Below are 144,179 nucleotides of genomic sequence, written 5' to 3'. Positions count from 1 at the left end.
TTTGAAAACGATCTAAAAATTAAAAATGTTTGCAATCATCTAAATAATCTCAAAAATATGTTAAAAAAATAAGATTTTAAAAGTTTTGAATCTAGCATTCTGATTTAGAATTGCAAATTCTAATTCTGATTTAGAAAGAGAACTAGTTATGATCTGATTTAAGAAACGAAACTGTTAACCCAATTTAATCAAGAATTCCTAATCTTGATTCGATTCACAGTCCAAACTGGACCGTGACCAGGTCTATTACAATCAATTTCAGAAAACTGATTAAGTTCACCTTCAATTCTTAAAAAATATATATATATATATATTCCAAGCAAAGTTTTATCTATTACAAACTACCACATACAAAATTAGCTAAATTTCTTGTTCATATTGTAAGATTTTCCACTGAAGATCTTCCTTGAAATATCCTTTCTCTTGCCTTGCTTGCCTGCAATATATATATATAGTTACATATCAAGAAAAAAAAATCAATAATCAATTTTTTTTAACTTCTTTGCTATAGTTTCCATGGAAAAAAGCTCAAGAAATGGAGGGATTCCCCACCTGTTTTTCCCAATCCGTATAAATGATGACTAAAGAAAGCAGTACTGCTTGCAAAAGTGCCCCAATACTTATGCCAATCCAAAGGCCTCTTCCTTTGAGCTGGAACAAAAATCCAAGTATGGCTGCTGCTGGAACTCCACACAGATATAGTGCTGCTAGATTGATGTAAGCTCCTATATGCTGCCAACCACAGCCCCTTGCAACACCTGATAAATCAATACAACCCTTTATTTTCAGAAATTTATCGTTTGTAACTTAAAGCATTAATTTGCTTAATTATTTGATATTTGACAGGAAAACCTGAAAAGACGCCTTGTAATCCATCTATGATAACAGACAAACAAACCAGAGGAGCCATGGATGATACAGAGTCCACCACTTCTTTCTCGCTGCTAAAAGTGTAGCCAAATATATGCCGGCTTGCAAAGAGAGTTCCGCTCACCAGAATCAACTCTGCAGCCGTAATAAACATCATACACCAGACAGCTTTGCGTGCCACTTGTGGTTTCCCAGCTCCTAATTCATTTGAGACTCTAGTGCTGCACAGATAATTGCATGTGGAGTCCTGAGTTCAGTATCCAGTCCATTCCTCCCTCCCAAAGAAAAAGAGAAAAAACAAAAAGCTGTACGTGTAAAGGAGCAAACCTCACTCCAGCACTTAGCCCATATGGAAATGAATAGAGGGTTGCAATCGTGGTAAGACTGTTTGCAAGATTTGAAAATATTAAGTTTGATCAAACATATATGTAAGGAAAAACTTACATAAACCCAGTTTATCAGAGTTAAGATAGAAATGCGAGACTGGATATAAACAAAAATTTCCCGATTGCTGTTGCAGTAAGATGATATCACACGGACAGTTAATAGTAAGGGATAGATTACCATATAGACAGGACTGAAGTCTCAAGCTGTGGATTTGGTAAGAGGCCTGACAGCAAGATTACAAATTCATATGACCACCATTGCAGGCTACGGTTATCAACAAGAAACACAAACGTTAAGGGTTGTCTGAGGACAGAATTAATAGTATTAATCACTCTTTAAGCTAAATAGTGGGTTCAAAAAAATAAAAGAAGGGTGATAATTTACCAAATCATTACAGCAGAAGGGAGGGCGAAGCGGAAGAACTCCCCAACTCCCTGGAACAGCTCCATAGAAATTGGAACACGAGTTTTTGCACACGCAGAAGAAAATTTCATGTATGATGCAAGAAAAATCACATTCAACCAATGCGAAATACTGATAGCCAATGCCCCTCCAAGGTTTTTAAGTCCAGATTTGAATACTAGGATCCAACATAAGGGTACGTGCAAACAAAGTGTAATACAACAGCTTATGAGCATGGGAATGGTTAAGCTCTGTGTTTGATAGTATCGAGTAAGCGGCTGAAAAATTGCATAAGCAAAGAGAGCCGGAACAAGTAAGCTTGTAAATTTGCCGGCTTCATGAGCAATTAATGGATCTTGGCCAAGTAGTATGAGCAGCTTTTCCATGTTGAACCACAGCAAAGACACAGCAAGAGCGACTAAGATTAGAGAGAAGATAGCACTGTAAGTTTGGGTTCCAAGTTTCCGATATTGCTCTGCCCCATATGCTTGCCCACACAGAGTTTCTAGAGCACTTGCCATTCCAACCTGTAATAAAAGATTTAATTGCTAATAATTACTAATTCGAATCATTTCATTCAATATCTCTGCTATTCAAATCAGATTTTCTGTTCAAGATTTTGTTTAACTTCTATTTTTTTTATTGGGAGAAAGATTTGGGCAGAACCCATTACTCCAGGTAAAATTATCTACCAAAAGGCAGCATTCGCTTGAATCAGGATACTAATTTCTGGGTTTTTCACTTCTTGCGAATCTTCTAGCTTTAATGACCATGCATTCAAGTGAAGTTAGAACTTACACGCAGGACAAAGAAAAGATCGTCAAGAAACATGAGCCATAAGGAAAACTTAGATATGGGAAGACACAAATGGATATTTTAATTACCATGAGACTGAAGCCAGTAACAGAAGAGAGAGAGATGGCTATGGCGCTGCTAGAGAGAGCAAGTTCACCGAGGTGACCCACCATCATCATTGATATAACGTTAATCAAGTAAAGGGATAAAGTCACAGCCACCATGGGACCTGCTATATAACATAGTTTTTTGCATTCTTGAGTGAACACATCCCAAGTTAGAGCTGAACTTTGCGTTTCATCTTCTCTCTGTTTTGGTAGTAAAGTCTCCTCCAAGCTTTTCTCTGAGTCTTCCATGGATTCCTAGCTGCCTGTCACAGGGAGTCGAATAAGAGCAACAGGACAATGAAATTAATGGAGGGAAGATAAAGAAAGGGTAGGTACCAACCATTGGATTTTTCACTAGCGGCTAAGGTTTTTTTGGGAAGTATCACATCATGGATCCATCCAGCTAAGCTTTCTTTTAAATTTAGAATTAACAGTCCATCGTTTGAAAAAAAAAATTAAAGGAGAACAACCCAATATGCTAGTCCAGATGAGAACTTCCATTTTTATCTATTAGTATTTGATTTAATTTATGTCAGAGAAATGCGTACTTAAAATTATTTGACATAGACATAGAAATATGTTATTAATTTAACTAATTAAAATATAAAATTAACAATAGACTAAGTTGAACATAAGAGCAGACGTCAATTTTAGCATTATTTCATTTTCAAAATAAAAAGCTATTTAATACCCATGCCACTATTGTCATTATTGTTCTCCCTCCCTGGCTAATTGTTTTTTTTTTTAATATTTTCCAGATTATTCCAACCCAATAAATTATAATTAATTTTATTCGTATCGAGTTAACTCATTAAAAAGTAACGTATTCTCAATGGGTATCTTCTTCATTCACGATGATCAAACACTCAACTTCATTTAAGATATATTAATTTATTTTTTTAATTTTAATTTTATCTCTTTTAAGCATAATAATTATTTTTATAATTTTTTATAACTTATTTTATCACTTTCTTTTCTTTTTCTTAATTAAATAAGATAAAGAACAATTTAATTAAATTAAAAATATTTTTATTATAATTTAAATAATTTCATTATTTTATTAATTACTGTATAAAAATATTAAATAAAAAACAAAAATAAATGGAGGGAATATTACGTTTTGATCTCACTGCTGTTGTTAATAGATTATGTATCAAATACATAAGAAATAAAACTATCAAAATCTTGAATCCCACATTAAAATTATATTAAAAAAAAATCCTTTTAAAAGATTTAAAAGTAAGTAATTATATAATATTTAATGTAGGCATTTTCAATTAGTGCTTGAGATTTGTTTTTATGCTAATGGCAGCACATGAATAAGGAACGATGTTGTTTACAATTAATTGCGAGTGGTGAGCTTTTGATTGAAATATTCTCTCCCACTTAAACTCAATGACAAATGACAACAACCACTTCATTCCCTTGTGCTGGATGATGTGGACAAATCATCCAATTGTATACATAGCTTTTTTTTGTGTTTTTCGTTAAGACTCAAACACAGGTGACTCCAAATTTTTAAAATAAAGATTTAATTGAGTTTAGTTTAGTTGTATTAAAACTTAAATATATAATTTTTTTTTCTAATAGACAAAAAGTGTTTAATTTAATTTATATATATGAGTTAAATCTATTTATGAATCAAAAATATTAATAAATTAGTGGTTGAATTAATTTATAAATTTAAAAAATATTTAAAATGAATTAAAAGTTATAAATAATAATTTATTTATTTATTTTAAATTTATATTTTAATTAAATAAAATTTTATATTATCTTAATAATTTTTTTTAAAATATTAATACTACATTTATTTTCATTACAACTGCTACAGCATTTAATTATATATTTTTATTATTTTAATAAATTAAATTATTTTTAAATATTTTTTAATTAAATACTTAAATTATTTAAAAATTAATTTTAAATAATTTTTTTAAATAATTATTTATTTATTTTCAAATTAATTTATAAATTAAAAAAATATATTATAAGTCAAAAGTTCATAATGCTTTTCCCTGCAAAATCAATTCGGGATGCAACTCAACTCATTATTAAATTATTATTATTAAATCATATTTTAAAGTTAAATTATTATCGATCAATAACTAAATAAATTATAAATGAATCAAACCGAATGAAAGTTGATTTTGAAAAACTCATATATATTTATTTTATTAAAAATTTTTTGAGCTCAAATTAAATATCAATAAGTTTAAACTTAATTTGTTTAAAAAATGAATCGAGTCATACTAAATTTTTATTAAATTAAGTTTCAAATAATTCTTGCAAATAACTCGACTCATTTGCAACTTAGTGAATTTTTAGTTTAAGGTTATAAAGTTTAAACTAAGTAATTTTTATATAAAAATTAATTTAATTAAAAAATTAAATTTAAATTATAAATAACTATATTTTAATTTATAAATACATTATATTATAGTTTTAAATAATATATTAATTTTAAAATATTTATAAATAAAATAAATATTATATTACGTTGAAATACAATAATTAATAAAAATATATTTATAAATAAGCATGCTTGAACCTTAATGAATTTAAGTTCAACTCATTTATCAAACAAGCCAAAAGATAAGATTTTCAAGGTGAATTGAATTAAGTTGAGTCTAAAATAACTTAATTCATCACCCTTATATATAAATATGAGAAAATGTAATATGATTTTTTATTTAAATTCAATTAATATTTAAATTTAAGATATCATAGTTTTAAAATAATTTTAATATCATCAAATTAAAATTAATTGATAAAATATAATAATTTTTTTTTTTACAAAAACTTAAAATTTTAATATTATTTTACATTGCTTTACGTGAAATTTTTCCACCTTATAATATATATCGATAAATGCAAGACTGTCAATTATTATTGTTCAAATTTAATTAATTCAATATTCAAAACCTATATCTTTTATTTTTCAATGTGTATATATATATAATGCATTTTGGTTCTTAATCAAGAAACTATATAAGGTCTCCCATGTTGATTTGTTAGTCTGAGTCACTTTTTAGTTAATATATAAAACTTCAAATTTAAGAGGATACCAATCCTTGCAGAACAAGGGAAAGTTATGGTAGATTTGAAGATCTTCCGTGCTTAATTTAACAGGACAAGGAATCTACTGTTAACTAGGAATGATAACAGGTAGAGTATCTGCGAAAATTACTTTATTCGAACTCGAATCTAATTAATATTCTCAAAATTTGAATCTGCCCTGAATCAAATTAAAATTTATTCTTAATTACCTGAATTCGTTCTAAACCCGATTATTATTATCCGATAAATATCTGAACCTATTTAATTTTATATATTTTTTACCCAACATAAAAAATCTATATCCGACTCTAATCCATCGCGGGTATTAAATTTTAAATCCGAATCCATTTTAAACCCGATTATATATTATCTAAACCTATCTTATTAAAATTCGATCAAATCAGATAATCACAAAAACTTGACTTGTTATCAACCCTACTGTGAACCTTAGATCTCAATCAATTTGAATGAAGGCAACAGGTTTAAATTGCAAGAAAAATAAATAAAACTCGATTTACTAATTTCAAGGTTACTATTGGTGTTATTGTTTCCTTGTAGTAAATCAAGTCGAGTTTTAAAGAGTTCAAGGTTGCTTCATAAAAATTTATTCAAATTCGAGTCAAACTCGAGTTCAATTCGTGTCAAACTCAAGCCGAATATTTATAAGTTTAAATTTAGCTTGTTCACAAAACGTAATTTTAATTAGCTCTCATATAAAAAATAACATAATTTTCATAAAAAAATTAATTTTAAATTATAAATAAATATATATTTAATAAATATATTTTATATATTAATTATATCATAATTTTAAACCATATATATTTTTAGAACATTTCGAAATAAAATAATAAAAATTTACAATATAATGAAATACAATAATTAATATAAATTTTTTATAAATAAGCATGTCTACGAGTGTATTCAACGAGCGTATTTACGAGCTATCCCACGAAACTATAAATGCGCCAGCTCACAAGTTTTATCGGATCAAATACTAATAAACTCGAATTAGGCTCATCTATTGAGTCTAAAATTTGAACTTGAACTCAATTCATTTTCTAAATGAGTTAAACCGAGCTGAATTTTTATCGAATTGAGCTTCAAAAAACTCGTATAAACTAATTTTTTTGTACATTACCATACTCGTTATGTATACTCGTAATTTAATTTATTTTATATATAATATTTTGTTAATTTTTTATATATAATATAATATTATTATAGTATTATAAATAATATATTTAATTATTTAAATTAAAATATTAATTGTAATGTTAATTTAATTAATTATATAAATAAATATTAATTAATTGTATACTCAACTAAACTAAACTAAACTAAATTTTTATCCCAAAATTTAGAATTGACTATATGGATTCTCTTTCTCCACTCTAAATGATTTTAGGTTAAGTCATCGGAAATATGCTTCTAAATTATATTATACTACAATATATTATACAATCCCAACTACAATATTAGTCCATCAATTGTATTTGGGTAATTATTCAGCATGCATTCCTTGTATTTGTTACCGTATTAGTCCATATCTTTTAATTCACATTATTCCATTGTCAACCAAAGATCTTCCTCCAAATAACCTTTCCCTTGCCATGCTTGCCTGCATTCCAGAGAACAATCTATATATCAATGACCAAAATTTCTTGCAGCATCCCAAAGCAGCTGTTAAAGGCTATGGATTGGATAACATACCTGTCTTTCCCAATCTAAGCAGCTCGTAACAGCAGCAAGAAGAATTGTTTGTGTAAAGGCACCAACTAGTATTCCAATCCAAAGGCCCATACCTCCTAACTTCACCCAGAAACCCAATATTGCAGCCACTGGAATCCCACAAAGATAGAAGGCCGCCAGGTTGATAAAAGCCCCCACATGCTGCCATCCACAACCCCTTGCAACTCCTGAAACAAGCTCAAGGAATGTTATACACAAATTGATGCATAATTTTTTTTTTTTAACTCATATCCTCACGGATTTGGAGATAACTCCATTACTGTTGAGCTGAAACTCATTGGTTAGATTGATGCAGAACTTGCATTTCTACAAAAAAGAATACTTATTGACAGAGAAAAGGAGTTCTTACCTGAAAGCACCCCTTGTAAGCTATCCATTATGGCTGACAAACAAACCAGAGGAGCCATGGTCGTGACATAATCCACTACTTCCTTTTCATTGCTGAAAACATAGCCGAAAACATGGCGGGTGGCAAAGAGGGTCGCACTTACTATAGTAGTCTCCACTATTGCAAGAAACAACACAGCATAAACAGCAAAATGTGCTAGTTGTGAGTTTCCTGCTCCTAGTTCATTTGAGACTCTAGTGCTATGTATAAAACAAGATATTATCAAATGCGATAAAAAGATCATCAGTTATATTATACAATGAAGCTAAATGGCATCTATGTGCATGTATTAGTACAAAGCCAGACCTTACTGCAGCACCAAATCCATATGGAATTGCATAGAGTGTAGAAATAGTTGTGAGACTGTAGAAGAAAAAGAGAGAATATATCAGAAAAAATGGAATTCTATTCCAAGAATTGCTTGCTAATTAATAATTGCTAATCACATTTTCAAAGTGAACCATACTAGCCTGAATGAAAACATACCACACAGATAGGACTGAAGTTTCAAGCTCTGGATTTGGTAAGAGTCCTGAGAGCAACACAAGCAGCTCAAATGACCACCATTCAAGGCTACAATCATCAACGCGATTAATGCATCAAACATTATAAATGCCTGCTATAATAATAATAATAATAATAATAATAATAATAACTTTTTCTATGATAAGTATACGCAGAGAAAAGAGAGATTAATTACCAGATCATCACGGCAGAAGGGATAGCAAAGCGAAAGAATTCTCCGATCCCGTGGAATAACTCCATAGAAATTTGGGCACGAGTTTTGGCACAGGCGGAAGAGTACTTCATGTATAGTCCAAGAAAAATTACATTCAGCCAATCTGAAATACAAATCGCAAAAGCTGCTCCAACGTTTTCTAGTCCTGACTTGAATACTAAAACCCAACAGAGAGGTATGTGGAAAAAAAGTGCCCCACAAGAGCTTAGGAGCATTGGGAAGATCAAATTCTGTGTCTGAAAGTATCGAACAAGAGGCTGAAGAGTTGCATAGGCAAAGAGTGCAGGAACTAGCCACATTGTAAATTTACCAGCTTCATGTGAAATTGTAGGGTCTTGGCCAATGAAAACAAGTATCTTTCCCATGTTAATCCATATCACAGAAAGAGGGATGCAAACTAGGATTAAGCAGAATATAGCAGTCTGAGTTTGAATTCCTAGCTTTTGATATTGTTTAGCTCCATAAGCTTGTCCACATAAAGTTTCTAATGCACTTGCCATCCCCAGCTGTGTGATAAATACAAAAATCACAAGGTTCTGTTACTGGCAAACTACAACTCATATTATTTCTAACATAAAATCGAATCTGCATTAAAATTTTGCTTGTGGTGCTTGATGTTTTCTCTATTTGTTCCAAACAAATAATTCTTACCTTATTGACTCTTAATAGTGACAAGATTTTTTTTTACCATTACTGTTAATTTCATGTTTCTATGTGATAGTATTTTTTATAGTTCATAAAACCAGCTATTAGATTCAGTGGTCGAGCACTTTTAACGTATTACAAGATATACCAATAATAAAAAAAAAAAGTTCATAAAACCAGCCATTGGATTCAATGTACAAATTCCAAAGTCCTTATCACCCGAATGATATATAGCATATATACTAGTTTATTTATCCCATTTGTATATATGATAGTTTTCTCATTATAAAAGACAAAGGGCAAATATATTTCAAAGAAATTTAATGGTAGAGGACAATATCAAATCTGACAAGTTACAGTAGTGTCGCATCCAGCTCACTGATCTACTTGCTTCCCAAGGTTTTGAATGATGAATTTATTTAATGGTATTATAACATATGGAATTGGCTTTTGTAGAAAAAACTGAAAAAAGACGGAGGAAAACAAAAGCCTTTTTTTTTTTTGACAATGACTCACTAAAACCATGAATTGAGAGGTAGAATCCAATTTTGTTTCTCCTGCGTTAACTACCTTACACTCTCTAAATCCCCATGCACACTAAATTTTCACTTGTCAAAACCAATTATAACCCTTTTGAGGGGAAAAAAAAACAACTATTATATTCTCTAATGTTTGGTGGTGACAGCTTAAATCAGGAAGTCAATATCTAACATGGGCATGAATTTGCAAAGAAAATCACTATACATCTAAGTGATGTCTTTCTTTTGCCATTAAAAAGTATATATAGATTGAAAAAAAAATCATGAAAAGAAAATGATGCCAACAAAGTTGTACAATATGCTATCATTAAATTTTTAATGTTTAGTATGACTTTGGGGAAAGTCCACAGTCCATGGTTTTCAGTTTTCTATTTTCTCACGATAAGCTATAATTAAGCTTGTTCAGGATATCCTTATCAGCATATCCTAAGTTTATATCTATTGTTGCTCTCAGAAAAGAACGTTTATCCATAAAAAAATTGGTCAAGTTAAAAACTCAATATTATAAGTAAGATCTAAAGATAAGGATTATGCATGTTCAGCTTGAGTTCTTCTACTGAACACATAAATGGAGAAACCAACTAGGCTACACCACCAGTAAATCTACTTTCTTTTCTCGCCAAACAAAATATGGGTTTTCTATTTAAAGTTGAGACTATTAAAAGAATTGTAAACAGACAATAACATATTCGGCATACAAACCAACACCGCAGAAGTAGACAAAGTATACCTATAAACAAGAATTAATTTAGACAGAAAACAGGTTGGATTCTTATTCTTAACGATGCACATTAATTCAAGAAAGAGAAAGAAAAAAAAAATAAAGAAGGGTTAAAAAAAATCAGCAATTCAGCATTGAAAATGGCAGATAGAAGAACCCAAAAACAAAATGATGAGAAAAGGTGGAAAGGGCATGGAGGGGAGGGGAAAGAAGAAAAGGACTTACGATGAGACTAAAACCAGTGACACTAGAGAGAGAAATGGCTATGGCGGTGCTAGAGAGAGCAAGTTCACCAAGGTGACCAACCATAGTCATGGAAATAACTTGCAAGAGGTACTGAGAGAGAACCACAGCGACCATGGGTCCTGCTATGAAACCCATTTTTTTCACTTCTTGACAGAACAATTGCCATGTTAGAGTAGCTGAAGAATCGCCATCTCTTTCGTCGTATATCTCTTTGATAAAGAGACTCTCTTCCATGCCCTTATTCTCTGCTGTGTCTCCCATGGAAATAATTATATGGGTTGTTCCTATTAGCCTGCTCTGTTTTCAGGCACTCTCGATTGCTGGCTGTCTCAGTATTTTGAGATTGGAATTTGAGTAGAAGAGATGAAAATGAAAATTTCTTGCCTAGAAAACACAAAGCATGCAGGGTTATATATTTAATAGGTGATCCATTAACTGTTTTGAGTTTATAATAAATTAAGTAATTATAAATTTTACATCGAAAAAATTATAAATATAAGTGATTAATTAAATATTAATTTAATTAATTATTTTAATATATAAAATAATTTAATTATTTATATAAATTTAAATTAAAATAAATTAATTATAATTCCATTGACACTGATCTTTAATTTAACAAGTAAAAGTTGGCGTTGATCGACTAAGAAAAATCCTTAAAAAGGAGGATACAGTGACTGGGTGACAGACATGATAGAAGCTTTTTCCAATCCATAGTGAAAGAAAAAAAACTCTTGACGCAGGGATTGTGGGAAAATTTTTCTCAAACCAGAGTAAATTCTGACAAAGCGTCAAATTTTTTAGCAAAACTGACATTTAAAATGGCGGGTTGCAAGCCGACACTGACAGTGGGGGTATAATGAAAACACCACGGCTTGGATACGTTTAGCAAATGGAGTTGAAAAATAAATTTAGAATGAGAAGATAATGGAATACTATCTTTCACACAAAAGTAGTGTCTGAAAAAAAAAATATTTATAATATGAAAAATGAATTATGTGAAAAATAATGGATATACGCCCAATATATTTAATAATATCTACTTTAAAAGTTTAATTAATTTCTAAACTTTCAAGTCAATAAAGTTGGTTCTATCTCCCTTAAAAAAAAAATTATTATTATTATTATTATTATTATTATACAAGTACCAACTTTTAATAGAATTTTGAATTATCCATAATAAAGAATTTTTAATACAGTAGATTTTATTTTATGCAAATTATTTTATTATTTTTTATTTACTAAAATTTTTTTAAGAATTTAAGAAATAAATAGAATCTTTCAATCAGTGATACAAAGAAATATTTTAGATCTATGTTGAATTGCTAAATACCCATATTAATGAAATGTATTTCATTCTAATGGTAATAAATTCAATTAGATTTCAATTAATCTTGAAAAATTCATTGTATTGATATTTATCAAATTTAGTACCAATAAATCACTTTTTATCTGTATGGCAATTTTTTTTAAAAATAATCATTGAACATTTCCGTACTAATTATATGTATCTATAATTTAATAAATTTTTATTAATTTTTTATGTGATATAACACTATTATATTATTATTATTATTATTATTATTATTATTATTATTATTATTATTATTCATGACATGTATATTGCGTATGCATCTTATTATTTTTAAATTTAAATTAATTAAAATTAAATTATATCAATGAATTTAAAAATTTATAAACTTACGAGTAAATATGATAAGATGTGAATTTATTATAAAAAAAATTATTATTATAATGTAATTTTGTAACAAATGTAACTATTTATTATTTTATTGATTCATATATTTTTGTGTTAAATTTCTTTAATAATGAAATTATCTTTCACACAAAAGTAGTGTCTGAAAAAAAAATCTTATTTATAATATGAAAAATGAATTATGTGAAAAATAATGGATATACGCCCAATATATTTAATAATATCTATTTTAAAATGTTTAATTAATTTCTAAACTTTAAAGTCAATAATGTTCCAAGAGATGTCTTATGAAATATGTTAAAACAAAAGAGAGTATCTATTAGTTACATACAAGTGTTGAAAGATATGTATGAAGGAGTAACTATTATTGTGCGTACAGTGAGAGGGGACACAAGAGATTTTCCGATCTCAATTGGATTACACCAAGGATCAGCCATAAGCCCTTACCTTTTTACATTAGTCTTAGATAAATTGACGAAACATATACAAGAAAGTATTCCTTGGTGCATGATATTTGCGGATGATATTGTTCTGATAGATGAGACACGAGAAGGAGTCAGTAGAAAGCTAGAACTTTGGAGAAGTACTCTAGAGTCAAAGGGTTTTAAGTTAAGTAGAACGAAGACAGAATACATGCATTGCAAGTTCAGTGAAGGCCAAAAGGATGATAGGGAAGGAGTTAGTTTGAATGGAGTTGTACTGTCCCAAAGTAATCACTTTAAATATCTAGGCTCAGTCCTTCAAGTAGATGGGGGATGTGAGGAGGATGTTTGTCATAGGATTAAAGCCGGATGGTTGAAGTAGAGACGTGCCACGGGAGTTTTATGTGATCATAAGATTCCCAATAAGTTGAAAGGAAAATTTTACCGTACAGCCATACGACCGGCTATGTTATATGGTAGTGAGTGTTGGGCACCGAAAGAGTTGTATGCGTCCAAGATAAGAGTTGCAGAGATGAGAATGTTAAGGTAGATGAGTGGTCATACTAGACTAGATAAAGTCCGTAATGAGAGTATTAGATAAAAGGTAGGAGTGGTGCCAATTGAAGATAAGTTGAGAGAAGAAAGATTGAGGTGGTTTGGTCATATGAAGCGTAGACATATGGAGGCTCCAGTTAGACAAGTAGAGCACATTAGGTTAGAGGATAAAAAAAAAAGGGGGATAGACTTAAATTGACTTTGAGGAGAGTAGTACAACATGACCTAGAAGCTTTACATATTTCTGAGGATTTAACCCAAAATCATTTAGAGTGGAGAAAGCGAATCCATATAGCCAACCCCAAATTTTTGGGATAAAGGTTTAGTTAAGTTGTATCTCTCTTTAAAAAATATATTATTATTATTATACAAGTACCAACTTTTAATAGAATTTTCAATTATCCATAATAAAGAATTTTTATTACATTAGATTTTATTTTATGTAAATTATTTTATTATTTTTTATTTATTAAAATTTTTTTAAGAATTTAAGAAATAAATAGAATCTTTCAATCAGTGATACAATGAAATATTTTATATCTATGTTGAATTGCTAAATACCTATATTAATGAAATGTATTTCATTCTAATGGTAATAAATTCAATTAGATTTCAATTAATCTTGAAAAATTCATTATATTGATATTTATCAAATTTAGTATCAATAAATCACTTTTTATCTGTATGGCAATTTTTTTTAAATAATCATTGAACATTTCCGTACTAATTATATGTTCCTATAATTTAATAAATTTTTATTAATTTTTTATATGATATAATATTATTATAATATATTAATTATTATTATTATTATATTTTTTTTCATGACATGTATATTGCGCATGCATTTTATTATTTTTAAATTTAAATTAATTAAAATTAAAGTATATCAATGAATTTAAAAATTTATAAACTTACGAGTAAATATGATGAGACGTGAATTTATTATAAAAAAAATTATTATTATAATGTAATTTTGTAACAAATGTAACTATTTATTATTTTATTGATTCATATATTTTTGTGTTAAATTTCTTTAATAATGAAATTATCTTTCACACAAAAGTAGTTTCTGAAAAAAAAATCTTATTTATAATATGAAAAATGAATTATGTGAAAAATAATGGATATACGCCCAATATATTTAATAATATCTACTTTAAAATGTTTAATTAATTTCTAAACTTTAAAGTCAATAGTGTTCCAAGAGATGTCTTATGGAATGTGTTAAAACAAAAGAGAATATCTATTAGTTACATACAAGTGTTGAAAACGTATGAAGGAGTAACTACTATTGTGCGTACAGTGGGAGGGGACACGAGAGATTTTCCAATCTCAATTGGATTACACCAAGGATCAGTCATAAGCCCTTACCTTTTGACATTAGTCTTAGATTAATTGACGAAACAGATACAAGAGAGTATTCCTTGGTGCATAATATTTGCGAATGATATTGTTCTGATAGATGAGACACGAGAAGGAGTCAATAGAAAACTAGAGCTTTGGAGAAGTACTCTAGAGTCAAAGGGTTTTAAGTTAAGTAGAACGAAGACAGAATACATGCATTACAAGTTCAGTGAAGGCCAAACGGATGATAGGAAAGGAGTTAGTTTGAATGGAGTTGTACTGTCCCAAAGCAATCACTTTAAATATCTAGGCTCAGTCCTTGAAGTAAATGGGGGATGTGAGGAGGATGTTAGTCATAGGATTAAAGCCGGATGGTTGAAGTGGAGACGTGCCACGGGAGTTTTATATGATCGTAAGATTCCCAAAAAGTTGAAAGGAAAATTTTACCGTACAGCCATACGACCGGCTATGTTATATGGTAGTGAGTGTTGGGCACTGAAAGAGTCGTATGTGTCTAAGATAAGAGTTACAGAGATGAGAATGTTAAGGTGGATGAATGGCCATACTAGACTAGATAAAGTCCGTAATGAGAGTGTTAGAGAAAAGGTAGGAGTGGTACCAATTGAAAATAAGTTGAGAGAAGGAAGATTGAGGTGGTTTGGTCATGTGAAGTATAGACATACAGAGGCTCCAGTTAGACAAGTAAAGCACATTAGGTTAGATGATAGAAAGAAAAAAGGGGTAGACCTAAATTAACTTAGAGGAGAGTAGTACAACATAACATAGAAGCATTACATATTTCTGAGGATTTAACCCAAAATCTTTTAGAGTGGAGAAAGCGAATCCATATAGCCGACCCCAAATTTTTGGGATAAAAGTTTAGTTGAGTTGTATCTCTCTTAAAAAAAAATATTATTATTATTATTATACAAGTACCAACTTTTAATAGAATTTTCAATTATCCATAATAAAGAATTTTTAATACATTAGATTTTATTTTATGTAAATTATTTTATTATTTTTTATTTATTAAAATTTTTTTAAGAATTTAAGAAATAAATAGAATCTTTCAATCAGTGATACAATGAAATATTTTATATATATGTTGCATTGTTAAATACCTATATTAATGAAATGTATTTCATTCTAATGGTAATAAATTCAATTAGATTTTAATTAATCTTGAAAAATTCATTATATTGATATTTATCAAATTTAGTATCAATAAATCACTTTTTATCTGTATGGCAATTTTTTTTTAAATAATCATTGAACATTTCCGTACTAATTATATGTGTCTATAATTTAATAAATTTTTATTAATTTTTTATATGATATAATATTATTATAATATATTAATTATTATTATTATATTTTTTTTATGACATGTATATTGCGCATGCATTTTATTATTTTTAAATTTAAATTAATTAAAATTAAAGTATATCAATGAATTTAAAAAATTATAAACTTACGAGTAAATATGATAAGAGGTGAATTTATTATAAAAAAATTATTATTATAATGTAATTTTGTAACAAATGTAACTATTTATTATTTTATTGATTCATATATTTTTGTTTTAAATTTCTTTAATAATGAAATTATCTTTCACACAAAAGTAGTGTCTGAAAAAAAAAAATCTTATTTATAATACGGAAAATGAATTATGTGAAAAATAATGGATATACGCCCAATATATTTAATAATATCTACTTTAAAATGTTTAATTAATTTTTAAACTTTCAAGTCAATAAAGTTGGTTCTATCTCTCTTAAAAAAATATATTATTATTATTATTATACATGTACCAACTTTTAATAGAATTTTGAATTATCCATAATAAAGAATTTTTAATACATTAGATTTTATTTTATGTAAATTATTTTATTATTTTTTATTTATTAAATTTTTTTTAAGAATTTAAGAAATAAATAGAATCTTTCAATCAGTGATACAATGAAATATTTTAGATCTATGTTGAATTGCTAAATACCTATATTAATGAAATGTATTTCATTCTAATGGTAATAATGTAACACCCTCCCAGTAACAACTCCGTACATTCTATTGTTCCGGTGATCAGTGTCTGTCCGAACAGTCAGAACGTCTGGTAAAATATTTAAATTAAAGTAAGGAACCATAATTAACTCAAATATTAATAAGAAAAATTTAGAAAAAATTTTAGAAATAAAATACAACCAAGTTAAATGAGCCGGCGCCCTAGTGATGGGTAACCCAGTGGGAAGTTGCGGTTCTCGCAACTAAGAGCCCTAGACCCGAGGGAAAATTCATAAAATAATTTTTGAGACTCCAGAGAAGGGTTATTGAGCTATGGCATTAGAATGCCAAGAAAATGCTTAGAAAATTTTTTCAATCAGTATAGACAATTTTGGTCTGTTAAGCCAAACGGAGGGCATTTTGGCCATTTATCCTTCAGAGATGATTTTTTACCGACTTGTCCAGTTAAGTAAATAATTATTATGATCTAAAATATGAATAAATATTGTTAAAAATTGAATTGAAAATGAGTAGCAAAGAAAAGAAAAGAAAATGAATTAAAATTATAATTTTGACCTCATGCTTATGTCACTAAGCACTCTCATCCAATCACATTGTGACACATGTCCATAAACCACTTAAAATGAGTTAAATGGGCAGAAGATTGAAATGAAAAAACTGCACTCTTCTTCCTCATTTCCCGTCCACCATAGCCAAGAAGCTCTCTCTCCATTTTCTCTTTTAAAGCTTGATTTTCCTAAGCTTCCTCCCCACAAAACCCTAAACTCACTTCACTAAAAATCATTCCCACATCTTGGAGAAGCTAGTTGTAGCAAAAAGAAGAGAAAGGATTGAAGTTTTGTTACCTAAAAATTCTGCTCAAAGAGGTTAGTGTCCAATCTCCTATCTCTTTTACTTGATTCATGTTCATTGGCATGAGATAAGTGGAAAAGTGTAAGAAAAATTAAATAAAACTTATGTATATTCATCCCTACAATTTGGGCAGCCTAGGGATGGTTAGGGTTTGATGAATTTACTTGAAGTAAAGTGTTTATGAGCTGCCCATAGCATGAGATGAGTGATTGAACATGTAAGAGTAAGTGAAATGCAAGTGTGATGCATGAATGAACCTTGAAAATGTGGACAATTGAACAACATTAGAGTTTGCTCATGTGATGGTTCATTAACCTTATAATGGTCAATTAGTGACTATTTGAATGTGTATGATGAGTAAATGAAGTGAGTTGAGGCTTGGCATTTGAGTGTGGGTGAACTGCCTTGGCTGACCTGCAGGACTGAGCATGAGTCCAACAGGTTTGGGCAGTTATAAATGGAGTTGTAGAGGTTCAATTAGTGCAAGGCCAATTGGACATGAAACTAGACACATAATGACACAACTTTGATATAGAAACCCTGCCCAGAAAACCAAACCAAGTTGACCTAAAAATTGCCCTAATCCAGGTGACTTGCATTCTGCCTGGGCAAAATGATCAAATGAACAGTGTTTATTTATTTGGTCATAACTCAATGTAGAAAGGTCTAATTGACCTGAAATTTTACCAGCAGAAAGCTGAGACATTGACCTACAACTTTCATGAAGAACACAAATCTAAATTCTGACCATAACCTAGTCAAATTTCCAATCAAACTTAGGTTACCAAATCTGGCAGAACCAGTTTTGCCCAGAATTTTGGATTCTGTCCAATCAGGCTAGTTATGGTGTTTAGGCCATAACTTGAGTTGCAAAACTCCAAATGGAGTGATTTAAAAAAAAATGTAACTAGACACAATAAGGAACAACTTTCATGTTGACAACTTTGCCAAATTCCTACTGTGAAAATGACCAATGGAACAGTAAACACAAGACTTGAAATATGAAAATTTTGAACAACTAGCACTAAGCTTAGAAATGGTATTAGCAACCAATACCAACAACTTTAGAATGTAAAATGTGGTATGTTGGGAGTATTAGAACTAATGTACTTATTGTCTATGCAAAAGTCAACATTTTAGTTAACTAATGAAATGAATAGTAACACCTAAACTTAAATTTCAAGAATTGTACAATTTAAAAGTATAACATGCCCTAGTACACCTAGTAAGGTTGGTTTGGATAGGTTGGCATGCCAATAGAGTTCAGTTAGCAGTACTGCACATAGCAATATGCCATTCTGTGATTTTATGGCTTTTAGCCATTTTGACATTGTGATGATACTTGGCCTTGTGCCTAATATTTATTACAGTTCATTAGCTGTTCTATTGCACACAGGGAGATACATATGTGACCGATGGTGTGACGGCCCAAGGTACTTGATACCCAGTGCCAGTTTACCTGTTTATCTAGTCCAGTCATCCAGTATAGGTTACTTGGGCAACTAAAAATGGAAGTGGATAAATTTAATGAAATTATGAATATAACAAGTACAAAACAAATAAGATTACCAATAATTATAGAAAAATTGTTTGTATAAGATATCAGAACATGTACTGCATATTTATTTTCTGTTATTTCTTTTTATTTTATTATTGACACCACTAAGCATTATTGCTTAGCGCGTTGCTTTTGCCACATGTAGGTTCTGGAGAGACCGACCGAGAGCCCAGTAGACCACAGACTGGGTGAGACCTTCTGCAGCTCTGCATAGTATCCGTGTCACCTCACCGACATCAGTGCATTGGTAGGACACTAGGTTTTATTTTAGGTATTTTATAATTAACTTTTATTTTCTCATGTGTAATTAAGACTTATGTAATGTATTTTGGTATTAATGTAAATAGTAAAAATTGTGCTTCTGAATGAAAAAGTAAATATTTATTGATGACTTTTACATAAATATCATATGAAATGAATGATTGAGAAATGGAAATGTTGTTGAAAAATATTGAGATTTTGTTGATGAAATGGAGTTTGGGATTGATTGATTGAAAATTTTAGAAGTGTTTTCACAGGTTCCGAAGAACTGTTTTCTCCATTTTTAGCAGGTACTCTGTCGGATTTTCTATAAAATTTGCGGAACCTCAAATAAATTGATGTTTTCCATAAATGACTTAAATAAATTATACTTCACTAATTGTACTTCATAGCTATGATAAAACTAAATAAAGAAGAACAAAAAAGATTAAAATGAAATAGGGTGTTTCGGTACACTGTGTGACATATCTTACTCGACTATACTGTAGACGGATAAGGGGTGTCACAAATAAATTCAATTAGATTTCAATTAATCTTGAAAAATTCATTATATTGATATTTATCAAATTTAGTATCAATAAATCACTTTTTATCTGTATGGCAATTTTTCTTTAAATAATCATTGAACGTTTCCGTATTAATTATATGTACCTAAAATTTAATAAATTTTTATTAATTTTTTATATGATATAACACTTTTATAATATATATTTTTTTTCATGACATGTATATTGTGCGTGCATTTTATTATTTTTAAATTTAAATTAATTAAAATTAAAGTATATCAATGAATTTAAAAAATTATAAACTTACGAGTAAATATGATAAGAGGTGAATTTATTATAAAAAAATTATTATTATAATGTAATTTTGTAATAAATGTAACTATTTATTATTTTATATTTATTATTTTATTGATTCATATATTTTTGTGTTAAATTTTTTTAATAATAAAATTATCTTTCACACAAAAGTAGTGTGTAAAAAAAAATCTTATTTATAATATGAAAAATGAATTATGTGAAAAATAATGGATATACGCCCAATATATTTAATAATATCTACTTTAAAATGTTTAATTAATTTCTAAACTTTCAAGTCAATAAAGTTGGTTCTATCTCTCTTAAAAAAATATATTATTATTATTATTATTATTATTATGCAAGTACCAACTTTTAATAGAATTTTGAATTATCCATAATAAAGAATTTTTAATACATTAGATTTTATTTTATATAAATTATTTTATTATTTTTTATTTATTAATTTTTTTTAATAATTTAAGAAATAAATAGCATCTTTCAATCAGTGATACAATGAAATATTTTAGATCTATGTTGAATTGCTAAACACCTATATTAATGAAATTTATTTCATTCTAATGGTAATAAATTCAATTAGATTTCAATTAATCTTAAAAAATTCATTTTATTGATATTTATCAAATTTAGTATCAATAAATCACTTTTTACCTATATGGCAATTTTTTTTTTAAATAATCATTGAACATTTCCGTACTAATTATATATACCTATAATTTAATTGTAACACCCCGAAATTTTAATTTTTATGAGTATTTTGGTATTTTAATTTTATTTAAATTTTAGGAATTTTTTTGAGATTTTTCGGATTTTAAAAATCGGATTCGATTTTCCGAAAATATAAACTTTGATGATTTTTAAAAATTAATTTAAAGACCACGTGGCAAAACTAAAAATATATTTGGAGTCTACGTATTTTTCTGAGTTTTCTGGAATTTTTTCGGAATTTTTGGACCTCGTTTTCGGTCCCGAGGCAGAGTAAAAATTCAAAATTTTGTATTCTGAATCGAACCGGCCGAATCGAACCGGACCGATCGAATCGGACCGGCCTTTTCCTTTTTCTTCTTCCCTTCCCCACGCGCGTCGTCCCTCTCCCTTTTCTCTCTCGTTTCTCTCTCCACCCCACGGCCAATCGCCGACCAGCCAAGAGACGGCGCCACTTGACCACTGCCGCCACGCTCGAACGCGGAAAACGCGCGCGAACGCCTCTGCTGCGCGCCGCTTCGACTTCCCCGGTCAAATCCGGCCGATCCGGCCACCAATTGGACCGGATCTTGTGTCCAAAATCATCTACTCGGCGAGAGCTTTCCATAGACACCAAGAACGTCGAAATCCATTGAGCGGATTGTCCAATTTTTGCTCGGGAAGATTTTAGCCCATTTCGATTTTTGGGCTAGATTTCTCGAAAACCGTGAATCCCACGAGAAAACCGAGGCCACCAGCACGCTCCATTCGTCGAGAGCTTTGCAACGACATAAATTTTGAATTTTTCCGACACCGTTTTTCGGTGGGTCCCACGAAACTTTGCAGTGTTTTTCCGAGCATTTAATGAGCTTAGAAAATTCTGAAAAATTTATGTACTAACCCCCGTGTTATGGGCTTCGTGTAGGTATCCTCGATTCGCGGAAATTCGACAGTTGACCCGGGTCTGCAAATTTTGGGCGAACAGCACGGAAAAGTTCTCGAATTGGACCGAGGTTTTGGCTAGCCCCATTGTCGACGTCCGAAAAGGCCCTCAAGTCGGAATCGGCAAAGGTAAACCCGAACCTTATTTTTTCGTAATTTTCTAGTGCTTAAATAGGATTAAAAATCCATAAAATATTCGTGGTAGCTTAGAAAATTACGATTCTTTTTGCAATAGCTTAGTAATATTGCTAAGGACCGCGGGGCAAAGTTTTATAATTTTTAGAGCTTGTTTGGGCAGTTTTTGCAAAAATGATCAATAATAAGGACTAAATTGAAATTTTGCGTATTGTGATGGGTGATTGATTTGATGGGCCCAGGAGGGGCTGTGTGATATGATTGAACTGTTGATATATGGATTGTGAATATAGAAGTGCGTTTTTAGCCCTTTTGCAGGTTGGGTAGGTCCTAGGTATAGGGGAGACTCTGCCGGATTTTCGGCACGACTTAGGACGTATTTGGTCTTTTTCTTTATTTGTATTGAGTCAAATTTATTAAATGATTGTAATAAAATTGTCAGGTGAGCCGGGACAGCCTTCTTCCTCCGCCCAGCCGCCACAGTGATTGTCGTCAAGTCTGTGAGTAAAATATTAATTTTAATTGTAATTTCGATATTATTATATGTTCAGCATGCCCATGCATCACTTATATGCATATATTTATGTAGTTAAACTCTAGGCACGATTTATGATGCATTGATAAATGTTAAAGTGCCATGATGTTGTTGTGGTAATTTGGAGCAGTGTGCGTGCGTTGGCGTGCGTGTGATGTGGTGTGGACTATGGATAGGACGGGTAGTCACGGCTTGAGTTCTTCGCTGGGACCCGATCCTTCGAGGGGTAGTCACGGCTTGAGTTCTTCGCTGGGACCCTCGATTTGGTTTATTAAGCGAAAGTCCGGCTTGAGTTCTTCAGGCACCGTGTTGGATTTAAGAGAGTTTGATAGGGGATCAGCTCCCATATGTTATGATTGATGCTACAGGGTGCGTGAGTGCTCCAAATTACCTTTTTGATGTTATGATGTGAAAATGATGTGGATGTTGCATTTCACTCTACAGGGTGCATTAGATTTAGATAGTTATAGAGATTATGGTTAAAATTGATATTTTACTCTCTGAGTCGAACGCTCACTCCTGTTCAATATTTTTCCAGGCCACAGGAGGATATTTTTGAGGTTAACCTGCTCCCTTTCCTCGCAGGTTGTTTATCAATGTTTGTGTAATTTTATTAACTCCTAGAATTTCCGCATGTGTTAGAAGTATTTATTTAATTATGGTCTGTAATATTATTATCATGTTGGACCTGTAAACGTATAATGATATGCATGTTTGATGGATTGGATGAGGGAGCTGAGCTCCCATTTATTATTATGTTGATGAGTATGTGGAGGGTGAGCTGAGCTCCCCAATTGACTATATATTGTGTTTACAGGTCGGGTGAGTCAAAAACTCCCCGTTGGTAAGTCCATTTTATGGCTGGACTCTGTCCATTTGTTTTCTTGAAATTGGGCCCAAATGGGCCTTAGGGTTGGGTTAATGAACAGTTAGGCTTACTACGGGCCTCGGGAGCTTTAAGCTGGCCCAGGTCCTAGTGCCGGTCCGGCCCATAGGTTGGGTCGTGACATTAATAAATTTTTATTAATTTTTTATATGATATAATATTATTATAATATATTAATTATTATTATTATATTTTTTTTCATGACATGTATGTTGCATATGCATCTTATCATTTTTAAATTTAAATTAATTAAAATTAAAGTATATCAATGAATTTAAAAAATTATAAAATTACAATTAAATATGATAAGCGGTGAATTTATTATAAAAGTAATTTAATTTTGTAACAAATTTAACTATTTATTATTTTATTGATTCATATATTTTTGTGTTAAATTTCTTTAATAATGAAATTCATATTGATTCTGTTAAAATTAATTAGCTTTTATCATTTTATAATTTTTATAAAACATATATAATTAACATAAAAAATTTAAACTTTTTTTTAATACTATTTAAGGATTTATACATATAATAATAAAATAAATTCAATTTGATATAGTTTTATATAATGTTGATTTTTTTAATTTTAATTATTCTTGATTAGTTTTATTTGATGTAATTAACTATGCACACCTATATCTATAAATATCATTATTATTAATTTTTATTTGATATATAATATTTTATGTAATTTTATATATTTTTTTATAATACGGAGGAAAATTTTAAAAATATGATTAATAAATATATTAATATTAATAAATTATTTATAAATAATAAATTAGTAACTATTTTTTTATATAAAAAAAATGATACTAATAGAAAAAAGCACTGATATTAATATATTGTTATTTTTAATTAGAAAGATTATAATAAAAATATATAAATAATTATTCAATTTATAATAAAATATTTTATTAAACAAATTTATAATGCCCAAAATGTAACCATTCTTCTGTATTTTTTTTTCCTTATTATAAGCACAGTTTATAATCTCTAAAAATATTTTAAATAAATAAGTTAACTTAAAATTATAATTTAACCAGCTTATAAGTTAAACCAAACATCATTTTAAAAATATATTAAGAGTTAGAAAAATAAAAATTCATTAATTTAGAAATATAAGAATTAAAAATAAAAATTTAGTAAAATAAATATATTTGACCCAAAGTTAGACTACTCTTTTCTTTGCATATTGGGCAATTTTATTTTATTTTTTTTAAACCTTTACTAAATTAAATTCAGATCAATTGAATTATGCATCTTTCTCTTGAGTCTACTACTTGGGATATTATTTATTGCCAAGGCAAAATTATTTATTTTGCAATCTATTTAAGTTTAGTTGAAAAATATAGAGTGTAATTATAACAAAATAAAATTTGAAAATTATAATTGTGTATCTAAAATCTTAATATGAAATTTGACTGGTACCATGACAATACCATCAAAGATTATGGTATTTGATTTTTTTTTTTTTTAAATTGTATATTGAATCATAAGATTTTTTTTTTTTACTATACTTATTCCAAAGTTCCTGAACTTAGAGCATATTTTCATGCATAAACCCACAATTCCAAGCCTTGTATAGTTAGAAATATATCTATAACTAAAATAAAATATAAATTTATTTTATATAAAATATTTTTTAATAAACTTATAAAAAATTAAATTAAAAAAAATTCAAGAACATTAATAAAAGAATTCATATGTTTGATTGGCAAAAATTAATATTTATTTCTCATTCTTTTATATAAATTCAAATATAATTATATTAAAATATTTTTACATAAATAATTGTAAGATACAAATAGTCTATTAGAATTTATTAAAAAGGTGATTTATATAAAATAAAATACCTTCCTATTTTTGAAAATAATATAAATCATAAAAAGTATTTTTAGCAAAGTCAATGTTTCTATTAAAATTTATTAAAAAGGTGATTATTTTTGAAAATAATATAAATCATAAAAAATATTTTTAGCAAAGTCAATATCGCTTTTGGCGCGTATGTGTACGTGTGTGTGTGTGTATATATATATATATATATATTAAGAAGGTGATCTATAAAAAATAAAATATCTTTTTATTTTTGAAAATAATATAAATCATAAAAAATATTTTTAGCAAAGCCAATATCTCTTTTGGCCCCATATATATATATATATATATATATCATTACTTATGATCTATTAAATTATATATAAATATATAAGTAAGTATATTAAAAATTTATGAAATAAATATATATAAAATTAACTTTAATTTTAGTTCTTTTAGTCGATAAGATTTGGTACTGTTGATATAATATGATTACAAATTTAATTATTGATAAGAACCATAATTTTATCAAAATAATAAAATAAATTTAATCTGACACATTTCAACTCTCATAATATCAAATTTTTAATTCGATTCTGATTGATTTTATTTTTTGATTTAACTTAAAATAATAAATACTGTAGCACACCTCTACCCTCATTCAATGCCAAAAAGAATGAAGATGTAAAAAACTCTAATAATTGTAATAATATATTATATTTTAAAAAATTTTGGGCAAAATATGTAATCATTTATACATTAAATATTTTGATAAATTATTTTAATTTAGGTGCACGAATTAGACTTTTGTATAATGCATGGGAATATTAAAAAAATAAAATTATAAAAAGAATAAAAGTTATAAAAAATATTATTCTTACGTTATTTTACAATTCTATTAGAATCTTATTTTTTATTATTTAATTTATGCTAATTAATATCTTTCATAAATAATATAAATTTATAAAGTATTTTAATAGGTTTACAATATTTAGCTGGTAAGAAAATTCTAAGACTTGTAAAAAATCTTGAATATGCATTAAAAACATTTTTTAAAATTCTATTTTAATATTTAATTTATATTAATTAATATTTGTTATAAATAATATAAAATTATGAAAACATTTTAATTTATTCACAATTGTAATAATATAATATATTTTAAAACTTTTCTTATTAAAAATATAATGTAAAACTTGAAAATTGTAATTGTTTATGTATTAAATATTTTTATAAATTTAATTTTAATTTAGGCGTAGGAGTTGGACTTAGATATTAAAAAAAAATTATAAAAAAATAAAAATTGTAAAGAAAATACTATTCCTACTTTTTTTACAATTTCATTAGAATTTTATTATTTAATATGTAATTTATATGAATTCATGTCTTTTATGAATAATATAAATTTATAAAGGTATTTTAATAGATTTATAATATCTATTTGGCATTCTAAGATTGTCTTGAATATATATAACATAATTTTATTAGGATTCTATTTTTTAATATTTAATTTATTTTAATTAATATTTATTATAAATAAAATATTATAAAATTATTTTAAGTTCGTTCAAAAGTTTATCCTCTCATTTGCATATTTATATATATTAATGTCTAACAAAGTTGATCATAGCTAATTAACACCAACTAATTTAATATTAGGCTCCAAAATTATGATGTTAATGACATCAAAATAGGCTCCAAAATTATGATGTTAAAATTTGGAAACCAATTGAAATCTAATAAAAAAGATGGATAATCTTCAGTATGGATAGTGGTTTGCGAACATGCTAGGGGTAGATGATGAATGAGACATGGCATTACTATGATCTGCTTGATGGTTCCCTTGCATCTACTTCATAGACCCACGAACCAAGTCATAAAACCAGACAATCTGCAAAATAACACATCATTTCCACTCATACCTTATGCTTGGAATATCGCCATCCCTAGCTGCCATGATTTGCAGGTGGCCCGTCTTTGTCGTTCAATGTGATTTTTCAGGTTAAATTGAACATCTTTGTCAACCTCTTCGCCCTTGTTTCTGTCAGAATTACTGGAAATCACAGTAAAATGGAATCCTAACTACTCTCAAAAAGATATATATGGGCTTTGGCACTCCATTGGACCCGAAACAGAACAAAGACACAATTCATAATGAATGGCAGTAGAGTTTACGGTTACAGAGTCAGGAATTTAGTTTAAGATGGTCTAATTAAAATATATTATTTGTTAAATAAATAAAAATTGACAATAAAATTTTTCACAAAAGTTAATATATTGTTACAATTAATCTATAATAATAAAATTAAACACCTTAAGTTTTTTTAATAAAATTGACTTGTTAAAAATTAAATAGAACAGTTGTTAATTAAAAAATATAATAAATGTTTTATATTATGAATTACTACGGAATGGCCTAAAATTGAAAAGTTTATCTAATTTATCTCAAATCTATTTTTTTCAAAACAATAATGAAAATTAAATTTAATTAAAAAAATATAAAAAGTTATTTAACCATTTTAATTTTAGATATGTTTTATCACACTCACACGTCTAATGGATATATATAGCCAGAACTGCATATGTTCCTACAGAAAGGCACCAATGTTTATTAGATAATCTTTGAACTTTAATACAAAATAAAAGGTTGGGAGTAACAGCTCTCAATGCACTTTGTATTGAGTTTGAGGAGACTAATGAATACGTGACTGACCTTCTTAGCAGAATTAAATATCATGAGGATCATATCATAGTAACTCAATCATTTATTGAGTTTTTACAAAACTAAATTTTATACAAAACTCATACATCCAGAATTAGTCCATCAGATCCATGCATTTCTAACCAAAATCATTACCTTGAATTACAAAAACAGAAATTTGAAGGCCTAGGATCCCCATTGGATTCTAGTGTAAAATTACAAAAGTAAAGGACTGAAGGACTAGGATCCCTGCTGGGTTTTAGTGTAAAATTATCATTGGCCTCACTAGTCAATGTGAAAAATTATCACCATAGTAAGGTCCTTTTTACTTCACTTGGTGCTAATAGGTCCTTAGATCATTTTCAAACCCATTGTCTTCTGAAGAAATTCAGGCAACAAGTTCTCAACGGTCTTCCTCAAGAGATCCACGAGAAAATCCTACAAAACATCATCCAGTCCAGAACCAAGGAATAATTGGATGTTTTTAAAAAAATGTCTCAATTTTATAAAAAACAATCAGCAGAATCACAATGGCTGGTCATGGGAATGGGAGTACTATTCAAAACCTCACTTTCATTGCACTCAAGGATATCCTAACCGAATTCCTCTCTTCTATCCAGATTGTGAGCACAGCTTAGATTTCAGCATCCTTCGCTTCAAAACAGCGCAGATATCTGGAACCTGATATCTAGACGCAAGAGAACTGTTAAAATGGGGAATGTTAGCTGGAGTTTGAGTTACAAAATCTGATTGTGAAATGACAAGATTTTTGGGAAATCGAGTCCTCCAAGAAGTCAGAAGACTATTATTTCACCTAAAACCAGTCAACATACAAATCATTTCAACACCTCCAGAAGTATTAGCAAATGGAGAGATACAACAAGCAATCCATTACTTCTACCTAGATACAAAACTTCCTCATCTTTATCATCTTCCATATTGACCATGCAATCACGAAGATCATTTTATCCAAATCAACAAATGGAGAGTAAAGACGGTTGTCGATAACTGGCAAAAATAATGATATCCAGAGTATATACTAGTCCATATTGATACATATTCTTGGATATTTGTTCACTATGAATATTTGCCAAGTCTAAAAACCCTTTATATTGAAACACAGTATGAAAATTACATGATTTAATATGAAAGCTATTATGACGAAATGAGTGAAGATGAGGAGACATGGCGTAACATACAAAACATGATGGAAGGGTGAAGGGGTGGTCCCAGCTCCACTTCAATAAAAAAAAAATTAAAAAGAAATTTATGGCATCAAAATTATCCATTTTACTCTTTATTTTCTTGTTTGAATTTTTCATTTTATTTTTGTTTTTACTTTGCTCTTGTAATTATTTTTGCACTTTTCTTTTTTCAAAACCAGACAGGACACTGTTCACCTGTCACTGTTCATATGTGAAAACAACAGGAAGAACTGTTGTTGTATATATAAATTCATAACGGACTGGCTCTGCTGCCTATATATATATATATATATATATATATATATTTTCATTTCTGAAGATTTCATTTTCTTGTACATTTTGTTTATTTCTTTAATTGTTTATATATTGTTTAAGATTTAGATTGTAGTTTCTTCCTTGTTAGCTCATCCCCCTTTTGATCCCGATGCGTCCTTGTGGGCTTATCCCCGTTTCAATCCGGTGCATCCTTGGTATCAGAGCTTGGGGGGAAAGGTTCTATTTAAGATTCGGATTCACATTTAAACATTTTTGAGAGGTTGGTAAGATGATCTTAAGGTGATAAGACAACTTCTTTAGAGGTGTAAACAGGCCTGGGTTGTAAGTCCCGTCTTTGTCAGCCGAGTGAAGGCGTGTGTTTAGGGCAGTGATTCCTTTGGTGATTACCTCACTTAACTCAAAAGATCAACCTAGAAAAATTCTTTAAGTATGAATCCTATTTTCTGTAGGACTGTTTCTTCTTCAAACTCTTCTACCTCGTCCTCTGAGTTGAGAAAGATAGTTAAAAGTGAAGAAATTATAATTGAAGATTTTGAAAAATGTACAGATAATTGGGAATTCTAAAAGTACAAAAAGATCAAATCTATCAGACTACAAAACTTAATTTTTTCAAAACTGATTTCACAATTAAAACTGAAGAGAGAGATCTTCAGATTACAAAACCTTTTGAGACGATTTCTCTTCTGTCTCAAAAATCCTTACAAAAATACTGTGAAAAATAATACAAATACATCCACATAGGTTTAGTTCAAGTTGGAATTAAACCACTTACAAAAGAAGGGTTAAACACCTCAATCCTAGCAGTTCTTAAAAATACTAGGTTCATAAACTTTCAGGACTCATTACTCAGTTCAGTAGAGTCTAGCTTGTGTAGTGGACCAATCTCTTTTGATTGCTATCCAAATTTTATTGTTTCATTGAATGACAGTAATATTACAAAATCCCTTGTCTTACAAATCAAAACCCACAATTACAAAATGCTTGATGGATCTATTCCTCTCGCACTAATTTACAAAATCCATTAAAAAGCTATGATTTCTGCTTTTGCTACAAAACATAAGTTTAAGAGTAAAAAAGGAGAAACTTTGCTTTTACAAACTGATCTTGCAAAATCCAACACTGTAATCCCCAGATCTATCCAATGGAAGGACATAACCCTGCTAGAAGAATGGGTCTTAGAAGGTGCAGTAGAACCAGAATCTTCAAAAATAGTTGAGCCAAATGTTCAACTAAGGCAAATAACCTAGTATGATAATGAAAAAGTCAGCCTTAGCTTTAATAGAAGCCTTAGGTTTTCATATTGTTCTTGAACATCCAGTACTGTCATTAGTTTGCCTATTACAAAACCAATTGGAATACAAAATATTTAGCCTAGGTATTCTACCTCAGACTTACCTAGCTCTTCTAGGTTTTCTACTTCAGAAATACCTAGATCCACTTTACAAAATGTAGATTACTCTATAAATGTTCCACATCCAGTTTATACAAATTTACAAAATGAGTCTATTCAGGTTGAAACCCAAACAGAGTCAGAACCTACTTCACCTACCTTTTCAGCCATTACAGAAAATGTAAACCATGAACTTAATGTGCTTGAAAAAGAATTTGAAGTAGAAAAACAATATTTGCATGATGATTTTTACTCTCCTAAAAATCATAAAAAGCAAATGTGGTTTTTCAAAAATTTCAATGATCAAAGGAAAGAAATTCAAAAGGAATATTATGACTTTATATACCAACATAAAGTTCATATTCTTTTCTTTGACTGGTTTGAAATGTATGCTAAAAAACATAACATTTCATATTCGTTTTCCAAAACACCAAAAACTTTCAAAAAATCAGATCTATTTTCAAAACCTTCTCAGATTTCAAAACCTAAACAACAGGAGTTAGAAGACAACCAATCAGAGTTCATTGCGGCTCTAAAAACTCTTCTGAAGAAAATAGAGAAAAAACTATCTGTTAACCCTGTCACTGTTAGAAACAAAGTTCCTGAATGAGAAATTTCAGATGGTAGAAAAATACAGTCTAAACATCCTCCTCTTAGGAAAGTAAAAATTTCCCACTTAGAACAAACAGTAGAAGCAGCCCCTTACAAAATTCCAAATGAAAATGATTCTGCAAATATAAAAAATATTATTCTACAGAATAATTTTACAAATGCCCATTTGCATACCATAGGTAAGTAATTACAAAAAATAGAATAAACCCAACAGGTTACAGTTTCCCAAGTTGAAGCTAAGCCAGATACAAAACTGAAAAACCCAATCTTCAAACCATTCCAAGTTTCTAAAAATAGTCAAAAGGATTTATAAAACAGCAGCAATTCTGATTTATCCAAACTTTGAGAGACACAAAGCTAGGTTAAAAGTTTCGACTTCTACTCCAGTAGCACCTAAAACACCTCAAACTTCCCAAAAGAGTGTCAATATAATTGAGGGAGATTCATATTTAGATGTCCAAAGCCAAGAAAACCAGCTTATACAAGCTGAAGAAATTTAGTCTTCGAAATCTTTACTAATCAATAGACTTTATTGGCCGCAGGTAGCAACACCCGTTCCAATAATAGCTCCAGACTTAAGCATAGAAAATATATCTGAAATTTTGACCAAGTCTAAATTCAATGCCTCTACTATCTATGAATGGAACATAGATGGAATGTCTGAATATAATATCTTGAATTTACTCCAGCAAATGACCATAGCAGCAAATGCTTACAAAATCCAAACTGGAATCCTAGACAGAGCTATTGTTGAACTCCTCATTTTAGGATTCTCAAGACAGCTCAAAGGATGGTGAGATTATCATCTCACAAACTTACAAAAATCTGAGATTATAGAATCCATACAAACTCAAGAAGATGGCGTGCTAATTCTTGATGAGTTAGGCCAACCAATCCCAGATGCAGTAGCCACCTTAATTGTAATAATTTCCTTACATTTCGTAGGTGACCCATCTCATCTTAAGGATAAGAATGCTGAACTCCTTTCAAACCTTAGATGCAAAAAACTGAGTGATTTTCAGTATTACAAAAACACCTTTTTTACTAGGATAATGCTTAGAGAAGATTCTAATAAGCCCATTTGGAAAGAAAAATTCATTGTTGGACTTCTGACCCTTTTAGGGGAAAAAGTTAGGAATAAAATCAAGGAAGCATTTGGAAATCAAATCCCGTATGATAAATTAACCTATGGTGAACTAGTTAGTCTCACCAAAGGAAGGACTAAAAATTTGTTAGGATTTGAAACTACAAAAACATTTGAAATGAGAAATGAGAAAAACTCATCAAGAGTTAAGATCTTTCTGCAAACAATTTGAAATAGGAATCAAGAATCCTATTCCAGATTGTGGAGGAAGTTGTAGCAGAAAACCTTACAAAAAATCATCCAAAAAATACAAAAACTCTTCAAAACCAGAAAAAGATTCCTATTACAAAAAAACCTTTAAAAACGACTAGTAATACTAGTCCTTAATCCAAAACAAAATTCAAAGATTTAACTTGCTACAAATGCGAAAAGAAAGGCCACACTACAAATTTTTGCAAGTTAAACAAAAAACTTTATGAGTTACAATTAGAAGAAGTTATCAATAAAATAACTGCTCTTTTAGTTGAAACCGAAAGTCAGTCCAATTATTTTGAACCGACAGAAAATGAAGAAGGATTACAAATTGATAAATTGATCACAAGTTCATCATCCAGTTCGAGTTCTGATACAGAAACTGAACTGTTTACAAAACCCAAATTGAAAATCAATGTTCTTTCTAAAGACCAAAAGTTACTCTTAGAAATCCTTACACAGATTGAAGATTCTCAACTACAAAAGGAATTTTTAGGAAAACTTTTAAAATCCTTTGAAGAACAACCAGTACAAAACCCTTCTATTCTACCCTCTGTTGCAAAAAACACATATGATTTTACGGCCATATTAGGGAGAAAGAAGACTTCAAAACAATCCTCTGTATCAGTCCAAAGCCTCCAGGAAGAAATAAAAGCCATTAAGGTTGAGCTTAATCAGCTTAAAGAAAAACAGGCCCAAGACTTAGAAAAAATTCAAATTCTGCTTTCAAAACAAACCAATGAAGAACTCAAAGAGAAAGAAGAAGAAGATAATTTGGAAATCCAAAATCTTAAAAAACCTACAAAAGATTTTCTCTTCATTCTCAATAAAATTTCTTCCAGAAAATATTTAATTAGGATTTCGATAGTTTTTTCAAAAGATTTCAATATCGATACAATTGCCTTGTTTGATACAGGTGCATATTTAAATTGTATCAAATAAGGTATTGTTCCAAAGAAATTCCAAGGAAAAACTACTGAAAAACTTTCAGCTGCAAACAATTCCAAAATCAAAATTAATTACAAAATAGAGGCTTCAATAACCAATTCAAATCTTCTTCTAAATACTTTATTTGTTTTAATAAAAGATATCAGTCATAGTGTTATTTTAGGGACGCCATTCATCAATTTGATTACTCTCTACAGAGTCAACTATGATGGTATTTCTTTTAGAATGAAGAACCAAGATCTTGTTTTCCCTTTTGTTGAAAAACCCAAAACAAAAAATTTGAATATCATCAAGGCATATTCTATTTTTGATAATCAAATAAATGTTTTGGAACAAGAAACAAGGTAGTATTTACAAAAAGAAATTTCTTTACAAAACAAGCTCATTTTTAAAAATCAATTTTTTGATTACTGCTTATTATAAACTAACTCTTGTGAGTTTTTGCAAATGGCAGAATCATCAAACAACGGTGATTTAGTCCATTTTGGACCAATAGTCCTCTCCAAAACTCCTGCTCAAAAGTTCACCAAGGATGCACCGGGATCGAAAGGGGGATGAGCTAACAGGGAATAAACTACAATCTAAATCTTAAACAATATATAAATAATTAAAGAAATAAACAAAATGTACAAGAAAAGGAAATCTTAAAAAATGAAAAATAAAGATGAAAATTAAATATGAAATATATATATATATATATATAGGTGGCAGAGCCAGTCCGTTATGAATATATACACATATATATGAAATTTAAATATGAAATGAAATATATATATATATATATATACTCAATAGGCGACAGGGCCAGTCTGTTATGAATACACACACACACACACACACACACACACATATATATATATGCCGATTAGGCGGTTAAACCGGGCATATGCATGCAAAATAAATAAAGATTTGTAATTTTATAAAGAGATTTAAAGAACTTACTTCAAAATTTTATAAAATTTGTAAGTTTTGTACAAGGTTTTGGAGATGTAATTCCAGGTAGAATGTACAAAGGTTGCTCAGCACATGAGCTTCCTAAGATCTACTACAAGGAGATTACAGGGTTTGTAGGTTTTGTAGGTAAGGCAGAGGTAGGGCAGGGATGGACGGCATTCTTCCTTCCTTCGATGCCTCGGGTGAAACTCCTTCAGGACCTTCTTCGGATTCTCTCGGCTTGAGAAGCTTGAAAGGAAGAAGCTTGAAAGGGAGAAGCTTGAAGGAAAGTCCTAAATGGAAGCTTGATTTGCCTTGAATGGGTGCCTCCTTATATAGAAGTGATCAGGAGCAGGTTTGTAATTTTGTGAATTTTTAAACATTGTCTGCCACTTGACTTTTTCATGTGTGAACAGTACTTGAACAGTTCTTCCTGTTAGGTGAACAGTACTTAAACAGTTCTTCCTATCGGGTTCTTGTTGTTTTCACATGTGAACAGTAAAAGTGAACAGTGATAAGTGAATAGTATCCTGTCTAGTTTTTTAAAAAAAAAAGTGCAAAAATAATTACAATGCAGAGTAAAAACAAAAATAAACAAGAAAATAAAGAATAAAAATGGATAATTTTGCCGTCATAAATTTCTTTTGTCGGTCTTTTCTTTCTTTCTTTATTTCTTTTTTTTTTTTTTACAAGAGATTTGGTGCCTGTGAGAAGGTACCACAACCTTCTTCATTATCATCTCCCAAATCCATTATGGGTTCTGAATCAGAATCGGCTGTAGAGGAATTTTCTCTGTTTTGCAATAACTGTTGCATTATTGCAAAATATTCTTCATCATTTTTAGCCCCCACCAATCTAGCCACATCATGTGATCGTTGGGCAAAAAACAACTGGTTTTGTACTGGATTTTTTGGCAAGAGGTTTTTTCCCTTAAACCAATCTTTTATTCCTTGATTTGTAATTACTTCGGGGACATTGAATGAGTCTCATCATTTGACCTTGAATCTTCTAGTAATAGAGTTCAATCCATATTGGGGTCAAAATTCAAAAAACCATATGAGAACCCAAGGAAAAAAGAATTTTGAAGAAAAAAAGAGAAGATGCGGAAACCTTTTCTCTTTGGATGAGGGTTTGTAATAGGTTTTGAAAATGTTTAAACTCTCTGAGATTTCTGGTGTAAGAATTTTAGGTAGTGATCAAAATACTTTCACCATTGAGCAAACCATGAAGGGGTTTTGGAAGGATCAAATGTTTTTTGAAAATAGAACAGCCATGAATGACTATTCTTATGATTTTGTATGAGAAAGGTATTGTACCATGCCTCTTAGTAATCCCAGTAATTGAAATGTTGGCAATGGTCAATCCTCTTTTGAAATGATAATGGGAAAATTTTTGGTTTTGTAAGTTCTTACCCCCAATCAGAAGGATTAAGGACGTTTTGGATGTGGCAAGTTGAATAAGCCGGATCAGCATGGTTTTCTTTTAAGTAAAAATGTTTGAATTTTGCTGAGCCAGTGAATTCAATGATTGCATAGTAGTAGGATTGGGTCTTGGTAAGATCCCATAATTTGTAATGCCATTCTTTTAGAAAAGCTTTTGAAATTGCTATAGAGGTATCTTGGTGTAAAAATTCATCCTTTATAATCAAAACATTTTGAAAATGTGTTTTTGTAATCCATTGTGAAGACTTCTTTTTTAATTTTGTTTAGGACAAAATTATTTGAGAAGAATTTGGTTGGGAAAGACTATTTTGGAATTCGATTTGTAAAATCTCATTTGGTTGAGAAATATTTTGAGAAAGGGTTTTTGGGAGGAAGATTCTCCTTTCCAAAGGGTTTTGGAAATAGGTTTTGTAGATTTACCTTTCTGGGTAATGTTTTATAAGGTCTGAAGAACTTCAGGAGATTTGGATAGTGATTCTATCCATTTCTGAATCTGGCTGTCAGTCTCTGGAGCCTAAGACTCAATATATTTTGTATGATCTTCTTCTTCTTCTGCTTCGGCTATGTTTGCCCAAGTTTGTATAGGCTTTGCAGAAGAGATGGCTAGTTTTATAAGGTTTGGTTTTGTAGAGGCTGAAACTTCAGCCTTGGTATTTTTCTTTCTAGGCATTGGCCTATTTTGAAGAAACTCTCTGGTTAGAAAGTCTGTAATAAAATTTGTATCTCCTTTTATAAATTCAATTTCAAAATAAAAAATACTTAAAATTGCTTACCATCATGCAAAAATCTATTTGGATGCAAGATTTTGAACATATTTTTGCAAAACTTCTTTGACTGATTTGCAATCAATTCTAAGCAAAAAATTTTTATTTAATAAATCACTTTGAAATTTTTGTATATACATGATAATTGCAAGAATCTCTTTTTTGATGGTAGAGTATTTCTTTTGATAATCATTCCAATGTGCAAAATGGAATTGAACTATTTGTTCTTTTCCGTTTTGAATCTGTTTTAAGATTCCACCATAACCTAACTCTGAGGCGTCTGTTTCGACTACCTTAGGGGCTAATGGATCCGCTAAATGCAAACAAGGAATAGTTTGGACCTATTGTTTAATGTGACAGATCACTTCAGTGTGATGATTTGTCCATGGAACAGGGTTTTTCTTTAACCTATCATGCAAGGGTTTTGCTAGATGGTTAATATTTGGACAAAATTCTAAGACATAATTCAAGCTACCTAAGAATCTTTGTAGCTGGGTTTTATCCAAGATTTTATCAGGAAATTTGTTTGAAAATTCTAAACTTCTCTCTATTGGAGTAATGGTTCCTTGGGATATGTAATGGCCTAGAAACCTAACCCTAGTTTGGAAGAGAGAAATCTTTGATTTTGAAATGGCAAGACCATTTCGTCTTGTAATAGAGAAGAATGTTCTTAAGTATTTGAAGTGTTGTTCAATTGACTCTGAGAACACAAGAACATCTTCTATATAGACTATGCAAAATTTTGAATATGGATTAAAGATTTTATTCATAATTCTGTGGAATTCTGATGGGGTATTTTTCAAGCCAAAAGATATGACTTTTCACTCATACTGTCTAAAAGGAATTGTGAATGTGGTTTTCTATCTATCTTTTGGATCAATTTATATTTGCCAAAATCCTGATTTCATATCAAATTTGGAAAATACAAATGCAGAATGAAGTTTTTGTAAAAGATCTTTTTTTTTTTTGAATTGGATACCTGATTCATTTCAAAGCTTTATTCAGATGTTTGTAATTAATTACTAATCTAGGAGTGCCTCTTTATATTTCTTAATTTTTATTTACATAAAAAGCTGCACAACCCCTAGGAGATCTAGATTCTGTAATTAAACCTTTTTTCTTTAAATCCAAAATTTTTGATCGACAATGTTGTTCTAGTTCAGTAGTCATCTGGATTAGTCTGGCTTTTGTAGGTATCTATTTTTCATCAAAATTATTTTCATATGGTAAATCTACCATATGTTGTTTTAGATTCCAAAAGGCATTTGGTAAATCAGAACAAATTTCTTTTTCAATTTGGGTTTTGAAATCAGAAATTTTATTTTTCACCAAATCATTTGGTAATTATTTTTCAATTCTTATTAAAGAAACATCTTGTTGTAAATACAACAAGTGTTGCTTTTTTCTCTCTATCGAAACATTAATCTTATTATTATAAATAGAACAAGCTTTTATAATATTGAGATTTATTGTTTTTGGTTTTATAACGAAAGAGAAAACAAGAGCTTGTTTTGTAGTTTTGAAGGAGATATTATCATCGTTAACCTTGTAGGGAGTTATCAAGTTAATAAAAGGATTCCCTAAGATTACACTATGATGAATATCTTGGCCAATTACGAATGAGATTTTGAAAAGAAAATCACCAATAGCTATGGAGGCTTCTGTCTTATAGCTAACAACCATTTTCGAATTATTTGTTACTGAAAGTTTTTCAGTGGTTTTTTGATAAAATTTCTTTGGAACAATTCATTCTTTAATGCAGTTCAAATATGCTCATGTATCGAATAAGATAATTGTATTAATTTTGAAATCTTTTGAAAATACAAAATAAAATATTTTCTGGAAGTAATTTGGTTGAGGATGAAAAGAAAATCTTCTAGAGGTTTTTGAATTTCCAAACTATTTTCTTTATTTTTCTCAGATTCTTCCTAGGGTTTTGAAAGCAAAAGCTGGATTGCTTTTGAGTCCTGTGTCTGTTTTTCTTTAAGCTATTTAAGCTCATTCTTAGTGATTTTTATTTCTTTTTAGAGGCTTTGGACTAGAGTTTTGAATTGTTTTGGAGGTTTCTTTCTACCTGTTATGGTTGTAAGGCCATTCGTGGGTTTTTCCACAGAAGGTAGAATAGAAGGGTTTTGTAATTCTTTTTGAACTTTAGAATTTTCTTCATGCTTTAAAACATCTAAGACTAATTCTTGATTTTTTAAAGGCATGTTGACATTTTTTATATTTTCTTCAGATTCAATTTCAGAGTCTGAATTGAATGAATTAGTGACTAATCTATCATTTTGTAAAGGCATATTTTCTTTAGACTTCTGGTTAGAGTTTGAAGAGGAATTTGAAGAATTAGTACTCAAAGTTTGAATAACTAGTTCTTCTTTTTGTAAGGGTTCATTCTTGTTAGTGAATTCAGAAATTTTGAACTCACTTTCTGTTTGTAATTCTGGGATTGTTTTTGGAAGAGGTTCTTTTTGTAATTTAAAGGTTTCTTGAGGGTTCTGTTCCTTTAGTACCTGTTGTTTTGAATTCTTGTCGTGAGGAGTTTCAAGCTCTTTATTTGGAACTAGAGTAGAAGTTGAGGCTTCTAACCTAGCTTGCAAATCCTTTAGGGCTTGTATAAACTTAGCTCGGTTGTCTTGAGACTCTTTTTGATTTGATTTTGTAATTTGAGAGGGTTTTGAAACTGGATTTGATTTTTTGAAAGTTTTTAGAATTTTGGAAAACAGATATGAAATGTCATATTGTTTAGCATACATTTTAAACCAATCAAAGAAAAGAATATGAACTTTATGTTGGTATATAAAGTCATAATATCCCTTTTAAATTTCTTTCCTTTGATCATTGAAATTTTTAAAAAACCACATTTGCTTTTTATGATTTTTAGGAGAATAAAAATTATCATGCAAATATTATTTGTTTACTTTAAATTCTTTTTCAAGCACATTAAGTTCATGGTTTACATTTTCTATGATGGCTGAAAAGGTAGGTGAAGAGGGTTCTGACTCTGTTTGGGTTTCAACCTGAACAGACTCATTTTGTAAATTTGTATAAACTGGATGTGGGACATTTGTAGAGTAATCTACGTTTTGTAAAGTGGATCTAGGTATTTCTGAAGTAGAAAACCTAGAAGAGCTAGGTAAGTCTGAGGTAGAATACCTAGGCTGAATATTTTGTATTCCAATTGGTTTTGTAATAGGCAAACTAATGACAGAAGGTATACAAGACACTCTTCCTATGTCTACAGTACTGGATGTTGAAGAATCATCTGAAAACCTAAGGCTTCTGTTAAAGCTAAGGCTGACTCTTCCATCGTCATACTGGGTTATTTGCCTTAGTTGAACGTTTGGCTCAACTATTTTTGAAGATTCTGGTTTTACTGCACCTTCTAAGACCCATTCTTCTGACAGGGTTATATCCTTCCATTGGATAGATCTAGGGATTACAGTGTTGGATTTTGTAAGATCAGTTTGTAAAAGCAAAGTTTCTCCTCTTTTGCTCTAAAACTTATGTTTTGTAGCAAAAGCAGAAACTATAGCTTTGTAATGGATTTTGTAAATCAGTGCGAGAGGAATAGATCCATCAAGCATTTTGTAATTGTAGGTTTGGATTTGTAAGACAAGGGATTTTGTAATATTACTGTCGTTTAACGAAACAGTAAAATTTGGATAGCAATCAAAAGATATTGGTCCACTACACAAGCTAGACTCTATTGAACTGAGTAATGAGTCCTGAAAGTTTATGAACCTGGTATCTCTAATAACTGCTAGGAATGAGGTGTTCAACTCTTCTTTTATAAGCGATTTAATTTCAACTTGAACTAAACCTATGTGGATGTATTTGTAATGTTTTTCACGATGTTTTTGTAAGGATTTTTGAGACAGAAGAGAAATTGTCTCAAAAGGTTTTGTAATCTGAAGATCTCTTTCTTCAGTTTTGATTGTGAAATTAGTTTTGAAAAAATTAAGTTTTGTAGTCTGATAGATTTGATCCTTTTGTACTTTTGGAATTTCCCAATTATCTATACATTTTTCAAAATCTTCAATTATAATTTCTTCACTATTAACTATCTTTCTCGACTCAGAGGACGAGGTAGAAGAGTTTGAAGAAAAAACAGTCCTACAGAAAATAGGATTCATATTTGAAGAATTTTTCTAGGTTGATCTTTTGAGTTAAGTGAGGTAATCACCAAAAGAATCACTACCCTAAACACACGCCTTCAATCGACTAACAAAGACGGGACTTACAACCCAGGCCTGCTTACACCTCTACCTTAAGATTATCTTACCAACCTCTCAAAAATATTTAAATGTGAATCCAAATTTTAAATAGAACCTTTCCCCCCCCAGGCTCTGATACCAAGGATGCACATATATATATATATATATATAATTTAAAAAGTGAGAAACTACCTTATTTGATTTTGAAAATACAATGATTAAGTTGTTGGTTTCATCAAAATAATAAATTTAATTATTTCAATTGAAACAGATGTGCAACTAAGAATCTATCATTTGAGGGGAAGGAATAAATATTAATAAGAAACAAATAAAATTTTTATAAATTATAGGGACTAAAATAAAAATATAAAATATTAAGATATCAAAATTAAACTATGAATGGAATTTACACAAAGATAAAAAATATTGGAGGGACAAACAATAATTTTGTAAAAAAACACTAAAATTGTAATTTTAAAAATTATAGAGGGTAAACAGTAATTTAAAAAAAATACATTAAATATATGGGTAATTTTTTAATTTTAGAAATTGTGGGGGGCATAAATAATTCAAGTAGTTATGCCCTTGAATTAAAACCCGCTTTAACGATATGGTATGAAGTATTTTGTTGATGGATTATAAATTTAGAAACTAATTTGTTTGATTTTGATAATATATGGATTAAATTGTATACCTCATAAAATATTAAGTACTAAAGTGTAAATTATCTTACAAAATATTTATTTTTAAAAAATTGTCACTATACCCCTAAAAATTTTTAAAATTTCAGGGAGCCCAATGCCCCCCCTTGGCCCTAACCTCCCTCTGTCTCTGAGAGTTTAATTTGACTTACTGGGATATCTTGATTGATTCTGTAGAATATAAAGCCCTGAGCATTGGGACTTGAAGGAGTGAAAGCGTGAAAAAAGGGCATTAGAACCTTGAATTTTAAAAATTATTTCTAAGGTTACATGCATCATACCAAGTGTCTTATGATCCTAATCAATTTCCAATGTCCAATTGCATACCAAAACATATTTTAGCATGCATTAAAATTTCATTTGTCATTAAAGATTGTGAATTAACATTTAATTCAATTAAACCCTAACTAAAAGAGAGATTTTTAGGTACTAACCTCTTGATGCACAATTGATGCAAATCCAGGATGTTCTTAGGACCCCAAATGTTGTCCCTCTAGTTTTTCCACTATAAGCACACACCAAAGTTGCAATGACAGCCCCTAGATTGGCTTCTCAAGCCTGGTCAACCAATTTTGAGATGGAGTTTATGCTTTATGAAGGTTGTATGAATGTTTTGAGAGTTAGAAACACTTTCTAATAATTTTAATTCAAGAGGAAATCAAAGTTTTTCCCTTGAATCAATTGAGAAATTGAAGAGGAGAGGAAGAGAGCATGTTGTTGTCCAACATAAGAGAAAAGAGAGAGGTGGCTAATTTTTCTTTATAACTTTTCTTTATATACTTAGGTCAAACCCTAACTCCCTTGCCACATGTCATCACAAGATCCCATCTTGTTATTATTCGATTTAATCCTATGAAGCCAAGTGTCAAGCTCTATTTAAATCATGATATGTGGTCTTCTATCATAGGAAGACAAGTGGTAAGATCATATGGTCCCATGTGTCACCATCTCATGTGCCACATATCACCATGTAAAAAAGACCAATTTGCCCTTACTTTTTAATTTGAGTTCTCAACCTAAAAGTATAATTAATCTCTATTAATTAATTTCTCATAATTAAATTCATATTTAATTAAATTAAATACAAATTTAATTTATACTATACATCCAATAACCTAGATTTGGTTTCAAGTCATGTTAAGGACTTTGCAATCTTATTGCAAACCAAACCTTTTTAATTAATTAATTAAACTCTTTAATTAATCAACTAAATTATATTTTAAATGGTGATTAGCTTGTGTAGATGTGTGACTTACTAGACTCATTACTTATTGGCAATGAAAAATGATATTAACTCTTAATATCATTAGAACTCTTTCTTACCGTAAATAATTTCTCTAAATCATTTCTGGCATCTCATAAATCATGGTTGACACCTAGCATAGTATGCCATGGCCACCCAATCAGTAATAAGGAATACCTTAAATGAACCTTTAATCATATGTTACCATACACTAGAATCTCTCCATTATAAAATCCCAATTCGAGCTGGAGTCATGGTTAATGTCAAACCCCATTTGCTATGAACATTATGTTCTCTTTTAATTTCAGTTATTGATTAATTAAATTTTCTTGACAGAATTTCTTTTCTGATTAAATCTGTCTATCCTGGTCAGGAACTTGAAACATCAGGAACAATTAAATAAACATAGGATTTTATCTCTATTTACTTAGGGTAACAGATTCTATCTTGATCAACACCTATCTCCATATATAACTAGTAGGAGTCAACACATGCCCATATATCCATACACAGTATAAGTATGAAAGCAGTGTCAAACTCAAACCACCTATATACAAGATAACTGTGTTATCTTGGGTCTAAAGATCATATGCACTGATATGATATATGACAATGTATTGACAAGAATAAACTCCATGTGCTTGTCATAAGCGTCACTGGTTTGGCCTACTTATCATGTATAAGTGTTTATCATGTTTGTTATGTGGCATGAGACTAACCACTCCATCTTATTTATATCTCATATAAATACCTTGGGAATAAACATAATTACAATTTTTCTGGATAAGTCATGTCCTTTGTGAAGTATCATCGATTGTGAACCAATTTATTATACTTTGTGCTAAAAATACTTTCATTCATATTCTTAACAATTTAAGAATAGAATTTATAACAAAAGATCAATGGACTTTTTCAATTACATATAAATATATTATGTAAACGGAAAAGTGAAATTACCTTTTATTAATAAGATATGTACAAGATATATACAAAATGATATGCTCTAGGGGCATACTACTAACAAGACTAACTTTAGGTAAGCATCTTTAATAACCTGAAATTTAATCTGACCTTAATTATAATTCCCACACATAAAGTTTAATATTAGCATTTTCTAATGTATTTCAAAGTCTATAAAATAATTATTAATTTCCTTTTTTTTTCAGCATAATAACTAAATATTTTTTCTCAAAATATTTTTATTAAAAAATATTTTTCACAGACAAATTATTTTTCACAAAATAAATTAAGCTTAAAATTAATAGAAAAACCGTTTGCGCGTTGTAGTTTGAATTTTTTTTTTTTTTAATAAAGGGGAGCCAAAGCCCAAGAAAGAACTACAAGGAACAACTCCTACCATAAGACATATCACGTTTATCATGAAAAATCCAATTCAAAAGATTGGGAGGAGGCTACTGCAACTCATGAACACTAGAGGAAAATCTGAAGCAAAACTGACTAGTCAATCCGCATTAAAATTTGCCTCCCCCAAAATATGATTAATTTGAATGCTTCAATCCTAATTCAGAAGAGACTTGATAGAATAAACCAAAGACAAGGCGTTACTGGGAGGATGATCACCCCTATCACAAATGGCACAACTTAAAGGTTATTGCATTCAACCTTCCATCCTCCTTGCCACCTTTAGACCTTCCAGAAGAGCTCAAAACTTTGCCATAAGCATTGAATATCTGCCCAATTAGCCATAAATCCAGCCCCATTTTTTTAATTTTTATAAAAGCAAATAAAAATCCACATATCATCTAAACTATGAATAACAATTTGTAAATTACATATTAAAATTTTTAACATAATTAATATAGTTAATTTGAAAAAACAACTATTAATTATAAAATTAATTATTTATTAAAATTTCATAGACTAAATAGATAAGTTATAAAAATATAGAGACTAATACGTAGGTTTTGTTAAATCTTAGGGATTTAAAATAAAATATATTAAAAATTGAATAAAAGAATACTTGAATAATTTTTAAGAAATAAAAGTTTAACTTTAGTCTTTAAACAACAAGGTTTTTATTTTTCATCGTCGAATATATTTTTTAAAATATTAATTTTTGTACGTATTCGTGGTTAATTTTTATATAATTTTTATTTTATTTTTTATATATAATATTATAATCTAAATTTTTATATTGATATTTTTTTATGATGAATTATCTATTAACAAAATAATTTACTATATAAAAATAATCAATTTAATAACATAAAAAAATTAATATTGTGAAAGTATAAAAAATAAAAAAAAAATTACATTTTTTTCTACAGCTTTATTTATGAAAAATAGGAGATTAAAAAAAATTAAGTTTTTTTTATAGTTTTATTTATGAAAAAATAAATTTATAAATCTTATTTAAATACTATTATATTTTTTTATAGGATAAATTTTAAAATTAAATTAAATATAAAAAATAGTATAATGGTAAATAATATAATAAAAATTAAGGATTTTTTCGGCAATACTTATAGATAATAGACAATATACTTTCGTTTTATATTGATTGCAATTTTTTTTATTGACATTCAAAATTAATAAAATAAGTATAATATTTTAAATTAACTAAGTATTCCTAAAACTAAATGGTCTCTTATAATAATTCTAAAATTAATAAGTAACCATATTAATAAATATATAGGGATTCATTTATTTCATAAATTTATTTTTATTACTTTTACGTCTCTTTTACATAATATAATTATATATTGTTATATTCAAAATTTTAAATTTCCTCTTGAGCAATAATTGAATTAAAATTAAAATTTTAATTCTTTTCTTAAAATATATTAATTTTAATAATTAATTAAATTTAATCTTTATTAATTTAAATAATAAGAAAATATAATTATAAATAATATAAATCATGAAGGGTATTGTTGGCAATGCAAATGTTCCCTTCATACATTTATATATATTATAAATATAAATTATAAATCATTGATTAATTTTATTTTTTTATTTTTTAATTATTCTTTATTTTATTTTAGTTAATTACTTCTTATAAAATTTTATATTTAATTGAAATTAAATATAGGTAGGACTAAGAATTTTAAATTTATATAAATTTTAAAATTAAAAATTTTAAATTTATATAAATATTAAAATTAATTTAATAATAAAAATATAATTATAATTAATTTAAAAAATAAAGAGCATTTTGGATAAAACCAATGTTCCTCCTCCCACATTTACATATAGTAAGTAAAATATAGATATAGATCATATTTTTCAAAATACAAAGGCTAAATTATTAATTTTATTAAAATAAATAAATTAAATAATAATTTTATTGCTATTAAAATTAATAAATTAAAAAAGAATTTGATAAAGAAATTAAAGAGTTCAAAATACATGAATTAAATAATAAATTTTATTAAAATATATAAATTAAATAATAAGTTAGACTCAATCATTATCGCATGTCACAACTTTCAATTTTTTTAAAAAATATACAATACAATGTAGATAACCTATATAAAATAAGCAAATCAATAAAAACTGAACGTATTAAAAAAAAACACATGTGTAGATCACTCCATAAAAATATAATTATTAATACTTTTTTTTAATTTAATAATTAAAATTATACATATATCAATCTTGTATTAATTTATTAATATTTCATATGGTCATTGGGCGAGGAAGGACCCAATCTAACTGATCTAGCAATCTCTCTTATCAAATGTCAATCTTTGAGTTATCAACATTAATGGACTTCTTTTTGTACATTGAATTTTTGATCTTTTTATCATGGGGATTTGATCTGAATGCATCCTAGTGAGCATTAAGATGACTAGATGAGCATGCATGCTCTGAAATGTTTTGCTGAAAAATGCCAAAAAATTAGAAGAAATGCATTACTAATTTATATCTATTTTGATTCTGGATTATATTCAAATTCACAAGTATCTTTATATTTTAAATATAAAAAGTGAAAAGATTTCAACAAACTATTATAAAATAATTTATCATTATAATAAAAAGAAAGATAATTACCTTTCGTTGTGTTGTCCATCAACGGTTATTCATTTTTCATATTTTATTATAGGCTCTGAGAACTTCCCATTATTATTATTATTATTATTATTATTATTATTATTATATCTGCAAAGGAAGATTTGCAATACAAATCTCATTTTGCACAATCAGTTTTATTAGTAAAAATCCCAAAGTAATGACGAAATTCAACCGTAAGAAAGAAAGAACTGGTAGTCAAACTTTATCAAGCAACAAAATTAAGCTTTCCTGCACCGGTAAGAAGATACAGTAATGGCCTGGAACAACAGGTTGAAACTGCAGCAACATTCATATTTTGTCTGGTTTGGATTCTCAAAGCTAAAATTGGCAGCACTCTAGCCCTGCTGAGTCAAATTGCTCTTTGCAAGAACATTTTTCTCTATGCGCATGGGATCATTACCTACCCACTTGTCCCTAGCGTATCTGCCTGGGCCATCATATTACCATATAATAATTTTAATATAGTATGCAAAAGCTAATGCTAATCAACGATGATATATTATCAACAGTTACAAAATTACAGTTTTAGATGGTTATAATTATCTTTTTAGCTATTGATTTTATTATAAAAAAAATTCCTCTTTTCATTCGCCTATGATTTCTCGCATTCTTTCCTCAATCTGACTGACTAATTCAAATGAAAAGTGAAGAAAACATCAAAAGAATGAAAAAATATATATATATATATAATTTGTTCTCTAATTTTTTTATATATTATATTTTAATTTTTAAATTTTAAAAAATTAATTATTTAGTCTTTAAATTTTACACTATATTTTATTTTAATCTCTAAACTTTTAAAAAATTAATTATTTACTCTTTAAATTTTATATTATCTCACACTTTAATTTTTATAATTTTAATATATAAAATAATTTAATTATTTTTTTAATAAATAAAATTATTATAAACATTAATATTACAAAAATTAACTTCCTTTATATTAAAATTAAATAAACTAAATAAATAATTTCTTAAAACTTAAGAATTACAATGTATTATAATATAAAATTTAGAAATTAATAATTAATTTTTTAAAATTTAAAGATTAAAAATTAGAGATCAAATTGTAAATTCCCATAAAAAGCCAGAAAATTCCAAGGTAGTTTTATGTGACAAGGGTAGCTTGATCTGAGGTGTCGAACCATCGTTTCCGAATTAAGCGGAACGATCATCGACTTAACAAGGTTAAATTGGTCTTTCCAAGCCTCACCCAACATAAAAACGACACCGTTACAGGTACCGCACCTCCAATTGTTTCTCGGATTTATCCAGGTGTCACCGTTCGAAGCACCAACTTCTCCCCCCGCAGTCCAAACCAATCAAAACGTCGTCATTTCATCGTCTCCGCCAAGAAAAGGAAAAACAAATATTCCAATTTTAGTCATGGTAAGAAAAGGCAAATCCGAGGAGACACCCAGCTGATGAGCTGTGTACAAAGCATAAGAGTGTGACATCAGTCTCAAACCCTAACAATAACATTAGTTTCACTCTCTCTCTTTGAAGCCCTAACCAATGGCTTCACGCAGACTTTTATCCTCTCTTCTCCGATCATCCACTCGCCGATCCGTTTCCAAATCTCCCCTCTCAAACTCCAATCCCAAGCTTTCTTCCTCCTCTCCATGTTTCACGCGCCGCGCGTCTCCTTATGGTTTCCTACTCACACGCGCAGCTGAGTACGCGACTTCCGCTGCCGCCGCTGCCCCTCCTCCCTCGAAACCCGAGGGGGGCAAGGGTGGTGGGAAGATCACCGATGAGTTCACCGGAAAGGGTGCGATCGGGCAGGTTTGTCAGGTGATTGGTGCCGTTGTGGATGTGAGATTCGATGAGGGACTGCCTCCGATTCTGACGGCTCTGGAGGTGAGGGACCATTCGATCCGGCTAGTGCTGGAGGTAGCTCAGCACTTGGGTGAGAATATGGTTAGGACCATTGCTATGGATGGAACTGAAGGTTTGGTGAGAGGGCAGCGTGTCCTCAATACTGGGTCTCCTATCACAGTAAGCACCTCTCAGTTGTTTAGTTTCTCTGTGTTTTATATTCAGTTGGACTTTTATCTGTGTTGATCTGATTATATTTGATTAGAAATTTCTGATGTTTTTAATGTTGTTTTGTCTTTTGAATTTGGTGATTTTTCTTGTGTTTTTAGATCTGACTATTCAGTTGCGGAGAAATTTATTGGAAATTTATAGCTTTTACAAATAGATAACTGCTGTCAGGAGCTTGGTGGTTCTGTTGATTTTTTTTGGAGTTTTGTAATAAAATACCTTTTTACCAGAATCACAATAAAAAGGATAACTTTCTATGTTATAATGTTTGTCATTGGAAATCAAACATAAAATTTTATGTCTACATCATCAATAATGGATTTGTTTGTGCTTCATTTTAAATGAATCGGAAATTACTTGGGATTATAATGTTTTGATTGTGTTGCTCTTGATCAATATTTTAATTGGGAGACGGGGTGTTTAACTGGTATTTACGCTGATTGATTCCGAAAATACATTTTGTAGACTACGCATGTTTCTAAACTATGCTGTTTGTGTTTCAGATGATTTGCTGAGCATGTTGTTTCCTTTATGGGGATTGACTTTGTTTTCCTAATGGGGTTAATGGTTGCGCTTTGAGTAGCATTATACATTCAGTTATGGCTTTTCTCATTTAAAATCTCATAAAATGTCTTTTTGGTTTTCATCATAATGTGTCTGTTTCTTGTGCTTTTTTCTTGTCAGAGCCATATCTTTGAAGCTGATTTCTTTATTTGAATATGCTTAATAGGTGCCTGTGGGTAGGGCCACCCTTGGTCGTATCATGAATGTTATTGGAGAGCCTATCGATGAGAAGGGTGATATCAGTAAGGGTTCCATAAACCTTCTATAATTTGTTCAACTTGGCGGATGGTATTTTGATGTAAAATTTTTAACTGTTGTATTTTGATGTTTCATCAGAGACCAGCCACTTCTTGCCCATTCACAGAGAAGCTCCAGCTTTTGTTGACCAAGCCACTGAGCAACAGATCCTTGTAACTGGGATCAAGGTATTTTCCTTTTTTTTTTAACTGAAATTGCATTTGATGTCCTGTTGCTTCCTTTTTGTTTTCCACTCTTGAAATAAGGAAAAATGATCTACATATTTTATTTTGTTATGAGTATATCATTGTCAAATTTGATATGTGGATAAAAATTGACTATAATTTTTTTACCCTGTACCACCTTCAGGTTGTTGATCTTCTTGCACCATACCAAAGGGGAGGGAAGATTGGGCTGTTTGGTGGTGCTGGTGTAGGAAAAACTGTGCTTATTATGGAACTTATCAACAATGTTGCAAAAGCTCATGGTTGGCTATGCTCTGATATTTTCTTTAATCATTGTCTAATTCGCTTTTTGTTCTGCTTTGGTTGAATTTTACTTGGTTTTTGTGATCAGGTGGTTTTTCAGTGTTTGCTGGTGTTGGAGAGCGCACCCGTGAGGGTAATGACCTATACAGGGAAATGATTGAGAGTGGTGTCATTAAGCTAGGGGATAAGCAGGTCAATACAATTCACAATTTACATTTTTGTTGAAATTAATATTTCTACATCAAATTGTCATACTTTTTTTATTGTCTTTTGTTATATTAGGCTGACAGCAAATGCGCACTTGTATATGGTCAAATGAACGAGCCCCCTGGTGCTCGTGCCCGTGTTGGTCTAACTGGGCTAACTGTGGCAGAACACTTTCGTGATGCTGAAGGGCAAGATGTGCTTCTATTCATTGATAATATTTTCCGCTTCACCCAGGTTATTTGTGTGTTAATGGATTTTTGCATTACCCTTTGTCTTGCATTGTAATTGCTAATGTTGGAAACTTTTTGGTTCTCCTTTTTTCCTGAAGGCCAACTCAGAGGTGTCTGCTTTGCTTGGTCGTATCCCATCTGCTGTCGGTTACCAACCAACTTTGGCTACTGATCTTGGAGGTCTTCAAGAGCGAATTACAACCACCAAGAAAGGTTCTATCACTTCTGTCCAAGCTATATATGTGCCTGCTGATGACTTGACTGATCCAGCACCTGCTACTACCTTTGCTCACTTGGATGCCACAACTGTGTTGTCACGGCAGGTATGGTTATGTTGAAACATAGAGTAGAAGGCATGGGATCTATGTTGCTTTTACCTTCTTTTAATTACATTAATGTCCTTTTTTTGAGCAGATTTCTGAGCTAGGTATCTATCCTGCTGTGGATCCCCTTGATTCTACATCTCGTATGCTCTCTCCTCATATTTTGGGTGAGGAACACTACAATACTGCTCGTGGAGTGCAAAAGGTCCTTCAGAACTACAAGAATCTGCAAGATATCATTGCCATTTTGGGAATGGATGAGCTTAGTGAAGATGACAAGTTGACAGTTGCCCGTGCTCGTAAAATCCAGAGGTTCTTGAGCCAGCCTTTCCATGTGGCAGAAGTCTTCACGGGTGCCCCTGGCAAATACGTTGAGTTGAAAGAGAGCATAACCAGCTTCCAGGTACCTCTCTATCCTTCCCAGTCCCTCTCTCCTTTCAAACACAAACTAGCTCAAGCCTTTCTGCCCATGCACATTGATTTGTTATCATGCTTTTGCCTTGTCTTTTATAAAAATTTTCTTTCTTTAGAACCTTTGTTTTCGAGAACTTATGTTGGGGCTTCAATTATACCCTTTTATTAAATCAAGGAATTCTTGAAATCACTGATGGGATGAACATGTGCATGAACTTCTGTATATGCATAGATTTTTTAAATGACTTCTATTTGTTTGTTTGTGTGGGGATAATCATGCTTTTAGTGTAGGTTGTGTGAATTTATACAAGGGTAGTCTTAATGATCATTGAATATTATGAACCGAACTATGAAAGTGGAGATTATTAGATATATCTGGAGCATGCTCCTTTACTCACAAGGGACCAACATGTTTGTAAGTGCAAGGAGCACTATAATCTTGTATACAATCTCCCAAAAATGTACATAAAACATGTATTCCTGCAATGTTTATGTATAATTGAAGGGTGTGTATTTGATGTCGTTTTGCTGGAACTGTTTTTGGTTGGTGCTATCAAATTTCAGTTAAAATCAACAAGGTGAAAGTTGAAATTGGATAGCCATTGAGGTTGAACTTCTTAATTAGTATTTTTAATAAATGTTAATTTTATTACTAATGACTATTTATTCCTAGTGTTGGGGTTTGGAAACGTGGGCATGGTTTGCACGTATGTAGATGTAACACAGTATTTGGTATCTTGTTTTAAGGTGTTAAGGTGGTCATGATTTTGATTCGTTAACGACGATGAAATTGCTTTTGGCAGGGGGTATTGGATGGAAAATACGATGACCTTCCAGAACAGTCATTTTACATGGTTGGAGGCATTGATGAGGTGATTGCGAAGGCCGATAAGATTGCAAAGGAGTCGGCTTCCTAATAAAAGAAAATGTCCCTGCCGCAGTCTCTTTTGTTCTCTCGTCCTGAAAATTGCAACAATGAAAAATAATCTAGGTGATGCTGGTGATGCCGGCAGCAGGATATTGATTTTTTGAGATAAAAAATGTCGGATTATGCATTTCTGTTTTAATGTTTATTGCAGAGTGTGAAAGAGGAATAGAACTGGGAATTGTCCTGCCAAGCCTGGATATTTAATAAGGGGAAAAAGGAAGGCGGACATGTATATTTTTCCTTTTTTATCTTGAGAACATGAATCGTGACCATTATCACTTTCACCTGAACAATGCTCTATTTCTCACACTGTACGGGTATGTTTGGTATTGCATTTAAACCTATTAGTAAGAAATATATTATTTTAAAATACGTTATTTAGAGAATGTTCAAAAAACTGATTTAAAGTAAAATTCAATATGTTTTATTCAAGAAATTTTAAAATAATTGAAGTTGGATATTTTTAGTAGTGTTAAAATGATTTTTTCAGTCTTTCAATTATAATTTCGGATGGAGCTGTCTAAGAGAGTACAAAATTAGTAATATTTCATATGGTTGCCAATTCCACGCAATGAAATATTTTTTTTTCAAGGAAAGTTGTAGAATATTTTGTGCGTTATTACTAATTTCACAAAGAATAATGGTTTTTATAAAAAGAAAATTATTAATTATTTTTAAAACACATAGGTAAACTTTTCGTCAATTATTGATTACAATGGAGACACGAGAAATTATTTCATGATTTCAAAGTTCAGTTTTGGATATTTCTTTTAAACTTTTTTTTTTTCTTAACAGTGCAAAGGTGTGTATTTATTAAGATTCGGTAATGTATTTATTTTTTATTGATAATAAAAATAAATAAATAAATAAATAAATATTTTTAATAAATCTAAACAAATATATAATTATAAAATTATTTTTAAATATTAAAAAAAATGTAATTTGAGCACTAAATAATCTCCACAGACAATATAGTTGTGTTAAGACTAAATTATCCTCCAGATTAACAGGGGCGCTCATGTCTATGACACGTGGACACCACCCCTCCCCCGTATCAGCGCCGCCAGCGCCTAAAACCTAACAAGCAGCTCCGGCTTCTCAAATACTCGCGAAACAATGTCCGTCTCCTCTTCATCTCCCCCATGTCCACTCTATCCTCCCCCTTCTCCCCATGTCTATCCTACGCCGCCTAGCCTTACGCCTCAACCTCAACAACAGACGGAGCTTTACCTCAGTCGCTGCCGCCGCTGTTCGACAAGACGCAACTCTCTGGTCCCAAGCCCCTCTCTCCCAGATCGAACCTGCTGCTGAGTCCCTCTTTCACGTTACTATCGACGTCTCTCACTCTCCCGACCTTGCCATCTCCCACACTCGACCTGGCCAGTACCTCCAGCTTCGCATCCCCGACGTTGAGAAGCCTTCTTTCCTTGCCATCGCCTCACCGCCTTCTTATGCCGCCGCGAAAGGCGCTTTTGAATTCTTAGTGAAGAGCGTCGCTGGCTCTACTGCTGAGCTGTTGTGCGGTCTTAGGAAAGGAGATGTGGTGGAATTGAGCCAAGTCATGGGCAGAGGTTTTGAAATAGATCGCATCGTGCCGCCGGAGAAGTATTCTACGGTTCTGATTTTTGCCACTGGATCTGGAATCAGGTACGAACTTCTTATTTGTTGTGTTCTGTTCATGTAAATACTGTAAAAATGGAAGGTAGTAATTTCGAAAGCCAAAATTTTAACAAGAGATGGCTTCAAATGAGCCAATTCACTAAAATTTTGATGAAAATTTGAATTCGAGATTTTGAATCGAGTGTTTATTTAGGGACACAATTGGATAAATGTTTCGATCATAAGCGTGCCAAGTTTATGGAACTTCCTCCTCTGGCTTAATTTTTTTTTTTTTTTAAATGATACTGAAGAGGAAAATGTAGGAATCATTCAGTAGAATTTTAGAGCATTCAAATGAAGTCAAGAGCTTAAGCAATTAGGTGGCAAGTGGCAACAGGCAAGGTGTAAAAAGTTGGTTCTAGCTATCCTTTAATAGGCATTACTTTGGTTTACATCTTGTAAAATTTGTAGGGAAAACGGGTGGGCTTGTAAAATGCAACTGGGGATTATGGAAATTATGATATCCATCTTGTAGGATTTAGTTTTGTAATGGAAGACTCATGGAGGTAAACGGGTGCGGTTATGAAAAGCAGTAACCTTTTGTCAGAGCCTTAGAGGGTAGGCTTTAATGCTTTGTCACTTCTTGCAGCATAATATTGATTAGCAAACTAATGATTAATGTGGGGTTCTCATTAGGACCTTCAATGATATTCTCATTAATATCTCCCTAGGTCCGCCTCAATATCCAGGCTGCAAAAGTTAATGAAAAGAAAAAGAAATACTTTGCATGTGGCTAAAAACAAGGAAAAAAAAAAAACGCAGAATCTTGTAGAGAGTCAGGAAGCTAGAGTAAAGAACTGGCAGTTTTTTTATTGTTAACCTTCTCATTACCTATCATAATTCAGTTTGTGGTATATATGCAGATGGATATCGTAACACAGGACCATAGGTTTTTTTTCCCCTCTTCTCCCTTAGACCATGATTTTTTGCATATTAATTGTACAGTTAATACAGTGAAAAACGGTCTTTAATTTACAAGTTCAGTAATATAACGAATCATGTGACGTTTAAGTTGTTGCTTCTACTGGTTGGATGTTAACATCTTGTCATAATTACGTAATTTTTTCCTTTAAAACAAATTGCTCGCTAAACAGTTACGCTTAGGAGTTATTTTAGTGTATGTCGATATTTTGTGAATTTTCTGTGGGCATTTCTTGATGATGGATTACTTTCTCTCTGTTTTCTCATTTTCAGTCCAATTCGGTCTCTCATTGAATCTGGGTTTAGTGCTGATAGAAGATCTGAAGTGAGGCTGTATTATGGGGCAAGAAACCTCAAGAGAATGGCTTACCAGGTTTGATTGCTTTTTCATTCATTAAAGTTTTCTTTCCATCATCACATGGAATGAACAATTTATGTAAATTATCTTGTGTTAAATGGAGTTAATTTGTTTTGTGAGAATGTAATGGAGTTAATTATGAAGTTGTGTTTTTTCCTCTTATAGGATAGGTTTAAGGATTGGGAATCTTCTGGTGTTAAGATTGTACCAGTACTATCACAGCCAGAAGGTAGTTGGACTGGAGAAACTGGCTATGTACAGGTAGTTTTACACGTCTTCTAAGGTTGTTAATACTTAAGAATTAATTTAACACCTTTTTACATCATTGCTTTTCACAGGCTGCTTTTTCCAGGGCCAAGAAAATTGATAGCCCTTTGGCCGCTGGGGCAGTGCTTTGTGGGCAGAAACAGATGGCTGAGGTATGTTACTGTAACCGTACCGTAGTTGCATCCATTTATTTGTCACTGATTTCATTATCTTTTGAAATGCAACTAAAATGGCTCACAAAAGGTGCATAACTGCATACAATAAACTCATCTAATAATATGAGGAGGTTACTGTAAGTCCATGTACACACAGAGCAAGAAAAATTCACTGCATTCTCTCTCTCTTTCTCTCCCTCTGAATATCTTTTTTCTCTTTTGAGGGCTATGCACTGGGAAGTTGCAACAATGCAATGTGCTAAGCTACATAACTGCATGCGATAAACTCATCCAATAATGTGAGGGTACTGAAAGTGCAAAGGCCAGATACAAACAATGTTGTAGATAGGCATGATAATTTATGGGATGATGTCGCTGAATAGTGGGAGTTGCGCATATATGCTGGAAGGAACCTGTGGCACATATATTTAAAATTTTAATTGCTTTATTGTGTAACTCCATGTGGTGCCAAATCATTTGTGGGTGCCACCATTTCTAAATTTATGCAAGGAAGAACATCAACGTTAGCTGCTCTTTGCAGGAAGTAACATCAATTCTGGTAGCAGATGGAGTCTCAAGCGAGAAAATACTGAAGAACTTCTGAAATATTACAAATGAGGTTCACATTGTTGTATTATTTCTTGAGCAACAGTCGATTATGATTCTTTTATACCCACTGCTGAGGACAGAATGCGTTGCTCAGCTAATAAAAGCCAAATTTGGATTTTTGATAATCTTATATATCTAACGAATTGTCGGATTAGACTGCTTCTAGCAGCTAAATTATAGGAATCATACCCCTCAGTTTTAACTTACAGAATAGGTTTTCAGCATTGTTTGCATGATTCAAAACGTGCTATTGTGAACATCTTCGAATCAAGCAAGGAATTTCCAGACTCAGGCCTTGAAATATGTAAGAGAATTTGCCTATTAATTACATTGCAAACTATTACAAGAGAACATTGCTTTTCATAGATCAGAGATGCCCTAGTGTTCTTTATTTCATTGTGATTTATCTTTGTTCAAGAACATGATAAGCATTATATATATATATATGTTGGTTGTTATTTGAAATTGGTAATTTCAAGTGATTGACAAAAAGAATGAAGGAGCTCTCTAAAGAAATGCAGAATCTGCGCCCTGATAAAATATATTAGCAGGGAATTGTAGCTGAGGAGCTTATTCTGTGTAACTCTTAATTTCAGAAAAATGAGATCTTAACGACTTTTATTTGCAACTCAATTTACCACGTGCGTATATTTTTATTTTTAATCTACTCCTTCGACATCCATTGACTATATACATCTTAACCTGCTGGTACAAAATGTAGCGCCTCCTCTTGACACGCCCTGCTCGACCCTTTCAATTTCTTGGCCAACTGTCAAATTTTGACTGCTAGCCCAACTATATATTTTTTTTTCTTTTTTCCTTGTATGATGAGAAACTATAATTTTAATCTTTATAATAATTTAATAATTAAGAGAGTGTTGATTAATTTTTGATTTAAAATATTTTTTTAATTTAAAAATAAATAATTAATTATTTAGTAAAACTCATTTAAATAGTTTAAGTAATCAGTTAACAAATGTTTAAAAATAAATTAATTTATTTAAATAATAAAAATATATAATTAAATATTATAATTATTAAAATAAAATAATATTAATATTTTTAAAAAATTTTAAAATAATATAATTTTTTACTTAATTAAATTATAATTTTAAAATAAATATATGAGCTATATTTATAACTTTCAATATTTTTTAAATAATTCTTTCAATTTATAAATTAAATCAAACAATACTTTCAGTTTAATTAATTTATAAATTAAATTAAACACTTTTAAATATTTTTATCTTCGCTCTTTAAAATTTTTTATTATCTAAATTTTAACCCAGTTTGCTTATTTTCCTCGTGAAAAGAAAAATTAAGCAAAAAAATCATTAAGGAATGTAAACCGAATAAGTGCTTAAAGACTCTAGTTGCAACCGCTCATCAACACAATTCCAGAGAGAGAATCGCTTAAAGACTCTAGTTGCAACCACTCATCAACACAATAATTCCTGTTTAATATTGCCTTTAGAAGACTAAAATTATTATTTTAATATTTTTTTAATTAAAATTTATAAAATTTAATTTTTAATATTATTTAACTAATACATTTAAAAAATAATTTTTTTAATAATAATTTTAATAATAATACTAAATAAGGCCGTAATTTCGTTCCAATTACATCAAATTCAACTAAAACTGAACTCAAGCCATTTTCAAACCAAACCGAAACTATATAAAACCAGAACATCCAAACCGATAGCCAGGTCAATTGCCAAAAATATTACTAAAATAAAAACAGGCACCACATGTTAAATAAAAAATTAAAATTAAAATTAAAAATTGCTGTACAATATAAACTTTACTTCTTTTTTTTTTTTTTTTTGAAATAAGTATTACAAACTTTTCTTAGTTTTCTTAATTAGTTAACTGGCAAACTTGTATTTCCTAAAAAAGGTAATTCAAAGTCGATTTAAGATGAAATCCGACATCAATCTTAACAACATAAAAGGTAGGTCCAAGCCTCTCACAAATTTAGCACAAATCACAAGCAATTCCAATTTCCATCCGTCTGATAATCCAATCAGAAAGAACGAATGCAACTAGAAATAAAGTAATAGGTTTCAACCCTAGTCATTTTGCCCATCATGAGAATGAATGTTAGTTATCTCAATCATCACTCAGCATGATTTTTATCGTCTTCTTGCGGACTCTGGGCTGGATGCCTTTCCTCCTCATCTGAGCGTGAATGATTTTTCTCCTCCTCATTGGAATCATGATGCCGGTTCTTGTGATGACTATGGTGATGATGACCAGGTCTCCTGTGGCTTGATTTTTTGCCTCCTTCATTGTCATCCGATGACCTTCCCAAAGATTGGCTCCTTCGGTCACACCTGTGGTCATCAGAATCAAACGACCTTGAGTCCATGCTATGGGATCGCCTATTATGTTTATGATGCTTTGCATGGCTTCTTCTGTCCTCATCACTTGAGAAATCTGAAGTACTCTCTGACCTGCGGTGACGCTTGTGATGCTTTGAATGACTTCTCTTGATTGTACCATTGTCCTCATCACTTGCAGAATCTGAAGCACCGGATAGTGATCGTCTGTGGCGTCGTCGATGCTTTGCATGGCTTCTCCTTCTGATCACTTCATCATCATCATCACTTGAAGAATCAGAAGCACTGGAATCTGATCTTGAATGGTGATGCCTGTATCTTTTATGGTTTCTCTTCTTCCTCCTTTCTTCTTCAAAGTTGCTATCAAAACCATCACTGCTATCTTCACTAGACTCTGAGGACCATCTTTTTGGCTTTCGCTTTGATTTCTTTTCCCTCCTTTTCTCACTGTCACCTGAATCAGAGTGGGCATGCTTTCTATGTTTTTTATGGGTTCTTTTCCGAGACTTTCTCCCATCATTGCTATCACTATCAGTGTCAGCGTCGGTGTCAGACTTCAATACAGATCTTCTTTTATGCTTTGCCACCCTCTGCTTCCTCTCTTTGACTTCAGATTCAGCCTTTGCCTTTGCAGCAGCTTCCAATTTCTGCTCCCATTTTAAAGGGGCTTCTTTCTTCTCCAAAGCTCTCTTCTTTTTCTCCTCAACCAACCGGATGAACTTTTTGCAGTCCATTTATGTATTAAAACAAGCTCAATATCTGCATTTTTGTATGATGATGACCGGAAGTACATCTCACAGAAGAGAAACAAAAATGTTAGTTCTTCCATCATCAAAAAATATATCCAAAAAATAGTATGCACCATAAAAGAAAACAGAGTTTCAGGTTTCAGTGGACAAGCACTTGATGAGCAAGTGCAGTATCTTGTAAAGCAGAAATACAATTGCCAGAGCAAATCAGGGGCAATTGGTAAAGCATTTTTTACTAATAACACTATTTTATATCCCCAACACATCTCAGCAACAATTGCTCAGCATTCCGCCTTCTAAGGTCCAAATCCCATTATGATGAGTGTAGGGGAATTATGGGAAGAGAAAGAGCTTCCAAAGTTATGTAGCTTAGTTAATGGACCGAAAAAGAAAAGCCTACTTTATGATACCATCAGACTTTGGAGCAATTTCACAACAACAATAAAAAAGGAACATGGGAGAAGGGAGGGAAGGGAGCCAGCTGCTAGCTGCCACATAAGCAACATTATGCTAGCCATAACACAAGGCCATCAAATGGTTACATCATATCATGAATAACCAGAAGGAACAAAATAATTTGATTCAACTTTCTTACCTTATGTGCAAACAGGAAACGCCTCCCTCAAACAAAGCTCAAGCTAACTAGTCCACCAGTCAATTAGAAAATCAGAAAATCTGCAAAGTTGATGAAGGACATCTTAGACTTTTTGGTTGAGAGATATTCAAATAGAATCGAGCCAAGATTCACACAAACGTATGCTCAAATGTGCATGATTGGATTACATCATATCCATGTTCTAACAACTATTTGGGCCTTGAATATACTTTTGGAAGAAATTCTGATGTACTACTATTTAGATAGAATTTAAAACACATAACACATGCTTAGCAATAGCATGGCGTGGATAAAAGTTCTCAAGGTCGCATTATAAATGAATTTGTTATCACTATAACAAAATAACTCCCCAGACCTAAATGTTTTAGGCAAGCTATTACATCATATCCATGTTCTAACTACTATTTGGGCCTTAAATATACTTTTGGAAGAAATTCTGATGTACTACTATTTAGATAGAATTTAAAACACATAACACATGCTTAGCAATAGCATGGCATGGATAAAAGCTAGGTTGCACGGAAACGGGAGGCAGGAGCGTTTCCCCGTTCCGGAAACGTTTCCTTGCCGGAAACGTCAGGACACGGCGAGGAAACGTCTCCGGGCCGTTTCCGTAATTCCTTGAAATCGGAAACGCGTTTCCTTCGCCGGACACGCGTTTCTTTAAAAAAAAAAGTCGCACCTCCGGGAAGAAAGGAGAAGGCAAAGAAAGAAGAAGAAGAAGAAGAAGAAGAAGAAGAGAAGAAGGAGGAGTACCTGGTGGTGCAGCAGCGTGCCGGCGATGGGAGGTGACTGGTCTCTGCTTCCTTCCCCGTCCGATGCTGCTCTGCCAATCAGCCTCCCTTGCCCCTGATAGCGCTGCTCATTCTTCATGGCTCTGCTCCAGTGCTCCTTGCCCGAATCTTCTGTTTGATTTTTTTTTTAATCTTTTTTTTTTCAATTTTCACTGTATTAAAACTCTCAACCTTTATTTTCAGCATTTTAATATTAATTTTATTATTCTATATATTTATTATTTCAATTATTTATAATTATAAATATATAAATAAATAAATAAATAAATTAATTAATTAATTAATTAATTTCATTATTTTTTTCTTATTTTAATATTTAAATTTATTATAACTAAAACTTTCAAATATATATATATATATATATATATATATATATATATATATATATATATATTATTTATTTATAAATATATCCCTATATTTTTTATATTTACGCGTTTCCCCCACGTTTCCGTTTCCTATATTTTTTAAAATACCGTTTCCCAGTGTCCGTTTCCGCGTTTCCCCGTGTCCGCGTTTCCGTTTCCGTGCTACATAGGATAAAAGTTCTCAAGGTCGCATTATAAATGAATTTGTTATCACTATAACAAAATAACTCCCCAGACCTAAATGTTATAGGCAAGCTTGTCAAATTCCACATAGTGTTGTTAAAGGCGCTCGGCGAGGTGCCAAGCAAGGTGAGGTGACCCTTTAGCACCTCACCTGGATTGCATGAGGCAACCGCCCCAAAGAGAATGCGCCAAGCATGAGGCGACGCCTTTGTCATTTAACGTTTACTTTTTTTTTTTAATTTGTTTTTTACACTGCAAAATATTAAAAGGTAATTCCTTCATGTAACGCTTTTCATCGTTAGGGATTACAACAAATTAGGAACTAAATATGCACTAATAGTTTAATGCTCTCCTAAGATTTAGCAATCACACTAATTTAGGCTAGTTGTACATAACAAAACTATACTATTTTCTTTTTTTTTTCTTTTTTTTAAGTTACACCAAGAAGACCTAACTAAAAAAAAAATACTAATTAGAGATTACAACAAATCAGGAATTATACAGCTAATAAAGGATTACAATAAATTCAAATCTAAATCAAGGATTGTACAGCCAAGTGATTATATAGCTAGTGAAGTCTAAGTCAACTCTTCCTCATATAAGGAATAAAAATAAATAGGAAAGATTTTAGAGAATCTAACCGTACATATTTGACATTCTCCATTTTCGGCTATAATACAGGATCTGATTAAGCTAGAATATTACTTTCCACGTATGTAAATTTTCTTATCTCATACAAATTTTATCTGTTAAAAAGTTCTTAGTGCCTTTCTCCTCAAACACTTAAACTAAACTCTAATAAAGTGGAGTTAATTAATCTTTCTTCGAATTTCATTTCCTTTCTATAACCTTGTTATTTTTTGCTTTCTATTTCTCTATATTACTTGTAGTGTGCAGCAAATTGTTTTTTTTTTTTTTTCCTTTGAAGTTAAAAGTGTGATATATATATTTTTCAAAAAAGACCTCGCCTCTCGCCTAAGGCCATTGGTTATCCTATTGCCTTAATATCGCCTTTCGCCTTAATAACACTGGTTCCTCAACCAATTTGAAGCAGCTGGTGATAGTTCCCCAATTACCAAGTTTGCTTCTTTCTGATTTTTGTGTACATTTTGTTGCCAGTTCCTTTTATCACCCTCCATCCCTAAACGCTTTCTTTCTTTTTCAATAGTGGAATTGAATGTTCATGATATGCATATGTGTCTATAAGGCTGACTCAGGTACCATTAGAACCCCCAAATCGACAATAACAAAATAAAATAGACAGTAGAAACTCCTAGGAAACGCTAAAGAAACAGCTAGCAATACCTACATTACAACTTAAGATGCACCAAAACATACTAAAGCAACAAGTTTCGGATACTGAAAACCACAAATACCACCAATATCAAGTCAATTACCACTAGAAGGAAAGAAATACATGGATACTAAAAAAACCCTAGACTTAAATGAAAAGATTTAAGGATCAGAAATCAGGACGAAAACCGCCATTAAAAACAGAGGCCCACATGCTAGTCAATTCCCAAACCCTAAATTGCATTACAGATCAAACAAACAAATCAATGAAAAAATAATTAAAAACAAACAAATTTAATCAAAGATTCAGAACCGAACAGAAAGAGGTAAAATTGAAAAAAAAAATGAAGAAATAGAAATACCTCTACGAGAAAAGAGAGATTAAAAAGAGGAGAGAACAGATCACCGGTGAAAGAAGGCGTTTGGTTGGTGGCCTCGTCTCCTCCAACTAGGAGCTTGGCTTTCCAGAATCGTACAGCAAAACACGCCTTCAAGTATGCTTATATAGAGAAGATATTCGCACGCGCGCGGTAATTCCTTGTGTGATTACTGTTTGGAATTGAGATTAAACGGTAAATTTTTTTTTAAATAATATTTTAAATATAATTAAAAAAATTTTAAAAAATTATTTTATTATTTTAGTATTTAGCTAAACCTTATTAAATTTAAGCAATATTAAACAAGATTCTTAAAAAATTATTATCTCAATTAAAATATTTTCTAAACATTTTTATATTTTTTATTTATATGTATTTTCTATGGAGGGTTAGTCCTTTAAGATCCTATATTGATCGTGAAAAGCGTATATGTGTGGCTTATATAAATTAGCATGCCTTAATAAAATTGTCATAATTTTATCAAGGAGTGTATCTTGTTCCTGACCTATATGTGTGCATGTGTTCTATCCTTAGTAAAAATATTATATTTTATTTTATTTTAAATTTAATTTCAATTATAAAATATTTTAAAATAGTAAAATAACTTTTAAACTAAATTTTCAAAATTAATATATATATTCTCAAATGGAGCTCTTGGATTAGTGCTGATGTGTGACTTGGTTTAGTAATTTACAAACCAATGAAATTTAAATAAAATTTATGGTTAATTGCAAAAAAATCATAAAAGTTTATTAATTTTTGTAATTAAATTTTAAAATTTTCATAATTATTAATTAAACTCTCATATTTAATTAATATTTCAAATTGACCTGACTATCAATAAATTGTTAACATATTTCAATAAATAAGAAATTATAAGTCAGATTCTGTTAACTTTTTTATCTTTATCAATACTTTAATTCTGCTTCGCAAATTATTAATTAGTATATCATTTATTTGCTAGAGCAAATTTGTGAGTAGCTTCTTGTCCAGACCACTGTAAGGTTGATCGAACCGCTTGAAGAAAAAAAATAATTTTCTTTAATCAATTGTCTATTAATGTAATACTTTGAATTTTTAATATAATTATTTTATATGTAAATATTAATATTTTATTTTATTATATATTTTAGGAATTTATTTGAAATTTTTTGAATTTTTAAAATCAGATTTGATTTTTCAAAAATAATAAACTTTGTCATTTTTAAAAATTAATTTAAAGACCACATGGCAAAACCAAAAATATATTTGGACTCTAAAAATTTTTATGAGATTTCAACAAATTTTTGGAAATTTTCGAACCTCATTTTAGGTCTCAGGATGGAGTAAAAATTCATTTTTGGGTATCTTGAATCGACTCAGTCGATTCAAACCAAGCCAAATCAGATGAACCGGCCCAACTCTTTTTCTCCCCCTCCCATTGCGCAATCAGCACCTCCTCTTCCCTCTCTCTTTTCTGTCTCCTCTCTCCTCCCCTCTTTGGCCAACCGCTTCCCCTCCTTTCCTAGCTCGCTGACACACCTCCATGTAATACCCCTATATGCATAGCCTGGTATATTTCACTGTTCCGGTGACCGGTGTCGGTCCGGACAATGAAAGAGATTAGAATCACATCTAAGACACCTAGATAAACCATGAACGCAAATAATTAGTGATTGCCAGATAGTTAAGTATAAATAAGAAAAACATAACATAAAGGTTAAATGAGACGGGAGTCACAACGATGAGTGACCTTCCCGGAAAGTGACTGCGAAGGCCATCATAATTCGAATTTTGAACTGAAAAATATGACGCCGCAGTCCTTAGGACTATTGCGAACATAGTGAAAAAGAGAAAATCACAGAAAAGAATTGTTAAGCAGGTCAAATAATTAGGTCAGAGATCCGGAATAAATATTGAATAACTAACAAACCGGATCAAACCGGTGAGGGGCAATTTGGTCAATTTACCCCTAGAGCTGACTCCTGACCTAATTGTCCAATAAAATCAGAAAAACAAAAATTTCGAAATCGAGAACTAAATTAAAGAACTATTGAAAAATTAAAGAAAATGGAAAAAGAAAAGAAAAAGTTTTATTGCATCACACATATGACATCATGAATGATGTCAAAATTCATTTTAATTTTTCCCCAATAATTGACCAAGTCAAAAATACTTAAATACACATAAAAACAAAAGAAATGAAAAAAAAAATTTGACTTGTCTTCCACCCCAAACCAGCCGGCCACCCTCACCCTCTCTCACCTCCATAGCCAAACCTCCATTAAAGCTTGTTTCAAGCTTTAAAACCTTCACTAAACCCTAATTTCTCCCATAATTAGTTCATAAGACCTTCTTATCTTCCCTTGAAAAAGAGATTTAGCAAGAAAGAAAGAAGAAAAAAGGAGAAAATTTGAAGATTGAGCATCAAAGTTGAGGAAATAATTTAAATTGAAATTTTTAGTTTAGAACATATGTTTTGAGTTAATTTAACTTAGATTTAACTTAAATTCAACCAAAAACAATCATTGGAGACTAGTTAGGAAATTTGGCCAGGCTATGAGGGGGTATAGATTGCATGAATTTGATTAAGTTGAAGGATTAATTGAGGTGAATTAAGTGTGTAGATGTTGATTACACACTTTAATTTCATTGATTGAGTGAATTGTGTAATTAGGGTTCTTAACCCTCTTGAAAATTTGGAAAAAATTGAGGAAATGGTCAAATGATGCAAAAGACCTTAATAGAGGTTGAAAATGGTCAATTGGGACTATTTATGGTATGTTTGAATTAGTAGAAACCAAGTGCAATTCGGATTGGTTAGGGTCACTATTCTGGCAGCTTGACCTAGGTCTCTTTTAGGGACTAAAACTGAAAATTTATCAACCCAATTAGTGTGAGGCCAATTGGGAATGAAAATAGACACATAATGGCACATTTTTCATTTAGGAAACATGCCCAGAAAATGATATTAGGATAGTGAACAATTAGGTCAAACACAGGTGTAGTGCACTGCTCTGTACCAAAATAATCAAATGAATAGTATTTGTTCATTTGGCCATAACTTGGGCTATACATGTCCAAATGACCTGATTATTGAGGCATTGGAAAGGTATGATATAGCACTACAACTTCCATGAGGAACACCAACTCGAGTTCTGCCCATAACCCAGTCATTTTGCCACTTAAATTTAGTGGTTCAAAACTGTCAGAACCAAATTAGGTGCCCAGAAATTTGGGTTAAACCAATCCGGCCATCCATGTTCAAATGGTTATATCTTGGGCTACAAAACTCCAAATGAAGTGATTCAAAAAGGGGAATTAAAAATAAGACAATAAGGAACAACTTTGATGAAGAACACTTAGCCAAATTCCCACAGCAACATGACCAATAGAACAGTGCAAAACAGAACATCAAAACTAAAAATTTGAAATTGTGCCTAGGAGACCTAAAAAAAAATTGAAGGGGCAACTAAAACCAACAAATTTGGTAACCAAAATGTGGTATGTGGATGTAATTGAAATTCTCATATCTATTAAGCATAGGAAAGTCAACATTTTGATTTAAATAATGCCGTGAATAGTAATCTCGAAATGCAAATTTTAAAGAACGTTAATTTAAGCGTATTAGAGCTAGAAATAAATAGATATGAATTTGTTATTGGATTTATTATAAGTTGTGATACTGAAACACTGTGAAATTTTGTGTTTCAGTTGAAAAGAATACCGGAAAATAACCTGAGACATCGAGTCAAGGCCTAGAGGCGACTCGCACAAGGTTTGTGCACAACATAAAATTTTCTATAAATTCTCTTTGACCATTTGTTTTGATGAATAAATTATGATTTATCTTTATTGCAAATTTGTCACTGAAATGAATATTATGCTTTTGACCTAAATTATTAGAAATGCAATTGTATGTGTTTGAATTGTTAATAAATATTTAGTAAAATGTTAAGATGTTTTTGAAACCACAGTGTCATGACCATATATCTGAATGTTTCGCTAGCATGCCTAGTGAGAGGAATTAGTTTTGAATTTTGATTCCCTCTCTGGCTGAAGTGTTGAGGTGTGTGCCAGTAGAGGAAGAAATTGAATGAGATTCCTCAAAAGCCTCTGGCTATTGAGATGAATATTGTACTGATGATATGATATAACTGTGTGTTTTTATGAAATTGTTTTGTGACTTCCGAAATGAGAATGTTTGACTAAAAGTATAAATTGTGTTTTGTATCTGTTTTTCCTTTTCAGTATCATAATTGAATAAATGTGATTTAATTTACACATAAAATTATATTTCTGTTATGTTGTGGACCACTGAGTCATTGTACTCAGCGATAGCTTTTCATTGCTGTCGCAGATAGAGAGACTAGTAGAGCAGCGGAGTGAGCTGCTAAGGATTTCAGAGCTACTTCTGGAACTTTTGTCAGGTATAATCTTATACCCTAATTGTACATGTTTATTTTGATATAATTAACTGTATGTACATTTACAAATTGGTCATGAGCAGTTGTACAGATTTTGTAATATTATTATTTTGGATTTTCAGATGAAATTTCTGGACTGATGAATGTAACTTAATTTTTCTTTAATGAAATATGCATGAAACTAATTATTACTATTTTCGAAAATATTTGAATTGAAATTTTGAGTTGTGAAATTTTGATTTGAATTATGGGAGTTGAGCTAATTTGTGTCGATTTGAGTTGAAATGGTGGTTGAAATTTGATGAAGTGTTATATTGAAAGTGTTTTCTACAGGTTAAAATTTTCGGTTTTCTCAAATACAGCAGGCACTCTGTCGAAATTTTTTCAAAATTTACGAAAAAATAAAAATGGACAAAAATTTAATCAAAATAAAATCTTTAAACTTCAAGTAAATGTTTTTAATACCCGCTAGAAAAGCTCTCCACTTTCAAAAAATAAGAAAATTGTTTTAAAATCTCTTGTAGTGTATTTAATGGGTTATCAGTAGACGGAGTCGGTAATTCATTAGGTATACTACGGGATCATGTTATGCCTTACAGAGGGGTAAGATGTAACACTTCAGGAGCCCTCCCCACTGCTGGCTGACGTCCCAACTGGCCGAAAAAATGTGTCAAAGTGCCCCATTCGCGCAACGCATCTTGAGCTTCTCTATCAAAATTTGGCTGATCCGGCCACCAATCGGACAGGGTCTTAAGGTTGATTTCTTGAAAATAGGCTTTGAATATGGGCTTTAAGGTCGGATTAGAGAATAGTTAGACTTACTATGCGTTTTTGGGGTCTTATACTGACTCAAGTCCTAATATCGGTCTGATTCATAATTTGGATCGTGACAATTAATATCAGCTATCAATAAATTTATATAGTGTAACTCTCAATCAAAATAGTCAAAATAAAATTCATTACAATTTTCTTCTAAGCACCATATACTAACGGTTTATTGAAAGTCGAGTTAATTTGAGACATCGATTAAACATGAGAATTTAATTGATAATTATCCAAATTTTAGGATTTAATTATAAAAATTGACAAAATTGATAATTTTTTTAGCAATTAACCCTAAAATTTAACATAAAAAAAAAAGATTTATTTCATTAAAATTTATAAAATTTGAGGAATATTTTAGATAACCTAAATCATCCTATTTGAATTAAAATTTAATTAAAAAGGTAATAAATAGTTTAAAATGTTATCTAAGAAAGGAAAGTTTTATGAAAAAAATTTACTGCACTCGATTGCAAATAAAAAGAATAAATTTTAAAGAATTTTTACAATTTAGATATTGAATATATAATTAGCATTTATTAATGGAAACAGTTTAAAAGTATCAAGTTTCTATTTTAAAATAATAATAATAATAATAATAATAATAATAAATTATAAAATAATAAATTTCGAATTATCAAATATTTTATCGTAAAATTTTATCATGTCTTGAATAATAGAATATAAATTTCATGTTGTTATTCAATTTTTAAAAGACTTTAAAAGTGGAAAATTATATATTTATGCTTATAGTTATTAAACTCAAATTGAATCAATTTATGCTTATAGTTATTAAACTCAAATTGAATCAATTCGTTAGATTAGTTAATCGGTTCTTAAATCGATCTATGTAACACCCCGAAATTTTAATTTTTATGAGCATTTTGGTATTTTAATTTTATTTAAATTTTAGGAATTTTTTTGAGATTTTTCGGATTTTAAAAATCGGGTTCGATTTTCCGAAAATATAAACTTTGATGATTTTTAAAAATTAATTTAAAGACCACGTGGCAAAACTAAAAATATATTTGGAGTCTACGTATTTTTCTGAGTTTTACGGAATTTTTTTCGGAATTTTTGGACCTCGTTTTCGGTCCCGAGGCAGAGTAAAAATTCAAAAATTTTGTATTTCGAATCGAACCGGCCGAATCGAACCGGACCGGATCGGACCGGTCGAATCGGACCGGCCCTTTTTCCTTCTTCCTTTTCTTTCCCCGCGCGCGCGTCCCTCTCCCCTTCTCTCTCTCTTTTCTCTCTCCTCCTCGCCGCCACCGCCCCTCGTCCCTCTCGCGGCCGCTTCCACTGGCCCCAGCCCATGCAGCCGCTGTAACGCCGAAAAACGCGCGATTTCTGCGCCAAGCGCTGCTGACTTCCTCGCCAAATCCGCCGATCCGCCACCAATTGGACCGTGTCTTGTGTCCAAAATCATCTACTCGGCGAGAGCTTTCCATAGACACCAAGAACGCCGAAATCCATCGAGCGGATTGTCCGATTTTTGCTCGGGAAGATTTTAGCCCATTTCGACTTTTGGGCTAGATTTCTCGAAAACCGTGAATCCCACGAGAAAACCGAGGCCACCAGCACGCTCCATTCGTCGAGAGCTTCGCAACGACATAAATTTCGAATTTTTCCGACACCATTTTTCGGTGGGTCCCACGGAACTTCGCAGTGTTTTTCCGAGCATTAAATGAGCTTAGAAAATTCTGAAAAATTTATGTACTAACCCCCGTGTTATGGGCTTCGTGTAGGTATCCTCGATTCGCGGAAATTCGGCGCTGACCGGGTTCGCAAATTTCGCCGCATGCACTGCTACGGAAAAGTGCCCGAATTGGGCCGAGGTTTTGGCTAGCCCCCCATTGTCAGACGTCCCAAGCGCGTTCCCGAAGTCGGAATCGGCAAAGGTAAACCCGAACCTTATTTTTACGTAATTTTCTAGTGCTTAAATAGGATTAAAAATCCATAAAATATTCGTGGTAGCTTAGAAAATTACGATTCTTTTTGCAATAGCTTAGTAATATTGCTAAGGACCGCGGGGCAAAGTTTTATAATTTTTAGAGCTTGTTTGGGCAGTTTTTGCAAAAATGATCAATAATAAGGACTAAATTGAAATTTTGCGTATTGTGATGGATGACTGATTTGATGGGCCCAGGAGGGGCTGTGTGATGTAATTGAACTGTTGATATATGGATTGTGAGTATAGAAGTGTGTTTTGAACCCTTTTGCAGGTTGGGTAGGTCCTAGGTATAGGGGAGACTCACGATTTTCGCACGACTTAGGACGTAATTGGTCTTTTCTTTGTTTGTATTGAGTCGATTGTATTAAATAAATGTAATATGATTGTCGGGTGAGCGGAATGACCTTCTTCCTCCGCCCACCGCCACAAAGAATTTGTCGTCAAGTCTGTGAGTAAAATATTAATTTTAATTGTAATTTCGATATTATTATATGTTCAGCATGCCCATGCATCACTTATATGCATATATTTATGTAGTTAAACTCTAGGCACGAATTATGTTGCATTCATAACTGTTAATGTGCCATGAATGTTGTTGTGGTAATTTGGAGCAGTGTGCGTGCGTTGGCGTGCGTGTGATGTGGTGTGGACTATGGATAGGACGGGGTAGTCACGGCTTGAGTAATTCGCTGGGACCCGTTCCTTCGAGGGGTAGTCACGGCTTGAGTAATTAGCAGGGACACTAGATTTGGTTATTAAGTGCAGTTCCGAGCTTGAGTTATTCGGCACGTGTTGGATTTAAGAGAGTCAGATAGGGGATCAGCTCCCATATGTTATGATTGATACTACAGGGTGTGTGAGTGCTCCAAATTACCTTTTTGATGTTATGATGTGAAAATGTTGTTTATGTTGCATTTCACTCCACAGGGTGCATTAGTTCAGATAGTTATAGAGATTATAGTTAAGATTGATATTTTACTCTCTGAGTCGAACGCTCACTCCTGTTCAAAAATTTTTACAGGCTACAGGAGGATATTTATTCTGGGTTAACCTGCTTTTATACTTCGCAGGTTGTTTATCGATATTTGTGTAATTTTATTTACTCTTAGAATTTCCGCATGTGTTAGCAGTAATTATTTGAATTTGGTCTGTAATATTATTATCATGTTGGACCTGTAAACTTAATATTTTAAGTCTGTTTTGATGGATTGGATGAGGGAGCTGAGCTCCCATTTATTATTATGTTGATGAGTATGTGGAGGGTGAGCTGAGCTCCCCAATGGATTGTTTATTGTGTTTACAGGTCGGGTGAGTCAAAAACTCCCCGTTGGTAAGTCCATTTTATGGCCGGACTCTGTCCGTTTGTTTTCTTGAAATTGGGCCCAAATGGGCCTCAGCATTGGGTAAATGAACAGTTAGGCTTACTAGGGGCCTCGGGGCTTTAGGCTGGCCCAGGTCCTAGTACCGGTCCGGCCCATAGGTTGGGTCGTGACAAATGTGGTATCAGAGCTTAGGCTCCAGATTCTTAGGGAAAAGTTGTCTAAGGTGTTGGGAAGAGTCTACTAGGTGTCACATGCGGAAAAATAGGGTCCATATTCGTCTTGCATTGTCATCTTTGCTTCTAGTTTCTGCTTCATATATTGTGTGTAAATATGAGTCTATAGAGCTGTGCAATGTGCAGTTTTGAATTTTGTGGGCTAATGCTGCTGAATTTCAGGAAAATGCGTAGAAGCAGGAGAGGCTGCCATCGCACGAGCGGATGTGCTGACGAGGTGTCGGCCAGATGAGGCGCCGCCAGGAGGCGGGGTAGGAGGCCTAGAGCTGCTCAAGTAGAAGAGCGGCTACCCACGGTTAGGAACGATCTTTCATGGCACGAGGTCCCATGGACCCTATGGCGACTACTCTAGGCCCGATGCAGAGAACCATCGACATGATGGCGCGAGATATGGTCCACCCTCCACAGCAGCAGCAGTCCACCGCACCAAGAGGGGAACCTTACAAACAGATCATAAATTTTAAGAAGTTGGTGCCTGGTACTTATGATGTGTCAGACGATGCATATCGGTTTTTGGATTCCTGCAGACAGGCAGGAATAGAACTACAGTTGACTGATAGAAGATTGATAGAGTGTGTGCAGCATGTCATGGGGCCCATGCCTAGACAATGGATGAATGACTACGTGTTACCCCGGATGGAGGGTTTGACATGGGCTCAGTTTGTGGAACTTTTTATCAATCGGTTTGTGCCAGAAAGCTTCAGAGATCAGAAGCAGTGGGCCTTTGAGGCCTTAAGACAGAATGGCAGTGTCCAGATGAATATGCTCTGCATTTACGGAATTGAGCAGATATGCCCCTACAGTAGCTACAGAAACTATGAAGGTGAAGAGGTTCCTAAAGGGGCTTGACAGGAGGTATGCGAACCTGGCCATGATGTCGGATCAGTCTTTTGATGTGGTGGTTGATCGAGCCAAACAGATTGAGATCAGTTATACTGTAGATGACAGCGGAAGAGCAAAGAAAAACAGAGCAGAGGGTTCCTCAGGTGTCCCTTCCATGGGTACTCCGGACAGTGGTGGCCAGGGTAATTACAGAGGAAAGGGTAGGAGCAAGAGAAGGGGTTTTGACACCGACCACGAGATTCGGACCGGTACGGATCCAGCGGTGGTCACGATTGGTACAGCGATTAAGTGCAGTTCAGATCCTCCTTGGCACCTTGTGAACAGTGTGGAAGATAACATTCAGACCTTGTTTGATGGGATCGAGTATGCTTCAGTGTGGCCAACCGGTCACTTTGCTGAGAATGCCCCATGTTCAATGAGCCACGATGGGGTCACAGGTTCATTGCTAATGTTCCTCGCCGATTGTATCCGGTGCTTCCAACATGGCGGCGTGGGCATTCGATGGCCGAGGACAAGGGGGACGTGGATTTGGAGGCGGTCGAGGTAGAAGTCGATGTCGAGTTACGCCACTCGGGGTAGGGGTCAAGCTCGGGTTTTCACCCGACCCACCGGGATGCTCAAGCTTCAAATGCGGTTGTGGCGGTATTCTTAGTACATTCTTATGAGGCTCGTGTTTTAATAGATCCGGGTGCTACGCACTCATTTGTCTCCCCTGTGTTTGCCATGAGGTTGGGTAGAAACCCTACAACTTTAGAGTGCCCTTTGTCAGTAGCTACCCCACTTAGTGACAACATAGATGTAGACATGGTATTTCCGGGTAGCCCAGTGGTAGTGGATGGAAAGATCCTCCCAGCAGACTTGGTTCCTCTACCGAGAATGGATTTCGATGTAATCACGGGATGGGTGGTTGGCAACTCATTATGCCACCTTAGACTGCAGGAACAAAAAGGTATACTTCCACATACCTGGTGTGGAAGAGTTTAGCTTTGATGGTGACAAGAGCGTGGCTCCATATAATTTGGTGTCAGCAATTAGTGCTAGAAAAATGTTGAGGCGTGGATGCCAAGGGTATTTGGCATTGGTGAGAGATACATCTGTAGAAGGTGTCAGCATGGAAAATGTTCCTGTTGTCAGAGAATTTATGGATGTCTTCCCAGAGGAGCTTCCAGGGTTGCCACCAGGAAGGGAATTAGAGTTTTGCATTGATGTTGTGCCGGGTACAAACCCCATATCGATGCCACCTTACAGGATGGCACCAGCAGAATTGAAAGAGCTGAAGGAGCAACTACAGGAGCTTTTGGACAAGGGTTTCATACGTCCGAGCACTTCACCCTGGGGTGCTCCTGTTTTATTTGTGAGAAAGAAGGATGGGTCATTGAGGTTGTGCATTGACTACAGACAGCTGAACAAGGTGACAGTGAAGAACAAGTATCCACTTCCTCGGATCGATGATTTGTTTGATCAGCTCCAAGGAGCTAGATTCTTTTCCAAGATAGACCTGCGATCAGGCTACCATCAGTTGAGAATCAGGAATGAGGATGTGTCCAAAACGGCTTTCAGGACAAGATATGGTCATTATGAGTTCTTGGTGATGTCTTTTGGACTCACTAATGCACCAGCAGCCTTCATGGACCTGATGAACAGGGTGTTCAAGCCATTTTTGGACCGTTTTGTCATCGTATTCATAGATGACATTTTGGTATACTCTCGGACCGAGGAAGAACACGTGTGGCACTTGAGGATGGTGTTGCAGACGTTGAGGGAGCACCAGCTATATGCCAAATTTTCAAAATGTGAATTTTGGCTAGAAAGCATCTCATTCTTGGGACACGTGGTTTCAAGTGACGGTATTCAAGTGGATCCCAAGAAAATTGAAGCTGTAACTGATTGGCTTAGGCCTACAACAGTCACTGAGGTGCGAAGTTTTCTGGGTTTAGCTGGCTACTACAGGCGTTTTGTACAAGATTTCTCCAGGATAGCGGCTCCCCTAACTAAGTTGACCAGGAAGAATGTTCCATTCATTTGGACAGATGACTGTGAGGTGAGTTTCCAGAAGCTTAAGGAGTGTCTAACCACTGCCCCTGTGTTGACACTACCTGTGAGTGGTGAAGGATACACCGTGTATTGTGACGCCTCCAGAGTTGGCCTAGGGTGTGTGTTGATGCAGAATGGAAAGGTAGTGGCTTATGCTTCAAGGCAGCTGAAGAGGCATGAGCAGAACTACCCCACCCATGATTTGGAAATGGCGGCTGTAATCTTTGCACTAAAAATCTGGAGACACTATCTGTATGGTGAAGTGTGCGAGATATACACCGACCATAAAAGTTTGAAGTACATCTTCCAGCAGAGGGATTTAAACTTGAGACAGAGGAGATGGATGGAGCTTCTGAAAGACTATGATTGCACCATCGGTACCACCACTGGAAGGCCAATGTTGTGGCGGATGCTCCGGCGAGAAAATCTTCTGGCAGTTTGGCGCACATTTCAGTAGAGAAGAGACCGTTGATTCGGGAGGTACATGAGTTGATGGATCAAGGTTTAATCCTAGATCTGTCAAATGAGGGGGTATTGTTGGCTCACTTTTCAGTGAGGCCAGACTTGAGGGACAGAGTTAGAGTTTCCCAGCACAGAGACCAACAATTGATGAAGATCATAGAAAGAGTACAGCAAGGCGAAGGTGGTGAGTTTGGATTTGCCAATGATGGCGCCCTAGTGCAAGGTTCTAGGATATGTGTGCCCGATGTGGACAATCTCAGAAATGAAATCATGCAAGAGGCACACTACACACTTTACAGTGTCCATCCAGGTTCCACCAAGATGTACCATGATGTGAAAGATAGCTATTGGTGGAATGGCATGAAGAGAGACATCGCAGATTTTGTGTCCAAGTGCTTGACTTGTCAGAAGGTGAAGTTTGAACACCAGAGACCGTCAGGGAAGCTGCAAGAGCTCCCTATCCCAGAATGGAAGTGGGAAATGATCACTATGGATTTTGTAACTGGGTTGCCTCGTACCACGCGAGGATATGATTCGATATGGGTAATTGTAGACCGCTTGACCAAATCAGCTCACTTCTTACCTGTGAAGACTACATATTCTGTGGCACAGTATGCTCGGCTCTATATTCGAGAAATAGTCAGATTGCATGGAGTTCCGGCTTCCATAATATCTGACAGAGGGCCCCAGTTCACTTCTCAGTTTTGGAGAAAGTTGCAGGAGGCACTTGGCACACAATTGAACTTGATCTGACTTTCCACCCTCAGACAGACGGACAGTCCGAAAGGACAATCCAAACACTGGAAGACATGCTTCGCATGAGTGTCTTGGATTTTGGAGGTCAATGGGATGAGCAGCTAGCTTTGGTGGAGTTTGCCTACAACAACAGTTATCACTCCAGCATAGGGATGGCACCCTATGAGGCGCTATATGGAAGAAAGTGTAGGTCTCCTCTGTGTTGGACAGAAATGGGGGAAGCAAGGGTGCATGATGTAGACCTAGTGCAGTACACTTCAGAGGTAGTTCCTTTAATCAGGGAACAAGCGAGGCGGCTTTCGATGAAGCAGAAGAGTTATGCACCCAGACGGAGGGATGTGGAGTTTGCGATGGCGACTATGTATTCTCAAGATATCTCCAATGAAGGGAGTCATGAGATTCGGTAAAGAAGGGCAAGTTGGCACCTCGGTATATCGGACCTTTTGAGGTTCTTGATAGAGTTGGAGCGATTGCCTAGGTTGGAGCTACCACCCAACCTTTCTCACGTTCATCCTGTGTTTCACATCTCCATGCTCAGGAAATACATTCCCGATCCTTCTCATGTACTGCAGCCGGATGTGATAGAGCTAAAAGAAAATTTGACATTTGAGGAGCAACCTGTAGCCATAGTGGACTACCAAGTAAGACAGCTAAGATCAAAACAGATCCCTATGGTTAAGGTTTTGTGGAGGAGTCAGTCAGTGGAAGAGTGCACCTGGGAGTCAGAACGGGACATGCGCAGCAAGTACCCTTATTTGTTCAATGTATAATCATGTGCTTTATTCTGCCTTGTGTAAAAATTCGAGGACGAATTTTTACGTAAGGGGAAAAATGTAACACCCTAAATTTTAATTTTTATGAGCATTTTGGTATTTTAATTTTATTTAAATTTTAGGAATTTTTTTGAGATTTTTCGGATTTTAAAAATCGGGTTCGATTTTCCGAAAATATAAACTTTGATGATTTTTAAAAATTAATTTAAAGACCACGTGGCAAAACTAAAAATATATTTGGAGTCTACGTATTTTTCTGAGTTTTACGAAATTTTTTTCGGAATTTTTGGATCTCGTTTTCGGTCCCGAGGTAGAGTAAAAATTCAAAAATTTTGTATTTCGAATCGAACCGGCCGAATCGAACCGGATCGGATCGGACCGGTCGAATCGGACCGGCCCTTTTTCCTTCTTCCTTTTCTTTCCCCGCGCGCGCGTCCCTCTCCCCTTCTCTCTCTCTTTTCTCTCTCCTCCCCTCCCCTGCCGCCGCCTCCCTGCGTCCTCGCCGGCGCCCCACCGTCCCCTGCCACTGGCAGCCGCCCGTAACGGCCTGAAACGCGCGATCTCTCCTGCGCGCATCGCTTCGACTTCCTCGGCCAAATCCGGCCGATCCGGCCACCAATTGGACCGGGTCTTGTGTCCAAAATCATCTACTCGGCGAGAGCTTTCCATAGACACCAAGAACGCCGAAATCCATCGAGCGGATTGTCCGATTTTTGCTCGGGAAGATTTTAGCCCATTTCGACTTTTGGGCTAGATTTCTCGAAAACCGTGAATCCCACGAGAAAACCGAGGCCACCAGCACGCTCCATTCGTCGAGAGCTTCGCAACGACATAAATTTCGAATTTTTCCGACACTGTTTTTCGGTGGGTCCCACGGAAATTCGCAGTGTTTTTCCGAGCATTAAATGAGCTTAGAAAATTCTGAAAAATTTATGTACTAACCCCCGTGTTATGGGCTTCGTGTAGGTATCCTCGATTAGCGAAATTCGGCGATTGACCGGTTCGCAAATTTCGCCGCATGCACTGCTATCGAAAAGTGCCCGAATTGGGCCGAGGTTTTGGCTAGCCCCCCATTGTCAGACATCCCAAGCGCGTTCCAGAAGTCGGAATCGGCAAAGGTAAACCCGAACCTTGTTTTTACGTAATTTTCTAGTGCTTAAATAGGATTAAAAATCCATAAAATATTCGTGGTAGCTTAGAAAATTACGATTCTTTTTGCAATAGCTTAGTAATATTGCTAAGGACCGCGGGGCAAAGTTTTATAATTTTTAGAGCTTGTTTGGGCAGTTTTTGCAAAAATGATCAATAATAAGGACTAAATTGAAATTTTGCATATTGTGATGGATGACTGATTTGATGGGCCCAGGAGGGGCTGTGTGATGTAATTGAACTGTTGATATATGGATTGTGAGTATAGAAGTGTGTTTTGAACCCTTTTGCAGGTTGGGTAGGTCCTAGGTATAGGGGAGACTCTGCCGGATTTTCGGCACGACTTAGGACGTAATTGGTCTTTTCTTTGTTTGTATTGAGTCAGATTGTATTAAATAAATGTAATATGATTGTCAGGTGAGCCGGGACAGCCTTCTTCCTCCGCCCAGCCGCCACAGTAATTTGTCGTCAAGTTTGTGAGTAAAATATTAATTTTAATTGTAATTTCGATATTATTATATGTTCAGCATGCCCATGCATCACTTATATGCATATATTTATGTAGTTAAACTCTAGGCACGAATTATGTTGCATTCATAATCATAATGTGCCATGAATGTTGTTGTGGTAATTTGGAGCGGCAGCGTGCGTTGGCGTGCGTGTGATGTGGTGTGGACTATGGATAGGACGGGGTAGTCACGCTTGAGTAATTCATTGGGACCCGTTCCTTCGAGGGGTAGTCACGGCTTGAGTAATTCACTGGGACCTCGATTTGGTTATTAAGTGGAAGTCCGAGCTTGAGTAATTCACCGGCATCAAAGTTGGATTTAAGAGAGTCAGATAGGGATCGGCCCCATATGTTATGATTGATACTACAGGTGTGTGAGTGCTCCAAATTACCTTTTTGATGTTATGATGTGAAAATATTGTTTATGTTGCATTTCACTCCACAGGGTGCATTAGTTCAGATAGTTATAGAGATTATAGTTAAGATTGATATTTTACTCTCTGAGTCGAACGCTCACTCCTGTTCAAAAATTTTTACAGGCTACAGGAGGATATTTATTCTGGGTTAACCTGCTTTTATACTTCGCAGGTTGTTTATCGATATTTGTGTAATTTTATTTACTCTTAGAATTTCCGCATGTGTTAGCAGTAATTATTTGAATTTGGTCTGTAATATTATTATCATGTTGGACCTGTAAACTTAATATTTTAAGTCTGTTTTGATGGATTGGATGAGGGAGCTGAGCTCCCATTTATTATTATGTTGATGAGTATGTGGAGGGTGAGCTGAGCTCCCCAATGGATTGTTTATTGTGTTTACAGGTCGGGTGAGTCAAAAACTCCCCGTTGGTAAGTCCATTTTATGGCCGGACTCTGTCCGTTTGTTTTCTTGAAATTGGGCCCAAATGGCCCTCAGCATTGGGTAAATGAACAGTTAGGCTTACTACGGGCCTCGGGGGCTTTAGGCTGGCCCAGGTCCTAGTGCCGGTCCGGCCCATAGGTTGGGTCGTGACAAACATTTATAATTAAATCAGATAAAAAAGTGATCTAGTGTGATCTAATAAATATTACAGCTGAAATAATAAATCAATGTGATCTGATCAGTTTAATTGATTAATATAAAATTATTGTTTAAAAATATTAACAAAGAGAATTAAACTCAAAGTTTCTTAAAAAGTTTTTAAAATTAGAAATAATATTTTTTATTTAAGATAAGGTTAACAAATGGAACTATTTTTTATGACATAATTAATTTATATTTAATTATTATAATTTTTATAAATTAAGGTGGTCAATATAATTTTAATTTAGGTATTTAATGAGTTAATTCTAGATAGGATAGATGATTTAAATATTTATTTGGCCAAACTATATTCTCAGTTTTAATCGGCATTAATTATATTAAAATAAAGTGTAATTTATAATTACTTATCATATTACAAATTATTTTATTACAGAAAATAATATAATTTCACAAAATTTTGTAATTTATCTTATTAAATTTTAGAAAAAGTAAAGTTTTCTTACATAAAAACCGCAAATAATATTTTTTAAATGTAGTAAATAAATTATATATGTTACAAATTTTATTAAAAAATTACAAAAACAAGTTCCACATGAAATACTAAAATAATTAAAATAATACTAATATTACATATACTGGTACACTTTATGTAAAAAAAAATATCATTTTTCGAAAATAATCCTATGATGATTGAGTAATCTATTCCTATAACTTTTGAATAAAATTTGACATATATAATTTATATATTAAATTTTTTAAAAATATTATATTTATTTTTTTATATGAAAATTTTTATTTTTTGTTAAATTAATAAAATTTTCATAATTAATTATTTAAAAAAAATCCATTTCAAAAATTAAATAAAATAAATTATAAAATTTCATAAAATTATTTTATTTTTTTGTAATAAAATAATTTTATTTTATATAAAAACACATTTTTTTAATATAATAAATATTTTATAAAAAATAAATTAATCTCTAAAAATATATTTATGTTAATTAAATAATTTTTATAAAAATAAATTAAAAAAATATTTTTATTGACAAAATAGTCGGAATCATCCCAAATATCAAAAACAGTGAAAATTTCGCTCTACGGTCTACAGCCATTTTTGTTTGGTTTTTCATTACAGGAAAATTCGCTAGGAAGAAAAAGAAAGTTTCAAAACTGAAATTTATCATAGTCAATAATCCCTCGATCAAAACATCACAATACTGTAAATCGTCAATCCAATTCTCCTACCATGGCCGCCCAATCCTCCGCCGCGGCCACCACCAACATCATGCTTGCAGTCTACGAGAAGAAAACGACCTCCCTCGACCTCTACCGTCCACTTCGCAACTACATCTCCATGGTCTACTCCGAGCGCGAGGCCCAGAACCTTGATGACGACCTCCAAACACTTAAGCAGTATCGCTCTGACCTTGAACGCCAATCCGACCCTTCACCCACCTCCCGCCGTGACCTCCTTCAGAATTACTTCAAAGCCCTTTGCTTGGTCGAGACCCGCTTCCCCATCTCCCCCGACAAGGATCACATCAACACGGTGACGTTTGTCTGGTACGACACCTTTAAGCAGAAGCAGAAAGCGTCTCAGCAGAATATCCATTTGGAGAAGGCCGCAGTGCTTTTCAATTTGGGTGCCGTCTATAGTCAGATTGGGCTTTCTTTTGATCGGGCCACCGTGGAGGGGAGACGGCAGGCAATTCATGCGTTTATTGCTGCTGCCGGGGCGTTTGCTTATCTGAGGGATAATGCTGCGACCAAGGCATCGATAGGGTCGAGTACCACGGTGGATGTGTCGGTGGAGTGTGCGGGTATGTTGGAGAGGCTGATGCTGGCTCAAGCGCAGGAGTGTGTGTTTGAGAATACCATTGCCAAAGGGAGTACCCCAGGGGTCTGTGCCAAGATTGCAAGGCAGGTTGGTGGAATTTTTTTTACTTATTATTTGTTGGCTTCATTTGTTGATGATGATGATGGTGAAATTTTGGAAGTTTTAGATTTTTTTTTTTGGGAATTCCGAACAATCTGTCTTCTTATACTAATGAATAGATCATCTGGCTTGTCTAGAAGGGCTAAATTTAGCTGAATTGTGAGACTGGTTTGTGGAACAAGTGACTTCTTCATGTCACTTTTACTGGATTAATGTACTCACTAAGCTGCGATAAATGTTTTGTTTTCATAGAACTGCAAAAATGATTGTAGCTGCTTGAAACGTTACATTTGTGTTTAGTCTTATGGTTTAAGTGATTAGATCATATAACTACTGTCTTTAAGAGCATGTAGTGAATGCAATATGGGCACAATGTCATAAGAAGCTTTTGTCCAGAACTTTGTGAAGTTAATTGCTATTTCTGTCACTTAGCAATACCTTACTGATGCCAGTTTGCTATAGTTAAGCTGCATATTTTATAGAATTCTTAAAGTTGTGGAAAAACTTATGCTTTCCCATGAATGGCAAAATGTTGTAAACTTTACTGATTTGACGTCCATGTAACTCAACTGCATTATGTGTGTAGGAGCCTGAGCTATTGTATTTCATAATTATGTGTAAACTTTATATGCAATTGAGCCATGACATGAAGATGAAGATGTATGACATTTTTCCATGTTGATTTTGTGGTTGTTTGGATTTGTTTTAAATTTCTATGGGATGCAAATGATTGCAGGTTGGGCTGTACTATGAGGAAGCTTTAGCAGCACTGAATGTTGCACCTCTGAAGGATCATTTTGACAAGCCTTGGATTGCTCATGTCCAGTTGAAGGCAGCTCTATTCTATGCTGAAGCTTGTTATAGATATGGTTTAGAATTGCACGAGAAAGAAGAAGTTGCAGAAGAAATTGCACGGTTGAGGAGTGGGATTAGTGCCTTAGCTGAGGCAAAGAAAAACTCAAAAGGGGCTGCAGCACAGCTTCTGGAAGCAATCAGCAAGCTGGAAGCCAATATCAATCGCAACCTGGAGAGGGCCGTGAAGGAAAATGATAGAGTTTATCTCATGAGGATTCCTTCCCAAAGTTCCTTGCCTCCTCTTCCAGCGTTTTCAATGGTGAAGCCAATGTCAATGAATGAGGTACTAGATGCAAGCAAGGAAAAGATGTTTGCAAGTCTTGTTCCAGACAGTAGTGCAAAGGCTCTTTCAAGGTATACTGAAATGGTTGATGACATAATCAGGATACAAGCTGAGAAATTACAGCAAGCCAGTGAACTGACTCGAGTGAGGCTCAAGGAAATGGACCTGCCAGATTCAATTCTTGCTTTGGAAGGAAATTTTACACTTCCAACAGATCTTAAGGAAGATGTGGAAGCTGTGCAGATTAGTGGGGGCCCAGCTGGTTTGGAAGCTGAGTTACAACAACTTAGAGATTTGAGAAGGGTGAACCAAGAATTGCTGGTCCAGACTGAGGAGCTTTTGCAGAAAGAAGCAACAGAAGATGCGCAGTTTAGAAGCCAATTTGGTACACGTTGGACTAGGCCTCAATCCAGCACTCTGACAAAGAACTTGCAGGATAGGTTAAATAGATTTGCAGCTAACTTAAAGCAAGCTTCAGACAGTGATGGCAGAATTGAACGTTCTGTGAGGGATCATTCTGCACTCATGTCAATCCTTGATCGCCGACCAGTATGTGTTTCAAATATCATGCGTTGTTTTTCATGTATATCACAAAAGATATATATTTGCTTATAAGTTTTTAGGAATGTGCATGATAATTTGTGCCAGTCTCTATATTCATGTGATCTATGTGACTCAGATTGATGTGTGAACAAGAGACAACCATATCTGGGATTAGAAGTCCTTCTTCTGTTAAATTCCGTTGAGAAAGGGTTGTATTATAAGAAGATACAAACTGTTCTACTCTGTTGGTGTACTAAATGTTTTGTAATTTCAATTGGCTTTTGCTCTTATCAGATAGAATCTGCTCTTCCAACTCTGTCTAGGCCAATAATGTCTTTGGATGCCAATGAAGATGCTATAGTGGGGTCCCTGAAGCAGAGCTTGGTACATTCTTCTTTCAATGCTAAACTTTGTGATTGATTTTAAATTTGTGCTTTTTTATTATTTTATCTCTTTTTATTGATTTTCCTCTTAAGTGTGACCCTGAAAGAGGGAAAGGAAGAAAGGAGGTTCTTCTTCTGTGTCTGCATCATGTTGTTCAAGTCTCTGTGTTTTATTCATTCTGTGGGTTTTTTAAGGGTGTTGGAAAGGAAAGTTAATGGAGGTGAAGGAGGGGAATGGTGTAGAACGTGAAGGAAGGTTAATTGCTCTTACCATGTGATACTCAAAGAAAAATTTAAATACTTTGAGTTCCATCCTTTAACCCGCAATTTGAGGGTTAAGAAATTGGACATTAACTTTACATCCTGAAATAAACTCCCAAACAAGGTTAGATGTTAATTTCTATTTCTAATTATATTTCACTCTTTTAACCTCCCCTGACCTACTCCTATGCATGGTGTTAAGTTTGTCAATGTTGTCTTCTTCACTTGATGGCATGTTGTATGGCAAGTTTCCCTGAAGCATTTAATGGCATACGCCTTAGGAGCTAGGAAGAACACATATTACTTTTCCAAAACTAGCTTGGTGTGTTGCAATTGATAATACATGCTGTTGCCAATATAAAGCTTTGATAAAGATGAGAATGATCTAGTCACAGGTAGTGTATCTTGAAAAACAAACTGCACCAAAGGCGGAAAAAAGAGGAAAGAAACTAAAACATAAGATAGAAACACAAGTCTATTTTGTATGCCCACAGCCCGCCAACCTATACTTGCTAGAATACGGAAGGCAAATTGAATGTTGACATCACAAATGGTAATTTATTTGCTTGTGAAATAACAAAATTGCTGTAATTAGCAAGTGGAGCAATAAAATAATTATTTTGTTAGGTGAACTGATATCCTGGTTATGAACTGATATCCTGGTTATCATGCAACAGATAAATGTGGAATGTGATAAAAATCAGACAGAAGGATGTGAACTAAAACTTTAATATGCGAATATCGGAAAAATAGTTTAATGAAAAAACTGAGAGAAAGAAGTATTACTTTATTGGCAAAGGAACCTAAGAATGATTAATGGTGTAAACCTTGATTTGGTCCTTGACAAATTCCATTTCTGGAGTTAGTTCTGATATGACCTACTTTTATACACAATTGACAATGACAGTCTTTGCCTGCTGAATTATGCAGAGGCAATTGGAGATTCTAGGTGCTCAAAGGGCTGGTCTTGAAGATATGCTCAAGGAAATGAAAAGGAAGGTGTGTATAAGTATCTCTTCTCAGTCAAATTTATTTGTTGCCTGCTGACTGTTTTTCCCTATGTCTTTTCCCTCTTTTTTTTTTTCTGTTTTACTTTTTAAAGAATTTACTAAAATTAGGATGATTTATGACACATTAAGCTGCATGAACCAGACTCTATTGGACTTTATAGATTCTTTTCAATTCAATATGCCATAAAACTGGATTACCTGGCTCAGTGTTACCTTTTTCATAGTTTGCTTTTGTTTGTGGAACTGGTAAGGTATGGAACTTCCCTAGGTACGGGGTACATACGTAGGGGGTGAGCTTAGTTGGAACGCTACTTGGGGTCGCGGAACGGTAGATTAGGTTGATTTGGGTCGTTAGATTAATACGTGCAAACCACACACACACACACACACACACACATAAAAAAGTCTCAAACAACTTGTAAAATTAATGTTTGAAGTTCAAATTTTAAAATTTAAAATTTAAGTAGTAGAGTGCAACTTAAATAGGAAAGCCTTAAATAGAAAGAGACCTATTCTAATTAAATAGACTTTGTAAGGATGTAGAGTTCTAGGGTGACTTAACACCTTAAATCACTAGTTAAATTCCCATTTAAACAGAATCACTGTATTAAAAAGACAAAATTTCGATGGAGAATTTTCACGTTTGGTTCACGAATGTATCATGTCTGGACTGTGCATTCTGGAATGCCATTCGTTTTTTTTTTTTTCTTTTTAAAGGGGGGGAGGAGGCAATTAATTAGGTAACACTGAGCTGGCTCCATGGTGCTCTAGAATAGAGCATAGCTACTTGTTTAATATTCTGTTTCTATTGTGTTTGGTTTGGCTAACCAAAATTATCAGAAATTTTTGGAACCAAACCAGTAACATCAATTAATCTCTCTTATCAGTTTTCACCATTTTGGTTCATGGTTTACCTAAATTTCTTGTTAATGAGCCTTATTAAATTTATTTTAATAATTCAAACTTAAGTTTCACTAGCAAAAACTTTTACAGTGGTCATTTTCTGGCAAAAATTCATTTTTTTTTAAATATTCTTTACTGCTATTATTATGATTTATACACATATTATCATTATATTGTAATATACTAATTTTATATATTAATTAAATATTATATTGAAAGAAAATTATACGCATGGTTGAAAATTGAAAATGTTGGAAGAATATTTACATGTGATAAATTTTAATCTTACGCACGTAGGTTTGGTTTTGATAACCATCATGTTTATAAAGTAAAAAACCATATATGAAACCAGTCAGTTTAGTTAATCTGTTTTTTACGGATTGCTTTTTTTTCTTTGCCCACTCTTAATGATAGAAGTCCGTTACCATTTTATTGTACTTGCACATTTTCTTGTCATGAATCAAATAGTTGTTATTTGCTCTTTGAATCACATTTTCATTGTGTTGGATGTATCATGCTATATGCTTGAGCATTCTCTGTCCCATTATTTTCTTGTGCTGCTTTCTCTTCATTTGACGTTTAGGTCATTTCTATATGATTTCAGGATGACATACTACCAAAGTTGATGACATCTACTGGTTCCTATGAAGATCTTTTTAGGAAAGAGATAGCCAAATATGACCAAATCTGTGAGGATATTGCCCAAAATATTGAGGCACAAGAACAAGTATTGTTGCAAATTCAGGTCTATTTCTTTAATCTTCAATGGTCATTTGGATATCTGCTATAATATTTGGTTGTTTAATGGCTAGGAATGCTTGTTGCCTAATTAAAAAACCTGAATGATAACTAGAAAATGTTCTTTGTTGAACTATACTTTCATTTTTTTTAATTGTTTTTATCGTATTTGTGATGTTATTTTTCTTGTTAGCATATATCCATTATTAATTTGACACTCACTGCTACTGAGATTTGGGGTTTTATAATGTTGTTCTTGTTGTATTTATGCTGTGATTTGAAGTTGGAGAGTAACTATGTGTAGCTGGTGAGGGCTGACTCCTTTGTGTAGCCCAAATATTAAATGAAAAGAGAAAGAGAGAGGGGGAGAGGGGGGTTGTTTACAATTACATACTGCACCATAATCACCATGGATAAACTGGATTTTAACTGATTTTGTTTTGTTATTAATGAATGACTTCATATGCTTCTTTAGAATTGAATGACCCTCTACTTAAATTAAGGTTGCAGTTATTGAAGTTCTCTATCAAATAGTTATCATGTTATGAAAACACTTACCCTTCCTAAAATTTTAGATTGTCCTTGCCTACAGGCTCAAAATGAGGAATTTTCTGCTGTCTTCAATCTTGAAGATTACAAAGGTATGTTTTGTTTTTATTGTTCTACTTATGAATGTCTCTCACTTAAATGCACAAAGAGGTACACTATGCTGCTTATTTAGATTTGGAGTATAAATTGGAGTTTAGCATTCTCTGTAACCAGTATTCAGGAATTTATAACCTAGTTTGAGTTTTACATGTGAATGCTGTAATTTAGTACATATATTCATTAGTATCATATATGAAATTATGACCTAGAGTGTTCAATTCTGCAAATATTAGTTACGATGCCTTTGAATGAGAGGCCTTCGTCAGATGCAGGAGTGTCTGTGCAGCAAACTGCGGACAGGGTTAAGATGGTTCATTTTGTTTGATTTTTGTGTGATAGGTGTCCATCTCATGATATGGTGTTAGTCTACCTGTTTCTTATCTATGTTGGGCATGAGTATTTGTTTCAGATAATTTAATCATAATGTTGGTGTGATGACTGATGAGTATTAGTTCCAAGATTTGGTCTTGGTCTACCTTGTTTTCACCTATATTTGTCACTCAAATTGGCATGCATGCCCGGGGTAAGTACGAATAAGGTTTTTGTCACTAAAGCCCTGTAATACATTGACAGTTTAAATAAATTAATAAAATCTGGTACAGTGATGCGGCCTTAATATTTCAGTGGGGACATTAGTAGGCAATATATTTTATTCGTGTTGGAAAGCCATGCAACAAATATTAAGCGAAAGAAGTAGTTTATGGAAATTCATAGTGACATGGGATAAGTTTCATCTCACTTTTTTTGGTTGTATATAAGGTTGTCAAAGGATGCTGGCGTTTTTGCATGTACCCTTTTGTTTCTTTGTCATTTATTTCTTGTATGTTGCAATGTGGCTTCAAGCTAGTTTTCTATATTTTAAAGCTCATTTTAAGTGTATCAGTGTATCCATTTTGGGAAACTAATGGTAAATATTAGGTAGTATTTCAAACTCCATGGTTCTTTTTTTACTATACATGTCGTTGCCATAAATTTTTCATGTTATGGTTTCAAGGCTAGCCTTTTTGCTAGAATAACATGAATATCTAGTTTCTGTTGTAATTTTTTCCTTGATTGATTTTCCCTCCTGAATTGGCATGTTTGTCCTCAAAGATCCTTAGTTTGGCTTAATATGAAAGAGCATTTCTTGTTCTGGTGATGTTCTTAGTTTGCATCTTCTTATTTTAAAAAGAAATAAACTTTGACAGATTTTCCCTCCAATTTTTGTTTCAGCCTCTCGTGAGAAGTGCTATAAGCAGATACAGGCTGCTATGGCAAAGTACCGGGAAATAAAGGAGAACATCAATGAGGGATTGAAGTTCTACGTTACTCTTCAGGTAAAATATTGCAGTTGTTGCTTACAGCTGTAATTTCAAGTTTTAAATTCCTACTTTGTGAGTAGAATATTTTGCAACTGCCTTTTAGCTGTCTATTTTAAGCAGCTTACTGTAATTATTACGCATGGATATTTTTTGGTGTATTTTTTTGAATTTCACATCCTTCTAAGCTCTTGCCCTAACGCCTGGATAATATGAAATTTTTTTTTTGGGTTATTTAAATGATACTTTTGAGTTGTAAATTAAGGATGGATTTATGTATGAGATCTCTTTGTAACAGGATGCGATCACCAATGTCAAGCAGCAATGCAGTGATTTTGTGATGACCAGAAGCATTCAATGCCGAGAAATGATTGAAGATGTACAGAGACATATGGCGGGATTGAGTTTTCAGGACCGCAAGAACACAGGTTCTTACAACTATTCTGCAGCGAACCAGACCCATCAAACTCCAAGATCAAGTCCACAGCCTTCAGTTGATCCTCAAAATGTACCCCTTCGGCCCCAAACACCTTACTACCAGTCTCCTGAGCAGCCAACACTGCCTGGATATGCTCATCCTCCTCCGCCTTATGCTGCTTCCCAGCAGCCACCACCTTACCATCCTGGTGCACCTTACCAGCCTGCACAGGTTCAACAACCACCCCCAACAAGTCAGGAATATGGCCAACCTGCCTATCCAGCGTGGCAGGGCCCATACTACAATGCTCATGTACAGCAACCTGGATCATTTCCTCGACCTCCTTACACTGTTCCTAATCCATACCCCCCTCCCCATCAAGGTGGCTACTACAAGCAATGATTGTGTAGGCTGTTATTTTCTCTGGCAATGTAATTTTATAATTGTGATGCAATATTGTTCTTTATTCCATCCTTGGTGGAATAGATTGAATTCAGCTAGATCTTACATTTGGTTGCACAGCATAATAAATCTTGAGTAGCTAGCAGGTGATCCGTTGATTTGCATAATCCTCCTTGTATCACATTTCATGTGAATTCATCTGTTCATGTTCAAAGTTTAATATATAAAAGCTTATTAATTTGTGAAATATATTAGTTCTCCTTCTTCTTCTTGTATTTAGTAAGTTTTGAGTATCTGAGACAATTTTATGATTTGTCAAGATGGATTGCAGTGCACCATCATATAAAAATTAGACATGGCTATTAACTCAGCGGCCCAAATAGCCTTTCCCGACTGTGTTTGTTAGACATTGAAAATTGTCAATGTCTCAAACTTAAAAGGATTGATTGACAGAAAAACTCCCCCTAACAAGCCTGCTAAGCCTGAGATAATCCTCTATACATCTTATTAGTTTAAAATTTAATTTTGAAGTCTTATTTCTAATTTACGAGTTAAATACATTCCCAACTTGATCTCTCATCTTCCAATGTTCATCGAGCAGTCGCTCCAAATAATTGCACCATGAACATAAAAGTTCGAATGAATTATTATAAATAGTTTTAGAAACTAAAAATCCTTTAATTATTACTTTCATGTGTTAATTCACCTTATATATATATATATATATATATATATATATATATATATATATTATTTTTAATCTTTTACCTCTTAATATTTAAAGATTAAAAAATTATTTCATTTGAAAACTCGAAAGCTCACAAATTGTTCAAGAAATAATATCTTAGGAACTAAAACATTTGATAATTTAATGACATAACTTAAATGCAATGAAAATTAAAGTTTGACAACATTTAATTCATTTAAAAAAAAAAAAATTCAAAGTACAAAATTTGCCAAATTCCAAAGAGCTTTTTGTAATTTACCTTAAAAAATTCTAGGTCTCATAACAAAGGCAAAGTGAAATTTATAATACCTAAGCTACATAATAATGCTTGATACCTAATAATTATAATTAAATTATAAGGTAATTGAAGCTAATAAAGCCTATTTCTGTTATTTGATATGATGATTTCAGGCCACCAAAATATTGCAATTAAACTTCCTGGAACAATAAGCAAATGCAAATTTAGCATGAAATCTTCAATTACTGTGTAGAACAATAAGCACAGTAAGAACCCAATAAACCATAAACAAACGCATGAAGATCTCAATACGGTGTTTGAATCCCTTTTTTTTTTTCAGTTGGACGATTTGAATTTAACTTGAGCAAGAATCTATACTCATGCATTTCTTTTTGCTTCTCTATCCACTAATCTATTTACAACAACACATCAAACAAATCAATGAAAAGATCAACAAAACTCCACTTTTAAGTACAAAACTCTCAATATACTTGAAACAACTTTTCATGGCTTATGTTGAGCATAAATTGATGATCGAACTGCCTGATTCGGCAACAGAGCTTTCCCATTCACAAGAACTTGCTCTATGAAATCCACGCGAATTGATTTGAAATGGTAATGCTGGTTCAAACAAAACAAGCAAAATAAAGTTTCATGTCATCATCATCATCCATTATGCTCTAAAAACAATACACAACTTGAAACATTGTCACTGGCTGTTTAGGCTTCTGATGCAAGTAATGCTAGAATTTTTTACTAATGACTACAAGAATCTTTAGATAGTTTTTAATTCAAGTTCTTTCAACTCTCAAATCTTCCCAGGGGATGCCCATAGGTTGGTTAAATGATCTAAGTATTGCCTCAAACCAAACCAATAAAATTTGTTGAGCTAGAATTGAACCATCAAAATAAGGAAGCTAAAGCTTTGGTTAACCTAATTTTGGTTTAACTGAATTAAAACAAATACTCACCAATGGTGGGGAGGATGAAATGAGAAACTCCTAACCCACCTAAATGGCTCCAAATATCCAAATGTACCCCAGCAAGGACAAGTGGATAAAACAAATAAAAGACATAAATAAATAAGCAAATGAAATGGGATACAAGTGCTGATTATCATGTAACATGTGATGTTTATAACCAACAACCACAATGAAGCAAAATTTGGGGGAAAAAGACAAGCTGAAAACAAATAAACTGGCTAGGTTAACCAGTTCGTTTGCTTAGATGTTTGTCTTTACAATTATTATTGTCAATCCCACTTCACCCACCCTCTCCACAACCACGAAAGGGACATTTTGTAATTTATTTTATTTATGTAATTTTAGGGGGTGTGACAACTGAGACATAGTGATGTCTCCTCCTGCCAAGTGTGACTTTGTCCCTAATACTCTTTAGAGGGTCCCTAATACTCTTTAGAGGGGAGTGACTGGTTGGCCTTAAGTGAGCAACTGGCCTAGCTAGTCACTTTGCTTGCCAAGTCCCGTCTTGTACTCCTTATAGGTTCCCCCCTGCCTACAATGGATTTGTTGTATTCATGTTATATGAATGAATGAAATAGCCCTTTTCATGACATGCTTGTGCCTTTGTGTTTATTGTGCCTTTGTGTTTATTGTGCCTTTCATGCTTATGATACTAACTATGTGAAACCTCGCTTGTATGAAATGCTTGTGATGCCTCCTTAATTGGCCTTACTTGGCTCGATGCTAACCATGTCCTTGATTTTTTACAAATTGTTGTAAGATTCTTATTGGCTGACTTGTCTTAAAGAGTTCAAGCCAAGTGCAACACAGTCCCAATTGAGTGCTTTAGCTGGGCCCGTGAAAGTTGGTATCAGAGCTGTAATTGATCCGTGAGTGGAATTAAGGATAACGAACTTGGCTAATCACATCGATGCCCTTGAGAGAAGGGTTGGCAATTTTTTTTCTTTAATTGATAATTGCCCTACATATGAGGCGTTGACAAAGGAGCTTGAAGTTGCCCGCCTCTCTCTGGAACAACAAAATAAGCTCGTTGAGGTGCTAGAAGGCAAAGTCGAACAACTTATGGATGTAGTAGCCAAATTGATTGGGGGTGAGGATGAGCCAATAAAGCTTGAGGCCATCCAAAATTCCTTGCCAACGAATATTACCCAATTAGGGGATATGGAGAGCCGAGTTCTCACATTAGAGGCAAAGGCCTCTCAAGTGGCGGATTGTGCAGAAAGCTTGAAAGCCTTCACCATTGGTGGGTAATGTGAATGACATGAAAGAGGACGTCACAGAAATAGTGAAAACACTTCGAGGCGAAATACAAGATCTGCAGAGAAAGATGAACTTGCTAGTGAAAGCTGCGAGCAACCCTAATGGGGGAGTTTTCGAGATGGGCAAGGCTAAAATTCCAGAGCCCAAAGCTTTTGGAGGTGCTCGCGGTGCAAGGGAGGTAGATAATTTCATTTTTGACATGAAATTATATTTTGATGCCACCAAAAATGATTCTGATGCAGGTAGATTGAAGATTGCACCGATGTATCTGGCCAATGATGCCAAGCTATGGTGGAGAACAAAGGTGAAAGAATCTATATCAGGCCAGTGCTCCATTGGTACTTGGAACAATTTCAAGAAGGAGCTAAAGGCCCAATTCATCCCTGAAAATATGGCTTATAATGCACGATGTAAGCTGATCGAGTTACAGCACACGGGCTCCATCCAAGAGTGTGTAAGAAACTTTTCGATGCTCATGCTCGACGTCAAGGACATGTCCGAGACTGATAGACTGTTCCACTTCCAAAAAGATTTAAAACCATGGGCCAGGAATGAACTAGTAAGAAGGGGAGTAAAAGACCTCAGTGCCGCCTTAGCCGCAGCTGAAAGTCTTGATGACTACTCTAATAGTGCACCAAAGAGAAAATTTAACTCCACTCCGGCTACTGACAATCGCCTTAACAAATGGGGTCGAAATCTGAGTGGGGGAGCTGACCGGGGCAATACCACTTTCGGAGGAGTGGAGAGGAAGACATGGAACTCGGGATCGAATACAAACAAGTCGACGGACCAAGGTAGGGAACAAAGCAGTACTAAACAGCAGGGTAATCGACCACAAGGGTCAACGTATGCAGCCACTCGTAAGCCGAGACCCCTGAAATGTTTCCTTTGCGATGGACCACATCGAGCTACGGAATGTCCAACAAAAGCAGCTTTGAATGCCTTGAAGGCCCTTCAAGAGAATACAAGGGGGCTCGAGGAAGAAGATAGAGAATCAAATGACCGCATTGCACCGAGTGATCGGGATGCTTCAGTAATGAGAGCTCTTCGTTTTCTTGGAGCCCTAGAGAAATAGAAACTAAAACCCATCACTGAAAGGGGGTTGATGTACGTCGATTTGCTAATTAATGGGAAAATAAAAGGGCTTTAGTGGACACAGAAGCCACTGATAATTTTGTGGCAGACACTATGGTCTCTCGATTCAAGCTAACAGTACAAGCGGATGCAGGAAAGATAAAGGCCGTGAATTCTCAGGCACTAAACACAGTAGGAGTAGCTCAGAGAGTATCCTGTCAAATGGGACCCTGGAGAGGTGAAATGGATTTTACAATAACCCCTCTTGATGACCATGATGTGGTGATTGGGATGGATTTCCTCAAGAGAGTGCGAGCCATTCCAGTCCCAGCCACTAATTGCATTTTGGTGATGGGAGATAAACCTTGCACGATTCCAACATCTTTCAGTCTCATTTTTTAGAGGAAGTTAATATTGGCTCTCTAATTCAAGAAAGGCGTGAAGCACAAGAAGCCCACGTATGTGGTCGTCCCCATTATGAAGGAAAGCATGGAAGAGTCACAACCTACACCCCAAATCCTAGACCTCATGTTCGAGTTTAAAGATGTAATGCCGGATCGACTGCCTGTAGCCCTACCTCCCCATCGCAGCATAGATCATGAGATTGAATTGATGCCAGGGACGAGGCCTCCCGCTAAGGCTCCTTATCGTATGGCTCCCCTAGAGTTAGCTAAGCTGAGAAAACAATTAGATGAATTGTTAGAAGCTAGATTCATTCGGCCTGCAAAAACTCCCTTTGGGGCTCCTGTTCTATTTCAGAAAAAGCAAGATGGAAGTTTAAGATTGTGTGTTAATTATCGAGCCCTTAACAAAGTCACTGTGTGGAACAAATATCCAATTCCTTTGATTGCTCATCTCTTTGACCAGTTGGATCATGCAAAATTCTTCACCAAGCTAGATCTACGCTCTGGCTATCATCAAGTCTGCATCAAGGCAAAGGATGAACCCAAAACCACATGCGTAACTCGGTATGGTGCTTTTGAATTTCTAGTTGTCTTTTGGACTAACAAATGCTCAGGATACCTTTTGTACCTTGATGAACCAGGTATTCCATGATTATCTTGACAAGTTTGTGGTGGTTTACCTTAATGATATCGTAGCATACAGTTCTACTTTGGAGGAACATAAGGAGCATCTCCGTCTTGTTTTCAAGAAGCTGAGGGAGAATAAACTCTTTTTGAAGAAGGAAAAATGCACCTTTGCCCAAACTCGAATCAAGTTCTTGGGCCATATGATTGAACAAGGAAGAATTCATATGAATCAGGCCAAGGTGAAAGCTATACAAGAATGGGTGGTACCCAAAAGGGTGACCGAGCTCAGATCCTTCTTAGGGTTGGCAAACTACTATCGGTGATTTGTTCAAGGCTACTCTCAAAAGATTTGCCCCCTGAAAAAATTGCTAAAGAAAGGGAGTAAATGGTAGTGGACCGAGGAGTGCCAAGTAGCATTTGAGAAGCTGAAGAAAGCCATGACAGCAAAACCAGTCCTAGCCCTCCCAAACATGACGAAACCATTTGAAGTGCAAACTGATACATCTAACTTTGCACTGGGAGGAGTCTTAATGCAGGAAAGTCATACCATTGCTTTTGAAAGCAGAAAACTGAAAGATGCCGAGATTAGATATACAGCCCAAGAAAAAGAGCTATTAGCGGTGGTACATTGTCTTCTAGCTTGGAGACACTATTTGCTAAGGTCCAAGTTTGTGGTCAAAACAGATAACACAGCAGCGAGTCACTTCTTTTCACAACCCAATTTGACCCCTAAACAAACCAGGTGGCAGGAATGTTTGGCAGAGTTTGATTTCCACTTTGAATACAAGTAGGGGACTCTGAACAAAGTTGCTGATGCATTAAGTAGGAAGTTGAGTGGGGAGATTCTTTAGCAATTGACATTGTTGTCAAGTGGCAAAGTAGCTACTACATTATGGGAGCAGTCCAAGATAACTTAAAGAAGGACCTCCAAGCAGTGGCTCTAATGCAACTAGCGGAGGAAGAGAAGACCAGACAATTTTGGTTGGAAGATGGTATCTTGATGACCCGAAGGAATCGAGTGTATATTCCGAAAGCAGGCAACTTGAGAAAATTACTGCTGCATAAATGCCATGACACTTTGTGGGCAGGACATCCGGGCTCGCAACGCACTTTAGCATTATTGAAGCAGGGCTATTATTGGCCTCAGCTAGAAAAAGATGTAAGGAAATATACGAAGACTTGCTTGGTGTACCAGCAAGATAAAGTAGGTCAGGAAAAACCTGCAGGATTACTTCAACCATTACCATTTCCGAGCCGACCCTGGGAGAGTGTTTCCCTAGATTTCATAGCAGGTTTGCCACGAGTGGGGGAGTATGACCATATTTTGGTTGTGATAGATAGATTCTCCAAATATGGGACCTTCAAACTTGATGTAGCACAATTCTGTTTCAATTCCTTAAAGAACTCTGCTACCAACAAAAGTCCTTTTGAGATTGTTACAGGACAACAACCATTGGCACCTCACACGTTAGATGGTCCTTACATAGGCCGAAATCCCAAGGCTTATCAATTCACACAGGAGTGAAAACGAAATGCAGAAATTGCAAGGGCTCAGTTGGAGAAAACATCCAAACACATAAAGAAATAGGCAGATGAGAATCGAGGACCACTAGAGTTCGCAATGGGAGACCTAGTGATGGTGAAGCTATTACCAGATCAACTTCGATTTCTCCGCAATCGAGATAAGAGACTAGTTTGCAAGTATGAAGGACCAGTACCAGTTGTGGCCAGAGTTGGCCAAGTTTCCTACAGAGTAGAGCCACCAGCATGGATGAAGATTCACCCAGTCTTTCACAGCAGCAGATTGAAGCCCTATCATGCAGATCAATCAGATGCCAGCCGCAACAAATCTTCCCGACCAGCGTTCACCCGCGCACCACCAATTAACCAAGGAGTTGAGGAGATCCTAGCAGAACGAGTCGTCAAAACAACCAAGCGTCCACCATACAAGGAGTACCTAGTCAAATGGAAAGGCTTAAGTGCAGAAGAGACCACCTAGGAGAAGAAGACAGCTCTCCATGATCATGCGTAGAAGATTCAAGAGTTCTTACAAGCCCAGTCAACGGGGATGTTGACTCTTTGAGTGGGGGAGAACGTAAAGGGGGAAGAATATGGGGTACTTAGATTATATATGATTGTAACTTTATAGGGGCAAAAGGGACATTTTGTAATTTATTTTATTTATGCAATTTTAGGGGGTGTAACAACTGAGACATAGTGATGTGCCAAGGGTGACTTTGTCGCTAATGCTCTTTAGGGGGGAGTGACTGGTTGGCCTTAGGTGGGCAACTGGCCTAGCTAGTCACTTTGCTTGTCGAGTCCCGTCTTGTACTCATTGTAGGTTTCCCCCCTGCCTACAATGAATTCGTTGTATTCATGTTATATGAATGAATGAAGTAGCACTTTTCATGACATGCTTGTGCCTTTCTATTTGTTGTGCCTTTCATACTTATGATGCTAGCTATGTGAAACCTCGCTTATATGAAATACTTGTGATGCCTTCTTAATTGGCCCGATGCTAACCATGTCCCTGATTTTTCGCATATTGTTGTAAGATTCTTATTGGCTGACTTGCCTTAAAGAGTTCAAGCCAAGTGTCACACAGTCCCAATTGAATGCTTTAGCTGAGCCCGTAACTCGAACCCCCAACCCAAAAAAAAAAAAAAAACACTTATGACTAGCCTTTCACCTCACAAGCATGTGCTTTCTCTCTTGTACACCAGTCAGTAGGTATTATTATAACTCTATAGCAAACTTTTGATTTAGTTGTCATTTATTTAATTATATATTTGGTGTTTCCTCAAAAAAAAAAAAGATTATATATTTGGTGTTTGTTGCACTCAAGGTAGAATAAATTCAACAATATAAAGGTCATTATGATAATGTGTCAGACTCAATACTATATATAGTTAAATACAAAGAACATTTTTTTGCTCCTTTGTATCTTAGTTAATGTATATAACTTTTCTCTTTGTATAATAAAACTTATTCTCCTACATCAGTCCAATCTACTTTTGGCAGTACGCTAAAAGTTTGCAGTTTTTCATTTTTAATGCTGGAATGTATTCTCTTGTTCTAGTATTTGTGCATCACATGGGTTTAAAAGCTAGAGTGTACAACAAAAGATCAGATAACATGCAGGAAAACAGAGATCACGCATATGAGCTCTCGGGTACACATATGAACCAGAGGGAAGCTACCTTTTCCTTCCAAGCAAAAGCAAAAGTCATACCATTGCTTTTGAAAGCAGAAAACTGAAAGATGCCGAGATTAGATATACAGCCCAAGAAAAAGAGCTATTAGCGGTGGTACATTGTCTTCTAGCTTGGAGACACTATTTGCTAAGGTCCAAGTTTGTGGTCAAAACAGATAACACAGCAGCGAGTCACTTCTTTTCACAACCCAAGCTGACCCCTAAACAAACCAGGTGGCAGGAATGTTTGGCAGAGTTTGATTTCCACTTTGAATACAAGTAGGGGACTCTGAACAAAGTTGCTGATGCATTAAGTAGGAAGTTGAGTGGGGAGATTCATTAGCAATTGACATTGTTGTCAAGTGGCAAAGTAGCTACTACATTATGGGAGCAGTCCAAGATAACTTAAAGAAGGACCTCCAAGCAGTGGCTCTAATGCAACTAGCGGAGGAAGAGAAGACCAGACAATTTTGGTTGGAAGATGGTATCTTGATGACCCGAAGGAATCGAGTGTATATTCCGAAAGCAGGCAACTTGAGAAAATTACTGCTGCATAAATGCCATGACACTTTGTGGGCAGGACATCCGGGCTCGCAACGCACTTTAGCATTATTGAAGCAGGGCTATTATTGGCCTCAGCTAGAAAAAGATGTAAGGAAATATACGAAGACTTGCTTGGTGTACCAGCAAGATAAAGTAGGTCAGGAAAAACCTGCAGGATTACTTCAACCATTACCATTTCCGAGCCGACCCTGGGAGAGTGTTTCCCTAGATTTCATAGCAGGTTTGCCACGAGTGGGGGAGTATGACCATATTTTGGTTGTGATAGATAGATTCTCCAAATATGGGACCTTCAAACTTGATGTAGCACAATTCTGTTTCAATTCCTTAAAGAACTCTGCTACCAACAAAAGTCCTTTTGAGATTGTTACAGGACAACAACCATTGGCACCTCACACGTTAGATGGTCCTTACATAGGCCGAAATCCCAAGGCTTATCAATTCACACAGGAGTGAAAACGAAATGCAGAAATTGCAAGGGCTCAGTTGGAGAAAACATCCAAACACATAAAGAAATAGGCAGATGAGAATCGAGGACCACTAGAGTTCGCAATGGGAGACCTAGTGATGGTGAAGCTATTACCAGATCAACTTCGATTTCTCCGCAATCGAGATAAGAGACTAGTTTGCAAGTATGAAGGACCAGTACCAGTTGTGGCCAGAGTTGGCCAAGTTTCCTACAGAGTAGAGCCACCAGCATGGATGAAGATTCACCCAGTCTTTCACAGCAGCAGATTGAAGCCCTATCATGCAGATCAATCAGATGCCAGCCGCAACAAATCTTCCCGACCAGCGTTCACCCGCGCACCACCAATCAACCAAGGAGTAGAGGAGATCCTAGCAGAACGAGTCGTCAAAACAACCAAGCGTCCACCATACAAGGAGTACATAGTCAAATGGAAAGGCTTAAGTGCAGAAGAGACCACCTAGGAGAAGAAGACAGCTCTCCATGATCATGCGTAGAAGATTCAAGAGTTCTTACAAGCCCAGTCAACGGGGATGTTGACTCTTTGAGTGGGGGAGAACGTAAAGGGGGAAGAATATGGGGTACTTAGATTATATATGATTGTAACTTTATAGGGGCAAAAGGGACATTTTGTAATTTATTTTATTTATGCAATTTTAGGGGGTGTAACAACTGAGACATAGTGATGTGCCAAGGGTGACTTTGTCGCTAATGCTCTTTAGGGGGGAGTGACTGGTTGGCCTTAGGTGGGCAACTGGCCTAGCTAGTCACTTTGCTTGTCGAGTCCCGTCTTGTACTCATTGTAGGTTTCCCCCCTGCCTACAATGAATTCGTTGTATTCATGTTATATGAATGAATGAAGTAGCACTTTTCATGACATGCTTGTGCCTTTCTATTTGTTGTGCCTTTCATACTTATGATGCTAGCTATGTGAAACCTCGCTTATATGAAATACTTGTGATGCCTTCTTAATTGGCCCGATGCTAACCATGTCCCTGATTTTTCGCATATTGTTGTAAGATTCTTATTGGCTAACTTGCCTTAAAGAGTTCAAGCCAAGTGTCACACAGTCCCAATTGAATGCTTTAGCTGAGCCCGTAACACGAACCCCCCCCCCCCCCCCAACCCAAAAAAAAAAAAAAAACACTTATGACTAGCCTTTCACCTCACAAGCATGTGCTTTCTCTCTTGTACACCAGTCAGTAGGTATTATTATAACTCTATAGCAAACTTTTGATTTAGTTGTCATTTATTTAATTATATATTTGGTGTTTCCTCAAAAAAAAAAAAGATTATATATTTGGTGTTTGTTGCACTCAAGGTAGAATAAATTCCACACTATAAAGGTCATTATGATAATGTGCTGTACTCTGAATACTATATATAGTTAAATACAAAGAACATTTTTTTGCTCCTTTGTATCTTAGTTAATGTATATAACTTTTCTCTTTGTATAATAAAACTTATTCTCCTACATCAGTCCAATCTACTTTTGGCAGTACGCTAAAAGTTTGCAGTTTTTCATTTTTAATGCTGGAATGTATTCTCTTGTTCTAGTATTTGTGCATCACATGGGTTTAAAAGCTAGAGTGTACAACAAAAGATCAGATAACATGCAGGAAAACAGAGATCACGCATATGAGCTCTCGGGTACACATATGAACCAGAGGGAAGCTACCTTTTCCTTCCAAGCAAAATCAACAAAATGATAATGAGGCTCCAATAGTGTTAGCTGATCTCCTTCTTTAATCTATGAGGACAAAGAAAATCAGAACATTAATTGTAATATACAAATTAACCAATAAAATAAAACAGCAGGATATCATGTTCACAGATTTTAATGCAATATGCACAATCTCCATACATCACAATGAATTTAGAAAAGTGTAGGTCATAGGCTATGTAAAATGAGAACTTGAGCATAAATAGACAAACTTTTGTTAAGATTCAATAGCCTGCCACTCATTTTCATTGACGCAATAAGAGTCTCAATGCAATGGCTTATGGGTAACTGCTTCTGACCTCGGTCTTCCCTCAAAATTAAAACTAACCAAAACTTGTTGAAGAGCAAAGGCATTTTCTTAAGAAGAGGACAGGAGGTGCACATTTATTGACATCATTAGAGGTTTCCAGGATTAGCAACAAAGCAGAATGGTTCAAATTTTAAAGGATGATAAATTGATAATTAGCAAATATATCTTCATAATGGATGACAGTGTTCCTACTGGAGACTAGAAAAATAAAATTAGAAGATATCCCCACATGTTTCTTGCATAATTGGCATTTGCACCTGTGCAACAATGAAAGCAATCTATAAAAAGTGAACATGCTGCATAATTCACAACATGGCACAAGTTTACAGGGAAATTTTGATTGTTCATTCCAAATCTCCTGACAAAAGGGTGGGGACTCATTATTTCCTCAAATCACAGTTCATTTCTAAGACAATTTTTATATGGACTGTGAAAGCAAAACTGAAAACAAAGAATCTAGAGGATAACAGAAATGCTATTTAATGATAACATAGCAGGAAACTTCCAAGGCAAAAAGTGCAATCACATTCCACCCTTAAAACAGAACAAAGAAACAAAGAAAAGAGGAAAAAAGACCAACCAAAAAAGCACAAAAAAGAAGGAAATAAATAAGAGTTCAATAGCTCTTACCGCATCATTGCTTATGCCATACACAGATAGAACAAAGCATATTTGATTTGAGTCACACACCAAATAGTATCTGGGAAAAAAATGAAAAGAAAAAGAGAATATCAATTTATTTATTTCAACAAGATTTACATTACCAAGATTCACAAAGTAAGAATTATGTATCAGTTTGGTAATATTTAAACTATTTAATGAGCTGGTCCTCACAATGTTAGTTGGCCACACCAGAGATATGAACCAGACCTAAGTAATAAGTAATGATTCCCTTGGTGATAAAGCTACGCATGCCAAAACCACTGTTCTTACATAAACATGTGCGGGCATTACCATGAAGGCATTCACATTGAGTTCATGCTATAACAGCCAATCTAAAGAAGTTTTATAGACAAAAAATACAAGTTGAAAGCACAAGTAGCTGGAGCTTACATTGGGTTCATTTGGATAGGAAAAAAATAACCAAAAGGTTTCAGCGGAGGACTTACAGGGGAGTGACATTATCATGCTTAACAAAAAGAAGAACTTTCCCCGCTACGGCTACTGCTTTGTTGAGGCCATCCAACAACAGATCAACAGTGATTCTTTTATATGATGAATTAACTTACAGATGAAGATGATGCACAATCATTAGTACACTCCCTTTAAGATTAGAAAGATACAATCAGAACTCAAATTTGACTATTAACTTTAAAACATAAGAATGAGGTAGCTTACAATTAACAGCTGCCAAAGATGAAGCCATAGATGCAAGTCGTTTAGCTCTAGCTTGTCCCTGAAAATTGAAATCATAGAAAAATCAGCTGCATCTCTTAAAACAGAACATTATATAGAAGTGTAGAACATATGAGGCCTAAGAAGAGCATTACTTTCAGATTTTAAATATAGTCATAATATAAATACACCAAAAAAGTATTTTCCAACCTCCTAGTAACTGTTTCTCCATTAACTACATTACACGACAAAAGTAACACATTTTCTCCCCCTCCCCCAACCTATCTCAAATTTTTAAAAAATTTTTTATCCCCATCATACCAAAACAAATATTTGAAAACAGAGAAGCACGCTAGAAATAGAACACAAAGGATATAACACTACATTGATGCAGCAACTCAGAGCACCTGGTGTAGATTAACCAGAAAAAAATATTACCCGCAACAAATTCTCTAACTTATCCAGAAGATTAACCATCTTTTGAACCTCCTCGGTAGCATTGAGACTAGGATCCTTCAAGGCAGCAGCTTCAAATCCACTAAGAGCCCTCTCATAATTCTCTAAGTATTTGTTGACCTGAAAACAGAACCACCATCATATAATATTATGGTATGTATACATGAATGAACAATACTTGGCTCCTAAATCAGGAGGAGGAACTAGTCCCAAGAAATGGTATCTGAAGTTTTTGAAGTCAACATGGCTTTGAATTTGTCAAATCCACTATCAAGCATGCAAAGTCATTATTCCAACTCCAAATTTAATAAAACAAAAATCTGTATAATGAATTAACGTTTGTCATTTTCATCCAACCACTGAAAGTCAAAACTTATACCAATTTAGTCAAAGTTTAATGCCAACCCAATAAGTAACAAAAGCAACAGATAACCATGCATTTGGAATAAATATTACACATTTCACCTGATGATCTTACAGAAACTTTAGCAAAAATTTCATTGTCCAATTTTAAATGAATAAATGAGTGAAAATTTTAACTTACTGTAGCTGAGTTAAAATAAAGGTCTGGATTGGACTTCATTCCCTCATCTTTCTCCTGACATATAATATCATTGCACTCAGTTCAATACAAATTAAAGCACAAAAGCAAAACAATCCTCTACCATAGAGAATTATTGAAAACCTCAAAATTCAAGGCAAGCAACATAAAAAATTAAGATCCATAACTTTAATATAAACAAACAAAAGTTCATAAAACCTCTCCTTTTATAAATAAATTAAAAAAAAATAGCTAATCGCGAAAATGGACTTCTAAGGAAGTTCTCATTTTCCAGACTTACCGCATTCTGGTACGCTTTTAAAGCTTGTAGAAGCTTGCTATGATCCCATGCTCCAGTCATGAAAAAACTTGTCAAGAATGCATTTCCTAGGTTGTCTGTCAATGTGATTAACTGGTGTCAAGTTAAGATGCTATTCAGGTCAAAAGCTCAATTAGTTAAAAAAGTCTAAAATTTTACTGTGGCATGCATGCGAGTTCAATCAAATGTTAGCATTTAGCAAGACAATGATTTGATTGATATAAGTACAGGGAAGATGCAAAAGCAGGGTTTTAAATAAAGGTTTGTGTCACGGTATTCGAGTTGGAGTATATTGGAACATTTCAGATGGTATCAGCTGGTGCTACTTTGAATTTTTTTTTTTTTTAATTTTAAATAAGCTAAGTCACTCCAATTTATATTTTTAACATATATCTAATATAACATACATGCAACACTCTCAACATCGAAAACAAATTATGATTTTCTAGCCATAGTTGATCAGTTGTAACTAAATACATTTAACATTTTTTTTTTTTTTTTGCTGTAACAACATTTTCAAGTCATTGCAAACTTGCAGCATCTGCTGAAAAGTTTTATGAATTACATTAAAAAATGTTGGGATTAAGAGATAGTTGAGAAAATTTGAGTATATCTAAAAATCAAGAGAATTGGAAACATGAATATGCAATGGGATAGAATTTAATTTGGAATCTTACACCAAGAGTACCCATCCTTCACATCTAAAGAGATAGCATTCTTGGCATGTTGAATGCTTTCCTCGACAAGTTTAGCCTGATTTTCAGCACCTATACAAGAGGAAAAGTTCAGTATTTTTGCTCAACTACCTGAAGAAATGTTACCTTATGGTCAAATAGTAAAAGCACAGCTACTTCTGCCCATTGAACCCATCTAATAGATTAATGTAACTTTAACTTATGTCTATTGTAGCTAAAACATTTGGTGCCTAAAACTAAGGTTTTATAACCATCGAATAACAACATGATTCAAATACAAATGAATAAGAAAAATGAAACATAAAATGATATAAACTCATGGATTTATCAGAATCTATATGACCAATACCATTTTGTTTCATTAGGTCATATTTAATCCACTGTAATGTAAGGGAATGGAGTGAACAATCACCTACAACTTCAACAGGTAAGTAAAATTACCACACAAGTGAAATCATTTTTTCAACTTTATATTGAGAGAATATGCATGGGAAATATAAACAAGGCTATCCATTTTTCCTGCTTTGACAGTATAATTATGGCATATTTCTTTGAAACTTGAATGATGAATGTTATGTCTTTTCTTCTATAAATTACTGCCAGGGCCACAACCATACAATATTGCAACTACTAATATAATGAGCATTACTATTGTAATCGCCTATCACATCTCATTAAAGTTTGAGAAATTAATAAGATAATTATAAAAATAATGGAATTATGACAACTGAAAGTCCCAAACAAGACAGCAATTATGTTTACTCAGTATAAAGCAGTATATGAACAAAAACTACCATGCATCCATCAGAAGATTAAAAACAAAAGGAAAGAGTAAATATCTTTGCCTTGTGCCATTCTTCTTTCAAGCATGGATAAAAGGCAAAGTATCTTCTTGTTTGGACCCTGCATAACACAAAATAAATGTATCCATCAATATCTAACACTATCACATTGGACACAATGACAAAAATCACAGTAACTAAACATGTGACTAGATTAAACTTTTAAAAATAAGACACTTCATGTCATAAATAACCTTGCTCAGTGCAAGATTGAAACAATTCTTTGCTGAGGATAGATCTCCCTTCTTCCAAATGCAGTTACCCAAACACAGCCAAGCATCAGCAAGAGATGGATTCAACTTGACCTGGAGCAAAAAATAGTCAGTTCCTGATCAACAGCATGTGAAACTACTACAGAAAATAATCTGCTTCCGCTTACAGCTTTTGAGAGATGGTCCTCTGCTTCTTTCCTATACTCAGGTAATACATCCAGTATCTTTCCTCTTAAATACTCATATGTTGCACGTTGTATGGATGATTTCCTTTGTTCTGAAAAATGACAAATTTTGAACTCAATAGCAAGACATAAATGAAGATCTTGCTGCATAATGAAGTCCAATAATTCCTTTGGATTATGAACTCTCGAAATTTTGAGTTCTTAGCTCCAAGTTTGTCTTAAGTTTTGAACATCTACAACTAAATCAACATGGCAATAATAGAAAATTAAGTGGTAACATAGCCACAATCTTTAAAACAGAGAAACCTTAGTTACTCGAGCAATAGAGCTAGGCAACAAGCTTTAACATTACCATCATTAGTTCATCACCAATTTCTGACTTGTTCCTAAAACAACAAGCAAATGCAAGATCCAATGCATAAAAGGAAACGGGTCCCTGAACTACTCTCAATCCATGTTTCCAATCCACAAAGCTGAGTAAAAAAAATCCCAACTCTCAAAACTTCATTTTTATATGTTTTTTCAATGTTTAAAACTTCATTGCAAACTAAACAGCCAAAAGATATATACGATGCCATAACACACATTAGGCTATGATAAGAAACAAATGAATTAGAAAGATTGATGCTTCAAAAGTGATGATAGAGAGAGTACCGATAGGAATGGAATCAAGGAGGCTGAGAGAGAGATCGGATTGTGTTTGCAATTTCGAGATTTTGTCAAGCGGATTTGACGGGAAATAGGTGTCCCGAAGAGCATAGAGATCATCCGCTGCTCTTGCGACTGTTGCCCATAAATCTTCTCCGTCTTGGCTACCGCCACCAGTGCTCATTTCCCTCGCTCTCTCCACTACCGTGTAAGAATGATCGCTAGACGAGGAGACTCGTAGAGGACTGCGGAGGCAGAATACTGAAACGTCTCGTTTTGTTCCCCCAGTAAGTATGCATGCAAACGATGTCGTATTGCCTTGGACTATAAAGATTCTGTGTGTGGAGATTTAATTTAGAGTTTTTTTTTTTTTTTTTTTTACAATATAGTCCTTAAAAAAAATGTTCTAAATGACAACTCTGGTTGTTGCGCTTCCCTTTCTTCCCTTCCGGAACCTCTCCCTGGCTTTCATGGTGCTTAGCTCTCGCTTTTGTCCGCCATGAATGCAGAGAAAATCATCATTCCTCTCCATTGATCATTGTCCAGAACCGCAAAATCAAATATGTCCACCATAACAAATTGAAACTCAAAGTTCATAACAAATGGAAAGAATTCCCGTCCAAACCTCTAATTTAATCAATCAATTCACATCCACATCTCGAGAATCAAACCCACTTTTTAATTTCCCAGAATTTATGTAAATCAAACCCGCCAATCAACCCATATTTGCTGACCTCCATGTTAATGCTAATGAATAGAATTCCTACGACCCCCTTCGATTTCATCACCCTTGCCTTCTTGTTAAAAAATTAACTTCACTAATAGTATTAGAGTTATTTCTAATATTATAAGATCTGACTATAAAGAGGGGAAATTAAAAACCGGATAGAGAAGAGGGGCCTTTCTCTATCGGAAGAAAGCTGGCTGCATTGCAACAACTGAGAACCTAAAATCCTATAGCCAACAGTATAAAAAAAAAAATTAAAAAAAGAAAACTTCTCTCTCATAATTTTAGAGGGAGAAAAAATATCAATTACCTAATAATCAATATTTAATTTTCTAATAACATTTTATAAGAAATTTTTTAGATATTCTAACTCTAAAATTCGGTCAACAAAGCCAAGAACACCCACTTGAACCATTGGCTTACCTTACATGACCACTTCTAACCATTACTAGAATGACTTTTAATACAACTCTTAATACTCTTTCTAAATTACATATTGACAAGGTCGGACAACATTAATGTTTCATTGAATATGAATGTCGTGTGAGTTAATTTATGTTCGAGAATTCAAAAGACAGGAGATGTGTTTTGTTATATTTGAGGGCCAACGACATTGATTTGGTCTAATTGCAATTGGTTGGCTTAATTAGTGGTCTTGATTAAACTTGTTAGAATGGATTAACTCTTAATCTGTACACATAAACATTAGGTTGGTGTGCTTTGGCTTTGAAAGGTCTTTATAGAATGATGATTGAGTGCAACCTGGCTATTTATGTCCTTGTATCCGTATACTTTGGTACCATTTGCACCTACACATGCTTTGGCCCCAAATTGTGATTATCCACCGACAAATTTTTCAAACCCTAATTAATATATGATTTCACTTTTCCATCCTCTAAAAAACTTCTACTTAAAGCTCTGTTTGTTTTAGTGTTTAAGTAATTAAGACAAAAGAGTTAATATAAAAAATAAGACATTTTTAAGAAAAATAACTTTATCTGAACTTTGATAATTTTATTAAAAGCTCTATTTATTTCAAAAAAAAAACTCGTATATAAAAAATATTTGCTATAAAATTTTTTTTTTTAAATAATAATTTTTATGAAAATATTTTTTATTATTTAATTAGAATATTAAATTAATGATATGTGTTTATGTCGTGTATATATATAAATAAGTGTTTATATTTTAATAAAATTATCTGAATCTAAAAAATAAAAAATAACTTTATCTTTTAGAAAGAAATAGTCATTTTTCTTAAAAATAAATTGATTTTCTTTATAACCAAGAAAGTATTTTACGTTAATCTATTTTTCTAAATGTCCTAAATGAATTTTTTTTAAAAGCTCAAACAGTCAATGATAGTATCATGAGAATCAACTTTAACAATAATAATTAAATCTTAATTTCAAATTATTTAGAGTCAATTATATGAATATCTTTTTATTATTCAAATAATCAAAATTTTCTTCAAAATTATGAAATTTTACATTTAAATTTCAATGAAAATTAAAAAAAAATTAATAATCTCAATATACCAAAAAAAAATTAATTTTTGGACAAATGAATGGATATTAAAATTGGGGTATTAGCTTAATTAGTAAAAAATAAGAAGAAAAAAAAAAGTTAAATTTGAATAGCATTAGTGAAAAATTCTTCTCAATGATAATGATAATAATCCAATGAGAATAGACAAATTAAATTACCTCATGAAAAAAATTGAAGAATGAGGTCAATAGCTAGGCCAGGCGTGATGGAATTTCTTGGAATGTATACCTAACAACCTTCTCTAGAAGCTTGTGCGGGCTAAAAGTTAACAAAGAGGCCCCAATACAAGGACAGGCAACCCCAAGCTACCCATAAACAATAGACTTCCAACTTCCAAGTCACAGGTCACACTTCCATCTTCCACACACAATAACTTCCAACCTTCTTGATGACAATAATTAAAAGAAAAAAAATCCTAATGTAATTAGAGATAATTTTTTTTAATTTTTAATTTAATTTAAAATTAATTTGTGTGTGTTAGAAGCTCTAAAGTATATAAATTTAATGGGTGTCTAATATTCAAATAAGATAGAACTTCATTTCCATGCTCAACTAAGACTTTATTATCACATAGACTTTTAAATACTCGCCTGGTTTTGATATTATGACAAAGGCATACTGAATCTGAGATCATATCTCCGGTTTGATCCCCGAAAAACAAATAATAATAATAATAATAATAATAATAATAATAGACATCAAATATTGAGGGGGATGTGAGACTTCATTCCAACCGCACGTCATTAAAAATCTCTCCATTATCGTTAAAGGTTTCCGCCAAGCAACTAACAGCGTGCAAAGAGGCAAAGGGGTCCCACACGCAAATAACAGCTGGCCAAACGGAGAAGAGAAAGAAAACAGAGCAACTTCTCATACTTTTCCTCACATTTGCTATTAAGCCTAACGCGCATCTCATAAAATAAATCAGCCTTCAACACACAGACACACTTTGATTTTTTCCTTTTTTTTTTTTTTGGTTCTTTCAAGTAAACAAAGGCCTGCCATTGACAAATCATTCCCTATATATTCCCCTACAATGCCCTTCTCATTTTTTTCTCAACAAACCCTTAACCAATTCCAGTTTTCCTTCACCAAATATTGCAGAAACCTCTTCTTTTTAATTCCATTCTTGTTTTGTCATCATGGGTAATTACGTTTCTTGCACTCTAGGCACTCCTTTGATCAAGAACTCCAAGGCCGCAAGGGTTGTCCTTCCTACCGGCGAAGTTAGGCAGTTTCGCCAGCCCGTTAAAGCAGCAGAGCTCATGCTAGAGTGTCCTAACTTCTTCTTGGTAAACTCTCAATCTCTTCATATTGGTAGGAGGTTCTCTGCTCTTTCTGCTGATGAGGAGGTCGAGTTTGGTAATGTTTATATCATGTTCCCCATGAAGAGAGTGAATTCTGTTGTCACTGCTGCTGATATGGCTGCCCTTTTCATGGCTGCAAATTCTGCTGCCAAGCGTATATCTGGAGGGAAAAATAATGATAATAGTAAGGTTAGGGTCTTGCCAGCAACCTGCAGCGATGCCAGGGCGGAAGAAAATTCTTTGCAAGGCAGTGAAGATGGAGAATCAAGATTGAGTAGTTCTGAGGAGGAGATTGAAGGGTTTCCAATGCCAGAGTTCAACAACAGATTATCTGTGTGCAGGTCAAGGAAGCCCATGTTGGAAACTATAAAAGAAGAACCAGTTCGTTCAAGATGAGATTATTTTACGCACGTAGAGAATTAAATGACTCTTGTATTCTTGAATCTTTCTCTCATATTTCTTTACCAAATAGAGAAATTTCTTGGCTGATATATCTTTAAATTTAATATTCTCATGTGTATGCTAAAATGTTGAGAAATTAAATTTTATTTATATTTATTATCATTTCATTTACTGAATTACATAAAATACTTACATCTGATAGATGATTTGATGATTGACCACAATGAAAAGAAGAATCCTTGTAAACTAAATTACATTGAAAGTGGGAGGAAGTTTCTTGATTTGATTTAGTACAACAAGAATATTATATATAAAATATGGGTGAAATGTTGGACCAGTGTAATTGTATAGAGACCAAATGCGAATTACCAAGTACCCTTATATTGACTTTGTAATATAGTTAGGCTTTTCTTTCTGGCCTAATCAACGGTCAAGTTTAACATCTTTAGAAGTTGGTAAGCGAGATTTAATGGAATGGAGAGGGAGAGATATTTTTTGAAAAATTTAACGTCTATCTCATTCATGCGTGATTATCAGATTTACATTACTGATCCAACCACTTGTTAACTGCTCTTTTTTTTTTTATATCATATCTCTATATTTTTGCATAAAATCTTCAAATTAATTTGCTTGCAAACATCTTTTATTTTGTAGATAAATAAAAAACTCTTGCATTTGCGTTAGGGTATGTAAATTAAATTTTAATTTTAATTGTATAAAAATATTTTTATATAATATAATTTATAATAAATGTTATAAATGTTAATCTTGCATAAATTATAAATAAAGTAAATATTTTTATCCCCAAATCTATTATTCGTGTTGATATTTTGATGAGAAATTTATTAAGGTAAAATATTAAATATAGATCATATTTGTATTCAATTTAACACAAAAATTTAAAATAAGTTATTATTGATTAAAAAAAAATAGAAAAGAAAAGCATTATTGATTTACATTTTTTTTTGCAAAATTGAAATTTAAAATTAAATAGTTTTGAAAAGTAAATTATTGAAACAATGTAATATATTCGATCGTTTAAAGCTCAATCATATTGTAACGTTTAAAATATAATCCATAATTATTTTATTTATATATATACATATTAACATGAAATTTAGTTATTTAAATTAACATTTAATTTAATTAATTTTAGAAATAAGAATATTTTTGATTTAGAGATGATTACATCTTTATTTTATATTGTTTTGAAGAGTTATATATCAATTATATAATAAAATCACAATAAAATTTTAATTTTAAAATATTAATGTAACACCCCTAATTTTTAAATTTATTATTTTTGGGTAAATATTGATATTTTATTTTATTTGAATTTAAGGAAATTATTTGAAATTTTTTTCGGATTTTAGAAATCGGGTTCGATTTTCCGAAAATATAAACTTTGATGATTTTTAAAAATTAATTTAAAGACCACGTGGCAAAACTAAAAATATATTTGTAGTCTACGCATTTTTCTGAGTTTTCTAAATTTTTTTTGAAATTTTTGGGCCTCGTTTTCGTTCCCAAGGCAGAGTAAAAATTTAAAATTTTGTATTCCGAATCGAACTGGCCGAATCGAACCGGACCGGTCGAATCGGACCAGCTCCTTCTTCTTCTTCTCTTTTTCTCCCGCTCGCGTTTCCTCCTTCCTCTCTTTCTCTCCCATTTTCTCTCTCCTCCCTCCTCCCCTTGTCGCACCGCCGCCGCCTCCCCTGCCACCCTAGCTCGCCGGCCGCCGCCTGAAACGCTGGAAAAAGGCGCCCGAAGAGACGCGACGCTCAAGCGTGCCGCTTCGTCTTCCCGGTAGAAATTCGGCCGATCCGGCCACCATTCGGACCGGGTCTTGTGTCTAAATCCATCTACTCGTCGAGAGCTTTCCATAGACACCAAGAACATCGAAATCCATCGAGCGGTTTGTCCAATTTTTGCCCGGAAAGTTTTAGCCCATTTTGACTTTTGGGCTAGATTTCTCGCAAACTGTGAACCTCACGAGAAAATCGAGAGTACCAGAGCGCTCCACTCGTCGAGAGCTTCGCGGCGATATAAATTTCAAATTTTTTCGACACCGTTTTTCGATGGGTCCCACGGAACTTCGTAGTATTTTTCCGAGCATTAAATGAGCTTAGAAAATTCCGTAAAATTTATGTACTAACCCCTGTGTTGTGAGCTTCGTGTAGGTATCTTCAATTCGCAGAAATTCGACAGTTGTCCAGGTCTATGAATTTCCGGCCAGACAGACCGATTACCGGAAAAGTCTCCGAATTGGATCGAGGTTTTGGCTATCCCACCATTGTTAGACGTCCCGAACGCATACCCGAAGTCGGAATCGGCATAGGTAAACCCGAACCTTACTTTTTCATAATTTTCTAGTACTTAAATGAGATTAAAAATCCGTAAAATATTCGTGGTGGCTCAGAAAATTATGATTCTTTTTGCATTAGCCTAGTAATATTGCTAAGGACTGCGGGGCAAAGTTTTAGAATTTTTAGAGTTCATTTGGGTAGTTTTTGCAGAAGGAGTCAATTATAAGGACTAAATTGAAATTTTACATATTGTGATGGATGACTGTTTGGATGGGCCCAGGAGGGGCTGTGTGATGTGATTGAGTTGCAGATATATGGATTGTGAATATAGAAGTGTATTTTGAGCCCTTTTGCAGGTTGGGTAGGTCCTAGGTATAAGGGAGACTCTGCCGGATTTTCGGCACGACTTAGGACGAATTTGGTCTTTTATTGATTTGTATTGAGTCAATTGTATTAAATAATTGTAATATAATTGTTAGGTGAACCGGGACAGCCTTCTTCCTCTGCCCAACCGCCACAGAGATCGCTGTTAAGTCTGTGAGTAAAATATTAATTTTAATTGTAATTTCGATATTATTATATGTCTAAGCATGCCCATGCATCACTTATATGTATGTATCTATGTAGTTAAATCCTAGGCATATTTTATGTTGCATTCATAACTGTTAAAGTGCCATGGATGTTGTTGTGGTAATTTGGAGCAGTGTGTGTGCGTTGGCGTACGTGTGATGTGGTGTGTACTATGGATAGGACGGGTAGTCACGGCTTGAGATCTTCGCTAGGACCTGATCCTTCGAGGGTAGTCACGGCTTGAGTTCTTCGCTGGGACCCCAATTTGGTTTATTAAGCGAAAGTCAGGCTTAAGTTCTTCGCTGGCACCAGGTTGGATTTAAGAGAGCTGTATAGGGGATCAGCTCCCAAATATTATGATTGATATTACTGGGTGTGTGAGTGCTCCAAATTACCTTTTTGCTGTTATGATGTGAATTTGTTGCTGATGTTGCATTTCACTCTACAGGATGCATTAGTTTTAGATAGTTATAGAGATTATGGTTAAAATTGATATTTTACTCTCTAAGTCGAACACTCACTCCTGTTCAATATTTTTCCAGGCCACAGGAGGATATTTTTGATGTTAACCTGCTTTTCTCCCTCGCAAGTCATCTATTTATGTTTGTGTAATTTTATAAACTTCTAGAATTTCCGCATGTGTTAGAAATATTCATGTGAATTGGGTCTGTAATATAAATTGCTATTTTGGACCTATAAACTTATTATTCTATGCATATTGATGGACTGGATGAGGGAGCAGAGCTCCCATTTATTTTATGTTGTTATGAGTATGTGGAGGGTGAGCTGAGCTCCCCAATTGATATATATTGTGTTTACAGGTCGGGTGAGTCAAAAACTCCCCGTTGAAAGGTCCATTTTATAGTCGGACTCTGTCCGGTTGAATTCTTGAAATTGGGCCCAAATGGGCCTTAGAGTTGGGTTAATGAATAGTTAGGCTTACTACGGGCCTCGGGGCCTTTAGGCTGGCCCAGGTCCTAGTGCCGGTCCAGCCCATAGGTTGGGTCGTGAAAAAATGTGGCATCAGAGCTTAGGCTCCAGATTCTTAGGGATTGATTGTTTAAAGTGTTGGGAAGAGTCTACTAGGAGTCACATGCGGAAAATAGGGTCCACATTCATCTTGCATTGTCATCTTTGCTTCTAGTTTCTGCTTTATATATTGTGTGTAAACATGAGTCTATAGAGCTATGTAACGTGTAGTTTTGAATTTTGTGGGCTAATGCTGCTGAATTTCAGGAAAATGCATAAAAGCAGGAGAGCTGCCACTGCACCTGAACCAGATGTGCCTGACGAGGTGTCAGCATAGGATGAGGCGCCTGCCCCGAGGAGGCGGCGTAGGAGGCCTAGAGCTGCTCAAGTAGAAGAGCAGCTGCCACCAGTTCAGGATCAGTCGTTTATGGCACAGGGTCCCATGGACCCCATGGCAGCTACTCTAGCTGGGTTGCAGAGAACCATCGACATGATGGCGCAGTATATGGTCCACCCTCTACAACAGCAGCAGTCCACCGCACCAAGAGGGGAACCTTACAAACAGATCATCAATTTTAAGAAGCTAGTGCCTGGTACTTATGATGTGTCAGACGACGCATATCGGTTTTTGGATTCCTGCATGTGCAGAAATGTAATTGCGATTGATCGATAGAAGACTTATAGAGTGTATGCAGCATGTCATGGTGCCTATGCCTAGACAATGGATGAATGACTACATATCACCTCGGATGGAGGGTTTGTCGTGGACTCAGTTTGTGGAACTGTTCATTAATCGGTTTATGCCAGAAAGTTTCAGAGACCAAAAGTAGTGGGCCTTTGAGGCCTTAAGACAGAATGACAGGTCTGTAGATGAATATGCTACAGAATTTCTGGAATTGAGCAGGTATGCCCCTACAGCAGTAACTACAGAAACTATGAAGGTGAAGAGATTCCTAAAGGGGCTGGACAGGAGGTATGCAAACTTGGCCATGATGTCGGATCAGTCTTTTGATGTGGTGGTTGATTGAGCTAGACAGATTAAGATTAGCTATGCTGTGGATGACAGCGGAAGAGCAAAGAAAAACAGAGCAGAGGGTTCTTCAGGTGTTCCTCATATGGGTGCTTCGGATAGTGGTGGCTAGAGTAATTACAGAGGAAGAAGTAGGAACAAGAAGAGTGGTTTTAGACACAAATCCCAAGGGTTCAGACCAGGGTACGGATCCAGCAGTGGTCACAGTTCGGGATACAGCAGTTCTGGGTTTGGTTCAGGATCCTCCTTGGCACCTTGTGCACAGTGTGGAAGAGGACATTAAGGACCTTGTATGATGGGTTCAGGAGTATGCTTCAGGTGTGGCCAACCATGTCAATTTGCTAGGGAATGCCCCGTGTTCAGCGAACCACAGATGGGGTCATAGGGTTCTGTTGCAAATGTTCCTCGTCAGTTGTATCCCGGTGCTTCCAGCATGGCAGGCAGTCAGTTCAGTGGCCAACAGGGCCGAGGACAAGGGGGACGTGGATTTGGAAGCAGATCATGAGGTAGAAGTCAGTATCAGGGTTCTGCCACTCAGGGTAGGGGTCAAGCTTAGGTTTTCACCCTGACCCACCAGGATGCTCAGGCTTCTAATGCAGTTGTGGCAGGTATTCTTCTGGTCTGTTCCTATGAGGCTCGTGTTTTAATAGATCCGGGTGCTACGCACTCATTTGTCTCCCCTGTGTTTGCCATGAGATTGAGTAGAAATCCTACCACTTTAAAATATCCTTTGTGTGTAGCTACCCTGCTTAGTGACAACATAGATGTATATATGATTTTTCCGGGTAGCCTAGTAGTAGTGGACGGAAAGATCCTCCCAGCAGACTTGGTTCCTCTACCAGTAATGGATTTGGATGAAATCTTGGGAATGGATTGGTTGGCAACTCATTATGCCACTTTAGACTGCAGGAACAAAAAGGTGTGTTTCCACATACCTGGTGTAGAAGAGTTTAGCTTTGACGGTGACAGGAGCGTGGCTCCATATAATTTGGTGTCAGTAATTAGTGTTAGAAAAATGTTGAGGCGTGGATGTCAAGGGTATTTGGCATTGGTAAGAGATACATCTGTAGAAGGTGTCAATATGGAAAATGTTCTTATTGTTAGAGAATTCATGGATGTCTTCCCTGAGGAGCTTCCAGGGTTGCCACCAGGAAGGGAAATAGAGTTTTGCATTGATGTTGTGCCAGGTACGAACCCCATATCAATGCCGCCTTACAGGATGGCACCAGCAGAATTGAAAGAGCTAAAGGAGCAACTACAGGAGCTTCTGGACAAGGGTTTCATACGTCCAAGCACTTCACCCTGGGGTGCTCCTGTTCTATTTGTGAGAAAGAAGGATGGGTCATTGAGATTGTGTATTGACTATAGATAGCTGAACAAGGTGACTGTGAAGAACAAGTATCCACTTCCTCGGATCGATGATCTAGTTGATTAGCTCCAAGGGGCTAGATTCTTTTCCAAGATAGACCTGCGATCAGGCTACCATCAGTTGAGAATCAGGAATGAGGACGTGTCCAAAACAGCATTCAGGACAAGATATGGTCATTATGAGTTCTTGGTAATGTCTTTTGGACTCACTAATGCACCAACAGCCTTCATGGACTTGATGAACCGGGTGTTCAAGCCATTTTTAGACCGTTTTGTCATCGTATTCATAGATGACATTTTGGTATACTCTCGGACCGAGGAGGAACACGTGTGGAACTTGAGAATGGTGTTGCAGACTTTGAGGGAGCACCAGCTATATGCCAAATTTTCAAAGTGTGAATTTTGGCTAGAAAGCATCTCATTCTTGGGAAACGTGGTTTCTAATGAAGGTATTCAAGTGGATCCCAAGAAAATTGAAGCTGTAACTGATTGGCTTAGGCTTACAACAGTCACGGAGGTGCGAAATTTTCTGGGTCTAGCTGGTTATTATAGGCGTTTTGTGCAAGATTTTTCCAGGATAGCGGCTCCCCTAACTAAATTGACTCGGAAGAATGTTCCATTCATTTGGACAGATGACTGTGAGGAGAGTTTCCAGAAGCTTAAGGAGTGTCTAACCACTGTCCCTGTGTTGACACTACCTATGAGTGGTGAAGGATACACCGTGTACTGTGATGCCTCCAGAGTTGGCTTATGGTGTGTTTTGATGCAGAATAGAAAAGTAGTGGCTTATGCTTCAAGGCAGCTAAATAGGCATGAGCAGAACTAACCCACCCATGATTTGAAAATGGCGGCTATAGTCTTTGCACTAAAAATCTGGAGACACTACCTGTATGGTGAAGTGTGCGAGATATACACCGACTACAAGAGTTTGAAGTACATCTTCCAACAGAGGGATTTAAACTTGAGACAGAGGAGATGGATGGAGCTTCTAAAGGACTATGATTGCACTATCCAGTACCACCCTGGGAAGGCCAATGTAGTAGTAGATGCTTTGAGCATAAAATCTTCTGGTAGCTTGGCGCACATTTCAGCAAAGAAGAGATCGTTGATTCGGGAAGTACATGAGTTGATGGATCAAGGTTTAATCCTAGATCTTTCAGTTGAGGGGGTATTGTTGGCTCATTTTTCAGTGAGGCCAGACTTGCGAGACAGAGTTAGAGTTTCCCAGCACAGAGACCAACAATTGATGAAAATCATAGAAAGGGTACAGCAAGGTGAAGGTGGAGAGTTTGGATTTGCCAATGATGGCGCCCTTATGCATGGTTCTAGAATATGTGTGCCCGAAGTAGACAATCTCAGAAATGAAATAATGCAAGAGGCACATTATACACTATATAATATCCACCCAGGCTCCACCAAGATGTACCATGATGTGAAAGATAGTTATTGGTGGAATGGCATGAAGAGAGACATAGCAGACTTTGTGTCCAAGTGCTTGACTTGTCAGAAGGTGAAGTTTGAACACCAGAGACCGTCAGGGAAGCTGCAAGAGCTCCCTATCCCAGAATGGAAGTGGAAAATGATTACTATGGATTTTGTGACTGGGTTGCCTCGTACCACGCGATGACATGATTCGATATGAGTAATTGTAGATCGCCTGACTAAATCAGCTCACTTCTTGCCTGTGAAGACTACATATTCTGTGGCACAGTATGCCCGGCTTTACATTCGAGAAATAGTCAAATTGCATGGAGTTCCTGCTTCCATAATATCTGACAAATGGCCCCAGTTCACTTCTCGGTTTTGGAGGAAGTTATAGGAGGCACTTAGCACACAGTTGAACTTTAGTACTGCTTTCCACCCTCAGACAGACGGGCAGTCTGAAAGGACAATCCAAACACTGGAAGACATGCTTCGTATGAGTGTTTTGGACTTTGGAGGTCAATGGGATGATCAGCTAGCTTTGGTGGAGTTTGCCTACAACAACAGTTACCATTCCAGTATAGGAATGGTACCCTATGAGGCACTATATGGAAGAAAGTGTAGGTCTCCTCTGTGTTGGACAGAAATGGGAGAAGCGAAGGTACATGATGTAGACCTAGTGCAGTACACTTCAGAGATAGTTCCTTTAATCAGGGAACGATTGAAAACAGCTTTTAGTAGGCAAAAGAGTTATGCAGACCCCAGACGGAGGGATATGGAGTTTGCAGTAGGCGACTACGTATTCTTGAAGGTTTCTCCAATGAAGGGAGTCATGAGATTTGGAAAGAAGGGCAAGTTGGCACCTCGGTATATTAGACCTTTTGAGGTTACTGATAGAGTTGGAGCAGTTGCCTACCGGTTGGAGCTACACCTAACCTTTCTCATGTTCATCCTGTGTTTCACATCTCCATGCTCAGGAAATACATTCCTGATCCTTCTCATGCACTACAGCCGGATGTAATAGAGCTAAAAGAAAACTTGACGTTTGAGGAGCAACCTGTAGCCATAGTGGACTACCAAGTGAGACAGCTAAGATCAAAACAGATCCCTATGGTTAAGGTTTTGTGGAGGAGCCAGTCAATGGAGGAGTGCACCTGGGAGTCAGAACGGGACATGCATAGCAAGTATCCTTATCTATTCAATGTGTAATCTTGTACTTTATTATGCCTTGTATAAAATTCGAAGACGAATTTTCTGTAAGGGGGGAAGAATGTAACATTCCTAATTTTTAAATTTATTATTTTTGGGTAAATATTGATATTTTATTTTATTTGAATTTTAGGAAATTATTTGAAATTTTTTTTCGGATTTTAGAAATCGGGTTCGATTTTTCGAAAATATAAACTTTGATGATTTTTAAAAATTAATTTAAAGACCACGTGGCAAAACTAAAAATATATTTATAGTATACGCATTTTTCTGAGTTTTCTAGAATTTTTTTGAAATTTTTGGGCCTCGTTTTCGGTCCCAAGGCAGAGTAAAAGTTTAAAATTTTGTATGCCGAATCGAACTGAACCGGATAGGACCGGTCGAATCGGACCGGCTCCTTCTTCTTCTTCTCTTTTTCTCCTGCGCGCGTTTCCTCCTTCCTCTCTTTCTCTCCCGTTTTCTCTCTCCTCCCTCCTCCCCTTGCCGCGCCGCCTCTGCCACCCCACCACGGCCAAGACGCCCCTACCGCCTCGCGGCCTGCCACTCGAACGGCGAAAAAGGCGCTGGCGACGCGACGCTCAAGCGCGCCGCTTCGTTTTCCCGGCCAAAATCCAACCTATCTGGCCACCAATCGGATCGGGTCTTGTGTCTAAATCCATCTACTCGTCGAGAGCTTTCCATAGACACCAAGAACACCGAAATCCATAGAGCGGTTTGTCCAATTTTTGCCTGGGAAGTTTTAGCCCATTTTGACTTTTGGGCTAGATTTCTCGCAAACCGTGAACCCCACGAGAAAACTGAGAGTACCAGAGCGCTCCACTCGTCAAGAGCTTCGCGGGATATAAATTTCAAATTTTTTCGATACCGTTTTTCGGTGAGTCCCACGGAACTTCGTAGTGTTTTTCCGAGCATTAAATGAGCTTAGAAAATTCCGTAAAATTTATGTACTAACCCCTGTGTTGTAGGCTTCGTGTAGGTATCTTCAATTCGCGGAAATTCGACAGTTGTCCGGGTCTGTGAATTTCTGGCCAGACAGACCGATTACCGGGAAAGTCTCCGAATTGGATCGAGGTTTTGGCTATCCCACCATTGTCAGGCGTCCCGAGCGCGTACCCAAAGTCAGAATCGGCATAGGTAAACCCGAACCTTACTTTTTCATAATTTTCTAGTGCTTAAATGAGATTAAAAATATGTAAAATATTCGTGGTAGCTCAGAAAATTATGATTCTTTTTGCATTAGTCTAGTAATATTGCTAAGGACTGCGGGGCAAAGTTTCAGAATTTTTAGAGTTCATTTGGGTAGTTTTTGTAAAAAGAGTCAATTATAAGGACTAAATTGAAATTTTACATATTGTGATGGATAACTGTTTGGATGGGCCCAGGAGGGGCTGTGTGATGTGATTGAGTTGTGGATATATGGATTGTGAATGTAGAAGTGTATTTTGAGCCCTTTTACTGGTTGGGTAGGTCCTAGGTATAGGGGAGACTCTGCCAGATTTTTGGCACGACTTAGGACGAATTTGGTCTTTTATTGATTTGTATTGAGTCAATTATATTAAATAATTATAATATAATTATCAGGTGAGCCGGGACAGCCTTCTTCCTCCGCCCAGCCGCCACAGTGATCGCTGTCAAGTCTGTGAGTAAAATATTAATTTTAATTGTAATTTCGATATTATTATATGTTTAAGCATGCCCATGTATCACTTATATGTATGTATCTATGTAGTTAAACCCTAGGCATGTTTTTTGTTGCATTCATAACTGTTAAAGTGCCATGGATGTTGTTGTGGTAATTTGGAGCAGTGTGTGTGCATTGGCGTGTGTGTGATGTGGTGTGTACTATGGATAGGACGGGTAGTCACGGCTTGAGATCTTCGCTGGGACCCGATCCTTCAGGGGTAGTCACGGCTTGAGTTCTTCGCTGGGACCTCGATTTGGTTTATTAAGCGAAAGTCCGGCTTGAGTTCTTCGTTGGCACCAGGTTGGATTTAAGAGAGCTGTATAGGGGATTAGCTCCCATATATTATGATTGATATTACTGGGTGTGTAAGTGCTCCAAATTACCTTTTTGCTATTATGATGTGAATTTGTTGCTGATGTTGTATTTCACTCTACATGATGCATTAGTTTTAGATAGTTATAGAGATTATGGTTAAAATTGATATTTTACTCTCTGAGTCGAACGCTCACTCCTGTTCAATATTTTTTCAGGCCACAGGAGGATATTTTTGAGGTTAACCTGCTTTTCTCCCTCGCAGGTCATCTATTTATATTTGTGTAATTTTATAAACTTCTAGAATTTCCGCATGTGTTAGAAATATTCATGTGAATTGGATTTGTAATATAAATTGCTATTTTGGACCTGTAAACTTATTATTCTATGCATATTGATGGACTGGATGAGGGAGCAGAGCTCCCATTTATTTTATGTTGTTATGAGTATGTGGAGGGTGAGCTGAGCTCCCTAATTGATATATATTGTGTTTACAGGTCGGGTGAGTCAAAAACTCCCCATTGAAAAGTCCATTTTATGGGCAGATTCTGTCTGGTTGAATTCTTGAAATTGGGCCCAAATGGGCCTTAGAGTTGGATTAATGAATAGTTAGGCTTACTACGGGTCTCGAGGGCTTTAGGCTGGCCCAGGTCCTAGTGCCGGTCCGGGCCATAGGTTGGGTCGTAACAATTAATTTTTGTACAATTTAAACAATAAAAAGTGGCGAAAGTAGTAGAAAATAATATGAGAAATTATTAGTTATTGAACAAATAATAAATCTCTTATTTAAAAAAATAAAATTAAACCTATAGTTTATATATGTTTGGTCATTTTTGTAATAAAATTATTAATTAATGACCTAATTCAATATATAAATAAAATTAAAAATTAGTAGAAATTTTTAGAGATCCAAGGGATTAGATGCAAACAAATTTTAGAATATATTTGGAGTATGTGCTTTTCCACTCACATAAATATAATACTCGTGTTGGAAATATACAAGTGTAAAATTCTCACATTAAAAAAAGATGTAATAAGTAAAAAATATATAAGTGAAAATTACTCATAAAGTTATTGCCTTAGTGTTTAGTTCATGACTGTATTCTCTTACAAGGCTCATGAAGAAGGATTCTCTCCAGACGTTTTGAGCTGTAATGACTTATATTTATGCAAGTGTAAAAAGCACTAAAATTTAACATTCCAAGCATACCTAACAACATTGTTTAGTCACTGACAATTGATTAGGGAATTTTGTCCATGATATTGGAAGTTATTCGATAATGGGTGCAGAATTTTAGGCAGTTATGAAGGCTTCATATAGCTTGGTGTATGGAATTCCAAGATATAATTTTTGAGAGTGACAATCCTGGTATTGTCTAAGGGAGAGTGGAAACTATTGTTAACCTTATTAGTTCATTGGTCTTCTCTCTTTGTTGGAGTTGGAATAAGAAGTTTAAGTGGTCCATATTTTTCGACAAATCAATTTTTGTATGAATGGACTAATTATGTTTCTCTTTCTAGATAAATTGTTTGACTTAATTTATAAATTAATTTAAATTTATAAGCATTTAAAATTTTAAATAATTATATGTTTAATTAAAGTATTTATAAATGACTTATAAATAGTTAATGTGTTTGGTAAAAAATAATTTATAAACACATTTATTATTAATGTTTCGTTTATTTCACAGAAAATAACTTGTATATGAAAAATATTTTACAAAAAAATATTTTTAATGAAAATGTTTTTAATTGTTTAATTATAATGTTAAATTAATGATACGTATTTATTTCATATATATATATATAAATGTGTTCACATTTTAATAAGATTATTAAAGTTTAGAAAACAGAAAATGACTTTCTCTTTTAAAAAATGAAAGTCATTTTTCATAAAAATAACTTAATTTTCCTTTTGACCAGGAAAATATTTTATGTTAACTAATTTTTATGAATGCCTCAAACACAAAAGAATGCTAAAAATGTTTTTCAGAAAAATATTTTTCATAAAACAAATAGAGCCTAAAATGATAAAAAAAAAAGATATTAAATGATATTTATAATGAAATTTTGAAAATTAAATGAAAATAATATAATAAAATATTTTGTCAAACGAGCTTATAAGTATCAAAATAAAATATTGAGTTTTCCTAATTTATTAAAAAATTATTATAAATAACCAAATCAACTTATTTTTAACATGTATAAAATATAAGTTAAGACAAACACGTTTTAAATTGTATCATATATTAGAAAAAGTTTTAAATACGTTTTCTTAAATTTTATTTTGAATTGAAATAAAAAAAAACTTAATTAAGTAGAAATTAAGTAGAGTAAGAAATTTAAATTTAGTTAAACTCTAAAATTAATTTAAATGATAAAAGATAATATAATTATAAATAATATAAAAATTAAAAATATTTTTATTTATTTAAAAGTTCGTCTCTTCGTTCATATATTTTTACATATTATAAATATGAAAGGACTTGCACTTATTGGGGTGTAAAAGTACTTAAATTTAGCATTTCGAGCACACCTAATAACATTCATTAGTCAGTGACAATTGATTGGGAAATTATGTCCATAATATTGGAAGTTGTTCGATAATGGGTGCAGAATTTTTGGCAGTTATGGAGGCTCCATATAGCTTGGAGTATGGAATTCCAAGATATAATTTTTGAGGGTGACGATCTTGGTATTGTCTAGAGGAGAGTGGAAACTATTGGTAACTTTATTAGTTCATTGGTCTTCTCTGTTTGTTGGAGTTGGAATCAGAAGTTTAAGTGGTTCATATTTTTCGACAAATCAATTTTTGTGTGAATTGATTGACTAATGTTTCTCCTTTTTCCGTGGATTCTCATTAGTTGAAAGTATTATATATGGAGAAGGTGTTTGATTTAATTTATAAAAATTAAATTATAAATTAATTTAAATTTTAAAATATTTAAAATTTTAAATAATTATTCATTCTGTCTATAAATAATAATTATATTTAAAATTTTCACAGTGATTAAGAAAATGATATTATCTAATTTTCATAAAAAATATTAATAATTTATTTAATTATTATTTTTTAGAAATCTAAAGAAACTAATAACAACATAATAAACAGCTGGTTTAATTAAAAAGGAGGTGATAGTATTAGTTTTTGAAATTTGTATAAATATTTATTGTATTTTATGGAGATAAAGGGTAAAATTAAAAAAAAAAGTTAATTTTCCTTAGTTTTTTTAAATATGGTAAATAATTTTAGACAAAATAAAAAATCAAATGTGACTATTATTTATAGACAAATGAAGTACATATTTAATTAAAATGCTTATAAATGAATAATATATAGTTAATGTGTTTTATTAAAAAATAGTTTATAAGTATATTTATTATTAAAATAAGATTTATAATGAAAAATTTCAAAATTAAATAAGAATAATATTTTATTAAACTTATTTATAAACAATAAATAAAAAGTTGGGTATGCTCAACTTATTTTTTTTTTTTAATTTATAAGTTTAACTTATAAGAAAAAAAATTATTATAAACAAATATATCACCTTACTTTTAATATTTATAAGATATAAATTAAGACAAATACCTTTTGTATTATAAAATTTTTTAGATATGATTTTTTAAATACATTAGAATGTGGATAAGAAGAACTCATCATATTAATCTTGTAGTTGTTGGGTTTAATTATTTATTTTAATTTTATTATTAAAAAAGAAGTATTTTATTTTATTAAATTAAATATATAGGAGGTTTATTATGAATGAAATACCAAATTCAGTCACAAAAAATTGTGTTCACATATACAATTCTTATCTTGTTTTTCAATATATCAAGAAAATTAAGAAATAATAATTAATAATTTTTAGTTTAGTGATATTGAAAATGAATTTCTGAAATTAAATTTCAGCATAAACAAGAATTTTCCCAACAACTGTGGAAATTATTTTCATGCATGCATGTGTGGATTGATAGGATTGGTCCAATAACATCTCCCTGCCACCTAACACATGAATATATGTAATGTCCCCTTTACTTTCTGCATCATTTAATTAGACTTTGATCAATCAAAAACCCTAACTTCAAAGAGGAAGGATGCATCTCCAATTCTTGACTATGACACCACACCTACAGCAGTCAGCAAAAGCTTAATATTACACCTTTTCCAGGCAGTGCTATGTGACTTGAAGCTTAATAAGCACATATTTATTTTGTTTTATGTTGAAAAAATTTTATTAATAAATGGTAATGGTCAGAATTTAAATTTTAAATCTTTTAGTTTGAGAGGATCTGATATTTAAAAATCATTCAACTTAAAAGTTTAAACTTATATATGAAGGTTATACGAATAGTTCTATGCATCTCTCTATTATGTTATATATGCAGAGCATGATAAAACCCTGAAAATTAAGCTAATCTAAATAACACATTCTTGTAATATATGAGATTTGATTCAATATATATTGAAGTTATTATTTTTAGAATTATAAAATTATGAATTTAAGTTTTAATTACAGTCTAATAAAAAAAAAACCCATTTTAGTATAAATGCATCTTAAAAAAAGAAAAATTGAGTAACAGCCAAGTAGAGTAAAAACTCAAATTAATTTGATGACATACCCTAACAAAACAAAGTCTTTTTTTTTTATTCTTTTTTAAGCTTATTTTTAAAGGTAGTTAGCATGCATTCAATGGATTAATTTCAATTCTTGCATAATTATATTATTTTTAATGTAATTTTTATTTTTTTAAATGAATTTTTTAAATTTAAAAATTAAATTATTTTACCTATTAAACTTTCAAACATAAAAAAATTAAAAGAAATCAATTAAATTGATTTTTTTTTAATTTTAATTTTCAAATAGGGGGTTAGATAATATATAGTACCAATGAACCATTAGCTGCCTTTTTTTTTTTTTTTAAATAAAAATAATATTGCATAGAATCAACCAGAAATGTCATCACAAAGGTGAGCTCTCATAAACTGAGGAGGCTCTGACCAATAGACACATGAAGCATTCTGACATGAAGCTCTTGCAAGAGCATGAGCTGATGCGTTTGCTTGCCGTGGGAGCCAGCAAATTGATAAATGAAGACCCTGCGCAATGAGTTGCCGGCAATCATCCAAAAGAACACCAAACTCTGATAAATCTTGCTCTGCAGAATTAACGCCACGAACCAACTCGATCCACAGTCAACTTCCAGTTGAACATGATGGTATTGCTGATTACACGACCACATCAACGCATGTCTCAGAGCAATTGCCTCAGCAACCTTCGTTTCCCTCATCCCTGAAGACCAACCTAAACCAGCAACAAGAAAATCTCCATCTGCATTTCTTAAAACAAAACCATACCCTGTACAGCATTTATCTACAAATAAAGCACTATCAACATTACATTTCAAGAAACCCACAGCTACCCTAAAATTTTGTTTCTAATTTTAACTTCAATTTGGAAATCTATGGAAATAATGATCAATTAATTCTTGCTTCTTGCAGGTGTTTTCCTCGTAAATTTATATTCAGCTTGCTCTGCATAACGTCTATCACTATTATCAATAAAGAATATAATTATATTAGGATGTTGTAGGGAGAGGAAGTAAAGAATATGATAATATTTTCTCCTCCGGGTAACAAATTTTAGAGGAGAAAGGAGAAGATTCTAGTCCTCCAGCTCGGCTCCTCCTAAGCTTTAACAAATTTGTTAGATGTTTGTTTTCTTGATCCTGTAAATAAGGCAGGGTAGAATAGGAAATTACTTTTGTTCTAGATTATTCTTTGTAAATGTATATAAATACATTATTCCATCAATAAACGAGCAACTTCTTTTGCTCAAATTTACAAATTAATAACTAAAAATTTTCATGATATCAGAGCACAACCTGTGCTACTAATATACTGTTCTTTTCTATAACAAGTTTTCATGAAGATGGATGAAGTAATAACAGAAACCACTGCTGCTACTGGTAACACTTCTGCAACACATGCTGGTGGTGGTGGTGGTGAGAATGATATCCTCCACTTGCATAACTCTAACTAGGGGTGGCCACGGTTCAAGAACCGCCGGTTACGGTTTCTGAACCGCCGGTTCAGGTTCAATGAAATTATGAACCTCAACCAAACCTTCATGGAACGGTTTGGAAGACGGTTTTTGAACCGCCGGTTCCGGTTCGAGCCCCGGTTTAAAACGGTTTAAAGGATGGTTCGAAAAATGACAGTTCAAGACGGTTTGAAAGCGGTTTAAAAGCGACTTAAAGGAAAAAAATTAGAGGAAAATTTTATTGATTTAGAATTTAAGTTATATTTAAAATATTTTAATTTTTCTTAGAAAATTTTCAATCGAAATAAAATAAGAAAAATAAGAATAAAAATAACTTATTTTTAAGAAAAATTTAATAAGCAAAAAATTGAACTTATTAAAAAATTAGAGATAAAATTAATTTTCAAAAAAAAATTAGAAAAAGGAGCATGAATTTAATTTTGCCAATATATCCCTTTAGAATTTAGATGAATCAAAATTTTCAGTTATAAATTAAAAGAAGAGGAATTGAGGTGGTTTGGTCATGTGAAGCATAGACATAGTAAAACTCAAATTAGATAAGTAGAGCATATTGGGTTGAGGATAGAAAGAAAATAATAGGCACACCTAAACTGATTTGGAGGAGAATAATACAACATGACCTAAAAGCATTACACATTTCCGAGGATTTAACCCAAAATCGTTTAGAGTGGAGAAAGAGAATCCATATAGCCGACCCCAATAAATTTTTGGGATAAAAGTTTAGTTGAATTAAGTTGAATTGAGTACTACTTACCCTTTTTAAAAAAATTATATGATAATTGATAATTAAAAAATATAAAAGAAAAAGAAATCAAAATGGAGGGTATTGAAAATTTTATTGAAGATATAAAATAATAACAGAGTAATTGAAATAGCATAAAAATAATAAAGTATGAGAATTTTGACAGTACTGAGAATTAAAAGGAATGTAGAAAATAATTATTTAGAAAATTTGAGAGAAATTGAAAGAGTATTAAGAATTAAAGAGAGTATAGAGAATAATTGTGTAGAGAATTAATGATATATATATATATATATATAAATGAATTAAGAGTAGAGTGAAGTATTTATTGAATTTTTTTGTATTTAAATCGTTGGTTTTTTTTTCTGTTCGAAATTGTCGGTTCAATCCGGTTCGAAACCGCCGGTTCACGGTTTCTAAAAATTATAAACCTGAACCAAACCGTAGAATGACAGTTTCGGTCTGGTTCGAAGCCGGTTCCAGTTTTGATCGGTTTCAGTCCGGTTTTGATCGAACCGGTTCTAGTTCGGTTCCGGTTCGAAACCGGACCGTGGCCACCCCTAACTCTGACCACCCGGGAATGATGCTGGTGAGTTCACCACTCACAAGAAAGAACTACCTATCATGGAGTAGATCCATGCTGCTGGCATTGAGGGCCAAGGACAAGTTGGGATTTATAGATGGAAGTTATGAAGCTCCATGCAACAAATATGGAAAAATGGAAAAAGGTGGACAGCATGGTCACATCCTAGATTCTAAACTCTCTCTCAAAAGAGCTAGTGGATGCTTTCATTTATGCAACATCTTCAAAGAACCTGTGGGAAGAGATCAAAGAAAGATTTGGAGAGAGCAATGGACCTCTCCTATATCAGCTTAAGAGGGAGATAAGTACCCTGACTCAAACTAATGCTTCTGTTTTAGTTTATTTTACTAAACTCAAAAAATTATGGGATGAATTGGCTTGTCTTAAGCCACTGCCAGTGTGTGAATGTGGTGTAGCAAAACAGATGGATGAAATTAATAATAAGGGCAAGCTAATGCAGTTTTTAATGGGGTTGAATGAAACATATGATCATATTAGAAACCTGATTCTCTTAATGGATCCATTATCGAGTATAAACAAGGCATATTCTATGGTGCTTAGGGTGGAAAAATAGAGGGAGGTTCACACTGTTGTAATTGAGGAATTCAATTCAGCAATGGTTGTCAAAGGGCAATTTCAGAAAGATAATGGTCAGGGGAAGAAAAAGGAGTTTGGAAAAAGGGACACTAGAATATGTGACCACTATAATTCAAGTGGACACACTAGAGATACATGCTTCAAGCTACATGGGTATCCAGAATGGTTCACTGAATTGAAACAAAAAAAAGGAAAGGCCAAAGCAAATTCAGCAGCCAATGTGTATGAAGAAATACCTGAGTATGATGGCAAGTCAGAATATAAAAAAGAGGCAACAGGAGTTTATTGGGCACATATGATTCAGCTGGAGATTGCCAAATATATGCAGAACCAGAATCTTGCAACAAATGAGGCAAGCTGTGTCAATTACACAGGCTTTGCAGGTAAGAAACCAACTTACTACTCCTTTACCAAACATGGTGAGAACAAAGGGATATGGATAGTAGACTCAGGAGCCTCCACACATATGTGTCATGATTTTTAACTTTTTCAAAACCCCAGAAATTTGAATGACCAATGTTTTGTTACCCTGCCTGATGGAAGTACCAAACCTGTAAAACACAGTGGAAATATTTTCATAAAACCACATTTGCATCTGCATGATGTTCTTCATACACCTAGTTTTAAATATAACTTAATGTCAGTCAGTGCTCTTACCAAAACTTCAAATATATCTATCAAATTCTTTGCTGACCATTGTCTCCTACAAGACCCAGTGACTGAGGAAGTAATAGCAAAGGGGGAACTGCAGGGAGGATTATATATAATAAGAGCAAATAGATGTACTCTAGAAATCTTTAAAGGAAATTGTACCCTTGCTTCTAGAATGAAACATATTCAGACTAAATATCATAAGAATGAAGTTCATCAGTCCTTTGCATCTTCTGATTCTTATGAGTTGTGGCATTATAGACTAGGGCACATATCTGATACCAAGTTGTCTCACATCACCTCTATTACACTGAAAAACAAAAATCATGAACTATGTGAAGTGTGTCCACTTGCAAAACAATAGAGACTCAGCTTTCAAAAGAGTAAAATTACTACCACATCTGTTTTTTATTTAATTCACATTGATTTATGGGGACCATATCATGAACATTCAGTTTCACATTCAAAGTATGTTCTTACTATTGTTGATGATTTTTCAAGAGTCACATGGACATATTTGCTGCATGATAAAACTATAGTTTATAGAACACTACTTGAGTTTTTAAACATAATTTAAAATCAATTTCAAAAACAAGTGAAAGCACTAAGATTAGATAATGGGACAGAGTTTATCAACCAACATTTTTTAACACTTTTCAAATCCAAGGGAATTTTGCATCAGAAAACTTGTCCATACTCTCCACAACAAAATGGGGTTGTAGAGAGGAAACATAAACATTTGTTGCAAGTGGCAAGGGTTTTAATGTTTGCATCAAAAGTGCCAAAATATTTTTGGGGAGAAAGCATTTTAACAGCAACATATCTCATTAATAGGATGCCCAGCACAGTTTTAAATTAGAAGACACCCTATGAAATTTTGTTTAACAAAATGCCAGATTACAGTTATCTCAAAGTTTTCGATAGCTTATGTTATGCTACTAATACAAGTCCACATAAACGTAAGTTTGAACAAAAGGCTTTCAAATGCATTTTTATATTTCATGCATCAGGTTTTAAAGCCTACAAGTTATATGACTTGCATAATGAGAAAGTTATAATTTATAGGGATGTGGTATTTTATGAAAATTGTTTTCCATACTCAAGTGGACACACTACACAAGTGGATAGTAGTGTCATTCCTTTGGCTATTCTTGACACAGAACAAAATCATGATTTACCTTCTGATCTAGTTCATTCACATGATTTACCCATCAGTAACACACCATCTGTCACAAACACCAATCCTATTTCCACACCCTGTACAAGTTATACACAATCACCAATCAACCCTGTACCTATTAGAAGAAGCACAAGGGTATCATCAAGACCTCAATGGTTAAATGATTTTGTGGCATAAGTTAGTAAAGAACAAAACATGGTTCCTCACTACCCTCCCTCAAGGCAAGAAGGCAATAGCCTCAAAATGGGTATATAAAGTCAAATATAGACCCGATGGTACAGTTGACAAATACAAGGCTAAACTAGTTGCTAAGGGGTACAACCAGCTAGCTGGAATTGATTACCATGACAATTTCTCACCTGTAGCTAAGTTAGTTACTGTGAGATTATTTTTAGCTATAGCTACAAAGTTCAATTGGCCAATTCATCAACTTGACATAAACAATGCATATTTACATGGCTATTTGGATGAAGATGTTTATATGCAGCCCCCAAAAGGTTACACAAAAGCTGTTCCAGGTCAAGTATGTAAATTAGTCAGAAGTCTTGATGGCCTTAAACAAGCAGGGAGACAATGGAACAAGGAATTAACAAACAAGTTACATATTTTTGGGTTTCAACAATTTGTTTTTTATCACTGCCTCTTTACTAAAGGGTTTGGTCCCAATTTTGGGTTTGGTCCCAATTTTATCTCACTAATTGTCTACGTAGATGATTTATTAATTACAGGGGAAGATGAAATAGAAATTGCAAAAGTCAATAAATTCCTCGATGAGCAGTTTACTATCAAAGACTTGGGGTATGCCAAGTATTTTCTAGGCCTTGAAATTGCCAGGTCAGAAAAAGGAATGTTCCTAAACCAACGGAAATACATCTTGGATATAATTCAAGAAATAGGATTACAGAATGCAAAGATCAGTCCCTACCCCATGCTAAAAGGATTGAAGCTGGACAATGAAAGTGGGGAGTTATTGAAAGAACTAGATAAATATAGAAGACTCATAGGGAAGCTATTATACCTGGGGCTCACAAGGCCAGATCTTTCTCACACCACACAAAAATTGAGCCAATTTATGCAAGTTCCTTGCAAGCCACATTGGGATGCTGCCATACATGTCCTTAAGTACCTCAAAGGATCTCCTTCCAAAAGCTTTTTCTTCCCACAAGATAATGATTTAAGGCTCCGAGCATTTTGTGATGCAGATTGGGCATCTTGTCCCATGAGTCGAAAGTCCATTACTAGGTTTTGCATCTTCTTGGGACCATCATTGGTATCCTGGAAAGCAAAGAAACAGACCACTGTCAGTAAATCCTCAGCCGAAGCTGAATACAGAAGCATGGCAGCAACAGTCTGTGAGCTAAAATGGATTAGTTATCTTCTTACTGATTTTGGCTTGAAACTATCTCTTCCTATTGCCTTACACTGTGATAACAAGGCGGCAGAGCACATTGCAGCAAATCCGGTCTTTCACAAGAGGACAAAACATCTCGAAATAGACTGTCATGTAGTTCGTGATGAGATAAACCATGGGTTCATCACCACCATGCATGTGCCTTCTAGACACCGGCTCGCTGATCTATTTACAAAACCTCTCACCTCTGTCTTGTTCAATGAACACTTGTTCAAGATGGTACTTCATGATGTACACGAGTCTCCATCTTGAGGGGGGACCTGATAATATTTTCTCCTTCAGGTAACAAATTTTAGAGGAGAAAGGAGAAGATTCTAGTGCTCTAGCTCAGCTCATAGGCTTTAACAAATTTGTTAGAGGTTTATTTTCTTGATCCTGTAAATAAGGTAGGGTAGAATAGGAAATTACTTTTGTTCTAGATTATTCTTTGTAAATGTATATAAACACATTATTCCATCAATAAACGAGCAGCTTCTTTTGCTCAAATTTACAAATTAATAACTAAAAATTTTCAGAATATTATTAGAGGAAGATGATATATTATCGATGATATTATATGTTTCTCAACAAGTCTACCCTCCTCAGTTCCTCCTACGTATAGGTTTCTGTAAGTTGGTGGTAAGAACTCCATATCAGGGAGAGATATATAAAGTGAGAGGCTTTGCACCTAAACTTCAGGAAGAGGTTAAAATGGCCTTATGATCGGGTGTATACACTCAGTTAAATAAGATTTGCTTAAAAATTATGATTTATTCACTTTTTATTGGTTGAATTTATATATACCGACTACGTATACGAATTTTTGTAATTACAGTACTCAATAAACCAGTTTTTTTTTTTCATTCTATGACAAAAGAAATTTTTATCTTTTAAAAAAATAAGAATAATTTTATTAATAAATAAAAATATTTAATAAAGTTAAATTGAAATGAATTGATTAATTAGCAGAGGCAGAGATAACCATTATCATGATGATTAAACAAAAAGAATCACAATAAGGAAGAATGGGGAGTATTATAATGAGATAATATGGTGTATACAATAGAGAAAGCAGAAAAAGAAATTTTACACAGCCAGTTTTTGTAGAACAAGATAGATGATTGTATTGTTCAAAAATTCTAATGTGGCACCTTGACAACAGCAGCCACTGTCTTCTGCAACAAAGATTGGCCTTTGACATATCACAATAAATAAAGTAAAAGAAAATATTAGAATTAATAATAATAATAATAATAAATTTTCCTCAGCTTGGATTACTCTTCAAAAAAGACTTTTTTTTTTACTCTTTTGTTGAATGGATTTTTTTAACAGAAAGTGGGAATTAAGTTTATTTATCTAAACATTTGAATCACCCTTTTCAGCCCTCTAATCCATATAACAAAGGCTTAGAAGATCATATAGCTGAACCTTAGGCTACACGGATACATATAACTCATCATCCCGAAAATGCAGAGAACTGAAAAGAACTCTGTCACTGCCTTCACCAGCTGTCGATGGGGAGACTTCACATTATAGAAAGAAATAGAGCTATCTCTGATGACACGCATGGCTTTAGAGATCATCCTGAAGCAAAGCAGAGCTTTCCATTTCCATTGCATCCATCCCGTTAAAACGGCTAGCTCATAAACAAGCAACTGATGGAGAAGAGAACTAGGATCACGGAAGTGTCGAACAAGCCAGGAAGTGACAGAGATCAGACATCTTAATCTCCTATAGCCCAGAGAGAAACCAATTACCAACGAAAGCAGCACCATCGCAACCCTTGAGATACCCACCAACTGGAAAACCCAGAAACAAGCCTAAGAAGCAAGAACCATACACGGATGGACATTAAAACCCTGCCAAAGAAGCTCAAAATCTGCAGACAAATGAACACAAGGCAAGCCCAAGTAAAGGACTACTGCAGATTCATCCATAGTAGATCTTAAAGGACCCTTCACAAAGAAAGCACAATATCTTATCTGCAACCACTAGCACACAGCACAAAACAAACTATACGCCACCAAATTGGAAGGAGGAGAGAGACACCCTTCCAGATGGGAATGGGCCACAGATCTAAGGCTACTGACAAGAGAGAAACGAACAACTCTCATTGAGAAGGGAGAGTCGGCTCCTACTTCTTTAATTTTCGAAGCACTGTCCTCTGTGTTGAATGGATTCTATATTGACTTGATGCCCTTGACATGTGAATACCTTAATGCACGGTACATTGTGTACACACAGCACGATTTTTATTGTTCTTCCTATTTATCTGCTCTAATTTAAGGACATATCTATGGCTTATGGCAACTTAAAAAGATAAATATGTTGATAAAGTAATTGAAAATTTGGTAGTTTCATCAATAAACTAGCCTTAATTTTCTTTGTTTTTTTTTATAATTAACTTTGATTGAAACTCAAATTTGAAATTTTATAGTCTGAAAATTAACTCCAATAATATTATCTTAGAGATTTTTTAATAATGAGAAAAAAAATATTTTTTTTCCACTAAGTTTACGACAGCGAACAGATGAAGTATGGCCACCCAGGCCCTTTGCCAAATGGATTGGCAGGTTCTTCACTGCTAAAGCCATACGCATTTCATGTCAATTTAGGACTTTACAATTCTATTTTACCCTAAATGGCTCAAAGCCGTGGCAGCAGCCAATCTGGGTTCTAAATCACTAGGAACCAAAACAGAGAGAGAAGCAATATCAATGTCTCTTCTCTAATTATCATGTTGTCATCCAAAAAATAAAAAGGTGCACGAATGTTATCTTCCATTATTGGAAATATGAGCCAAATGCAGTTCCATATGTACATACAAAATCAACAAATGGCACTATTTTAGAAGATAGGGAGAAATGAGTGTCTTGTAGAAACTTGAATCCTCACATCTTATCACAAGACTACCGCTAGATTTCACATATATTTTTAGAAGCATTTTTCTTTACAACAAGAGAAGAGTAACTACATGCATTGAGAAGCAAAAAAGCTAATCCTACCACTTAGGTGCCACGGGTAGGGGCACTGACAGAAGCATAACTACAGATCATTGTTATTGGTCTTCACATATGAACATCATGCTAATAGTCCATCACTATCAGCACTCACATGTCCATGTCATCAAATATTTCCCCATCTTCCTCATAACTAGAATTGTCCACAAGATATCCATCCACCACCAAGTTACTGCCATAAACAGCAAAGATGAAGCCAACATGTAATTAAGGTACTTCGAAGGAAAACTGGGAAATTAAAAGAGAAAAAAAAAATCACACTAACCCACCTTAGGCAGCAGAAGCGGAAGCTCACAACGCGCTTTAGTTTCCTATTGTAAAAAAAGAAACTGAAAGACCAGCTGCAAAAAAACAAAGAAGTTATTCTTAAGTCTTCCTCTATCTCTCTCATTTTTTAGGAGGTATGGGGGGTGGGGAAGGGGGGGAGAGGAGCATGGAGTAGCAGACATAGAGGAACACATCAACTTCATAGCAGTAGCTATATGACTAAAAAACTATGTGAAGTCATGAAGATAATATGAGTACTCACATTGCTCCTTTCTCTAGAAATGGATCTGCATCAGAGTCTGGATTATAGCTGTAGATTTCACATTCTGCTATTTTCACAACCTGCAAGACAAATTCACAATATATCATAACATTGCCTCTTTATACCAGTTGTCTTCATGTCATTAATGTATGCTCACCTCGTCCAGAGCCTTGAATAAGGTTTCCACCAAGGAACCACCTTCATTTTCCTTGATCCATTCCTACAATCAATAGGGAAAAAAAAATGAAGGTGACAGTAACAGACATGACAAAGCCACTCATTTGGGCTTACTATCCCAACAAAAGATAAGTAAACCAAATGATTCTGCAACACATCTCTCTCAAAAATAATATATAGAAACACTAGCAATCATTTCTTTACAACTCATGCAACAACCCACCTAAACACTAGTTACCACGTCAAAATATTCAAACTAGGTTTTCCACTCCAATCATCAATTCACGCAAGAATCGACCAGAATGCTATAGTTCAGATAAGGGCACTGCTCTATGTAAAGAAAATCGCACAACAATCCTGATAACCGGTGGCAAGTAATGATAATAAATGAGATAGATATAGAATATAGATTTTAAAAAATGGAGAAAAATGGAGGTTACTTAGGACAAGAATTTTACAGTTACACCAATAGTGGATCTGATCTGAATAATACAATAAAATGCAAATGCAATTAGTCAATTTCTTTCACTAGCCAAGAAAAAATGCAATTGGCCAAAAGAAAAATCATAATATAACATCACCACCCTAATCCCTTTTTTGGGGAGGGGAGGGGTGGGTGTTCAATTTTGATGTAACATGCATTGCTCTATTGTCATGAATGAAAAACAATTAGTCAAATACCTTTGATGCTTCAAACATGTATGTGTCGAAAATCTGCTTAAAAGTGTCCCAGCTTTCCTCTGTGAAGAACTGGTGAGCTTTCATGGCACTGAAACTCGCACAGATACACAGCAATATCATAATATAAGGAAAGCACAACAGCAAATATACATTAAGGCATCCATGTAATAATTCCTGTACAGTACAAATCTGAAATGAACTGAAAACAAAACCAACAAAAAATAAAATAAAATACATCTTTATCGAAAAAAAGGCAAACCACATTAATGGCCAAGATTAGATTTGGGAAATGGAGAGACTTGAACTCTCAGCTCCTCCTAGAGCAACAGTTCTGTGAACCGTCTGTCAAACCTTTTGACAACACTCCCATAGCAGTTAAAAGAGGATTATATAGCGGGATGCCAGGTCGCCCATGAAGCTGACAATGGCATTACCCATAATCCACCTTTCACCATCAGTAAAATAAAAGTGTACATAAGATACAAAAAAAAAAGGTGCATCGTTACCTGAAGTCATAATCTGGATACATGTGATAGAGTGTAAGAACAAGATAAATCAATGTCTTTCGGCTGGAATGAGCACAAGGGAAAACCAGTCAAAGAAATATCACAAACAATTAAACATTTGCCAAACCCATCTAGGCAACAAGGCAATCAGTAACCACCTGGATCTGCTTAACAAGTATTCAGCTGGCGAGGATGAGTCAGCGTCTGAAGATTTCCCAAGATAGTCAAGGATCTGCAGAAAAAAATGATTACCAAAGCCAATCATTTCCACCCTCACAGCCCACCAAAAAAAATATTAAGATTGTAGATATAAGAGATCAAATATCAACAAAAAGAAAAATATGGTAAACCATACTAAAAACATAAGAAAAAAAAAAAAGTAGTTTTACAGTTTTCTGTCTACAGTGAAGAATACAATTCTTAGAAAAACAAAGGAATCCTTAGCATGACAATTGAAGACGAATCAGTCTAAAATCAGAAACATTTTTTTTTTCTATTTGCATTTATTTCTAGCGAAGATTTGGATAAAAGTAAGCAAATATTATATTATATTACCTCGTGCTCTAAACTGAGAGAAAGCTTTTTGTCTGTTCCAGTGTGTTTACCTTCACAAAACACAAGAAGGGGGAAAATCACATTTCCCTTCCAGAATAAAATTTCCAAAATTTTATAATTAAGTTGTAGATTTGGACTTACAAGAGTAAGCTTCAAGGCATCCCTTGATTGTCCGTTCTCCAAGATTTAAATTGCTTAAGAACTCATTTATGCTGGGGAAAAACATAAAACAGAGCACACACAATCTATCAAAATCAAATTCAAAGGTTAAACTATCTAAGAATATGCACAGCCTGAGCCTGAGGTTCAAATCTCCCTTACGAACAATCACCAAATTATTTAAAAAAAAAAAATTCAAAGGGGAAAAAATGTAAAGCACAATTCGATTGCTAAATTAGCAATTTAATGCAATTACCTTTCAAGAGGAGTGTATTCTAAAAACTTCATAGTGAGTATATTTCTCAAAAACAGATACAACGCCTCTACAAAGTTCCTGAAAGAAAAAATAAATAAAAATCAAAAACCATATTAATCCAAACATCCACATTTAACGCCAATTACAGAATTAACAAAGAAGAAATCATGTCGAATTTCCACATACTGGCAAAAGAGGAACGGAAAATAAGGAAATGGATCGATTAGAGTACCTTGTAGATTATTTGAATGGAAGATTTGATAGAAAATGAATAAAATTGCAAGGCCTTCGGAGGATATTGGATCGTAATAATGAACCCTAACTTCGAATATTCGATTTGGCGTATAGATTTTGAATTGTGATTGGTCAATGGTAATTCGACAGATGTAGATCTTAGGAAATGAATGACCCACCGTGTTGGGCTGGATCGGACTTTATAGCCCGATCATAAAGTGACGTCGTTTGATATCGTGGTTTTTTCTTCCACGTAATTATGCAAATATTTGATAAGAAATTAAAATCATATTTTTTATATACATATTCATTCATATGGTCCAAAATACACTATTTTATAAAAACCTATGAAATTAATAATTATTAAGATCAATAATGTTAAATTTGTTATCATTAAAATTACTTAATGTAAGTTTAGGGTGCGTTTGGTAGAAAATTAAAAAATTAATAGTTAAATATTATTTATAAATTTTAATTTTTAAAAAGAACAATAATTAATAGTTAATCTTCATTGTTAATTTTTAATGTTAAGAATGTATAAATATTGATAAGGTAATAAGTTAATTTAATTTATTTACATATTCAAAAAACATTGATAAGAGATTAAAAATTATATAAATAAAAATTATTTTTATTAATCTCATATCAAACATATTTTTAGAGTTAATATAATATAATTTGTGATACATAATAAAAAATAAAAGCAATTCTTAATTATGATATTAACTACAAGCACTGATAATAATAATAATAATAATAATTTACCACTAAATATTTAAGAACAAGCAATGCTAATATAATGTCGTTTGGCTAACTAGTAATTGCTTGTAATATAATTAAAATTCATGCAATTCTCATAATAATTAGTAAAAGTCGTTTGTTCTCATATAATGATTTTCACATAAAATTGCTATAATTTGTATTTTTACTTGATATGTGGTCTCGTATTTAATTAATATGTGTTTAATTAATTTTGTAACCGTTGACTTACTAATTGAGCTAGTGACCTATTAGATTTGATCCCCCATACGAGTCAATATCCGAGCCGAGTTTAATAACCATGCTAATAATTGTTGCATGTATATTTGATTTAAGAGATCCAGGTTCAATTCTTTCTTCCCTGTATATGTAATTAAAAAAATAATTTTTTATATAATAGAATGATATTTCATTATTGAAAGTATATTACAAAAATAATTTATAAATCAATATATCATATTTCTACATAAATTAAATAAAATTACTTATAAAAAATAATATAAAAAATATAGAATATTCAATAATATTTATGGAGAATGTAGATTGACCAAATTATACTATTCACTATTTAACAATGACTTCTTCGTAGGAGCCTCATTAGATAAGTTTCAAATTTAAATCTCCTACAAAATGAATTATCTACACATTATGAAGTACTATTATTAAAATGAAAAAAATAATTAGTCAATTAAAACATATAATAACTCCATTAAATTAGAAAAAAGCACAATAGAATCATACACTCGATATCTATCAATAATTATATAAGAGTACATACGAGGCTAGTATAAATATTTTAAAATTATGTATTTTTTAAATAAAATCGAGTATTTGATCCTTATAAATAAATAAATAAAATCCTTGTTGAGCATGAAAAATTAAAAAAAATGAATGATTTCAAAAGGATTCATATCTGAATTACAACCACCGACCTTCAAAATAAAATAAAAAAAATTCGTATGATAAGAAAATAAAGATGATGCAAAATAATCGTACTTTATAATTTTATTTTACAGTAAAGGAAAAATAATAAAAATTATATTTTTATTATTATTTTTTTAGTGAGAGATTGTTTTCAATTTTTAATACTTACATTATAATAGTAATAACTTTAATAAATAGTATCAATACATCCATGGAGAAAAAAAAAATACTACAAGTATACCATTCCATATTGACTTTGAAAAAAATTATTATAATGCAGAGAAAACTCGGATTAGCTCTAGAATTATTCAGTAATCAGCATATAGAAAAATGAGATAATATTATCAAATTTAATGCATAGCAGTTGTTTACAAGGAAAATTACTATTTAGTTTATATTTTAATAGAATTAACTTATTCATATATTTTGAAAATATACTATTTAGTTTATGTATTTTATTTTCATTAAATTATTTAATGTTTATTTGGCATTGCTTTAGATAGTTAAAATTGCTTTTATGAATAAAAACATAATTTAGATGCTATGAAAAAAAATAGTTTGGAAAAAAATTATTTTATTATTTTAGTGTTATTATGATTAAAATTTATTAAATTTGATTTTAAATTATTTTTTAATTCTCTATGACTAGCATATTTAAAAAAATGATTTTCTTAACAGCAGTTTCAACAGAAATACCAAACAGGCCCTTAGTTTATCTATTAAATTTTATGTTAATCAATGTCTATCAAACTATTATTTAATCTATCTATTTTTGTGAAACTAATCAATTAGTTTTTATATTTTGAAAAAATATTATTATTTAGTCCATTTATTTTTTAGTGAAACTAATTAATTAGTCTTTATATTTTTAAAACATAATATTTTGAAAACACATTTCTAAATAAAAATAAAAATTTTGCTATATGTAGACTAAATACAAATTTATATTTTTAAAAAAAATTATTCAAATGTTTTCATTCAATTTCCTATAGATCATTTTTGTGTTTTTCTCTATTGAAAAACAATTATTCTATATTGACATTTTAATTACTTGGAAATTTAGAAAATTTGATTTAACATTTTTACTCATATAGGTTCTATCAATTTTTATTAAAATATGAAAAATAAAAAGAGAATGAGAGGGAGAAGAGTGTGGGTAGAGAAAAAAAAAATTATGTGTCGAGATAACAGAGAGGGTCATGGCAGTTTAGGTATAAAAAATAATAAGAAATACTAAAGAGTTAATAGAAATAAATTATAAAGACTGATAAATGTATTTTTTAAAAAAATACAAAAACTAACTATCCAATTTTATTAAAATAGTTGAATTAAATAATAATTTGACTAAATTAAAATATTTGTTTAATAAAAAATTTAACGAATGGAGTAAATAATTTAATGAAAGCAAAATATATATGTCACGACTCGATCCCATGGGCAGGACCAACACTAGGACCTAGATCAGTATAAAGCCCCAAATACCCATAATAAGTCTTACTATTTTCAAATCTATAATCAAGGCAAAAAACTAAGGCCTAATATGTAAATAAAATAAAATAAAATATTAAATTTTAATTCGGGTCAGCCTAGCCCCGATAACCATTAGAAACTAAAATCAGAGGAGCTCAGATTAACCCTGATACCATTATTTACAAATTATTTATATGTCATCAAAATTTTCATTTATTAATATCAATTATTTAAATTAACACAATTCCTAATAGGGTCTATACTACTGCTAATATATGCGGAGGTATAGATTACAAATTTAAAAAATAATAATACAAATAAATAACTATGAATAAACCTACAAGGGAGAAAACAGGTTACTTTGAAAAAAAGAATTCCTCCTATAATCTAAAAAAAATAGGATGAATAGGAAACTCATAAAATAAGATATCGATTTTACATAAAATTTCTATAACTATTTAATACTAACATATCCCTAAGGATGAAATGCAACACATATCAACAATTTCACCAAAATCAAACAGCATTCATACAAAGAATTATTTAAAGTACTCACACACCTATATATCACAACAGATATATACATATGGAAGTCAATCCCCTATACAGCTCTTTTAATCAAAGGCCTGCTAGCGAGATTAACTCGAGCTGAACTTTCGCTTAATAATCCAAATACAGGGTTCAACGAGATCAACTCAAAATCGTACTCACCTAAACTTTATAGAAAATGATCGGGCTCTATGTGAGACTAGCTCAAGTCGATTTGTTTGTCCTACCCACATCCATTATACCATACCACACGCACATAGCTCCAAATTACTCTAAGGCGATATCCACATTCATTTTTGTAAATAAGAAAATACAGCATAAAACTTGCCTAGTATTTAGTTACATACATATATTTACATGTGATGCATAAGCATACCTTAAATATATAATAAGATTGAAATTATAAATAAAATCAATATCTACTCACTGGTTAACCGGTGACTACTATAGCAGTTAGGTGGAGGAAGACGGCTGATCTTGATCACCTAAATAATCATATTATAAGTTTATCAATGTTAACCTAAATCAAGAATTTTAAAGAAAATAAGGATACCCTAATTTATGCAGGAAATCCGGCAAAGTCTCCACTGTATTTAAGACCTACCCAACCTACAAAGTAGTTTAAATCACGCTTCTAAAATCACACATCCCATCTCCATATCTCATTAACAACACATGGCTCTTATTGAGCCCTCAAATCCAAGCAAAATCTCATAAAATAAAAAATTATGTTTTTGTCCTTATAACTGATATTCTGTAAAAATTACATAAACGAGCTCTAAAAATTATAAAATTTTATCCCACGGTTCTTAATAAGGTTACAAGACTATTGCAAAAGGAATTATAATTTTTTAATCACCCATTAATATTTTATAAATTTTTATTTAAGAATATTACTCAATTCTATAAGTTTTTTATAGCTAATATATTATTAATTCAACCAAATTCAACATTCACATATTTAACTCTCCATTCTCTAGTTTCAACCAATCATATAAAATTTAAATACAAAAAATTCATACAATCTTATATGCCCGTATGCTAAAAATCTAACTAAAACCCATATATATTTTTTAAAAATATTATACAATCACTCAAAAGTTCAACAAACACTATAGAATATCTCCAAACCATTTTACTTTCATCATATATTTTTCTTAGAATTTTTCTCCAATTTTTTTCTATATAAGAAATACTGTATTTAAGTACCACAACTGAGAACTAAGAAAAATAGTCTTGCCCAAAGTTTATCTATGTCTCAAAAATTTCAAAAATTTATGAGAAAGTCTATGGAAGTTAAATCATTACCAAATCTCACCGGAGCTACCACTGAAAACCACCATGTACGGTGGCTGGCCGCCGGTTGCTGGCAACATCTACTGGAATTGGTCACACCGAAATGTTCATCTCCTTCTCTTGATTCCATAGGTGATATCGGATCACCGATCCAACGGTCGGATTGACGGAAAACTCACAGGAAAGTTAAAAAAAAAAAAAACCGATTTTCCATCTCCTCGTCGGCACCGGAAACAGCCATCAAATCCTGTGAGTCTGGTCTCATCTAAAAGAGCTCTCTACCGGGAGTCCATAGCCGTTTGAATCACTTCGATAGGAAGTCCAGATCGCCGGATATGAGCGTTCAAAGTTTGGGACCCAATTTTCTCTTTCTTGCCTTGCTGCCATTGCCGGAGGCTCGCCGAACGTTGGCTGGAGGTCACCGGTGGTTGTTGGTGCGGCCTAGGGTGTCGTCAGCCGGTGGAAGAGGTTGCCGGAGCAAGAAAAAGGAGAGAGGGAGAGAGATAAGAGAGAAAAAGGTGATGGTGGTGGTGGTGGTGGGGGGGTGTTCCTCTCAATTTTTGGCCATCTTTTTTTTTTTTTTTTAATCAGCTGACAGTGGAAGTGATCTTCCACCGTCACACGCCAACATCACTTCTGTGTGTCACTTTTTTTTTAATTTTCTTTCTTTTTTTTAATTATTTTTATTTTTATCAAAAACTAATAAAATAATTTAATTAAATTTCTTTATAATGTAACTAATTGATAATTTAAGTACCACTACTGAATATTTAAATTATTTCACTAACTAAAATAATCAATATATTAAAATGTTTATATTTCAATACTAAATAAAATATTTCAAATTATAAGAATAACATTAGAAATATATATATAAATGAATGTATTGCAAAAATTATAATTGAATTAGATAATATTAAACTAATATTTGAATGATATATATATAAAAAAATATAAATTTTATATCTTAAAAAAATTTTGGGTTATTACAATATAAATTAAATATATATCCTAAAATAGAGTGATTAAATAATTAATTCTATTAAAATGTCAAAATTAAATAATAATTTCATAATAAATTTTCCTTTTATATATAAACTCTAA

General features: G+C 33.4%; 9 protein-coding genes and 2 long non-coding RNA genes across 18 annotated transcripts; 5 read left to right on the top strand and 6 right to left on the bottom strand.

Annotated features, from left to right (window-relative positions):
* Positions 1–183: 183 nt before the first annotated feature.
* LOC110663588 (protein DETOXIFICATION 12) lies at positions 184–2,888 on the bottom strand. The gene is made up of 7 exons (XM_021822953.2): positions 2,544–2,888; positions 1,642–2,186; positions 1,435–1,521; positions 1,198–1,254; positions 853–1,091; positions 553–758; positions 184–436 (listed from the first exon to the last, which is right to left on the bottom strand). The coding sequence occupies exons 1-7, from the start codon at positions 2,808–2,810 to the stop codon at positions 374–376; spliced, it is 1,464 nt and encodes a 487-aa protein (XP_021678645.2). The 5' UTR covers positions 2,811–2,888; the 3' UTR covers positions 184–373.
* Positions 2,889–7,057: 4,169 nt separating this feature from the next.
* LOC110663589 (protein DETOXIFICATION 12) lies at positions 7,058–11,076 on the bottom strand. Its single transcript, XM_021822954.2, has 7 exons — positions 10,631–11,076; positions 8,462–9,006; positions 8,248–8,334; positions 8,068–8,124; positions 7,723–7,961; positions 7,335–7,540; positions 7,058–7,242 (listed from the first exon to the last, which is right to left on the bottom strand). Exons 1-7 carry the CDS (start codon positions 10,910–10,912, stop codon positions 7,180–7,182), a joined length of 1,479 nt encoding a protein of 492 aa, XP_021678646.2. The 5' UTR covers positions 10,913–11,076; the 3' UTR covers positions 7,058–7,179.
* Positions 11,077–22,407: 11,331 nt separating this feature from the next.
* On the top strand, positions 22,408–23,305 carry LOC131171724 (uncharacterized). Its single transcript, XR_009142370.1, has 2 exons — positions 22,408–22,467; positions 23,041–23,305. It is a non-coding gene; the product is annotated as an uncharacterized LOC131171724 (long non-coding RNA).
* Positions 23,306–48,350: 25,045 nt separating this feature from the next.
* LOC110646408 (ATP synthase subunit beta, mitochondrial-like) lies at positions 48,351–52,752 on the top strand. The gene is made up of 9 exons (XM_058132240.1): positions 48,351–49,006; positions 49,785–49,860; positions 49,955–50,043; positions 50,225–50,342; positions 50,432–50,535; positions 50,626–50,784; positions 50,879–51,103; positions 51,195–51,506; positions 52,321–52,752. The coding sequence occupies exons 1-9, from the start codon at positions 48,524–48,526 to the stop codon at positions 52,432–52,434; spliced, it is 1,680 nt and encodes a 559-aa protein (XP_057988223.1). The 5' UTR covers positions 48,351–48,523; the 3' UTR covers positions 52,435–52,752.
* A 794-nt stretch (positions 52,753–53,546) lies between these two features.
* LOC110646416 (fruit protein pKIWI502) lies at positions 53,547–56,765 on the top strand. The gene is given in 6 exon segments (XM_021799841.2): positions 53,547–53,611; positions 53,613–54,092; positions 55,299–55,398; positions 55,549–55,644; positions 55,722–55,802; positions 56,347–56,765. Coding segments are annotated over 6 exon segments (870 nt in total). The 5' UTR covers positions 53,547–53,561; the 3' UTR covers positions 56,410–56,765.
* A 1,530-nt stretch (positions 56,766–58,295) lies between these two features.
* Positions 58,296–63,261, bottom strand: LOC110652482 (uncharacterized). Of its 2 annotated transcripts, none has more exons than XM_021808089.2 (3): positions 63,122–63,261; positions 60,101–60,180; positions 58,296–59,549 (listed from the first exon to the last, which is right to left on the bottom strand). In XM_021808089.2, the coding sequence occupies exon 3, from the start codon at positions 59,488–59,490 to the stop codon at positions 58,534–58,536; it is 957 nt and encodes a 318-aa protein (XP_021663781.2). In that variant the 5' UTR covers positions 59,491–59,549; positions 60,101–60,180; positions 63,122–63,261; the 3' UTR covers positions 58,296–58,533. The 2 variants fall into 2 exon arrangements, with proteins under 2 accessions (XP_021663781.2, XP_021663782.2); XM_021808090.2 differs by having other exon boundaries at positions 58,296–59,515.
* A 17,251-nt stretch (positions 63,262–80,512) lies between these two features.
* Positions 80,513–89,346, top strand: LOC110646412 (vacuolar-sorting protein BRO1). Its single transcript, XM_021799834.2, has 8 exons — positions 80,513–81,345; positions 82,094–83,044; positions 83,333–83,422; positions 84,613–84,681; positions 86,200–86,340; positions 86,926–86,974; positions 88,194–88,297; positions 88,578–89,346. Exons 1-8 carry the CDS (start codon positions 80,668–80,670, stop codon positions 89,097–89,099), a joined length of 2,604 nt encoding a protein of 867 aa, XP_021655526.2. The 5' UTR covers positions 80,513–80,667; the 3' UTR covers positions 89,100–89,346.
* Positions 89,347–90,349: 1,003 nt separating this feature from the next.
* LOC110646413 (uncharacterized) lies at positions 90,350–106,197 on the bottom strand. Its single transcript, XM_058132239.1, has 13 exons — positions 105,905–106,197; positions 105,233–105,342; positions 105,048–105,158; positions 104,857–104,914; positions 103,994–104,083; positions 103,299–103,393; positions 103,001–103,054; positions 102,439–102,576; positions 102,004–102,061; positions 101,775–101,889; positions 101,296–101,365; positions 100,311–100,382; positions 90,350–90,685 (listed from the first exon to the last, which is right to left on the bottom strand). Exons 1-13 carry the CDS (start codon positions 106,080–106,082, stop codon positions 90,569–90,571), a joined length of 1,266 nt encoding a protein of 421 aa, XP_057988222.1. The 5' UTR covers positions 106,083–106,197; the 3' UTR covers positions 90,350–90,568.
* A 3,118-nt stretch (positions 106,198–109,315) lies between these two features.
* Positions 109,316–109,876, top strand: LOC110646409 (uncharacterized). The gene has a single exon (XM_021799831.2). The coding sequence runs from the start codon at positions 109,316–109,318 to the stop codon at positions 109,874–109,876; it is 561 nt and encodes a 186-aa protein (XP_021655523.2).
* A 15,760-nt stretch (positions 109,877–125,636) lies between these two features.
* LOC110668418 (uncharacterized) lies at positions 125,637–132,505 on the bottom strand. Of its 7 annotated transcripts, none has more exons than XR_009142576.1 (5): positions 131,954–132,505; positions 131,589–131,845; positions 130,569–130,685; positions 128,976–129,484; positions 125,637–126,127 (listed from the first exon to the last, which is right to left on the bottom strand). It is a non-coding gene; the product is annotated as an uncharacterized LOC110668418 (long non-coding RNA). The 7 variants fall into 7 exon arrangements; XR_009142577.1 differs by having other exon boundaries at positions 125,637–126,085; XR_009142578.1 differs by having other exon boundaries at positions 125,637–126,058.
* Positions 132,506–134,723: 2,218 nt separating this feature from the next.
* LOC110652256 (uncharacterized) lies at positions 134,724–138,239 on the bottom strand. The gene is made up of 11 exons (XM_021807813.2): positions 138,076–138,239; positions 137,844–137,921; positions 137,570–137,640; positions 137,429–137,478; positions 137,032–137,105; positions 136,874–136,936; positions 136,368–136,455; positions 135,667–135,729; positions 135,510–135,589; positions 135,250–135,321; positions 134,724–135,152 (listed from the first exon to the last, which is right to left on the bottom strand). The coding sequence occupies exons 2-11, from the start codon at positions 137,873–137,875 to the stop codon at positions 135,071–135,073; spliced, it is 675 nt and encodes a 224-aa protein (XP_021663505.2). The 5' UTR covers positions 137,876–137,921; positions 138,076–138,239; the 3' UTR covers positions 134,724–135,070.
* Positions 138,240–144,179: the final 5,940 nt, after the last annotated feature.

The sequence above is a fragment of the Hevea brasiliensis genome, chromosome 13, assembly GCF_030052815.1.
Source record: "Hevea brasiliensis isolate MT/VB/25A 57/8 chromosome 13, ASM3005281v1, whole genome shotgun sequence".
Taxonomy (NCBI): Eukaryota; Viridiplantae; Streptophyta; class Magnoliopsida; order Malpighiales; family Euphorbiaceae; genus Hevea; species Hevea brasiliensis.
Note: the sequence above shows the minus strand (reverse complement) of the source record. Positions and strands in the feature narration are given on the sequence as shown.

Excerpts from the sequence above, each read along its gene's own strand:
- LOC110646408 (XM_058132240.1), top strand. The coding sequence starts at position 48,524 with ATGGCTTCACGCAGACTTTTATCCTCTCTTCTCCGATCATCCACTCGC. Across the intron at positions 49,007-49,784 it reads ATACTGGGTCTCCTATCACA|GTGCCTGTGGGTAGGGCCAC; the intron begins GTAAGCACCTCT and ends TATGCTTAATAG. Across the intron at positions 50,785-50,878 it reads ATATTTTCCGCTTCACCCAG|GCCAACTCAGAGGTGTCTGC; the intron begins GTTATTTGTGTG and ends TTTTTCCTGAAG.
- LOC110663589 (XM_021822954.2), bottom strand. The coding sequence starts at position 10,912 with ATGGGAGACACAGCAGAGAATAAGGGCATGGAAGAGAGTCTCTTTATC. Across the intron at positions 9,007-10,630 it reads TCACTGGTTTTAGTCTCATC|CTGGGGATGGCAAGTGCATT; the intron begins GTAAGTCCTTTT and ends TTTATCACACAG. Across the intron at positions 8,125-8,247 it reads ACTTCAGTCCTATCTGTGTG|TCTCACAACTATTTCTACAC; the intron begins GTATGTTTTCAT and ends TTTCTTCTACAG.
- LOC110652256 (XM_021807813.2), bottom strand. The coding sequence starts at position 137,875 with ATGAAGTTTTTAGAATACACTCCTCTTGAAAG. Across the intron at positions 137,479-137,569 it reads ATGCCTTGAAGCTTACTCTT|GTAAACACACTGGAACAGAC; the intron begins GTAAGTCCAAAT and ends TGTTTTGTGAAG. Across the intron at positions 135,730-136,367 it reads ACATGTTTGAAGCATCAAAG|GAATGGATCAAGGAAAATGA; the intron begins GTATTTGACTAA and ends TATTGATTGTAG.
- LOC110646412 (XM_021799834.2), top strand. The coding sequence starts at position 80,668 with ATGGCCGCCCAATCCTCCGCCGCGGCCACCACCAACATCATGCTTGCA. Across the intron at positions 86,341-86,925 it reads AAGTATTGTTGCAAATTCAG|GCTCAAAATGAGGAATTTTC; the intron begins GTCTATTTCTTT and ends CCTTGCCTACAG. Across the intron at positions 86,975-88,193 it reads CAATCTTGAAGATTACAAAG|CCTCTCGTGAGAAGTGCTAT; the intron begins GTATGTTTTGTT and ends TTTTTGTTTCAG.
- LOC110646409 (XM_021799831.2), top strand. The coding sequence starts at position 109,316 with ATGGGTAATTACGTTTCTTGCACTCTAGGCACTCCTTTGATCAAGAAC.
- LOC110663588 (XM_021822953.2), bottom strand. The coding sequence starts at position 2,810 with ATGGAAGACTCAGAGAAAAGCTTGGAGGAGACTTTACTACCAAAACAG. Across the intron at positions 759-852 it reads ATTACAAGGCGTCTTTTCAG|GTGTTGCAAGGGGCTGTGGT; the intron begins GTTTTCCTGTCA and ends TTGATTTATCAG. Across the intron at positions 437-552 it reads ATACGGATTGGGAAAAACAG|GCAAGCAAGGCAAGAGAAAG; the intron begins GTGGGGAATCCC and ends TATATATTGCAG.
- LOC110652482 (XM_021808089.2), bottom strand. The coding sequence starts at position 59,490 with ATGGACTGCAAAAAGTTCATCCGGTTGGTTGAGGAGAAAAAGAAGAGA.
- LOC110646413 (XM_058132239.1), bottom strand. The coding sequence starts at position 106,082 with ATGAGCACTGGTGGCGGTAGCCAAGACGGAGAAGATTTATGGGCAACA. Across the intron at positions 102,577-103,000 it reads TTTATTTTAACTCAGCTACA|GTCAACAAATACTTAGAGAA; the intron begins GTAAGTTAAAAT and ends TTCTGTTTTCAG. Across the intron at positions 90,686-100,310 it reads ATTTTGCTTGGAAGGAAAAG|CATTACCATTTCAAATCAAT; the intron begins GTAGCTTCCCTC and ends TGTTTGAACCAG.